The sequence below is a fragment of the Hibiscus syriacus genome, unplaced genomic scaffold (genome assembly GCF_006381635.1).
Source record: "Hibiscus syriacus cultivar Baekdansim isolate YM2019G1 unplaced genomic scaffold, ASM638163v2 tig00109926_pilon, whole genome shotgun sequence".
NCBI lineage: Eukaryota > Viridiplantae > Streptophyta > Magnoliopsida > Malvales > Malvaceae > Hibiscus > Hibiscus syriacus.
In genome coordinates, this window is record NW_024062532.1 from 1,128,467 (window position 1) to 1,243,972 (window position 115,506).

A 115,506-nucleotide genomic window follows, 5' to 3' on the forward strand; every position below is an offset into this window, starting at 1 on the left:
CTATAAAAGCAATCCCGAGTGTACGTGGTATTGAGCTCACCTAAGATGAATAAAATTAGCTAAGTCATAAAATCATAAATAAATGACATAATATTTTGAAGAATCTTTTTGTCATATATATATATGATTTTAAAATTTATTAACACATATCCTCCTTTCATGTAATAAATATTTTAGACAAAATTTTATACGTAAATAATTCATTATTGTCTGCATTTATTTATTGAATTATTTATTTATTATAATAATTTAATTTTAATTAATTAACTAAACAATCATAATACATCAATAACTCTAATATAAGTACTAAACCCACATTGATATTCCTTAAATATCCATATTCACTTTACATTCTCACTTGTATTGCTCATGTCTAGTGGCAGAACTTGGTGATGGAGTTTGGGGATTAATTTAAAACTTTAAAAACTTCATCGGTTTAAACTATTTTTTTAAAATTTTGAAGGGTTTAGTTTACATTTTTTCAAAAACAATTAGGGTCTAACTAAACATTTTGAAATTTTGAGACGCTTAATAAGAATTTTTAAAAATTATAGGAAAGAGTTTAATCAAGAACATCAAAAAATTAATATTTAATCTAAATTTCTAAAAAAAAATTGAGAGGACCAAATTAATTTTTAAAAAAGAGTAGATTATTCTTTTTTGACCAAATGTTGAATCCGTTTCAGAGTAGATTATTCTTTTTTATATCTTTGAAATTTTATAATTATTGTTTTTTCTGGATATGCGTTTATTTTTTTAAATTAGGTTATTGGAATTTATAAATTTAGAATAATATAGATATTATATATGCAATATGGATATTACTAGATTTGTAAGAATATATAAATAATTTTAATAATATAAAATATTTGTTAGAATTAAATAAAATGGTATTTTGAAGTTTAAATTTTTAATTTTTAATGGACCAAATACATTAAATGAAGTAAAATCCAATGGAATTAAAAAAGAGAGAGCTTAAAGTAATGCTTCTTTTTATTTTAGGTATTTAAATTATTTTTGTTGTCAAGGTATTCAAACTATTATATTTAATTATTTTAAGTTCTAATATTTTTTCAGTTAAAAAATTATTTTTCGACTAATAAGATATTGACACATCATGCATATCATACATATTAAGGGTGTTTAAATCCAGATACCCGCATTTTCGGGTACCTGAAATGCTATGTACTTGCGACTTTCGGGTCACAAAAATGTAGCCAATGACCCCACACATATGAGGCAGGTACCGTAAGTCGATACCCACAAAACTCGGCTACCTGTATTTTTGGGTCACATATACCCATTTAATATTTATTTTAATTTTTAATTTATATTAAGATTTTAGAAAAAAAATCCATATAGAAAAAAATTGGTAAAAGGGTACCTAAGGTCCTCGTACTTAAAAAAAAAACCCAATGTGGCCCTCCATTTTTTTTGCACCCAATGTAGCCCTCCAAGTTAGAAAAAATATTCAATGTGGTCCTTTGACCAACGTTTTCCGTCGTTGACCAATGTCTCCGTTACATTGTGCTAACGTAACACGTTAAGCAGACCAAAATATTTTTTTTCTCTCAATTTGGCCCTCCAACTCAAGAAAATAACTCAATCTAACCCTCATATTTTTTCTCTCTTCTATTTTGGTCATTAAACTTTAAAAAATTTTAATCTAATCAATCAACTTTTGAATTACTCATGTTTAAATTATCATTATTTATTTTATTAATATTTATGTATGATGTGACATTTTTTCTTTTCAACCAAAGATTTTATTTTTTTCTTTCATTACCATATTCAATAAACCCAAATTAAACTTGTAAAAAAATTGAAAAACTGGGGATAAACTACTATCATAATGAAAGAAAAAAAGAAGAAGGAAATCTTTGGTTGAAGAGGAAGAAAATGAAATGAGAGGACAAGGAGGAGAGTGGAGATTTGGAAATATATAAAACAGAGGGAATATTTTTTAATTTAATTATAATTTTAAGAATATTTTTTGTTTCAATATAATTTAAAATTTAATTAATATTATTTTAATCATATATTAATAAAATAAGAATAAATGCCATATCATACATAAATATTAATAAAATAAATCATGATGATTAAAATATGAGTAATTCAAAAGTTAAGTAATTAAATTGAAAACTTTTAAAATTTAGTGACCAAAATAGAAGAGAAAAATAGGAGGGCCGTATGGAGAGGAAAAATAGGATTTAGCCTTCTTAACGTTCCACGTTAGCAAAGTAACGAGTCGTTGGTCAATGACGGAAACGTCGGTGAAAGGACAACATTGAGTTTTGTTTTTTTACTTGGAGGATTACATTGGGTGAAAAAAAAATTGAGGCTCACATTAGTTTTTTTTAAGTACAAGGGTCTTAGGTACTCTTTTGCCTAAAATAAACCTAAATTTTATAATACATAACATAATATAAAATTTATAAACTCAAATTATATAATTTAAAAATAAATTTAACATATATAAAAAAACAAAATTATAAAATTACAACTAATTTAAATAATTTAAGATTAAATCAATAATTTCAAAAATAATTTAAATGTTAGGGTGAAATAATTTGAAAAATTATAGATTTATAATGTTAGTGTAAAATAATTTTGAAATTAGAAATGAAAAATGTAATGTAAAACAAAAATACTAATAAAATAAAAAGAAAAATCGGGTCTTAGGTCGACTAGGTTAAGAGTAATTTTGTGATCTAGACTCGACCCAAAAACCGAGAAAAATAACAGGACATGTATCGTTCCCGGAAAATAGGATATTTACAGCTAAAATACCCGATAATTTTATATCGAGTCGGTGGGTCAACAAGTCGAATAATTTAGATATATTTTTAAATACCCCTAAATTACATATGCAATTACTTGAACACAAATAAGTGAAAATAATGTTTCTTTTTTTCATTAATTGTAACAACCCGAGGAAAAAAACAATTTAAATTGGTGTAATTGGGTGAAATTAAGTGACTATATTAAAATTTATGAAAACTTGTAGGCCATTTTTGAAGTAAAGGAAATTCAGGGATTGGTCCATGAATTTCCCCTAAAATTGTCGACAGGATTGGTGTTATAAGCGTGTTTTCTGGTTTTAAACCAGAAAACACAAATGATAATTGCTCAAATTTCCTCCTATTGTACCCTTACTTCCAAGCCCGTTTTCGACGACGTTCGACCTCCAATCGTAAAATTGAAACCACCGTCGTGTTCATCTTCGACCCGTGAACAAAACCCAGTAAATCAATTATAGCGAAACGCTGCCAAACGACGTAATTTTGAACCGATCTTTGTAAGTATCTCCAAATCGCTCAAAATAATTTTTAGAATTTTTTCCATAATTTTTAGACCCCCGGAGGAGGCCTCACGCGCCACACGCGCAGTCGCAGGGAGAGTGAGTGGCTGAAAACCGGTTTGACCAGTTTCGACCGGTTCGAACCGGTCTGACCGACCGTTGACCGTTGACTTCCTTTGACCAAAACTTAAAATGGCTTTGACCGACCTTTAAACGACTGTTAATCTTTTCTGAGTATACCTATTCTGATAGTTTTCGATGTCCCAAATCCGTTTCCGAAGTCCGTTTCGTCAAATTTGAACCTGAAGGTCTCCAAATCGATGGTCAAAGTGGTTGACTTTGACTTTGACCAAGAATTTAAATTTTTGAAAAGTTATACTTTATGTTTTTCGATGTCCTGATTCCGATTCCGCAATCCGTTTGGCCAAATTCAAACCCGAAATACTCCAAATTGATAGTCAAACCCTGAAAATGCTTATATACTTAAGAATTTTAGCTTTGAACAATTAATTATGATTTTGGGGCTGATAAATTATTATTGTTGAAGGTACAAGAGACTCTCCGGATCGTTCGACAGCTTGACCCAGCTCTTCTAGATCAGTTAAACCACGTATGCCAGTATTCACCCGTAAGACACGTAAATTTTATGATTTTAAAGATTTATTTATGTTACCCATTAGTAATATAGTGTTATTATAAATTAGGTTCGAAAACTGTAGCAGAGCGTGGTGAAACCATCAATCAGTAGATCTACTATTTGAACCTATTATCGAGGTGTGTTCCCTAATTATTACTGAACTGTTTTATTGGTTTTAATATGAGGTACACTGAGTTCTTTGGTTGTTGTTTTATTGATGCACCAATTTAATGTGATGATTTATGGAATTTGTGTCACGGTGCAATAGAACTTTTGGATTGAATTACAATAGTATAGCTCTGATCAAGCTAATAAACAGAATGGGCCTAATGTGACTCTTGGGGCCCCAAGATACATTAGGTTGGCTTCCCTTGCTGTGTGCTTAGGGTAAGCTATATGGACTTGGACTTACGGGCTTAAGGATACAAGCTATAAAGCTTATCATGAGGTTGGCTTTCTTTTTGCTGTGTGCTTAGAGTAAACTATATGGAAAATAGTTTTGGAAATTACTGATGGTGTACAAGAAAAGAGTTTAAACTATGATTTTCAAAAGTTAAACTCTTTTATGAATTTATGAGATTTACTGGACTATGATTTGTTTAATGTACCTATTGTGATTTTAAGGTAATATTGGGACACACTGAGCCTAGCTCACCTTTCGAAAATGTTTTTCCCCCTTTCAGATACTGTTGGTTAGATACATCGGTTCGAGCACTTGGAGGATCAACATATCTCTTGAAGTATATCTGATTGTAATGTTTTATCTTGCTAGTTGACTTTATTTTGGTGACATGGACCTTATTTTAAAGTATCGTATTTTAGGATGATGACACTTTTGCTATTACTGTTCGGTTTATTATGATTTTGATTTTGAAGACCTGTTTTAAATTAATTTATTACTTATTGGTATTATATTTACAAGTTGGGTTTTGATGGTATAATTTATTTCATGACATTTATAATGTGATTTTACATTGATTGAATAACGGTTTCAGAAAATGTCTTTAAGAATCATAATGTGATCCACTATACTTAGTCGGAACGCATAGGCTGGGTCTAGGGGGTTACATTTATATGGAAAATAGTTTTGGAAATTACTGATGGTGTACAAGAAAAGAGTTTAAACTATGATTTTCAAAAGTTAAACTTTTATGAATTTATGAGATTTACTGGACATGATTTGTTTAATGTACCTATTGTGATTTTAAGGTAATATTGGGACACACTGAGCCTAGCTCACCTTTCGAAAATGTTTTTCCCCCTTTCAGATACTGTTGGTTAGATACATCGGTTCGAGCACTTGGAGGATCGACATATCTCTTGAAGTATATCTGATTGTAATGTTTTATCTTGCTAGTTGACTTTATTTTGGTGACATGGACCTTATTTTAAAGTATCATTTTAGGATGATGACACTTTTGCTATTACTGTCGGTTTATTGTGATTTTGATTTTGAAGACCTGTTTTAAATTAATTTATTACTTATTGGTATATTTACAAGTTGGGTTTTGATGGTATAATTTATTTCATGACATTTATAATGTGATTTTACATTGATTGAATAACAGTTTCAGAAAATGTCTTTAAGAATCATAATGTGATCCACTAGACTTAGTCGAAATGCATAGGCCGGGTCTAGGGGGTTACATTTATTGGTATCAGAGCTTTTGGTTTTTAACCCTCGGACTGGTGAGTCCACATTGAAAATACGGTTTTGAAATATTTTACAAAACAAGTTACAAAGGCCATGTCACAAAGTTATTAAGATTTTAAATGTGTTCGAGACTCCAAGTGCTTATCTAACCCTAAGTTTTATCTTCTGTAGTAAACTTGAGATCCATCAAAATGAGTGCTAGACGTGGTCGTCGAACTAGCCGTGGACGAGGTCGAGTGGCTAAATTTGCAGATCCGATCGATGAGATACGGGTAAATCCCCCACCTCCGATAGGTGATCCTGCTCCTACAACCCCAACGAATCTGCCTCCTGCTGCTGGTATTGGCATGACTACACCGATCATAGGAGCAACCGATATTGAGTCAGAGTCTACCGGAGTTGCTTTGGATGAGAATTTTGGTAGACAATTTCTGTAGTTGATACAGGGAGCAGTCAGAGCTACTGGTGTTGTATTAGAGGTTCTTATTTCGCAGACTTTGATTGCCAATGGAGTTAGAACTTTTGGGGGACAGATTGGTGGAGCTCCTACTGAAGCTGATGATTGGCTCCATGATACAGAGAGACGTATGGATCAGTTGGGTTTAGACTCAACTAAGAGATATCAGGGTGTTGTGGCAATGTTAGATGGCAATGCCTACACTTGGTGGGAGTCAGTGACCAGTAGTGTTCCTACCGATCGTTTGACCTAGAATTTCTTTAAGGATCGCTTTCGGAGTCGTTTTATGGGAGAGCGTTACTTAGCTCAGAGACATCAGCAGTTTCAAGACCTGGTTTAGGGAGACATGACTGTTTCTGAGTATGAGATCGAGTTCTTGAAGTTGCTGAAGTATGGATTCAGTATGGTACCTACTGAGAGAGATCGATGTCGTAAATTTGCCCTTGGACTCAGATACGAGCTGCGTAGGCAAGTTGTAACCCATCAGGATGAGATATTTGATGTGTTGATGGGCAGAGCCAAAGATGATGAAGAGGTGGAGGTTTTAGCTTCTGGTAGAGAGCGTGTTGAACAGGAACGATCTAAGAAATTTTCAGGCTCGATGGAGTCATCAGCACAGTTTGGGAAAAGGACTCGTACTTCAGTCCCTCAGAGAAGCAATACACGTTTCAGGCCTGCAACATCCTCACCGTTAGTTGGCAGTCGAGGAGGTTCCTCGTCGTATTATCATGGGTTCCTCTGTGAGTTTTGTGGTAAACAACACACAGGAGAGTGTCGTAAGAAGATGGGTCTTTGCTATCAGTGTGGATTTAGTGGTCATTATCGAAGGGATTGTCCTCAGCTAGCTTCGTTTGAGCAGACCGCTACCCAGACTCCTGTACGTTCTCAGACTACAGTACAAACTCCAATTATAGATCGTAGCCAAGTAAGGTTCGTGGTTCAGTGTCCAGGACTGACAGTAGAGCCCGACCTCAGCAAAATAGAGGGCCAACAGTTTCTGAGGCTAGACAGCCAGCTTTGGTTTATGCCACTAGACCTGTTTTAAATTAATTTATTACTTATTGGTATTATATTTACAAGTTGGGTTTTGATGATATAATTTATTTCATGACATTTATAATGTGATTTTACATTGATTGAATAACGATTTCAAAAAATGTCTTTAAGAATCATAATGTGATCCACTAGACTTAGTCGAAACGCATAGGCCGGGTCTAGAGGGTTACATTAATAATATTTATAATTTCATATTTGATAATATTTTTAGTTTAAATCTCATAATTTTTATTAATTTAATGTCTTCACTATCTTTTCAACCAATTAAATGCACGTATTTACATTTATTATGGTATTAATATTTTTCCATTAAATGTTCATAACAAAAGCAGGTTAAACCATTATTATATGATAAAAATTTTGTATTTTATTTTTAATGCATTTAATATAAATAGGGTAAACTACATCACTAGTCACTCATTATTAATGTTTCTGTTTTGATAACTAAACTAAAATTTTTCAATTTCATCATTAATGTTTTCCATCACTTATGTTTTAATCATCTTTCATTAAATTTGATCCTCAAACACACCATCACTATTATTCAAATACGGACATATGATTTTATCTAAAGAGAAAGAACTTCTAAAATTTTAAAATAATGAATTTATAAAATTATGAGGAAAACATATTATCAATAAAAAAATCAAAAATATAATAATTTTTTTAAGGAAAACGACTGTTTCCACCCTCTCCTCGATCCATCCTGCTATTATCCCTCATCAATCTCACTATCAACCCAAGCACATTCACTCATGACCACACCCACATCTTCAATTCATCATCAATACTCCATCACCCCACATTGAATAATTATGTAAAAATCAAACTCAACACCCACAATTAATTTAGAATTTTGTATGATAAATATAGTACTTTTAGTTTAAATATCATTACTTTTATTAGTTTAATGTTACCTTTTGAATCAATTATACACACGTTTGGATTAATAACGTTATTAACATTTTTAATTAAATTGCATGAACCAAGTGGTCTCCGTGATAAATGAATTATTGTTATTCTTGAGGGCCCAGGTTCGTGCACCATAGTCAAGGGTGTGAACGTTTAACGTCGAAAGGTTGAGAGTTATCCTTGAACAGATATTGTCTCGTACTTACCCCAGATTAATAAAAAAAATTAATTAAATTTACAATGTAGAAAAAAATTCACTACAATATCTAATACATATTTTATTTTGTAATGCATTTCACCTTATATTTTTATGTTATAATGTAAAATATTTCTATACATAATTGAATTACTTTTCTTCTATTCAAAAATTATTTTCTTAATATTATTGATGTTTTAATAATAAAAATAATTGACAAAACTATTTGATGGTTTTAACGGTTAAAGTAAATATTGTATTCTTAGAGTTGACATTTATCATATCATATCATCCATCAAGTCATCAATCACATTGGACTATCATATCAACACAATAAATTGTCATGTTAATAGTAATGATTAATAATATAAAACATTAGTTTAAAGACTACATAAAATTTATTTTCTGAGTTAAAGGGTCAAACTAAATACGATAATAATTTTAAGATTATATTAATTCTTTTTAAAAATATAAGTACCTCAAATACATTATTGCCTAATAAAATCAGGATAAATTACAGATTTAGTACCTAAATTATCAGTTTTGATCCGTTTTAGTATCTAAATTTTCATTTTTTTCAAAATCGTACATAATGTTTAGTTTTTGTTCCATTTTGTACCCATCATTAAAACTTAATGCTTTAGTACTTTTTTTGAAATAACACGTTTAGTACCTAAACTTATGTTTTAATCTGTTTTAGTACCTAAACTATCAAATTTTTTTCAAAACTTGAAGTTAAATTTTGAATGGGACACTAAAATAAAATAAAAATTAAACTTTAAGTATGATTTTAAAAAATAAAATTTAAATACTAAACAAATCAAAACAAATAATTTAGATACTAAACACATAATTTACTTTACAACCTAAAATCAATGCAAATATTGTAGTTATAAAGCAATAAAGAACTTCAACCAGAGGCATAAAAACCCAGCCATTATCATAGAAGAGGAGGTATGCTTTGTCATTGCTGTCGAAGGACTGCAGCCTTTTTCTTGAAATTTGTTGGGGGAAGCAACAAGTATAACTATTTAAATACTTCAGTCAAGCTACTCATTGCTAATATTTACGGAGTAGGTGACATAACAATTAAAACATATTGAAGGAGTATAAAGTAATAGGGACCAATTGCATAATTATACTAAATATTTTAATTATCACATCACCTATTCCGTTAAATGTTAACGACATGTGGATTGATTTAAACATTTAAATACTTGAATGGCCTGATTGATTAAATCAAAATGTCGATGGTCAACGTGAGAAGAGACAATAATTAGATGGTGACCCGTGTAGTTTAAAATGTCGATGGTCTGATTGATTTTTTATTAGCATGAGGTTGATACAAGATGATATTTAGTCAAAATGATCAACCATTTTACAATGAAGAATACTCAAACTCTATATTTGTCATGCTCGAACCTTTAATCACTAGTGTCAATTAGTTCGCACTGACATAACTAAATATGAAATAATAAATCTTTTCTTGTTTAATTATGTTTACATGATATGGACAGTCGTCCCTTGAAATTTTATAGATTTAAGTTTGTCTCTTAAAATTTTATAAATTCAAATTTATTTCTGACATAAGATCCTGTGTCTGTGCCAGAAAACACGTTGAAAACGGTGAAAAGCCTAGTAAAGTGCGCGTGTTGTTAAACTGAATATGCAGTATAAAGGGGCAACACTGCAATTGCAAGCTTTGCAGCTTTGAGTGAAGCCCAAGAAAAAAGAAAAAGAAATGCTGCTACTTGCTCATTCGTTAAGGCTCTTGCCGCCATAAACATTAAACAAAGTGAATTATAAAGCATTATTACAAATATTGAAGATCCAACCATGCTCTTGTCCCCCCCCCCCCAACACAGGTTGATGACAATAATGTCACGTTCGGTAGGGTTTTTTATTTGCACTTGAGTGTGGAGGCAAACATTACAAAGCCTTTGCGTAGATCCATAGGTGCTATGATTATGAATATGAGCCATTCACCTCCTATAACACAACTAGCAATCGGTATGAGACCCGAATTTAATGGGTTTCGATTTGATTCTATTGAGTTGAGTTTTTTTTTAATTTAGATTCAAGTTGGATCGGATCGAGTTTTTTAGAGGATGAGTTTGAGTTGGGTTCGGGTTTAGGGTGAAAAATGTCCGACCCGACATGACTTGAAAAATAATAGTATAATTATACATTATATATTTAGGAATAATTATGGATAGAGCTAGGATCAAATATCGAGAGGGTCAAATTTCTAAACTTTAGAAAACAAAGGTCTATTAACTATTTAACCTCAAATGTTAGAGGTGGTAGTGATAAGTAGGGTTGTAAATGAGACGAGACAGATCGTGAGCTACTCGAGATCGACTCGATCAAGGTTCGATAAATACTCGGATCGAATGGACTCGACTCAAGCTCGAATCGAGTTCTTAACGAGCCGAAACGAGCTACTCGATATTCGACTTGAAAAACTCGTGAGCAGCTCGAAAATATAATATATTAAGATTTTTTTTAAAAATAAATTATTAATAATATAATATTTATGTATGATTTTTTTTAAAATACAATAAGATTTCATGTATTTAAGGTTAATGTTCGAGTTTGAGTTTGAGGCTTCAATCGAGTTAAGTTTAAGATTTTTTTTCATTTCGAGACTTTTCGAGTTACTCACGAGTTTCAGTTCAGGATTTTGAGTTCAAGATTTTAAGTTCGCGAGTTTTCGAGTAGAGTCGAGCTTCATTTCAGAGTTTTCGAGTCGAGTCGAGCTCAGCAATACTCGAGCTCGACTCGGCTCTTTTACACCCCTAGTGGTAAGGCCTAATTGACTGATGTTTAAATTTGGAGGACTAAAATGATATTAGACAAAGTTTTGACCACTCTCGTTGTTTGTTTGGCTCCGTCACCGGGGATAATTGCAATATAATCTCTATTTATATTATCAGTTTCAATTGGATTCTTATTTTTTTAAATAAAATTAACAATTTGTATAAATATATTATTTCAGGTCGAGTTCAAGTTTTATCTTAAAGGTGGGTTGGGTTTTGGTCAGAGAAAGTCCCCTAAACTCGGGTCGAGTTGAATTTCGAATGGAAGATATATATTTTTTGAGTCGGTCAAAAACCCAAATATATATATATATAAAAGTTAGAATCCACTTGCATGTAATGTAAAACTTTTAGTTTTATACCCTTTTAAGATTGTTGAATAAAGATAAATCAAAGGCTGAGATTAACTCTTTATGTTTTATTTAGTGAGTATCTTCTTATTTCTTACTAATATCTCAACATTTGATTTCTCAAATCCAACGATCCTAAAGTTTTGTAAAATTAAAAAAAATACATCATGTAATTGGATTCTAGCCCTATATATATATAACTACACATATTCGACAAAAACTATCAATATTCAATTTATTGATCAACTAATCTAGATAGGGTATTGCATAGGTCTATTTATGGAACGACTCTTCTAACTCATTTAGCTCTATTCACAATGTCAGGATCTAAATCTCTGCTCTTACTTAAAAGATCTAGTATCTCACCATAAACAAATAAATTATGTAATTTGAACTCACGACGTGAAATAAATTATGTATTATCATACACTTATACATCATAAACAAATAAATCATGTTACTTAAATTTATTTAATTTTGGTACAAAAAAAATAGGTCACAGGTGACTCTTCTAATCCAGGATTAAAGTATACTTAATATCGAGTTAGGAGTTACATAAGAATTTATAGATTGTCCATCAAAACTAATAAAGTCCAAGAAAAAACAAAAAAACACACCCAGACCGCATCCATATATGGCCACGTTCTGGGCTTTTGTCGAGTTAAAGGTTGGTATTTGCGCTGGGTTTTTAGTGCACTCTTGGTTGCTCGGAAAAACCGACACCAAGTTAATTTTTTTTAACATTTTTCGGTTGTACACCTTTTTCGTAACATGTTAACAAGTTGATATTTTAAGTTACGTTCAATAAAAAAGTTATGTTTTTTATAATATTTTCGGTTACATCCGTTTCTTAATCTTAAATTAGACTGTCATACAAGAGAACTTCTTGCTTCAAAGTTTACGCCTACTGCTCAACCGGGACATTCAATCAGATAGATAATGTCACGTTTTGATAACATACAAATTCAATAAAATAAATGAATTTGAAACAAGTGTTATTAGGAATGTGGACCAAATTATAAATATTATGAAGTTTCAAGGGTATATCAATAATAAAATCAAAGTTCAAAGTCAATTTTCAATTTTCAAATTTTAACATAAAGTGGGATTAGGTATATATGTAGGGGGTTCTTACAAATAAAACTCCAACAACAAAAAAATTCTAAAATGGTTCTTTGATCAACGTTTTCCGTTATTGACTAATATAAGTGTAAATATTTCGCCATTAGGATGCTCTAAGTCAACCATAAGTTTATACAAAATCATCTCGATGATTCTTTTCTTTCCCCTTCAACAACTGCTCATGCAACCGAAAACTGATTATTTTTGTCTCTACCGATAGTCACAAGCAGTATTTCCCTCGTAATAGATTTGAAAAAGTATCCACATCAGCAGGAATTAACCGAGCTGTTGGTAAATAGTGAAAAACGTTGGTCAAAGGGTTTTTTTTAGTTAGAGGATCACATTGAAAGAAAAATAATACGATAACCATATTGATTTTTTTTTTTAAAGTATAGGGGCTTTGTGTATCCCTTTGCCTTAAAATAATTTATTGTCACATGGATTTATCAACTTAAAAAAATTGCACAAATCAAATAGTATCAGTGATTAAGAGTTTGTTATTCTTCGTCTCATGTTCGAGTATCGATATGGGCTGTACAGTGCATACGACAATCCTATCCCAGATGGGCTTATTGGGCCCCACCCAAGAGAGCTGGAGGGTGCGTGTGCCACGCGTTTATGAACAGCGGGTGGGCCTTGAAGCGAGGGATTAAAATTTAAAAAAATGGCACAAAAATCAAGCCAAGAAAAGGGAGGACCGTATACGGAAAAGGACCATACCCCATACGGTTAATGTCCGACACACCCACGGCTGCCAGCCTCAACCTTCTGCCACTGGGCCCCACCCAAAAGCATCATTTATTAACATTTTCCTAACAAAAAATAGGACCAGTTAGTGTATACTTTATTATTAAGATCAGCTTTGATACTAATGATTTCTTTACTATAACTTTTTTTTTATAACCACCCCTATCGATTAATTCAGATTTGATATTGTAGAGGACAATCTTCTTAATATAGTTTGTTCCGTTTACAATCGTCAAAATTTGAATTTTTAATTTTATTTAAGAGATCTAATATCTCATCTCACTAAACTAACTGAAAGTTAATTTTATTATAACATTTTTCTATTACATAATAAATAATAATAATTTATTTGATAAATACAATAATATGAAGACGTTATTTGAGAATAAAAAGTCCATCTTATTAAATTAATATTATTTATAAAGGCAAAGTTCACACAGACCCATCTCAAGTATTTTTGAGATTCCAAACAAAAATTGAAAAATATGTCTTTCTAAAATGAAAATATATTTTATTACATCGAATAATTAATTCAATATTACATAAATGAAGTATACAAATGATTAAATTTTGTGAAAATGTATTATTTTTATTATTTGATTAAGAAGACACCTTAAATACAAGTAAGAGAAAAATATAAAAAAATTTAATTGTGGTATAAAAAATTGTTGAATAATCGGGTAAAGAAAATGGAAAGAACACAAGAATTTTAACGAAGTTTAGCAATGTGCTTACGTCCTTGGTGCCCTAGGCGGCGCTAGAATTTTTATTCAATTTCTCAAAGGTTTTTGTTACATCTTATTTTATAATAAATAAATCATGATACATATTTATAAAAATAACCTTATACCGTACCGCGGGCCTCCCCGCACCCCTATCCCACATAATCGTAACTCCTACTATAAGACTTTCTTTATCGGTATATTTATGAGACATATCTAACAGTAAATAACCTAGAACACGAGTTTGAAGATAAACAATCATATTCTTGATAAGTTAACGGATTAATGTTTTGATAGTTTTTGTGCATCGGGTCTCCTAGCTAATTGGATAAAATTATTATTAGGTTTTAATTCTTACGTGTTTTTATCTGAGAGTTTTAATCTTGGTAATAAGAGAAATAATCCTTCATGTTTTTCTTGGCGATTGGTAATTAATTAAGTGAGATTGTGTTATGCATCTGCTTCTTGCTGGTAACCTATAATCAAGTTGTTTGAGATGGATGGATTTTTTTTTTTGTAAATATCAATGATCTAAGTCTTAAATTAATATACCAAAATATTTCTCGATTAGAATCTATCTCCATATCAAATTCTTTTTCTTTTAATTACTTTCTTTACAAAAAAAAATATTTTTAAACATGTTTTTGTTTTTGACGGCTTCAACGACCGCATCAAAAGCATATCGAGAATCTTGTATGTTTAACTGAGGTGAATGATTTCAATAATAAAAGAAAATGTTGTTTTTCCGAAGATCTGAGTTCAAATATCTATATCTGTAAGATATACATGTGTTGTCACTAAATTAAAAAAATTAAAAATATATATATTATCTTATAATTACCCTAGATCAATTTTAAAAAGTTTAAATGAAATGATCAAATTGTTCAATATGAATTGCATAGGGGCTAATTTGCTATTTTATCAGTGAATAACCAAAATAAAACATAGAGTTCCGAGATACTTGTACCATTATTTACTCTAATTTCACAGAAATGGTAATACATGAGTGATAAGTTATTCCTAGAGATGATTACGGGTCAGGTTTTTGGTCAATCCGACCTGATCTGAAATCCAACTGAATTCGACACAACATGAAAATTTTATACTCTACACTCGATTTTGACCTGACCTGATTTTTTAAAATATAAATCTGACCTGACCCAATATAAATTAATGATTTAATTAAAAATAATAAAATTTTTAAGAAAGTTACATTATTATCCTCATATCAGGTTGAGTCGTGATTTTTTTCACCCTCCACCAAACTTGCCGACCGGACTTCATCCCTTAAAAACGCAACCCAAAATCTTTTTTAAAAAAATGTCCTGATTGGGTCAGAACCCTTTGGACGCGAATGAAATTGTCATCCCTAATTATTCCTTAATTTTTTAAGTTTAAGTATCATGAATGTCAAAGATATGATCATTAAATATAAAATAATTAAAATTTATATTTAAATAAATATTATCTTATATTTATCCGAAATGAATAAAAAAATCGACAAGTTAAAAAATTGGGCAAAAATGGAAAGATGGTGAAGAAATGGCAGGATGGAAAATAAAATAGAGGAAGAGGGGCAAAAAGGGAAGGAAGAAGACTGAATGTCCTAATCAAGAAGACCCAGATTGTCTCCTCACACGAGTATCTTCGCACGTTATGAATGTTGTACGACACTTCAACCGCTAATTAATGTTTTGTTCTTTCTTTTTAAAGATTTTTAATTTTTTTTTATAATTGTAAGTTATACATTTAGTATTTAAATTTTTAATTTTTTTTAAAATTATACCTAAAGTTTAATCATTTTAGTATTCCGCAGTTAAAAACTTAAATTTTTATTTAATTTTAGTATATCGTTCAAAATCGAAAGTTTAAGTACTAAAATAAATCAAAACCGATAGATTAAGTACTAAACGCGTCAAATTTCTAACAATGGATACTAAAATGAAATAAAAACTAAATATTAAGTATGATTTAAAAAAAATTGAAAATTTAAGTACTAAAAAGAGTCAAAACTAATAATTTATATACTAAATACATAGTTTATTTTTTTATTTTACTGTGGCACCACCATCTTATATCATTTCTTATTTTTTGTGTGTATTATTTACATAATTAAAATAGCGTTTACAACTTTTAATTTTTTTTGTAACTATTAATATTTAATCTTTTAATCGATTAATTCAGATCGGATATGTAGAGACAAGAACGATGCTCTCGACGCAATTTACAACTTTTAGTTTAATAGATTACAAATGTAAGTTTGATTATCATTAATTTAAATAAAGTTGAGAATTTGGATTCTAACCTTATAAATGGATAGGATACATTAAAAAGATATCTTCTTAATAAATTCATATAATATTCTATTTAATCGATTAATAAATCATGAATTTGTATGAAAGATAATTTGATAATTTAATGTTTTCTCTGTTTAATAAATAAAAGTTGGATGATACTATTAATAAAGTTAGATCCTTTTTGGAAAAATTCTCTCTTTAGTCTTGCCCGTTTGACGCTTCGAGTCCTTGAAGAAAAAGATAAAGCTTTTTTCTACCCAAAACAGTTTTCAGTTGTCTCCATGGCTGCCATTTTTACCATCTGTCTACCAACCAGCCTTTTATTCATTTAGCTCTATGGGTTTTTTTTTTCAATAAATGAAAAAGATGGAAATTCCAGCTGGTGTGGATTCCCCCCTTGTCTTTTTCATTTGATCTCTGAGTTTAGGCTTTGGGATTTTGTAAAAACAACGAAGGATCCGCTTTATCATCTTCAGGGAACACAGACACAAGAGAAAGCTTCGTTTTTTTAGCTACAAAACCTTTCTTCTTCTTCTTGTTTAACTTTTGTTCAAATTGGGTTTCATGTTACAAAATCTGGGTTGTGCTTCTTTTTTGCTTGTCAAGTTCAACTGATTTGATGATTTTCTTTGAGTTTTAGTGCAAACCCATGAAGAATTTTTACTGGTTTAAGCAAATCTCAAACAATGTTAAGTTGGAGAGGAGGCTTTCACTCGGAGAATACAAAAGAGCCGTGTCTTGGTCCAAGTATTTGGTTTCCTCCGGTGCTGAGATAAAAGGAGAAGGTGAAGAGGAATGGAGTGCAGACATGTCGCAGTTGCTTATCGGCAACAAGTTCGCTTCAGGTAGACACAGTAGGATTTACAGAGGGATATATAAGCAAAGGGATGTGGCAATTAAAATCATCAGCCAGCCTGAGGAGGATGAGAATTTAGCTAACTTTCTTGAGAACCAGTTCATATCCGAGGTGGCTTTACTTTTTCATCTGAGGCATCCCAATATCATCACTGTAAGTTCTATCTAAAATCTTTGGTACCCTTTTGCCTGCATTATGTTCTTTTTTTTTGCTGACATGGCATCTAGTAATGTTTGAATCATGCATCTTTCTTTGGTGTGGATTTGGAGGAATGTGATGTTTTTGACATAAAGAAACATGGTGATCTAGTTTCTGCCTTTTTGCTTTTTTGATTTCATTGTGACCACATTTGATAAAATTGTACCATATTCAAGCAAGTGTTTAGTGAAACTGAAAAAGATTGCTGAAAATGAATGGATCATGACATATCTGGTAGGAAAGCAACTTTTTTTCTGGAATGGGAATGAGCTGGGGAATCAAACTGCTCTACCTTGAAAAGGGAAAAATGTGCTTATTTTTCCCTTTATAAGATTCCTACTTAAAAGGGTCTTTGTCCTTTGAAATGAGTCAATTAACAACACCAATGCTTAGCTATACTGCCAAAGCAGCCTCACTTCCGATCGAATTTCTGACTATTTTCTTTCCACTCTACCATTTGGCCACTCTTTTATTCCCTTTCTGCGGTTTAGCCCTTCGGTTGGCATTAATCGAGCCTTGTTTATCATAACTATCTGCAAGACATGTGGCATTTAATTCACTTACTGTTGCAATGTGGACTCCTTTAACTTACCCATCTTACTAGCCCTTCGGTTGGCATTAATCGAGCCTTGTTTATCATAACTATCTGCAAGACATGTGGCATTTAATTCACTTACTGTTGCAATGTGGACTCCTTTAACTTACTCATCTTACTAGCCTCGATAAATAACTTATTTTCTTTTACAAAAGTCTGGCATCATACCCTGATATTGCCGTGAGGTAGCATAAATTAGTTCTTGTTGATGAGATGATTCCTAATGGGAAAGAATAACCTGTGCCTATAGGTGTCACATTATTATCTTATATTGGTTGTTTACAAACTGACAAAGCATTTCTCAAGATATTATGCCCACTTTGAACTTCTCTAAAGGTGAGCTACTGTGATTGTTTGGGTTAGGAATTTCTCCCATTCATTGGTTGGTAGAGTTGAAAAATGCGAGGAAAGAAAATGAAATTTTGATAAAATGCATAGTTTTGAGCACTTACATTTCTCTCATTTTCTCTCCCTTTGTCATTCCGATTTGGAATGATTTGTTTTTAAGCATTAGGATGAAAAATCATCATCTTTCCTATTTTCTTTCCTCACTTTTACCCTTTGCCAATCTCCTCTACCATCCTTTCACTTTTCCACTCAACCAAACACACCCAAAGAGTTATTTATCAGTTTGGTTTACTAATGCTTCCTCTGGGAATTTTGGGATGTAAAATGCTTTATCTGTGATTTTCTTGGTGCTAGCATCAAAATTATGAAAGAGTCTGAAATAAATTAAATTCTTTAACATTCTTGCATTACAAAAACAGATTCTCTCCATCCCTTATTCCCCTTGGTGATAATGAAATATTCAAAAGCGAAAAAGAATGAGAAGAAAGTTTGAATCACATAAACCTGCAGATCTCATGCCTCTTACAACCTGTCAGCATGCGATCAATCATCTGCATAAATCACAGTATAATAAGCTGAACCTTTTTCTGCACGACGGGCAACTGCTAGTCTTAAATATTTTAAAGCTTGGGTCTCCATTCTCTTATCACTAATTATTTTTACTTTACCCTCCAATCAGTTTGTTGCAGCTTGTAAGAAGCCTCCTGTTTTCTGTATAATCACTGAGTATCTTGCGGGTGGATCATTAAGAAAGTACCTGCATCAGCAAGAGCCATACTCAGTCCCACATGATTTAGCTCTAAGATTAGCTCTTGATATTGCACGTGGGATGCAGTATCTTCATTCACAAGGAATACTTCACAGGGATCTCAAATCAGAAAATTTACTCCTTGGAGAAGATATGCGAGTGAAGGTGGCAGATTTTGGCATTTCGTGCTTAGAATCTCAGTGTGGTAGCGCAAAGGGATTTACAGGTACTTATCGGTGGATGGCGCCTGAAATGATCAAAGAGAAACATCATACAAAGAAAGTTGATATTTACAGTTTTGGCATTGTCCTCTGGGAGCTTTTAACTGCTCTAACACCATTTGACAACATGACTCCGGAACAAGCTGCATTTGCAGTCTGCCAAAAGGTAAAGAACTTAACTCATTCTTGGTATGAATCTTGAATGCTATCAAGATTCTTTACCTTTGGTGCATGGAAGCCTTTTCTTTTTCCTCTCTCGCTTCGCTGTCCCTTGTACTATTCCATATATTAAGGTCGTGGGTTAGTTCTAATTTGCCAGTTATGTAGGATATAGGTAGCTGGATTGTGGATGGTGACGATCCAATATAATTTATATTGAGGAGTTATCAAACTCATAAGTGATTAGTTTTACACGCATGAGATTCCACTGATTTCCCTATCCTTTTCTCTTAATGGAAGTGCTAATGTGCTAAATGCTAATAGTACACCGAACTAATGCTCCATTTGAATTGATTTGATTTGATGAAGTTCTTCACTTCAGAAACTTTTATATCGAGGAGTTGTCTAATTCACATATAAGTGATCGGTTTTACACATATGAGATTCCACCGATCTCCCTTCCCTTTTCTCATATTGTCAGTGCTAATGTGCTAATATTATGCTGATCTTATGCTCCACATGAATTGCTTTGATTTGATTAAGTTCTCTACTTCAGAATTAAATTCCTTAAAACTAATCATGATCCAATTTGATTTATTTTGAGGAGTTATCTAATTCGTATTAAGTGATTAGTTCTGTACATATGAGATTCCACTGATGTCCCTTCCCTTTTCTCACATAATGGAAGTGCTAATGTTATGCTGAAGTATTGCTTCATATGAATTGATTTGATTTGATGGTGCTCTCTACCTCAAAAACTTTTATAGTTTTTAATCTAGATGATATCATAACAGAGTTGAAGTGGTTTTTTCTTTCAATCTTAGGAGTAGAATAATATAGAATGCAGATGTACTGTTAGATTTTTCGAAGTATGTAAAAAAAAAATTCAGTTAAAGCCATACCGAAAACTTAACGTTGTAGAACTAGGCATGGCATTATACCGAGGCAAGAGAAGTGAAATATTAGATGCTAAAGTCTCGAAGTTGGATGAAGTATCTTTGTTATAAAGGTCTTTGTATATCTTTTCCGATTTTTCGTTATAGTAGCACCCTATAATAATTTCTCATTGCTCAAATTTCTCTTTCGCCTCCACTCTTTTTGTCCCTGCAGTGTTTTGTGAACCTTGATTTTCACCGCATTGGTTTAGTTTGCTTTCAGAACTTGAAAAAATACCGAAACTTTAAGCATCGGCATAAGAGTAGCTGCATAAACTTATTTTGTTATTCATCTCGAGTTTATATTACATTGCTTCATTTGTAACTCAACAGGTATAGTGAGTCCGAGCATTATCATTCCTGAATTTCCTGAGGTTCATATTGTTCTTTCTCTTGATGCTGGAGTAAAATGGTTGATTTTCGTCTTATTACAATTTGTGGGATTCATGCAGAATGCAAGACCGCCGCTACCCTCCTCATGTCCCCCTGCGTTTAGTCATCTCATCAGCCGATGCTGGTCAAGCAATCCCGAGAAGAGACCACCGTTCAATGAGATAGTTTCGATTTTGGAAAGTTATGCCGAGTCTCTCGAAGAGGATCCGGAATTTTTTAAAACTTATAAACCCTCTTCAGGTAGTAGATGCCTACCAAAATGTATTGGTGTTGCCTTTTAGAAAACCTAAGATGTATGTGTGTGATGCTAATGCAAAGTGTACCATATTTTTTACTTGCTTTGGTAGGTTCAGATGTTCAACTGAACTTTTACCTACATATATATGCTATTTTCCTTCCATCTTTATGTGTTTCTGCCAACCTAGAAAGCATTATATATAAAAGGTAAAAGGGAATTAGAGGTCCTATGCTTTAAAAAAAATAATCAATGTGGCCTTTCAACTCATAAAATAAACCTGATGCGGTGGTCCTTTGACCAATTTTTTTCATCGTTGGTCATTACGGTGTTGATGTGACGGTCTATGATGCTAACGTGACAATCCACAGTGGTTGATAACGTGACGGATGACATGGTAGACGGGTTAAATTGGTAACTCAATCATGACAGATGAACTACCACGTCAACATCGTGAATTATCACGTTAGCACCGTAATGGTCAACAACGAAAAACATTGGTCAAAGGATCACATTGGGTTTGTTTTTTGAATTAAAGGATCACATTGAGATAAATAAATAATACGAGGATCATATTAGTTTTTTTTAAAAAAAATACAGGGATCTTTGATTTTTTTTGTCTATATAAAAACATCTTATGTTATTATGACAATGTATATACATCTTGCAGATAATGTATATATCTATTGTAGATAAAACTACTCGAACTCAAGTGACTGTTATATAAAGATATCAATTTTGTCTAAAATTGTTCTTGTATATCTGTGATACTCATAGTGACTGTCATAATATTTGTTGTTTCTATAATTACAATAAACGTAACGAAAATGAATCTGACCCAACTTGAATGTAATTTCTAAAAAAATCGACCCAAACTTTTTTTTTTATAAAAAAGCATACAACCTGATAAGATCGGATCAAGTTGAAATCCGTCAAATCCAGGTCTGTGTCCATCATTGATTCAAGGAGGTCTTAAGCTTTTATATCTAAATAACGTACAAAATTAATTATTAATCTTTTGATATTAAACGTTCACACCTCTGACATTTATAGTGTTTAAACTCGAATCTTCAAAGGATAATAATAATTTTTTCACACAGAAATGACTATATACATAAATGTTTAATATGAACCGGTCTTTAACTCAAAATAAAAATGTACTTAAATATAAATTAATTTAAAGATGGAGACTTTTTTTATAGTGTTCAAACTGGTAGTTCGTTTAACCGACATAACCAAATTACTCAAATTTCATTAACCATTTTTTTAAAATATTAACCGAACTAAGTTCCGGTTAATTCGACCGGTTAACCGAATTAACCGAAATTTATAAATAATATATATTAAATATTTAATATTTTCGGTTAATTTGGTCAGTTAATTCAGTTAAAACTGAAATTTAAATACCCCTAAAGCTAAATAATATATAATATATCAAATATTTAATAATTTTGATTAATTAACCGATTCCGAACCGAATTAACCGAAACCAAAATTTAAAAAATTATTAACTGTTAACCGATCAAATCCAAAATTAACCGACCAAAATTTTGATTTGATCTATTAATTCGATTTTAACCGAACAATAAACATACCTATTTTTTTTATTAAAACATGGGACTTATTTAAGATCTTCTGGTTGATTTTTTTAATAACATTTTATTGTAGTAATAACTCTTGCACGCTCTTGCTTGCAAATGCTTGCTCCATTAATAAATGTTTTTTAATGTATCTGTTACTTGAATACAATTGAATGAAATCATGAAGGTAAAATAATTTTTTTAAATAAATAAAAGAAACAAAAATTCCATTTTACGAAATATAATAGAAATTAGAGTCCTAGTAATTAGGAATGAATATGGGTCGAGATAGATCGAGTTTTTATGAGTCCGACCTAATTCAATAAAAATACAGTCATTGTTTAAAATTTGATTCGATTCGGGTTTAGATTGATTTTATCTGATCTGAAATTTGATTCACCTTTTGCGATAAAACTGGCACCTGACCTGATCCAAGCTAAAACAAATATATATATATATATATCTTAATTTTATTGAGTAAACTATATGTTTAGTATTTAAACTATCAGTTTTGATCTGCTTTAGTATCTAAACTTTCAATTTTTTCAAAACCATACCTAACGTTTAATTTTTGTTTCATTTTAGTACCCATCAAAGACGTTAAGTTAAAAAAAATGAAAGTTTAGATACTAAAACAAACTAGAGTTGATAGTTTAAGTACTAAACGTTTTAAGTTTTTAACGGCGGGGTACTAAAATAAAATAAAAACTAAGCCTTAGGTGTGATTTTGACAAAATTAAAAGTTTAAGTACTAAATACATATCAAAACTGATAGTTTAGACACTAAATGTATGATTTACCCAAATTTTGTTTTGTAAAATAAAAAATCTAATTGGAAAAAATAATATAGACATATATATTATTATAATTATCTACGAATATATAACGTATAGTTACATTATTTTTTGAGTCTAGTTGGATTAAGTGTTTTTTATTTTAAATCTGAACTCCATCAAATCAAATGTATACTCTAAAAAATCCAACATGAACTTTTTTTAAATATCTGAACCAATAAAATTAAGGGCAAATTATACATTTTAGTACATAAATTATTAATTTTGGTTCGTTTTAGTACATAAACTTTCATTTTTTTTCAAAATCATACTTAACATTTAGTTTTTGTTTCATTTTAGTATTCACCGTTAAAACTTAGTGAATTTAGTACCTAAAATATTAGTTTTGGTCATTTTTAGTACCCAAAGTTTTATTTTTTTTAAAAAAATTAACGTTAAAATTTTGAATAGAAGTACTAACATAAAACAAAAATTAAACTTTAGGTATAATTTAAAAAAAATAAAAATTTAATTACTAAAACAAACTAACCCATAATTTACCCTAAAATAACTTTAGGTATAACTGGATCATGCATTGTTTCATAAGGAAAGTTCATTGAAATTTCTCCACCGACAGATACATTTGAATCATCTCTCCCTAGGACAAAAGGCCACAAATTTACGTACTTAATTCCGTAAAAAGTACACATTTCGAAATAATTCCTAGAAAGTACCAAACCTGCACTTCAAAGTTGGTGCCACAGTGTCTTGCTTTGTGACATGGAAAGAAGACAAGCTTACTTCACCAAAGTAGGGTATGAAGTGTAAGGGAAGGTAAGTAAAGTTGAAGACGAGGAAGAGGAAGAGGAAGAGGAAGAGGAAGAAGAAGAAGATTGTGACAGTTTGTCCTTATGAAAAGGTCTCAACATTCTCTCCACCAAAAAACCAAACAATGAAAAGTCAAAACAGGGTTTTGCATTTGTCTGAAAACTACAAAGTCCATGGACCATTATCAACTCCCCACGTGGAAGACACAAAAGTGGTTCGGCGGTTGCAGGCCAGAAAGCCGACTGCCTTAATGCCAATGCCATTTTATATCAGAATAAAATTAGACATCCTAATCCTGATACCATTTTAATTTACAACCCACAAATTTTTTTTATAGTCTTTACACCTTCATTTCCCTATTTTTGTGTGTGCCCTTTTTACCTTTCTCTGGATCTCCCCTCCTCCCTCCCTTCTTCAAAGCAGGTAACTTTATTTTTCTTTCTATGTGAAACCCAGAAAAGATATCATCTTGTTTGTTGTTTGTTCTTCTTTCATGGCTGTTCCATTGGGTTATTTTATTATCTACCAGGTCAAAGTCCAGGTGTTTATTGAGGATTGTGTGATATTAAATGTTTTTTGGTTTATTTATGTTGAGTTCGTATGATGATTATGTTTTCTGTATCGGTTGATGGGTTAATGAGTGCATATCTGGGTTGATTTGATTCTTGGAGATCTGATTGGTGAGTTAATGAATATGTGCTTTTTAATGATGAGCTAAAAAAGGGTTTAACTTTTGGGTGTTGTTTGGAATTTGTGGCCTTTTGTAGGTTGCTATCAGATTGGATTTTTCTGTGAAATTTTATGCTCTCTGTTGCTAGGATCTGGAACTTTGGTTTGTGTTTGAATCCATTTGGTGGAGAGATAAGATTAGGATTTTTGTGGGTTTTGGCACATAATGATGCCAGGTCTTCCCATGGATGAAATTAAAGAAGAGACTGTGATGAAGGAAATCAAAGGGAATTTGGTTTCGAACAAGTCCCCGGCACGGAGTCTGCAAAGCCCTCGTGGCACGGATTACCCTGGCAATGGGATGATTCAGGTTGAGACCTCCATTGAGGAGCTTTATGAGAATGTATGTGATATGCAGAGTTCTGATCAGTCGTATTCAAGGCAGAGCTCTGGGTCGTATGGGGAAGAGTCGAGGATCGATTCGGAATTGCGTCATCTTGTTGGAGGAGAGATCAGGGAAATTGAGATAATGCAAGAGGGGGAGGAGGAGGTGCATAAACCAGAAGATGACGCCCATAGTAATTCATCTTCTAAGAAGGGAATCACGTCGAGTGGTAAGAAGTCGAGGGGGCGGTTGGACAAGTCCCGATCCATGGGTGTAAGGTCCATTTCTTCAGGTGATGTGAAGAAAGTTTCTCGGTCACAATTGAACTCCGAAGCATCGATAAAACCCAACGTTAAGGGGAAAACTCCACCCGAGAAACCTCCCATCAATAAGGGGAAAGTAAAGACCCTAAAGAAAACAAGCACGGGAGTCTTGCCTGTGAAGAAAGGGAAAGTGTCAAAGCTACAAAATGGAACCGAGGATGCTTCCGAGGCAGGGTTAGCTAATCCTGATCTCGGGCCGTTTCTACTCAAACAAGCTAGGGATTTGGTGTCTTCAGGAGACAATCTGCAGAAAGCTCTTGAATTAGCTCTCCGAGCAGCAAAATCGTTTGAACTTTGTGGCAGTGGAAAACCCAGTTTAGAACAGGTCATGTGTTTACATGTCACTGCAGCAATATATTGTAGCCTAGGCCAATACAATGAGGCAATTCCTCTTCTCGAGCAATCGATTGAGATTCCTGTGATTGAGGAAGGCCAAGAACATGCCCTGGCTAAGTTTGCTGGTTTTATGCAGTTGGGTGACACTTATGCTATGCTAGGACAGCTAGAGAACTCGCTAACTTGTTACAGAACTGGTTTAGAAGTCCAGAAGCAAGTTCTTGGAGAAACAGATCCTAGAGTTGGAGAGACCTGCCGGTATTTGGCTGAAGCTCATATGCAGGCATTGCAATTTGACGAAGCACAGAGGCTATGTCAAACGGCTCTTGACATTCACAGAGAGAACGGTAGGACGGCTTCTCTTGAAGAGGCAGCAGATAGGAGGCTCATGGGTCTTATATGCGAAACAAAGGGAGATCATGAAGCTGCTTTGGAGCATCTTGTTTTAGCCCGTATGGCCACGGTAGCAAATGGCCAGGAGGCAGATGTGGCTTCTGTTGATTGCAGCATTGGAGACGCGTATTTATCTTTGTCTCGATACGATGAAGCTGTTTTTACCTATCAGAAAGCACTTACAGCTGTTAAGACAACTAAAGGAGAGAATCATCCGGTAGTTGGGTCAGTCTTTGTTCGGTTGGCTGATTTGTATTACAGGACAGGGAAATTAAGGGAATCAACATCTTACTGTGAGAATGCCCTTCGAATTTATGAAAAGCCAATGCCAGGGATTCCCCCGGAGGAGATCGCAAGTGGCCTCATTGATGTTTCTGCCATCTATGAATCGATGAATGACCTTGATCAGGCAATCAAGTTGCTGAAGAAGGCCTTAAAAATATACAATGATGATCCTGGTCAGCAAAGCACAATAGCTGGAATCGAAGCCCAGATGGGAGTAATGTACTACATGCTGGGTAATTATTCAGAATCTTACAACACCTTAAAAAGCGCAATTGCAAAGCTACGTGCATGTAGAGACAGGAAATCTTCCTTCTTCGGAATCGCTCTCAATCAAATGGGGCTGGCTTGTGTGCAGCGCTATGCTATAAAAGAGGCCGTTGAGTTGTTTGAAGAAGCCAAAAGCATTCTTGAGCAAGAGTGTGGACCGTACCACCCTGATACACTCAGCGTATATAGTAATCTCGCAGGCACCTATGATGCAATTGGCAGGTATGCAGAGGGAAAGATATGCTTGTTCAGTTTTAAGATTTTATCGACGAATGTAGAACGTATTCAACTTCTTTCTAACGTTCTTTGCATTCTGTGACATACGATGCTAACACAGGTTGGATGATGCCATAAAAATACTGGAGTACGTCGTTCAGACGAGAGAGGAAAAACTGGGGACTGCAAATCCTGAGGTATACGATGAGAAGAAAAGGTTGGCCGAACTATTGAAGGAAGCAGGAAGAGGCGAGAGCAGAAAAGGCAGATCATTAGAAACCCTTCTCGACGCCAACCCTCATCTGAATTCAAAAGCTGAAAGATTCATGGCATGAATACGACAAGCATGAATTCATGTGATCTATGATATAAGATGTATTATAGGCTCCATTAAAGTGAGAAGATATGAAAGAGAAAGAACAGAAAGGTTGAGGGTGAAAAAAAGTGAATTATTTATTGTAATTTTTATTTTGATTAAAGGTTGCTTCTTTTGTGATTATTACTGGTGCAAGTAAAGATTGTTTGCCGTTGAAATCGGATTTGATTAATAAAGCCAATTCTTGCTTTCATCAAGACTTACTCTGCAATTTGTTTACTTTTTCCGTACTAAGCCTACTGTCCTTAGTCTCGGATCTGAACCGTTGGGAGGAGCAACTAGCCACCAACGACGGCAGCAGAAAACTACCGTTAGTTTTTTTCGAGTGTTTCAGAATGTACTGGTTAAATTTCATATGAAAATGTTCCCACTTAGTGTGCCAAATCATATCATTCTTGACAAAGAGACGTTAAAAGTCGGCCTCGTCGGGCATGAGACTTCTTAAAGGTAAACGAGGGACATATCCTGCCCTTTTTATTTCTAGTGTCAAACTCTCTATCACTGCATATATCTCTTCTGATCGACGGTGTGTATGATCACCCGCAACAAAGATATGGATGTCGTTATCGATTTCAATCCAACTACATCCAGGTTGCTTCTTAAGCCCTGTGTCTTTAATTATTGATCTAACGTTTGCCACTTCATTCGCTTTCCCCAAATCTTCGAGAAGATTTGCAAGGAGGACACGATAACCGATGCTTGTGGCATCAAGTTTGAATACGTGATCTGCCACAACCTTAGCGAGCTTTTCATCACCGTGGCTTCTGCAAGATCCAAGAAGCGAACCCCAGATGCGATCATCAGGCTCACAAGGCATGTCCATGATCAGATCATATGCCTGGCGGAGGTGGCCAGCTCGTCCTAGAAGATCAACCATACAAGTGTAATGCTCAACTTGAGGCTGAAGTTTGTATTCTTCAACCATGCTTTGGAAAAATTTACACCCCATGTCAACCCTCCCAGCATGGCTGCAAGCAGAAAGAAGGGAAGTAAACGTTACGTGGTCCGGCTTCATGCTAGCCTGCTTCATTTTTTCAAAGTAAACTAACATTCTGTCCACGTCGCCGTGCATTCCTAAAGCAGATATTATCGAACTCCAAGATACTTGATTTCTTTCATGCATATTCTCGAATATAGTGCATGAGTAGTTGATGTCTCCGCATTTGGCGTAGGCGGCAATCAGAGAATTGCTCACGAGAACATTCGACTTCCACCCTTGCCGTATAACGAAACAATGAGCCTCCTTACACAGACTCCTAGCTGACAAGTGAGCACAAATAGAAACAATACATGCAATTGTTACAGTATTGGGTCTAATTCCTTCACGCTGCATGTCACAAAATGCTGCTAAAGCTTCATCCACCAGCTCATTCTGAGAATAACCACATATTAGGGCATTCCATGCAACCAAATCCCTGCAGTGCAATCTGGAAAAAATATTTTGCGCAGACTCCATATCTCCACATTTTCCGTACATATCAACTAGAGCACTACCGACATAAAGATCAGAAATGGCCCCTGTTTTAACAGCTAGACAGTGGATCTCCATACCTTTAGACTTGAGAGCCAAGGATGAGCATGAGCGCAACACGGCCAAAAGCATCTGAGAATCGGGAAAACCATACTTTAACATAAAGTTACAGAACAATTCCAGTGCCCTAAAGGGGCAATCACCATGAGCAGAATTCGATATAATGGCACCCCACGCTACCAAATTACCATTGCAGCATCTCCTGAAGATTTTCAAACCAGATTCAGGTTGACAACATTTGAAGTACATCTCTATGAGAGCGGTTTGAATTCTGATGTCATTTTCGAATCCGCGGGTGAGTGTCAATCTGTGGATTTGTTTTCCTAGGTTTAAATCGAGTAACTGTGAGCAGAAAACTAATGCAGCCACTAGGGTTGAAGAGTCTGGTTTAAGTCCAAACTCTAACATCTCAACAAATAATTCAAGTGCCTTGGACAAACACTCATTAGAAACATACCCCGAAATCATGACATTCCAAATCACAGTATTCGTCCTCAGTGATTCTTTGTTAACTGTACTATTGAAAACATGTTCAGCACTTCTTACATCTCCACATTTCATGTACATTTCGATCAATCCACTAACCAAAAACTCATCGGTTTCCAATCCATTTTTCAAAACAAATCCATGAATTTCTCTTCCACAAATCCATGACTTTGTAGAAGCACATGATGAGAGAGCAGAGAGACAACCTACCCGATTTGGGAACAACCCGTGTTCCTTAACCATCAAACTAAACATCATCAGCGAATCCAAGTAATCCTCTGATTGATAGAACCCTGAAATCATGGAATTCCACGAAACCGAATCTCTTTCACTCATTTTATCAAAAACTTGGACTGCATCCGTAATCTCACCGCACTTGAAGTACAATCCCACAAGTGCGTTCACAGCATAAACATCAACCAAAAATCCAAACTTCAACACATGTCCATGGATTTGCCTGCTTCTTTTAACATCTGAAAGCCCGCCGAATGATTTAATCAAACAAGGGAAGAACTTAAAGTCTTGAACTTGGAAACCATCTTGAAGCATTCTAACATAGACCGTTATAGCATCTTCGAACAATCCATGTTCCGTAAACTCCTTAATAAGCTCAATGCTTGAAAACCCACCTTTGTTTTGTGGTTTCTGAGATGGGTTTTCAAGGGAAGTGAACTGGGTTTGAGGTTTGCCAGAAATAGAAGATGGGTTTTTAATAAAAGAAACATTTTTGAAATTAAGAGGCACCGTAGAAGATGATTGAAGGTTTGCTTGACCCATGGAATGATTTTGTAGGTGAAATGAATAGTGATTGAATAGTTTCATAGCTCCCATTTTCGACCTTAGTTCTCTTAGAAGAGACGTGGATACATAAAATCCGATGATCAGATTCTAAAGGATTCATTAACGTAAAGTGTTCACACGACTGGCTGTTTCCGGCGGGCCCAATCTCACAGTTACCGGCCCGGACACATCATACAATACTTTGACTTAAGATGGTAACGAGTTAGGTCGAGTTAAGTTTTTGGTCAACTCAATCCTATTTGAAAATTTTGTATCTTCTACTCGAATCTAACTTAATTCGAAAATTATATATCCTCAACTTGATCTAATCCGATTCGAAAATATATATCATTCATTCGATTTCGACTTGACTCAAATTTTTAGAGTATAAATCAGATTCAACCCATTCTAGTATAAAATAAGAACTTAATTAAAATAATAATATTTTTTTAAAGAAAACTACATTATTATGCTTGGGTGGGGGCAGGTTAGAATTTTTTTGACTCTCCATTCGAACCTGGCCCAACTCAAATCTAATTTTTTAAAAGAATCTGACCTTATCGGATCAGGGTAAAAATGCTGAATTTGTCATCTATATACACTTTTTAATAATATGCATGTTGAGTTGAAAGTTGCTTATGAGAGTTTGATTGGTCATTGAACCGATTCGTTCTTTTCTGTAGGAAAATTAGAGTTTTGGGGTAGTTTTAGAAGAAACAATTTGTCAGCATTCTGTTAGTGATGTGACTATAATAACTATTATCATATTAAATTGGGTGTGGCTTTGAGGGAGATTGGAGTTCTCAAAATGGTTGTCCCTTTTTCCCATATATATATAGGGTAAGGGGGAGGTAAGATAGTAGGCTACCCCCAACACCAGGATTGGCATGTCATCATATCCATTCATCAACTGGGTTTGAAAGCTTATATATGGCTGTGATGAATGTGTGAGTTTGGATAGCAAAATCAGTAAATATGCTTGTCGTTCTAATTTCCTTCGGGACTTTGAAGGAACAAATTCTCAGAAGGTTATATATGGCGAACTCGGAAGTCAAGGTTTGAAGGGTATATCAGTGAGCAGATTAGTCTTCTTTCAAACTTGATAAGCCTGTAAGTACTAGTTATGCTACCCTTCTACGTCCTCAACTCAACATCATGTATACATAGTGAAGATATGAGGAATCAATGATTTACTAAGCATGATTACCTTTCTAACTTGTCGCACTTGGAGCATTTAACACAAGTTATAGTCTTTCATTGTTGCTTCCCTGGGAATGACTTGTCCTGTTAGTGAAAGTTACATGTATTTTTTAAAATTGTTCAGGAACCCGAGTACTAATTCCTTGGACAACACTCTACTAATTGGGCTTGGACAAAAATCCCTTGCACGATTGTAAGTGCTAATTCTTCCATTAAACTGATGTGCACTGCAGACTCTTATAACAGTCTTTCTTCCATTTTTTTTCCTGGCATTTGTTTCCTTCTGCTAGGTGTTCTTTTTACCCTTAACTAACAAAAATATTGTTTGATCACAGTTTGTGCTGTGAACTTCTGTGACAGCCTTTTTCTATAGCAATTTTTCTCTCCTGTTACATTGATTTTTTCTTAACTGGCAAAAATATTGTTTTATCACAGTTTATCTATTTGCATTTTCTTTGTGCATATGGACTTAGTCTTCATGGAGTAGTTGGATATCGATATTTTTTAATCGACTTCTACTTTTCTATGTCCTACTTTGCTTTTCAATGTTTCTGCAAGATGATGATTTGATCATCAGCTCCACGAGTCAACTTTTTTCTTGAATTTAATGTATTTCCTTTGACTTGTATCTTTGTAGGGATTTGTCAAATAATCAATTCTCAGGTTCCATACAAGGTTCTTAACCTTGAGGTCGTGGGATCGAGTCCCATGGAGGGCATTTTCATAATTCGGAGGTCTCCTACGGAAGCTGCTATCAACCTAGTATTGGGTGCAGCCTGCTATCTTACCTCCTCCTTACCCCATTACATATGGGAACAAGGGACAGCCATTTAATCTGCAGCTTGTGTACGTCTCGTCCCTATTGTTTTTAGAGAATTTAACACATTTTCATTTTCTTGATACATGATTGCTCTCTACATGCTGCGTATGATTTCTTTATTCATACAGTTTAAACTTTGTATTAATTGCAATTATCTCAATATGATTATGAAAATATTATGGGCTAAACCTTTTCTGATAATGTGGGGCTGCCTATTTGGACTATTGAACCCTTTTGACTATAACTTTGACCGGTTTTAAACGGCCATTAAACGACATTTGATTTTGTTCGAGTATATCTATTTTGACATTTTTTGACGTACCAAATCCGTTTCCGAAGTCCGTTTCGCCAAATTCAAAATCGAAGGTCTCCAAATCATCAGTCAAACCCGTTGACTTTGACTTTGACCAAAAATTCGAATTTTTGAAAAGTCATACTTTATGTTTTTCGACGTCCTAATTTCGATTCCGCAATATGTTTAGTCAAATTCAGACGTTAAAGTCTCCAAATTGATAGTCAAACCCGAAAAAGTGCATATATACTTAAGAGTTTTAGCTTTGAATGATTAAGTAAGACTTGAGACTGATAAATGATTATTATTTGAAGGTACAAGAGACTATCCTGATCGCTCGACCCAGCTCCTCTAGATCAGTTAAACCGCGTGTGCCAGTATTTACCCGTATGACCCGTAAATCTTATAATTTCATAAATTGATTATGTTACCCTCTAGTAATGTAGTGTTATTATGAATTAGGTTCGAAAACTGTAGCAGAGCGTGGCGAGGCCAGTACTCAGTAGATCTACAGTTTGAACCTATTATCGAGGTGTGTTCCCTAAGTACTATTTAATTGTTTTATCTGTTTTGAAATATGGTATATTGAAAGCTATGATTTATTGTTTATTAATGGTTTATGGACAATGACTGATATATGACTATTGGTTTTCATTAATATATGATAACGATGTTTACTGATTTATGGAAATTATGCTTACTGCATAAATAGTATTTTTGAAATATTGATTTTGGGTTGGATTGAATTACGGAGGTATAGCTCTGATCAAGCCGGTAAACCTTACGGACTTAATGGACTCTTGGGTAGGCTCACGAGCCCCAAGATGCTCTATTAGGTTGGCCCTCTTTGCTGTGTGCTTAGAGTAAGCCCTACGGACCTAAGGATACAGGCCCAAAAGCTTATCCTTAGGTAGGCTTCCTTTTTGCTGTGTGCTTAAGGTAGCCCTACGGATGTGGTTCTGGGGAACTGCGGTTGGTGTACATTAGAAGGGATTTAAACTACGAGTTTCAAAAGTTAAACTTCATTATGATTTTATGATGATTTACTGAACTATTACTTGGTTATTGTACTTACTATGATTTTATTATACTATTGGGACACACTGAGCCTAGCTCACTTTTCGAAAATGTTTTTCCCCTTTCAGATCCTGTTGGTTAGATACCCCAGATCGAGCACTTGGAGAATCAACATATATCTTGAAGTACATCTATTTGTAATGCTTTTATATTTCAAGTTGACTTTATTTTGGTAACATGGGCCTTTATTTGAAGTATTTGTTTCAGAATTGAATATTATTCCGCTATTGATAATTGGTTTATAGTGATCCAAATTCTACGACATGTTTTAAAAATTAAATTTTTAACTATTTAGTTTTATATTCATGAGTTAGGTTTTATCGTAATTTATTATATCCTTTTATAAATGTATTTATAATGTGATTTTATATTGATCGAATAAGGGTTTCAGAAAATGTCTTTAAAAATCATGGATATGATCCGCTAGACTTAGTCGAAACGCATAGGCCGGGTCTAGGGGGTTACATTTAATTGGTATCAGAGCTTTTGGTTTTTAAATCTCGGACTGTGTATGAGTCCAAATTGAAAATACGGTTTTGAAATATTTTTAAAAAAACAAGTTACTAAGGCCATGTCACAAAGTTTTTTATGATTTAAATTGTGTTCGAGACTCCAAGTGCTTATCTAACCCTAGGTTTTATTATCTGTAGTAATCTCGGGATCCACCAAAATGAGTGTTAGACGTGGACGTCAAACTAGCCGTGGACGAGGTCGAGCGACTAGATTTGCAGACCCGATCGATGAGATTCGAGTAAATCCCCCACCTTCGATAGGTGATCCTGCTCCTACGACCCCGACGAATTTGCCTCATACTGCTGCTACTGGCATGACTACACCGATCATATGTGCGATCGATATTGAGTCTGAGTCTACAGGAGTTGCTTTGGATGAGAATTTTGGCAGACAATTTCTGCAGTTGATACAGGGAGCGGTAAGAGCTGCTGGTGTTGTATCCGAGATTCCTATTTCGTAGACTCTAATTGTCAATGGAGTCAGAACTTTTGGGGGACAGATTGGTGAAGCTCCTACTGAAGCTGAAGATTGGCTCCAGGATACTGAGAGACGCATGGATCAGTTGGGTTTGGACCCAACTAAGAGATATCTGGGTGCAGTTGCGATGTTAGATGGCAATGCCCACACCTGGTAGGAGTCAGTGGTCAGTAGTGTTTCGGCTGATCGTTTGACCTGAGGTTTCTTTAAGGAGCGCTTTTGGAGCCGTTTTCTGGGAGAGCGCTATTTAGCTCAGAGACGACAGCAGTTCCAGGACCTGGTTCAAGGAGACATGACCGTTTCTGAGTATTAGATCGAGTTCTTGAAGTTGCTAAAATATGGAGTCAGTATGGTACCTACCGAGAGAGATCGATGTCGTAAATTTGCCCTTGGACTCAGATACGAGCTGCGTAGGTAGGTTGTGACCCATCAGGATGAGATTTTTGATGTGCTGGTAGGTAGAGCGAAGGATGCTGAGGAGGTAGAGACCTTGGCTCCAGCAAGAGACCGTGTTGATCGAGAGCGGCCTGGGAGATTTTCTGGCCCAAACGAGTTCTCCGCACGTCCTGGAAAGAAGACTCGTACTTCGGGTCCTTTTAGAAGCAATACCAGTTCTAGGCCTGCACCATATTCACCCTTAGTTGTCAGTCGAGATGGTTCTTCATTGTGGCCTCATGGACCCCTTTATGAGTATTGTGGTAAACGACACACAGGAGAGTGTCGTAAGAAAATGAGGGTATGCTATCAGTGTGGATCCAATGATCATTTTCGGAGGGATTGTCCACAGTTAGCTCCGTCAGAGCGGACCGCTACCCAGACTCCTGTGCGTTCTCAGACTTCAGTACAGACACTAACTAGAGGTCGTAATCAGGGAAAGCCTTATGGATCAGCATCCAGAGCCGATAGTAGAGCTCGACCCCAGCAGAGTCGAGAGCCTGCAGTTTCAAAGGCTAGACAACCAACTTTGATTTATGCCACCAGACGTCGGGATGATAGAGATGAGCCTGAGGTTATTGCAGGTACATTTACTATTTATTCTATTCCATACTTTGTATTACTGGAAAATGGTTCGACACACTCCTATATATCGAGTTCAGTATCTTGAAACCTTCAGATTTCGATTGAGAACACTGATAATACTGTTACGATTATGAGTCCAGTAGGACGGTCAGTGTTAGTGAATAAAGTACTTCGGCGTTGTCCACTGGAGGTTCAGGGAAAATTTTTTCTCGCTGATCTTATGGAACTTCCTTTAGAGGAGTTTGATTTAATTCTTGGGATGGATTGGTTGAATGAACACAAGGTAAATTTGGATTGCGAATACAAAAGAGCTACTCTGAAGACTTTGGATGGTCGGACTGTTGTGTTAATTGGTGAACGACGTGGCTATCTCTCCAATATAGTTTCAGCTATGGAAATTGATCGTATGATCAGGAAGGGATATGAGACTTTCATTGCCTATATTTTGAACACTAAAGGTTCATTGTCCACGATTGAGGAGATTCGTACAGTTAGCGAGTTTCCTGATGTCTTTCCGGAGGAGTTGCCTGGGTTACCTCCTGATAGAGAGGTAGAGTTCGAGATTGAGACTTATCCAGGATCTGCACCTATTTCTATGGCACCTTATCGCATGGCTCCAAAGGAACTTAAGGAGTTGAAGGTTCAATTGCAAGAATTATTCGATCGAGGATTTATTAGGCATAGTACCTCACCGTGGGGAGCTCCAGTTCTGTTCGTAAAAAAGAATGATGGGTCGTTAAGGCTATGTATTGATTATCGGAAGTTGAACAAGATGACAATCAAGAATAAGTACCCACTACCGAGGATTGACGACTTATTTGATCAATTGCGAGGAGCTATTGTATTCTCTAAGATTGATCTTCGTTCGGGGCATTATCAATTGAAAGTTAAAGGATCCGATGTTGAAAAGACGACCATTCGCACTAGATATGGTCATTATGAATTCTTAGTAATGCCTTTTGGTTTGACGAACGCTCCTGCAGCTTTCATGGATTTGATGAATCGTGTGTTTTGACTATATTTGGATCAATTTGTGGTTGTCTTCATTGATGATATTCTGATCTATTCTCGTACTGAGGCGGAACATGACGAGCATTTGAAGATCGTTCTACGGACTTTGAGAGAGCATCGTCTATATGCCAAACTAAGTAAGTGTGAGTTTTGGCTTCAAGAAGTGTCATTTTTTGGGCATATTATTTCTGCGCATGGTATTCAGGTCGATCCAAGCAAGATCGAGGCTATTTTGAATTGGAAGCGACCCAAGAACGTCTCTGAGATTCGCAGTTTCTTGGGTTTGGCTGGATATTATAGACGTTTTGTCGAGGGCTTCTAGATCATTGATGCTCCTTTGACAAAGTTGTTAAGGAAGAACGTGTCATTTGACTGGGGCGAGGCACAACAAGAGAGCTTTGAGAAATTAAAGGAGGTTTTGACTCAAGCACCAGTGTTGATTCAACCAGAGTCCGGGAAGGATTTTACAGTGTATAGTGATGCTTCACATTCAGGACTTGGTTGTGTTCTAATGCATGATGGTAAGGTAGTGGCTTACACGTCCCGTCAACTGTGACCGTATGAGTGTAATTATCTGACCCATGATTTGGAGTTAGCAGCAGTGATTTTTGCCTTAAAGATTTGGAGACACTATCTTTATGGAGAGAAGTGTTACATTTTCACGGATCATAAGAGCTTAAAGTATCTTCTGACCCAAAAGGAGCTTAATTTGAGACAGTGTCGCTGGCTAGAGCTTCTAAAGGATTATGATTGTGTGATTGATTATCACCCTGGTAAAGCTAACATTATAGCGGATGCTTTGAGTTGAAAGGTGGCAACAGAGTTGAGGTCTTTAATGGTCAGGATGAATTTATATGACGATGGCACTCTGTTAGCAGAATTGCAAGTTAAGCCTACTTTGGTTGATGAAATCAAAGTTAAGAAATTCCTTGATAGCTCATTGCTTTCCATGTTTGAGCAAATAAAGTAAGAGATAAGCTTAGATCACGCCCTTGATCAAGATGAAGTTTTATGCTTCAAAGGTCGATATTGTTTGCCTGATGATGCTGGGTTGAGGCAGATTATTCTTAATGAGGCTCACAGTAGTCCATATGCTATGCACCCCGGTGGAGATAAGATGTACCAGAATTTGAGAGAGAGGTATCATTGGGTCGATATGAAGAAGGACATCTCGGATTTTGTGGCTAGGTGTTTGACTTGTCAGCAAGTTAAGGCAGAACATCAACATCCATCAGGTTTGTTACAGCCTATTATGATTCCTGAATGGAAATGGAAGCGTATTACTATATATTTTGTTACTGGCTTACCTATGACTCCTTCGAAAAAAGATTCAGTTTGGGTGATTGTTGACAGACTTACAAAGTCAGCTCACTTTATTCTTGTGCGGGTAAACTATACTTTGGACAAACTGGCGAGATTGTATATTTCAGAGAGTGTCAGATTACATAGTGTTCCATTTTCTATTATTTCTGATCGAGATCCGAGATTTACTTCGAGATTTTGGAAGGCGCTACATACGGCTATGGGAACAAGATTGGATTATAGTACATCATTTCACCCACAAACTGATGGTCAATCTGAGAGAGTGATTCAAATTTTGAAGGATATGTTGAGGGGCTGCGTAATTGATTTTCGTGGTAGCTAGGAGAACTTTTTACCGTTGGCTGAATTTGCTTACAATAACAGTTACCAAACCAGCATTCGTATGGCACCCTACGAAGCACTCTATGGGCATAGATGTCGCACTCCGATCTGTTGGACTGAGTTACGTGATCGGAAGACTTTGGGACCTGAGTTAGTGCGCGAGAAGGAGGACACAGTCAGATTGATTCGTAACTGTTTGAAAGAGGCATTTGATAGGTAGAAGTCTTATGCAGATCAAAGGAGGAAAGATATACAATTTGAGGTTGGAGATCAGGTCTTTTTAAAGGTATCCCCGTGGAAGAAAGTACTGAGATTTGGGCGTAAGGGTAAGTTAAGTCCAAGATTTATTAGACCATTTTGTATATTGAAGAGGGTAGGACCTGTTGCATATCAGCTGGAGTTGCCTCCCCAGCTCAGTCGTATTCATGATGTCTTTCATGTGTCTATGTTGAGGCGATACCGTCCAGATCCAGGTCACATCATTCAGGTTGAAGAGGTAGAGTTGAGACTGATTTATCCTATGAGGAAGAGCCCATTCAAATCTTAGAAAGGGATGAGCGAGTTCTTCGGAATAGGCGTATCCCAATGGTCAAAGTTCAATGGAGTAATCGAGACCCCTCAGAAGCTACTTGGGAGACATTGGAGTCAATGGAGGCTCAGTTTCCTCAGTTATTTTCATAAGGTAAATTTCGAGGACGAAATTTCTTTTAGAGGGGGAGAATTGTCACACTTTGCCCCATAATTTTCTACTAGAAAAAAATATATATATATCTAATAGCACTATAGATAAAATAATAAGCACTATAAATAAAATAATAAGCACTATAAATATTATAATAGCACTAAGAATAAAATAAAATGAAATGGAGACAAAGGCATACCCACTATGCCATGTTTAGTTTTTTTTATTAGAAACAAATAATGGTGGGTTTATATTATATTAGGAGTTAACACATAAATTCTGCAAAAAAAAAAAAAAAAATACCCTCCCGTGCAGAACCCAAAATTGAATTTTTCAGTAAACTCACTCTTGAACATTCGGCCTGCCTCCTTCGATCAGTGGTGTGGTGCACCGTCGTGTCCTTCAGTCTCAGTAGCAACCATCGGTACAACCCCGACTAACCCAGTTCCAAAATCTGTCGCAGATAGATTGAATCGAGAAGAAAAATCGACACTTAAAACCCCGATCGTCGTTTTAAGTTTTGTCGATTCTGGCCATTCCAACAACTGTCTTGTTTCGTTCATCCGCCGTAGGTAAAGTCAGATCGTTTAATTTGGATAATATTTTAGTGTTTAGATTGAAAACATATTATAGTTGGTGTTGGTTTAGATTGCTGATAAATAGTTTTAAAATAGTGATAAATACGTAATTAATTTCGGTTATGGTGTTATTTTCGTAATTATTTTTAAAAGTGTGTTATTTTCGTATTTACTTTTAAAAAGGGTGTTATTTTCGTAATTAATTTTAAAACGGTGATATTTTGGCAATTATTGTTAAAACAATGATATTTTGGTAATTATTGTTAAATGGTACTATTTTGGTAATTATTGTTAAAACAGTGCTATTTTGGTAATTATTGTTAAAACAATGATATTTTGATAATTATTGTTAAAAACAGTAATATTTTGGTAATTGTTAAAAAAATGATATTTCTGTAATTTTACTGTGGACTATTGAACCCCTTTGACCATAACTTTGACCGGTTTTAAACGACCATTAAACGACATTTGATTTTGTTCGAGTATACATATTCTTACATTTTTCGACGTGCCGAATCCGTTTTCGAAGTCCGTTTCGTCAAATTCAAAACCGAAGGTCTCCAAATCACAGTCAAACCTGTTAACTTTGACTTTGACCAAAAATTCGAATTTTTGAAAAGTCATACTTTATGTTTTTCAACGTCCTAATTTCGATTCCGCAATCTGTTTAGTCAAATTCAGACGCTAAAGTCTCCAAATTGATAGTCAAACTCGAAAAAGTGCATATGTACTTGAGAGTTTTAGCTTTGAATTATTAAGTAAGGCTTGAGACTGATAAATGATTATTATTTGAAGGTACAAGAGACTATCCTGATCGCTCGACAGCTCGACCCAGCTCCTCTAGAACAGTTAAACCGCGTGTGCCAGTATTTACCCGTATGACCCGTAAATCTTATAATTTCAGAAATTGATTATGTTACCCTCTAGTAATGTAGTGTTATTATGAATTAGGTTCGAAAACTGTAGCAGAGCGTGGCGAGGCCAGTACTCAGTTGATCTACAGTTTGAACCTATTATCGAGGTATGTTCCCTAAGTACTATTTAATTGTTTTATCTGTTTTGAAATATGGTACATTGAACGCTATGATTTATTGTTTATTGATGGTTTATGGACAATGACTGATATATGACTATTGGTTTTCATTAATATATGATAACGATGTTTACTGATTTATGGAAATTATGCTTACTGCATAAATAGTATTTTTGAAATACTGATTTTGGGTTGGATTGAGTTACGGAGGTATAACTCTGATCAAGCTGATAAACCTTACGGACTTAATGGACTCTTGGGTAGGCTCACGAGCCCCAAGATGCTCTATTAGGTTGGCCCTCTTTGCTGTGTGCTTAGAGTAAGTCCTACGGACCTAAGGATTCAGACCCAAAAGCTTATCCTTAGGTAGGCTTCCTTTTTACTGTGTGCTTAAGGTAGCCCTACGGATGCGGTTATGGGGAACTGCGGTTGGTGTACAGGAGAAGGGATTTAAACTACGAGTTTCAAAAGTTAAACTTCATTATGATTTTATGATGATTTACTGAACTATTACTCGGTTATTGTACCTACTATGATTTTATTATACTATTGGGACACACTGAGCCTAGCTCACTTTTCGAAAATGTTTTTCCCCTTTCAGATACTGTTGGTTAGATATCCCAGATTGAGCACTTGAAGAATCAACATATATCTTGAAGTACATCTATTTGTAATGCTTTTATATTTCAAGTTGACTTTATTTTGGTAACATGAGCCTTTATTTAAAGTATTTATTTCAGAAATGAATATTATTCTGCTATTGATAATTGGTTTATAGTGATCCAAATACTACGACATGTTTTAAAAATTAAAATTTTAACTATTTAGTTTTATATTCATGAGTTATGTTTTATCGTAATTTATTATATCCTTTTATAAATGTATTTATAATGTGATTTTACATTGATCGAATAAGGGTTTCGGAAAATGTCTTTAAAAATTATAGATGTGATCCGTTAGACTTAGTCGAAACGCATAGGTTGGGTCTAGAGGGTTACAGAAACCATTATCTGTTTCGTATGCATATGGATGTTGATTGTTTGCCTTTACCTATTCTGCATGCATATAGATTTCAACTGTTTGCATCTGCAAACTTTCCCCCTTTTATGTGCCTTTTTCATCACTCTGTTCAACTAATCTAATTCCTTAGATCATGATTTCATTTATTTTTTCATATTTGGTGGAAAAAATGATTTCTCACTTTTCCTCTTCATGTTAACTGTTGAATCTCACGACAATTTTTCTATTCCATTGAATTAATAGCTGACTCTTGTTTTATGTCCTACATTTTGATAAAATTGCTTGTATTACGGCTTGACAATCCTCCACCAAAATATTAACAATAATAGTAAAAATGAACTCTTGGATTATGATAAATGAATGGAATACCATGTCTATTTAACTTGCTTGTAGGGAGCTATCTTGTCTTTAAAAGTTTGAAAGCTTGATTAGGGTTAATGAGTTTAATATTCTCGAACATTGCTCAACTCGTCACTTTAGCTTGATTTTGTGCTTGATACTGAACAAGTAGTAGTATTCGTTGAGCTGGACGTAAATAGGGTCAAACTGTTTACACCGTTAACTGTTCACACTTGTCAAATATATGCCTATATTTGCCTACTCAATAAATATCTATATTATTTTTATTTGTGTTCAGTTAACTGTGATTTATTTTCTCCAGTCTCTCTGGTAACAAAGGCTTGTGTGGAGTTCCTCCTTTACCGGATTGTCCTATGTTTTGGGAGAATGGTCGTTTATCTAAAGGTGGTAAAATTGCAATAGGCCTATCATGCTTCTCTTTTGTTGTTGTGCTGCTACTGGTGATCTACATATTATGTATCAGGAGGGGTAGAAATGATTATGATTTTGGTCTACCTTCAGATTTAATATGCAAGTATTATCTCAGAAGTTCAGTTTTTATCAGTTATCTCTTCTTGATATGTTTATATATATATATATATATATATATATATATATATGTCTCCACATGGCCCACCCTTTGATATATATTTTAACAATCCCTGTAGGAGGCAAAAAATTACTACTGATAAGCTAGTAGTGCAGTCCTGACTACGAAAGTTCAAAGCTAAATTAAACTTAACCATTTAACTCTAGAACCTCTAGTGCATTTTGTACCTGTTTTGGAAGCTATAAGTTACTTTAAAAACTTCCAACCCTGAAAGCTAATTTATTGGATCCATCATTGGGGTCTTGACTGATATCAAGTCAGGGTTATGATTCATGGAGAGATCAGATTTGAATAAATCTAATCGATTAGAAATGGAATTCAGTGAGAAGAACCAGGGTTATGATTTTTTAAACAAAAACCAGATGTATCCAACTGAAACATTTTAAGCAAAATCTATGCATGTATTTCTTATGAGTTAGAATTTTATGGTTGTGGTAAATCATGTCAAGGTTTGATGTTAATTCCGACTAGGTGGAGCTTAAGAGATCAAAACTCTTTCAGAAGATGCTAGTTTCCTCTAATATTTGTTATAGTCTGGATTCCATTTTGGCAATGTCAGTAGGCATCTTCCACATAGTAATTGCCTTACGGTTGTATAAAACTTAAATTTATGGCATGATAGAGGAGACATTACAGCTTTTCTAATGTTCACTGTAGACTAGAGTGCATGAATGAATGCTGCCACATCTGCCTATAATGTAAAGTTATTTGGAATTTGCAACAAAAGTGAAGTTGATGTCTTTATTCTCCCGTGTGTGTTTTGTTAGTTGAAATCTATCACCTTTTTCCAGTGTGTTCATTGAATCTTATCGACATTATATCGTATCATGTTATGGCGTTTGCAGCACTTGCTGCAAAGAGGAACAGGTATCAAAGACAGAAGTCACTGATGCATCTTGAAATGCAGGGTCAGCACGCCAAGGGGTTGCCATCACTTCCCCTTAATCCTCATTAGCTGCCATCCAGCCAGCCAGCCAGCATTGCAAGGTAGGCTTTTACTGTTTTTAGTAGTTCTCCACTCACTCACCAAGAGGACACATATCTTAGATTAGAGGGGGACCATGCAATTGCAACTATTGAGGAGAATATACCATAAAATAAGCAAGTGAACGAATTGCTGCTATGCTAAGAGCAAAGAATAAAGAGTTGGTGGATTTGGATTTATTCAGCAAAATGGGGCCTTTACAAAGTGGCATTGGCTCATAAAATGCACTGTGTCTCTGGATTCACTATTTAGTTTTTCCCACTTGTTTCCAAGGGGACAAGGGTTTTTTCCCCCATGACATTTGGTGAGCACTGCAATGCATGAATCATATATATCCACACTTAAATGTCATGTAAATGACACCACTATTGTAACAGCAAGAGGTCCAAGGTTGATCCATCATATGTTCAGCTGATTTTAATGTGTATACTCACTCTTTCACCTTATGGATGTAGGGTTTGTATTTATTTGTCTCATAAACTGAATGTTTCTGCAGACCTTGTAATAGAAAGTATTAAACATCTTGTACGAGCTGTTTCGTTTCTTTTCTGTTGCACATATGAGATACTTCAGTTGCATTATCTCTTTAACTAGCTCTAAAGCTTGTCGGCAATTCATTCCGTTGCCCGAGCTCACATGGCAAACACACACACATATGTATAAATTAGAGGTCCAGCATAGTGAGTAGTGACCGTAGAATAACTTGGAAGCTCTAAAGTTATGTTTTGATGTTGCTTAATGATTATGAGACTAAATAAGGGTTACTTGGTGTTTAATTTGACATTTTTAATTATCTTTACAAGATTCACTAGTCATTTGTACAGAAATCAAACACTACTAAATTACTAACAACATTATACTAAGGTTAATGATGAAGATGAAAAATGATACAACTGCAAAACATGTTATTTTTTTAGGCTTTAATATCAAAATAAGTGTCAAGACTATAACTTTATTCTCGAATAGGTGCTTAAGCTATTTTTTGACTCATCCAGGTGCCCAACATTACAAATGTTATCATTTTAGGTGCCCGAACCATCAATGGTGTTAATTTCTACCGTTAAATGACTCGTGTCACAAGCTGGTAATTTTAAAAATTTTATTTAAAATTAAAAAATTAAAATTATATATATATATTAAAAAAATAAACATTTTGAAATAACCCAAAACTTTGAAAACCTTCATTTCAACTCTTAAATCCACGTCGATCGTTGCCTTTTTCCGTCAGCGAAGCTCTACCCGACCTCACCTCTCCCGACGACCAAAACCTCTATGAAATTGTGACCGATTGACAATCGATCGATGGTGAATTAAAATTTTATACTCCACGAACCCTAGGATGAAAATCGTGATCCCACACGATTTCGATGGCCAATCAACGACAACTACGACGACGTATGACTAGGAGGATGACAAGTACTATGTCGGCCACGATGGTCGTGGCCGGCGACCACTTGAAGAATTTTGTCAGTCAACCTTCATTTTTGATCTTGGATTCAAATGAAGCCGACAAGTTTTCATCATCACAGTTGATCAAGCTTGAGCTACCTTGTCATGTCTTAACCATCATCTACTGAACTCCAGAGAAATGCTTCTTTTCGTCTTCTCCGACCTTCTTCACCTCCTCCTCAACAACGTCGGCTTTTTTCTCGGAACGTTTTTTATTCCTGAAGTTGAAGAAGCAACATTTACTGGAGTTACACGATTGTTCAACGTGACTGTCTCATGTTAGGTCAGTCGATTCAACACGTCACATCAACATTCTAGGATATTACATGGGTCGAGTTTTTGATCCACCCGATCCAATCCGAGAACAATGACTTCTCCACCCAAATTCCGATTTGACCCGTATAATATATACCGTCCATCCTACCCGACCCGACTTTTCGAAATAAAATCCTAATCCGACCCGACCCGAAATAATAATAAAAATTATTCATTAAAAATAATAATTTAATTGAAAAGATATATATAGTGGTATTATTGTAATTATTCCTAAATATATAAGGTAAAATTATATTTTTCGGATCGAGTATTTTTACCTTAAATCCGAGTCCGACCCGAATATCACCTTTAAAAAAATCCGACCCAACCCGATTTTTTTTTAAAACCTGACCCGATCAGGTTAGGTCGAGTCGGGTCCCCATCAGGTTCGGGTCCCATGCCCATGCCTAATATTACCTAGGTAACTGTCAGTGACTACATCGTTACTTTTGAAATATTAGAGACCGCTTTCGAAGTTTACCCCAAGTAAAAATTTAGTTTCCAACATTTTCTTTCGGGAGGAGATGAAGAAAGTGTGACAAACCCATTTTCTGCCGTTCTTCGTTTCATCTCTTTATTTAGTATTTCCTCGCTAACTAATTAAAACGTTGACTAGCAGATGGCGGAGAGGCAGCTGATCGTGGCCGTGGAGGGCACCGCCGCCATGTCTCCCTACTGGCAATCCATCCTCTCTGATTACCTTGAAAAGATTATCAGGTCTCCTTCCTTCTCCCTCTCCTTTTCTTTTACTCCAATTGCTTCAGGTGTGGAATTATGATATCTGGATTTACCTTTAGATCTTACTTAAGAAAGAATCTAAAGTGAAGTTTATAATTCAGGTGTGAATTTACTGGAATTTCCTCATTTTATTAATGAATATGATGGTATTTTATAATTGCGTTTTGCTTGTCTTTTTCTTCTACCTAAACTTCATCTTACATGCCATCCTGCCGAGTGTCTCATTGCCTGTATTGGACTTAATGGCATAAACTTACCTATTTGAATGTTTCATAGTTAAACATATATCTTGTCTGATAGATCATGTTAACTCCGCAGGTCTTTCTGTAGTAACGAATCGGCCGGGCAGGTAAAAAGGCTTATCTCCTCCCCCTTGTTTTTTTTGATAAGCCACATGATATCAGATAATAAATAATATTTATTGCGGATAACCTAGCAAACAAATGACTGATTGTAAGACAATCTTATTGGCAATCTAGAGTAGGCCTCCAAATTTACACGAGGGAATTAACATCAATTTCTGTGAATTTAGAGGGCCGTTTAAATTTTTGAAATTTCTGCCCGGTCACGTTAAGCCATTCGGTTTGCTCAATGTTGTGTTATATATTAATTTAGTCACTTTTAAATACAGAAGAATTCTCCATCAAATGTTGAGCTTTCATTGATCACATTAAACGCGCATGGATCATACTGGGGTATATTGTTCGCTTCCCTATTTCCTTTTTGCTTTTTAAAAGTTAAAAGTGGTTTACTAGTATAAAAAACTACATTTTTGTGTGTGGAAAATGTGGTGCGATATGCAGCTTTTCTAGTACAACGTAGTGGGTGGACAAAAGATGTTGATATTTTCTTACAATGGCTGTCAGCCTTAACTTTTTCTGGTGGTGGTTTTAATGATGCTGCAATTGCTGAAGGCCTTTCTGAAGCATTAATGGTATGGCGTGTCAATCTTTTATGCGTTTTGAGGTGAATTAGTGCTTTGGTTTAAGTTCCAATTCATTCCTATTTGGGTAAATTGCACCAGATATCACTAACCTATTTAAGTTTGTTAATTATCTAATCATTTTTTGCTCCAACTGAACCTTCAAATTTATTAAATATGCTATCAATATACCACTTCCTACTATATATTCAATTAAAATTGACAGACTTTGTCCCTGTAGGCCTTATCTGATATTGTAGTACATTTATCATGACATTTTACTATTTAGTCATTTGATGCACTACTCAGATGTTTCCTATTGTTGCAAATGGAAATCAAAGCCATCAAATTGTTGATGGGAAAAGACATTGCATTCTTGTTGCTGCCAGTAATCCTTATCCTTTGCCTACACCAGTCTATCGACCACAGACTCAAAACTTGGAGCAAAGAGAAAATGCGGAATCACAGATAGAGAGTCGTCTGTCTGATGCTGAGACAGTAGCTAAATCATTTCCTCAGGTAATTCAAGAGTACTTTGATTCTCTTGTCTCCTAGTTATAGCCTTCATTTTTAGGAGGTTAACTGACTTGTATGCTGCAGTGTTCTGTTTCTCTATCTGTGATATGTCCGAAGCAACTTTCAAAGCTAAAAGCAATCTACATGGCTGTAAGTATTATGATGATAACATTTCTTAAGCTGTTTTTGTTGTATATCTTTTGGGGACTTTCTCTCTTAACATTAGATATGTTGCCCATGTCTGCCAAGATCTACTAGTCTCTTCTTGAACTTTTAAGAGAACATTTTAAAGGGTCTATGCTTTTTAACCTGCTGGTGGACTATGATGATAGTTCCATTGCACTTTTTTGAAATTTTCTGTTATACATATGAAGTACTTTTTGAGCTAGGGATGAGCTTTGTATACACATAAATAAACATCTGGATAAAGTAGATTTTGACTAGACTTTATCCTAGATTGTTTTCGTTACTTAACATTCTCTGCTAATTGGTGTTAGGTATTCTAACTGCATTTCACAAATACAGGGAAAGAGAAACCCCAGTGCACCAGATCCACCATTCGGAAATGTTAGAAACTCTCAGTTCCTTGTTCTCATTTCAGAAAATTTTATGGAGGGTCGTGCTGCTTTAAGTCTCCCTGGAGTTCCAAGTTTGGCACCCAACCAGAGTCTTGTGAAAATGGACATGGCTCCTGCCACTTCGGTTGCGGAGATGCCTCCAACTTCTGTTCCATCAGGTGATTTATGCAGAATCTATTGGTAACTTCTGATGGAATGTAAAACTAATCTATCAGCCCTCTATCTTTGGATAGGATCAGATGAGACTTATTTAAACTTTAAATAAGATAAGTAGGGGTGTTCATTCGGTTAAAACGGTGGCCGACCGAACCGAACTACCCTTAACCGAATTAACCGAACTTTTTTTTTCTTTAACCGTTAACCGAACCGAACTTTTTTTCAAACATATTAACCGAACCGAATTAATTTCAGTTAATTCGGTTAATTTTCGAATTAACCGATTTTTTTTTTAAATTTTCTAATTTATATAAAAATTAAATGTTTTTAATTCAAAAAAAGTTTATAATTAATTTAAATAATATATAATTATAAAATAAAAATTTCAGATAAATTTTTTAATTAATTAATATTGATTTAGATTTAAAAGTTATTGGATCTTAAATTATTAATTGAGTTTTAAATTGTTTGGGCTTAGCCCAAATGTTATATATAATATATTTAATATTTTTTAATTAAAAAAACAGTTTACAATTAATTTAAATAATATATAATTATAAAATAAAAAATTTATATAATTTTTTAATTAATTAATATTGATTTAGGTTTAAAAGTTATTGGATCTTAAATTATTAATTGGGTTTTAAATGGTTTGGGCTGAGCCCATATGTTATATATAATATATTTAATATTTAAAATTTAATTTCGGTTAATTCGGTTAATTCGGTTAATTAACCGAATTCGAACCGAATTAACCGTTAACCGACCGAACTAATTCGGTAACCGAACCGAATTAACCAAACTAATTCGGTTCGGTCGGTTAACCGAATTAGTTCGGTTATTTGAACACCCCTAAAGATAAGACTTAAGAGAATAACTTAACTCCTGACTCCTACTAGTATACAGAAATTAACAGAAAGTAAAACTACTAGTATTTGCATGACTCCAATTTATACTCCCCCTCAAGCTGGTGAGAATACATTGTAGAGTCCCTGCTTGGATGTGAACTCATCAAAGGTGATTTTTGGAAGGGACTTGGTGAGAACATCAGCTAGTTGCTTCTGTGTAGGAACAAAGTTGATTTTTACAGAATCATTGTTGACCTTTTCAGAGATGAAATGTTTTTCAATCTCAATGTGTTTGGTTCCGTCATGGTGGATAGGAATTTTAGCAATGCTGATAGGCGATTAGCTGTCACTTTGCAATTCAAACTGCTCACTGCAATTCACCTCTAGTTTTGTTAGCAGCCTCTGTATCCACATCCCCTCACAAATTCCAATGACATCCTATGTGCCTCCAGCTCAAACTATATTCCACCTGGGCAATTGAGTATTACTTCATTAACTGATTCAGGAGCTGTTAGAGGGACTACACAGGTTCCAGAAAACTCAAGTCTTAATCCATTTGCTTCTGCAACTTCTAATGTCGCTGGAAGCTCAAACATTGGAATTTCTCAGCAAATGGGTAATGTTCAAGGAGCGGTGAGTATGGGCCGGTCAGTACCCTGCAGCATGAGCCAAGGAAACCTTGCAGGAGCACAATTGGTACAAATTGGTGTTGGCATGATCCAGAGCATGAGTGGTCTTGGTCCATCAAACTTTTCTTCTGGAACCAGTGCGACGATTCCAACTCCAGGAATGTCTCAACCGGTACAATCTGGAATGCAGACACATGGAGTGAACAACAGTTCATCTGCGAGTTCCAAATATATTAAAGTGTGGGAGGTAATCTAAGTGATGACAAATAATTAGATATGCTGTTTTGGTGAAAAAATCTCCTTGCAATGAATAGATGTTGAACCATTCTGTGTCAATTCATTCTGAAATCTAATTTTAGTTTATTTTTTTACACGTATATCGTGCTAGAAGTACTTAATAGTTTTGCTTCTTATGTTCTTGTTTGATTTTGGATCTCCCTATAAAGCATATATTTAGAAAGCGTTTTTTCCCTGAGGAAAACATGCAGTGTACAATATCTTAGAATAGTCTTACTTGGTGATTTGATGTTATTTGTTTATTTTCTAAATAGTATGGTCCCTCCTTAAATCAAACGGGCATTATCATTATGACAAGTATCATTTTCTTAAGGCTTTATTTTTGTTGTAAGGTATGTGAATCATGTGATGAATAATGATATTGGAAGTCTAAAAGTTGAAACAGCCTTATTCTTAACATGACACTTCTGAACTCTGTTAAGGACCTGAAATGTTGTTGGGATGCTACTGTGGAAACATTCCATGCTTTTCCATTTTCTTGAAAGGTTCTATAACTTTTGTTATCTCCTGGATAAGACAGCACCTTGACCGAAGTAGTGTTTGAGGGAGTGACCAGGAAAGCTGCAATGTTTTGACTTTGGTTTTCTCCTTGTGCATCTTGATTTTCATTTTTCATTGTCCCTTGTAAATACCTTTAAATGACATTGATGACTTTTGTGTTTCATATTAAATCTCTTGTACTATTTGCATTTTCGTTGTTGTATATTTGGCTGTGCGATTGCTAATAACTCTTGAATGGTCAATATATACAGGGAAATTTATGTGGCCCAAGGCACGGAATGCCAGTGTTCATCACTAGATTGGAAGTACGCTATCAAACATCTGATGATAATTTTGCTTCAAATATACCACATTTTCATTTTTGTTCGTCATCTTATTTTCATTTATGTTTTTTTATTAATGGCTTGCATCTCTTCATTAACCACACATCTGACATCGGAGCTATTTTATTCTCAAATTCTAATTTGGTGTGTAAAGCTTTAGCTTTAAATATTTGTTTCTGGGTTATCATCGTGCACCAGCTTCTGTGAGGTAAGTATATGTTTAATTTGTGTGGCTTGTGAATTTTTTTTTGTTCGCAGAGGAAATTATAATTGATAAAAATGCTTTCGTTATGTTTCTTTTAGTGGTGGCCTTAGTATTGTTGTGTGGCTTCTGTTCTTACATTACCATACTCTTATTTTTGCATTCATTTAATGCCAATCTAGCTATAGAGCCTGAGGATTTTAGTTTTTGTCGTGTCAGATTTGCAACACACTGGCCACAAACCATGACCATAATTAATGTTATATCTGAGGATCACGTGAGGAACAAGTAAGTTCGAGTCGGAGAAAAAGTTTTCCACCTTCAGTTTTTTCATTAACCTTTTTTTTTTATATCAGGCATTATGTTGGGAAGTCGGATTTTTTAGTTTTCAGATCAATGCATCAGCACGGATTTCTTGAACAGCTAAAGAAGTATAAGCTTGTAAGTGGCTGTAGGATAAATTTTGCTTTGAAGCAATGAAGAATTTAAATTTGAATGTCTTCCAAGAAACTTGTAGACCATCCCATAAGCAAATTTATACTCAGACACTTCCTGGGACTTTGTAAAATTGTACTCTTTTGAGTGTTTCTAGGAACCATGCTGAGTTTTAGATTTCTCAAACTTTTATCCTATCAACCATTTGCAAATGTGGAATTATGGAATTTTTACTGCTGTATTATTCTTGACATAATTTCTTGCTTTTAATTTTCACAGTGTGCTGTAATCCAATTGCCATCACAGACGTTGGTACTTTCAACATCCAATAAAGCTAACCGCCTGTTAGGAATGCTTTTACCTGGGGTGAGAATTCTGACTCTTGAGTCCAAACTTTAGTTGGTTGAGTGTGTTTTATTAGCATGATCATTAGTGTTAGTTCTAACATTCCACAGTTTAGGAGTTAATAAAAACCTACCATAAATATATGGAAAAAGCTATAAATTAGATGAGTAGCCTTTGCTTTCATCTCCATTTGCTTCTTGTTTTTGCTATTAGCTTTTTACCTTTGCTCCTGAGAAAGATGCTAAAATACGAAAATGAATTTGATTAACAAATTACTAATCCTAACATCAACATTAGTTCCCCAACTATCACTTTTGTTCCATTTTGGTCACCCAACTTTTCCCCCTTCAAAACCATACCTAACATTTACTTTTAGTTTCATTTTGGTCACCCACCGTTAAAAAATTAACAAAACCACTGTCATGGCATTTTTATATATTTTTTTCGATGAAGTGGCATTATCTTGTAGTGACACATTTGTATCACCATTAATTTTTAATGGCGGGTGACCAAACTGAAACCAAAACTAAATGTTAGGCACAGTTTTGAACAAAAAATAGTTGGGTGACCAAAACGGAACAAAAGTGATAGTTGGGGTACTAAACGTGTAGTTTACCCAAAAAAGTTGGAATTTGAGTTTTTGCTTTTCCAAAAGTATTACTAGCTTTCTGCAACAAAATTAAAAGACAATAAAGAAAAGAAGGCATCAGATGGAATTGGAAAATTTTGTCATTGCCAGTCCACTTAACTAGACCTTTTCATTCTATCTGAACTAAGATCTGTGTGGAATCCAGGATAATGTATTCCTTACATCAAACCAGCATCAGCATTAGCAGATCCTACAGCAGCAGCAGCAGCAGCAGCTCCCTCAGCTGCAACAACTACAGCAGCAGCAAGCAACAATAATGTTTGGATCAGGTTATGTACAAGGTCCAGGCTGATCACAATTAGTTTCTCAAGGGCAAGTTTCATCGCAGGCCCTATCTGAACTAAGATCTGTGTGGAATCCAGGATAATGTATTCCTTACATCAAACCAGCATCAGCATTAGCAGATCCTACAGCAGCAGCAGCAGCAGCAGCTCCCTCAGCTGCAACAACTACAGCAGCAGCAAGCAACAATAATGTTTGGATCAGGTTATGTACAAGGTCCAGGCTGATCACAATTAGTTTCTCAAGGGCAAGTTTCATCGCAGGCCCTATCTGAACTAAGATCTGTGTGGAATCCAGGATAATGTATTCCTTACATCAAACCAGCATCAGCATTAGCAGATCCTACAGCAGCAGCAGCAGCAGCAGCTCCCTCAGCTGCAACAACTACAGCAGCAGCAGCTCCCTCAGCTGCAACAACTACAGCAGCAGCAAGCAACAATAATGTTTGGATCAGGTTATGTACAAGGTCCAGGCTGATCACAATTAGTTTCTCAAGGGCAAGTTTCATCGCAGGCCCTATCTGAACTAAGATCTGTGTGGAATCCAGGATAATGTATTCCTTACATCAAACCAGCATCAGCATTAGCAGATCCTACAGCAGCAGCAGCAGCAGCAGCAGCAGCAGCAGCTCCCTCAGCTGCAACAACTACAGCAGCAGCAAGCAACAATAATGTTTGGATCAGGTTATGTACAAGGTCCAGGCTGATCACAATTAGTTTCTCAAGGGCAAGTTTCATCGCAGGCCTTATCTATCATGCCTGGAGGAGGATTTATGAGTTAATTACTGGTAAATAGATGAATAGCAAGAAATATAAATAGTTAGGAGATCATCATGATCCATATGATACTGAAGCTTGTCTAGCTAGATCTCTAATTACTCGAATAAGTGGATGTATGAAATCCAATATAAAGTTGCCACAGATTTCTAACACTGCTGAGCAGAGGATAGTGTCCAGACATTCGGTAAATGTCCAGACTCCAGACCTTTAAGTTTGATCAGAAGCTCTCCACAGATCTAATGTTGATTGTGCATCTGTGCCCTTCTATGTAAGGAACGACATAAATGTGTAAAATTGACATGGGGACATCTTATTGGAGAGTTGATTTATTAAAAAAATGACATGTAGCATATAACGACAGCTAATTATAGTGATCATAATAAAGCTAATTAAAAGTTTTGTAATATTAATACAAGTTATAAAAAAAATAGTGACTAAATTATAAGTACCCTAAAAGTTTAGTGATTAATAGTGTAATTTACCCTTGTTTTGAAAAAAAAAGATGAATTATGCATTTAGTAACTAAGCTATCGATTTTATATGTTTTAGTACCTAAACTTTCAATTTTTCAAAATTATACTTAAAGTTTAGTTTTTGTTTCATTTTAGTATCCGTTGTTAAAAATTTAACACGTTTGGCACCTAAACTATTAGCTTTGATCCGTTTTAGTATTTAAATTTTTAGTTTTTTCAAAACTTAAGTATGATTTAGGCACAAAGTGCATTTTGGTACCTAGACTTTAGGTATGATTTTAGGCACAAAACTTAACAACAGAGTGTTAAAATGAAACAAAAACTAAACTCTATGTATGATTTTAAAAAAAAATAAAAATTTAGATACTAAAATAGATCAAAACTAATAATTTAGATACTAAATACATAGTTTATCCTATAAAAAAAATGCCCCACTCACGTGAAAAGTCCCTAATATCCTCCTAGTCCTACCAATACTCTCTTCCCATATACCTTATCCCATCTCCTCAAGTAACTTTTAAGACAAACTCTCTCTGTCTCTCCCATCCTGCAATACAAAATGTTGTCCATGGCAACTCCGTTAACTGTCTATACTACATTCACTTTGCATTTTGGCCACCATAAATCCTCCGACACCACCATTTGCTTTAAGGCAAACCCCAGTTTGAAGAAAAGAACGACACCCACCTTCAAAGGCGGAAGACTAACTGCCTCGGCAGCACTCACGGCTGAAACATCCTCAGAGACGGAGGCACCACCCATTACGGTTCCTCAAAAGTATGAGGTGGCGGTGAAGCAAGTTGGGAAGCCCAGGATGGTTCTGAAATTCATATGGATGGAGAAGAACATAGGGTTGGCACTTGATCAAGTCATACCTGGCCACGGCACTGTTCCTCTCAGTCCCTATTTCTTTTGGCCTAGGAAAGATGCTTGGGAAGAGCTCAAGGCCACTCTTGAAAGCAAGCCCTGGATTTCCCAGAAGAAGATGATTATTCTTCTCAATCAGGCCACTGATGTCATCAATCTCTGGCAGCAAAGTGGTGGCAACCTTTCCCAGAGCTAGAATATGTTATCTTCTTATTCATTCTTTTTTCTTCTTTTGATTTGCAGTGCTGATGGATTTGTTTAATCAACTGAATTTGAGAATTGTTGTTGGTTTTAGCAGGAAACCTAACTGTGCTGAATTGTTGTTGTTGTTCTTATTTTAGTACTTTGAAATGTTTTGTTTCTCAATATGTTTCAACAATCATTCAAAAAAAAAGTTTACATCTCATGGAAATTAACAAAATGATGAAGAATGAAAAAACAAACTTATAATGCTACTCGCCAGAACTTGAGAATGAATTTAGTATGGTGATGCTCCTCAGTATCCACGCAATTGTCTTGTCCTCACAGAAAATGGACCCTTGTTTATAGTGAAGTGTCGTTACCTTTCGTCTCGGAACTTCGAATGGCATTTTCCGAGGGGTTTTCAGGTCCCGTCTCATGCTTCAGGCCAGCATGAAGGGTTGTGGGGACTTGATTATCAGAAGAGTTCTGAAACATCGGTCCGGTATTTTCAGAGTGCTCGTCGTCCTTGCCTTTGAACTCTCTTGTGTTCATATCAAAACTGGGATCATAGAAATCATGGATATCATCATCACTGTAATGGATAACTACTTCCTTTTCCAATAGCTTGATTGGGTCCACTTCATCCAAGGACATTGTTCTCATGTCCAGGTTTCCTTCTGATGATTCTTTACTCGAAGGACTCGAGATCTTGATTTCCGAGGTCATCGTGCCCTGGTTCGACTCCTCTGCTTGGCTGCCTTGATGAGGTTCTTTACCTTTAGAACCACTAGGTTCATGAGTGTCAAACACTCTTTTTCTTTGACTATCAAGACTGTTGTGATCATCAGGATCATGGAAATCAGACCGGGAGAGCTCCATGGCTGCTCTTGCCGCTGCTGCTGCATGTGCAGCCGACTCAAAGGCTGCTTGAGCGGCATCGGCTACATCCTTGTACTTTTTCCTTGCTTTTGGTGAATCGGAGAAGTCTTCGTCGTCTCCTAGGCTTGAATGGTTGGTTGCCTTACCTAATGTGTCTAGCTTGGACTGGCTATGATTCTTGCTTCCATCCAAATTTTCCTGTATTCATAAAATCATTAGCAATTTATAAGTTATCTCTATATGATTGTTGTACTAAATTGCTTACATCAGCAGCGGAAACAGAGGTTTCATGGAGTCGTAAGGCGATGCCATTCTCGGCCGCAATCTCGTTGAGCAGATCCCTTCTGCTCTGCAAGTCCGGTTGTCTGGTTGAGAGTTTCTGTATAATCTGTGGGGCACAAAGATTATGTTATACACCATACTTCACAACTCAACCGAACATTGTTAATAAACATAGGAAAACTTCATTACATGGTTCATTTTTCTAGTAATTAGACAGATCAAAACAAAGATTTACCATAGTGTTCACTCCACAATTGTTGCGCAGCTCGATGGCACGAGCAGCGAATTCTTTACCGTAGCGAGACACGAAGATCGCCCGAATCTCTTGAAGCTCGGGGAAATCACCACACCTCGAAGATGCAAAGAGCAAGCCGGAGATTGCCTCCTTGAGCTCACCAGGACAATCCCTGCAAATCAAATAGAAAACTCGGTGACCAACAAAAACCGAAGAAAAAGAAAAGGAAATGATACATGGAAGAAGAAGCCTACTTCTCTTGCTCAATGAGATGGACTCTTTCAATCAGGAGATTACAATACCCTTCCAGGATACCAAACACATACAACATATTTTGTTCCTTCACCACCTGCTCAACCTGTCCGAACAAACAAACCTCAACAGTTTTAGCTCCGTAAAGAAAACCGACACAGGAACGTTACTCGGTACTTACTCTGAGAAGAGCACGGTCGTGGTGGCCTTGTTGAAGGAGCTGCACGACGTCGGAACGAGCGACGTTGCGTCGAGCCTCGCGCTGGTTCTTGAAAACGGAGAGACGGGAAATGGCCACACTGATAACTGACTTGAACTTGGAGGGCTTGAAGCCTCTTCCGAGCAAGGCGTCGAGCTTCTTCCCATATGACCCTGTTCAATCAACCCTCGGACAGTCTGTGTGAACGAGTGAGGCTAGGCTCCGAGTAGGGGTGTGCCTTTATGTGCTGTGCTAGCTGAATATTACGGGGATTGACTGTTTACGTGTTCCGTTTTCTTAACAACCAAGTATTTGGTTTTCCTTTTCTAGACGATACACAGATGGGAAAACCAAATGAAGAAAAAGGAAGGCTTAAACGCGGTTAGTTGAGCCAACAATTTCCCGGAAGGGACGTCAACCCTGCAAATTGACATCTTAGCGGCCGATTTCTTTATATTTTATAATACAACGGGCCCTTTTTAGTAATTTACGTGTAAGTTTCGATCCGTTTTAGTATTAACAGTTTTTTCTTTTCAAAATTATACTTAAAGTTTAGTTTTAATTCATTTTAACACCCCGTTCAAAAATTTTACGTTAACTTTTGAACAAAAATTGAAAGTTTAGGTACTAAAAATGACCAAAATTGATAGTTTAGGTATTAAACGCGTTACGTTTTTAATAGCCGGATACTAAATTAAAATAAAAACTAAATGATAGGTATGATTTTGAAGAGGCTAGAAGATTAGGTTACTAAAACATACCAAAACTAATAGTTTAGGTATTAAATACGTCATTTACCCAAAACAAAAACGGCAGTTGGCTACTCAAACAAAAATATAATTTCACCTCCAAAAGTGATTCATAAAATATAGGTTATTGACGTGTCAATAACTGATTCATTGATTTTTTATTTATTTGAAAGAACAAATAAAATATTAAAAAAATTATAAAATATAATAAATAATAATTATATATTTTAAATAAAAATAATTAAGTTTAATATTCAAATTTAGAAAAGGATCCATTGGCTTAAGTGGAATAATCAAGTTTAATGATGATGGATGGGCTTTCGTAATCTCAATGTTTTAATTTGGCAATGATCGTTGCCAACCCTTCTGTATCATGTTCTCTAAGCTAAATGCTCCCCTGGAGCTGGAGGGGATTTATATCCCATAGATCTGGTGTACGAATTAGGAATACGACGTTAATTTTAAGAGACAAATCCGTCTTTACGATTATATGGATCGAGACTGTCTACATCATTTTTCGTTACAAGATAAAAATTTTAGTATCAACTTTACAAAACGATGATGAGAGTCGTCATCGATCTTGAGTTAGGTAGATCGAATACTTAAAAACGTTATTTAAAATAATTTAAAAAAAAACATTGTTAAAAGATGAGCTACTAGACCCAAGCGATCCCTAAACGGCGACCCTTTTGGCCGCGGCTCCGGCGACGAGGCTCGAAGGTGAGCTACTTCTCCTTTTTTAGTTTTCGAAAGCCATAATCATTGCTGAAAGACGTGTTCAATACCTTGAAATTTTTTTGGTTTCCTTATTGACTGGTTTGAATCGGGAAATTCTACTGTGTGGTAGTCTTACTATACTGTTAATGAAAGACGCTAATGATTTTGTTATTATTTTTTTAATAAAATTGGTAAAAAATTATCGGAAATATTATTATTTCTACCTAAAATATTAATATTTTTTAATATTTCTAATAAAGTGCCCAATAATAATAAAATCGGTAGATATAATATTTCCGGTAATTTTTTTACCGATTTTATTAAAAAAATAATAACAAAACCGATAACGTCTTTTCTTAGTAGTATATTAAGACCGGTGTACGTGAGACTTTCCCATTCGAATCAGGGGAGAGATATCTGGGAAAATTTGTGAGTGTGTGTTTTTTTTACACTGCTCGGTTCTCTTGTACAGCTAAACAGGGGAGGGCCTCCCTTTTGTTTACATTTTTTTCGGTTTTATAAAAGACCTTGTCTTTTTACGATAATTAGGGATGGGTATGGGTCGGATTAGATAGGATTTTTGGTCTACTCGACCCGACCTAGAATAAGAAATCCTCCACTTGATATTCGACTCGATCAAAATAAGATTTCACCCGATCCGATATATAACTTAAAAACCCGACTTGACCCGAGTGAAATAATAAAAAATATTATTTTTATTCAATAAAAACAATGACTTAATTGAAAAAATAATATATAGAGAGTTATTATTATAATTATTTAAAAATATAAGGTAAAATTATATATATTTTCAGGTTGGGTCGGATCGAGTATTTTTCACCATAAATCCGAATCTGACCTGATCCAAACCGAACCCGATTTAAAAAAACCTAATCTAATCGAGTCGGAACCCATCGAATTCGGGTCCTATGCCCATCGCTAATGATAATGGAAATTTGACTTCGTTTATGCTTTTCTTGTGTTGTGGCCGAGAATGGAACGGGGAGTGGTTCGGGACGGCGTGGCTTGGCTGGAAGTCTCGATGGAATTGATGGACTGCAACTTGGAATCCCTTCTCGTGGCTTGCTGATGTGGCATGGCCCCCCGGTAGAATGGAAGGCGGCGGTGGCTTGCTTGACCTAGCTATGTTCACACAACATTTGGGCTAAATTGGGCTGTTTAGTATGAAATGGGTTTGTGGGTTTACAATCAAAAAGATTGTTCATTTATTATTACACAGAAGAATAAACTATTATTTACACACTATTAAATGTTCACTTATTATATTATATTATATACATTTTTCTTAGATTTATATATATATAATTGAATAAATGTGCGTGCTTTCTTCTTTGACACTCCCCCAGATGATATAATAGGTCACCAGTCCAAGGCGATCACCAGTCCAAGGCTGACGGTCCATGTGTAGTATCGTGCACACTCTTGAGCATATGCTGCTGATGCAGCGTTCTTCAAAGAGTAATCGCTGCAATTTGGGACCGAAAACCAAAATCTGTGACATGAGACAAAATTCTGTGTTAACATCAAGAGGGAAGGGCAGAACATACTCGGACGATACGAACTCTTCGAATAAAGAGCGGATGAGGTCGAGGCCTTGTCGAACTTGACACAGGTTACGCGAATGGCTTCCTGGTGTTTTCACCGTGCGGTTAGCGACGTCGAGATCAAGCACAGCGTCTAAGGTGTCGAACCTCTTGGATGCCTCCACAAGATGATGCACCTGATGAAAAATCACAAGACACCAGACCTTGATGAAATGCTGCATTTGCATATGGAGGCTACCTAAAAACATGCCTCAAACCGCCTACCAATGTACAAGTACAACAAGAATAAAGCAATGAACCTTGGCGACGTACTCCAACTCGGCGAATTTGAAGGCGAGGCCGAGGCAGCTGAACAGAACCGAAACTAAAGAACATGCTTCGCAGAACGCGTCCAACGGAAGTTTCGGGTTGGTCTGAGACTCCAACAACTCCCACAGCTCCTTGAATGCCTGCGCGATGTCCGACAGAGGCGTTTTAGCTGAAATGGACATCTTGGATTGAGATTGATTACAATCATCATTTGCTTCGTCCATGGATTAATAACATTACATACCACCTTTACTTTATGTTGTTTAGAATTCCTGATTCACTGTGAAATCGTCCAACATTTTGGATTTTCATGGAGAAAAAGGAAGAGATAAAAGATGTAAAACAATTGATTGATTGGACTAGTGTTTCCATATTCTTTATGTTGTAAAAGGATGACAAGTGTCATGGGAATATTTAGAGGGTCATGCTATAATATGGATAAAACGAAGTCGCTTTGGCATGTCTATTGATACTCAAATAGACGTCATTTTAAACATTGAACTTTAGTTGTATATCGGTTTTGCCTCTAAACTTTAAAAATATAACTTTAAAAATGTTCAATTTTTACACTAAACTTTTCTAGCCACCATTGGCGGCCAATTATCTATTGTCAGTGGTCGTTTCTCGCAGCAAAATTGATATCAAAATGTTTGTATTTCACTCATATTTCTTTTTCTTAAATTGATTTTCTACGAAATTCAATCATAATCGATAAAAAATCATTTAAATATTTGACATGTTAATACTTTGATATCCTATTATGGCTATTCAATGAAGCTAGTTTTGAAGCATATTGTTTACAACAACAACAACAACAAAACCCAATTCCCATATGCAATGTGGTAAGGGGGAGGTAGGCTGCCCCCAACGCCAGGTTGAGAGTAGCTTCCGTGGAAGACCTCCGGCAGTCAGAAAATTAAAAATATAGATAAAATGCAATGCATATATAAATAAATACATAGTTGAACAGTATTCATATGCAGACATTAATATCATTAATATCATATGCGCGTTTGTACTTGGGCAGTAATCCCTGTAAATAAATCCATACGAAAAAATCTCTGCATATAGACAGAAAACGTAAGACCCGACTAAATTTAAAAGTGAAGAAAATGTTACACAGAAGTTGAACCCGATTCCCATGCGGTGCAAGAAGATGATGCCGCGGTCGAGCCCCGTGAATCTCCAGGTGATGCGGACTAAGACACGGTCGTACAAGACTATGGTGGAGAGCATGGAGATCATGGTGAAGACGGACATGGAACCGGCGGGGATTTGGAAGGTGTTGGTGAGGCGCCTGTCCATAGTTTTGGCTTGTTGGAGGGAGAATGTGCTTTGCTGAGCATAGGCTGTGATGAGGAGGTTCCCTGATGCCCATATCGGCCCCATTCGGATCACTGATTTCAGTTCCTCAACTCGGTAAATTAAAATTTAATAATAATGTTAAAATTAGTCCCTAACATTTATCAAAATAATCATTTTGATCTCTATTCTATTTTTTAAAGTATTTTACCTCCCAATATTTTATTTTAGGATAAAAAAGTCTCTAACTTATTTTTTTAGAGTATTTAGGCTTTCAATGTATCATTTTAGGGTAAAAAGGAGTCTTATTTTTTAACATTAATCGTTTGTTAACTAACGGTTTCCATCTATGGAGGAATTTTTATCCCAAAATTAAAATTTTGGGGGCTAATTTTAATATTATACAATTTTTTTCTTATATTTATATTGGTCCACCCAATAAAATTTTTCTATATTCGTCATTGTCCGTAGACACATAAAAGTATAACAAAAAAAAATATTAAACATTTATTTTAATAAAAAATACTTTAAATAAAAAAAAATTAGTTTTAAATATAATTTAAACACTTATTTTTATTCGGAATAGTTACGTTGAGAGCTCATTTGGTGTGGGTGTTATCGAGGGTTGAATAACATTCCACAAATAAACTTTTCCTACATCAATACAAATTAGACAAGACAAGGAAAGATCACATGAAGCTGTCTAAAACACAACCTTTACCAATTTGTAACAAACAAGTGGGGAATCTATTAGGTTTATCATCTACAAAGAATGTTATCAAAATATGGATAATGCCACCAACGGGATTATTCAAATGATAGGCAGCTTGATAATGTTTAAGTAAAGTTTTGAGTTCGAGTTTTTGTGTATGCAAGAAATCTCTATTGGAAGACTCACCCACTAAAATCAGGTGTGCGATACGGATCGATCCGGATTAATCAAGGTAAAACCTTGAAATTGTGAGGGCAATAAAAAAATATGGATAGTGTCAATTTTGGGTTGTTGCGGTGGTTAATGACTTGTTATTATCCCTTGAAGTTATGGGTTCGAACATCACGTATGCATGAATATGATCTTTAATTCGTCATGATTGTCCAAAAAAATATTTTGGTGAAACAACCGTTTTCCCAAGCTTGAGTTCTTAATTTCTATTTGTATTTCAATCCCCACCTTACCCAAACATCATCGAATAACCCCATCTTATAATTTTCTTATCTGTGTCGTATGAGATTAATCCTTATTATATTTTGTCACAAAATGTTAATACTTTCATGAATCGACGTATAATTTTATATTAGGAATATAAATTTAGAAAATTATATTAAAAATTTAGTGGGTCAAAATTTATAAAATTTTAAGAGATGTAAAATTAAATTATTAATAAAAAAACAAAAATTTATTTAGATTACGAGGAAAATTGAAATATTTAGAAGTACGATTGCACCCTCAGTCTATCATGTTTTGTTGGATAATGAGATTATTTAGGTTCTGTTTGGCATGACTTTCTAAAAATACTTTTAGGTAAGAAAAATCCGTTTCGACCGTAAAATCAATGTTAAATGAGTAAAAAAAATTGTGGTAGAAACGGTGATTTGAAACCAACAGTAAAAGCTAGGATTTCTAGGTTTTTCAGTTTTAACTTTGCGTTTGAGAGTAAATTATAATTCTACCCTACTAATACATGGGTTCCACTCAATTATGTATTTATATTTTATTTTACTAACTTAATACTAACATCTTTAAAAACAATTTATTATTTAATAATTTTATTTTGATTACTAATATTCTTTTTAATTTTTTTATCAAAATAAGTATTAAATTATTATTTAATAATTTTTTAAAAAATCACATTTTAAAAGCTGCGTTAAACTTGCCTAAGTGTAATATTCCTTCACCACTTTGTAAACCGCTTTTGACATTTGTTAGAAATCCTGCATTACAGATAATTCCAATACTATTAATATAGGACAAATAATTAAAGATAAATTATACGATTGATCACTCATGTCTATGTTTTGTTCACTTTTTCTCATTAATTTCGAAAAACATAATATATAGTTACTTTCGTTTTTATTTAACTAAGATATTGTCATTTTTATTTTATTTAATTAAAACGTGGTCATCACGTGTTAAATGTCGTTAATAGTTAACAGATTAAGTGATGTGGCAGTTAAATATTTTGGTATAATCACACATTTGGTTCTTGTTATTTATATATTCTCTCAATTTAGTCTTTCTTTTAATATATTCTAACCATTTAATTAAAATGTGGTCACTAGTGCCACATGACATCATTGGATTGGAGAATCAAATTTATTTTAATTTATTAAATATATGACTAAATTGATAGAATATGTAAATAATATGTACCAAATGTGTGATTATACTAAAGTATTTAATTATCATGTAACTTAATCGGTTAATTGTTAACAACAGCTCGTAGTGATCACATATTAATTAAATAAAAATGAAAGTAATCATATATTATGTTTTTTTGAAATCGGTGAGGAAAAATGAACAAAACACAAATACAAATGATCAATCATGTAGTCAACCCAATAATTACATATCTCCTTATGGCAACAAACAACACAGAATTTTGATGAAGCCTTATGAATGCTGCTTAAAGAAATCCAAATGAATCTGCTAGTTGAAATCTTATGGCCATGGAGCATGGACATCCTACAAGTATGGAGCAGTGAATTTGAGGATACATCACAAGATTGGCAAAGAATTACTAGCACCTGCTCAAATTAAAGGATTAAATTGGAAGAATGATAAATTGGAAAACAAATGTGCAAATAAACTGCTTTTTATTGGTGTCTAATTCCATTTTCTTGTACAAGCTAATTAGGAGAGCAGGAGAGGCATATGTACACAAGACTGTCACTTTCTCATGCTAAGGCAAAGGGCACTGTTAAACCTGGCCACTGAGTTCAACCCCTTCATCATGTTCTACTTTTTGGCTCTGCAGAACCTTGAAAGTGTAAAATTTTGCGCATATCAGGTAGTACACAAAGTTTAGAGCTTGCAAAACTGTGAGCAACCAATAAAAATACTCCAACTTCCCCTCGTTCAAGTTCTTGTTGGGAAGCCAATCGGTATACTTGTGGACTAATGTGACCAAAATTGTGCTTGTGTAGTCCCCAGCTGAAATTGATGTCCAGAACAAAGCTGCAGCTGTGCTCCTCATGCTCTCCGGAGCTTGGTTGTAGAAAAACTCAAGGTGGCCGATAACCATGAAAGCCTCGGCAATTCCGTGAATGCTATACTGCGGCACGAGCCAAAATACGGAGATGGGAATTGTTGATTTGGGGTCGTCGATTAGTCCATCGGCCGAGGCTGCGTGTTTCCGCTTCACTTCCACGAATCCGGCCACCAGAGTTGCTAGTATTGAGATGAAAAAGCCTATGGCCATCCGCTGCAAAAAGGTTATGCCTCGATCGAGCCCCGTGAACCTGCGGGCGACATGAACCAGTAGGCGGTCGTATAAGACTATCATGATGAGCATCGACAACATGGAGAAGACCGACATGGACGCGGAGGGGATCTCGAAAGACTTGGTCAGGTGTTTGTTCATTGTGTTGGCTTGTTGCAATGAGAACGTGTTCTGTTGAGCATTGGATGTGGCGAACAGAATACCAGCTGCCCAAATCGGTAGCATTCTCACTATACATTTCAGTTCTTCAACTCTATGGACAGTGTTGAGTCTCCAAAAATTGGGTTTTTCTGATGATTTCACACCATCTTCTTCAGTCACAATGGCAGCCTTATCCAGAAATCTGCATTTTGCACACACATATTTTCAATTGGTAGATCATTAATCATAATGCAAAGTGACAACTTACTTGAATCGTTTTGTATGACGAAGCAGTCCATCAGTGGAAATAGGGGCATCAAGCACCTCATTGACATACAAAAACTTGGGATTAGAAATCAAGGGAATCTTTCTCTTCCTAAAAGCAGCAACACAGACTTGTAAGACACGAGTGTAAGGACTTCCGGCAGGGTCAAGATTCCGGTAAAGTGGGTAACCGATAAGGAACACGACGATGGACAAAGCCATGGCTATGGTAGGAATTCCGAGGCCTAAGGTCCACCCTACATGGTCTTGGATATACACAAGCACCGTTGATGCTATCAATATTGCAGCTCCTAGTGCGAAGTAATACCAATTAAAGAAGACCCAAGTTTTCTTAGGATGCCTAGGATCGTCCTCCACGAATTGCTCGGCCCCAAACGCCGCCACGCATGGCCGGATTCCGCCGGATCCCAAGGCTGCCAGAAGAAGAGCCAGGTAGAGAATAGCTGTTTGAGTACCGTTTGCTTCTTGGCAAACTTGGTTTCCGTCACACGGCGGTGGCCGTAGCTGTGGCAATGCTGCTGAGAGTGTTAGGACTATCATTCCCTGCTCATCACAATTCACATCATCAGATCCGATCCGTTTATAGTTTTTCTTTTAACATACAAGATGTGAATTTGATGCAACAATTCTGACCATTAGGTAGATGGCTGTTGCGACAATGATGGTCCAAAATTTCCCTGCATATGAATCAGCAATGAAAGCACCAAGCAACGGCGTCAAGCTCGAGGTGCCATTGAAATTAGTGACAGTGTTGGCTGCTTTCGTTAATGGCATGTGAAGCTGGTTTGTCAAGTAGTTAACCATGTTTTTACTGAACCCCACCATTGCCAGTTTCTCGCATATCTCATAACTGCACATCGAAGATCAAATCATAATCCTTAACAAAAACGAAAGAACAAATCTAAGATTCCAACAACTATGAAAAAACCTACTTATGATGAAGGGCATTGTCTTAATGCCACCCTTGTTGTTATCGACAAGTTTTTTGTTCTGCCGATCACCGCCATTTTCAGAAGCGCGGAAGTTGTCTTGATTCTCCATAGTTGCAGTCGCCATAGCTCTAAGTTTTGAAGGCTACTATTTTTTCCCGTGTTTTCAACTGAACTCTTTGGTTCACAAATGCGATGCCATGGCTGCAATTCACGCTTGACACTGAAGTTTGGTCACAAGGAAGAAGAAACGGAAACGTTTAGAGCTCAAACAAAGTAAGATCAGAGAGAAAAATCTAGCATTGCCTGAATTTCTTTTCCTGGGATTAAAGCTTAAATAGGTGATGTTTCTTAACTTTAATTTTCATAAGGAATAATGACAAAATTAGTACCCAATATTTGTACAAATAATTATTTTGTCCCTCATTCTTTCTTTTGGAGCATTTTAACCCTCGAGATTTCAAATTTTGATCAAAATAGTCCATATTGGATAAAACTTCTTTTCCTAAGGGCAAAGTACATCCCATTATTTAAGAAAAAATATGAAATTTAGTTTAATTTATTAAGGAAAAATAGGAAAAAAATTAAAATTTTTATATACCCATTATTTTAAAGAAAAGAATATTAAAATTTTGGTCCCCATTATTAAATTTTTGGATCCGCCAGTTGCTGACATGACATTTTTACATGTGTTTAATTGATGACGCGGCTGGTGCCACGTTATTACTTTAAAAGCCATGGCACATGCTACATTATCACTTTGGAGACATGACTCATATAAATGCATACGAAGATGCTATGTCACCAACATATATTATAGTTAGTCAACTAACGATTCTCATCCAACCAATGCTATTTTGATAAAATCTAAAATGTCAGTGACCAAAATACTTAAAAAGCAGGGAATAAAAGGACTGTTTATGCAAAAGTTGGGAACTGATTTTGTTATCATGCCTTTATTTATTTGTTTGTATTCGATTTGCATTATTGGGAGGCAGATAAAACGGTAGGGGAATTGGCTCACGAAACCGAGGATATTGGACGTCCTTTTTAACCACTGTTTGTGGTGTGGATCCAAAGCGGTGGCTTTCAGTGGCCTAAAACATATCACGTAATGATCCTTAACCTGTATAATTCACAGGTATTCACACACAAAAATGAAGTGGAAGACCCAAACTCAACAATCTTGAGGTTAAATATTCATTCATGTACTCGGAAGGCGATTCCTTATGCAGGAAGAAGCTGATGCGTATAGCCCTACAGGGAGTCAAATGCATACCTATTGTTTTAGATTAGATATTGGAAAAAAGAGTATTAAAATTTTTAGACCCGAGAAATGATGTGAACGCGTAGAAGATTTAATCTTCTAGAGAGTCTTGGTTGGAAAGATAGGTGTCCAAGAAGAAAGAGATAAGAAGTGGACTGATAGACGACAGTTTGAATTGAGTGGTGTTGTCTTGTTGCATGCATGCTTGTTCAGACCATGAGATTGATTCATGCTCTTCCTTGTCCAATTTAATCGAAGGCTCAATAGCTTCCCAAATGGTGCAGTGTGGGTTACTACAGATATAGGGACAGTCAATCCGAAAGTACAAAAGAAGAAAAAGATGTGGTTTACAACCCCTAAACCCATGGGTCAATTTCACGTGGAGCGGTAGGTCTTCACGCGGAGAAAAATGCGCCCTTTCACTTGCACTAAAAGATTACTTCGTATCAGAGTAGGCCCGGGTAAACAGGTAGGTTGTATCGTCGGGTTGACCATAACCATATTATGGTCCTTAAAAATGGTAGAAAGATGCCTTCACATCACTTGCTTAAAAAGTAGATTTCGTGGGGAAAGGGGGGGGGGGCAAGACCCCATCCCCCCCCCCACAAAATAAATGAAGAAAAAAAGAGCCTTAAGAAGAAAATCAATCCTCAAAACCATGCATGTGATCTAAAAGGTAGTTCGCTGCCAGTTCCTTATACTTGTTGCACGCCAAAAACACTTGAAGCACTGTTGCTCTATCAAGCTCCATTGCTTCGAGCTGTGCATATCATTGATGGACCAAGCTGTGGTTATATAACAACAAATACCTGACAAAACTATCAAGCCTATATTTTTTATTCAATCATCCAAAACTACAAATATTTTAAAACATGTTCATATATCTGAACTCATTACAAAGATCAAGGCTAGATCCTATCCATTGGGTGGGTTTAGGTTGATTTTGAGTCGAGATTTCAGGTTTCAAAATGTTTGGGTCTGGTAAATTTTTCATGTTTTTCAAAACGAGTCATTACACTTTAGGACCACTTTGGGTTCAAGTTATTTCTGGGTCAAGTTGTAAAGGGTTTATGATTCGGATTTGAGCTGGACAGGTTCATACCAAATTGGGTTCAAAGTTCCAAGTCCAGGTTGAGGCTGACAGATATACAATCAAGGCAAAATAAATGGAGTAATAAGATGTTTCAATGAACAGTCAAAAACAGATAGGTGGAGAAAGGATAATTACAGGGAATAATGCACACATCCTAGTCGGCTTTAACAAAAGATAATTTACCCGTTCGATGGCATCACGTTCCTCAGGTGTGACTTGAACAGCTTGCGGCATCACCTCAGCTAATTGTCCCAATACGTTCCTATGACAGGAGACAGCAGCAAATATGCATTCAAAGGCATGCACAACTAGGCTCAAGAAGTTAGCAACTAAAAGTAACAAGACTTACCCTTCTCCACCTTCAGCAGATTCATTGATCAGGCGAAGGAAGTCAGCCTGATGCTCTTGAATAAGTCTCAGTAGATGAGGATTTTGTTTCCCCAACTCTTGAAGCATAGGCTGCACAAATTAAATAAACAAAAACCTTAGGAAAAAGACAGGAAAAAAGAAGGAAAACACAGATGACCAGAACAACCAAGGGATCAGAGAATAACCTGCAATATTTGTGGGTTAGCCTTCACCATTGCTCGCAAAGCTTGGAACTGAAAAAGAGAAGCAAAATGAGAAGGGAAGTTACCAAGGTGCAAGTAGAAAGACATAATTATAAAAGACAAAAAATGGTATCATCGTCGTTACCAGAAATCATCTCAGGAAGATCTCACACCTATAAGACTATTACCATCTACTTTAAGGAGAAGAATAAAGCAATGGGAAGGAAAAAAATTCAATAACCCTACGTATAAGTTGGCTACTGGAACTGGAGGCACTCATCTAAAAAAGGTCGCACATCACTATTTCAAGTCAGGCATACAGGAATTACTTACAGAATACAAATATTCCACAGCCCTCTCAGGGTTATTATAAGCAGCACGAAGGGCACGGACAACAGTATCCCTATCCCAGGTCCCTCCATCCATATCAAGAATCTGTTGGACTGCTCCTTCTAAGTTACTTCCTGCAACCAGATTAGATGCCGCTTGGCCATAAACATCAGGTTCTGACCTGTTTCAACAGATTATTTTAGATTTTAAAAAGCAAAACACATGGAACTTTCCTATCGAAAGCAATTGAAGACGGAGAAAATCAAAAGCATGCTTCCAGTCCTTCAGAAACGCACGTTATAGTAGTTGATGCAACAGGACTAGATTCAGAACAAAAAGTGCAGAACAGATAGGCATACATAGCCGGAGTTGCAGCTGGAGCAGTAGAAGCTGGTGTTGGAGCCACTGGTGGTACACTTGTCTGGGGAGTCTACAAAGAACACATTTTATCAACTATGAGAGAAGGGAAAGAAATACTAGCACCCAAAATCACTACTCATTAACCTGTGCATATACATGCACAGTTTTCCAGAAGTAACTAACCAAAAGTCACTCCACAGTTTTCCACTGTTCTAGTGGAGTCCATGAAGAGAGATTACGATGGTGGCAATTTAATTGTCAATGTGATATTAGAAGGGAAGAGGTGAGAAAACAATAGGAAACCAAGTAACTCACAAATGTTAAAAGTAGGACCAAGTTAGTAATAGAATAACTAAGATTCCAACATTATGCATTCTGTTTATCATTCAATAGTGTGAATCAGATGGTAAGCATTTGGACACAAAACAACTCAACCATGCCCCATTTCTAAAATACTTAAAGCACTGCTATTCACTACCTACAACATTTAATGATTTAAACACGTACAAATTGCATTTACCCAAGTTGTTTCTCATCGGTCATCATAGTATTGAACAAAACATCTTCCACCAGAAGAAACAAAATCCTAATGCCTTTTTCAGGTCATGTCAAATGAAAATGTCTTTTCAGTAATATAGATAAAAAAAATCATAGCAGAATAACTGCTAATAAGCAATTATGCCTTAATTAAATTAATATTCAGAAAAGATTATGGAAAACAGAGCAGGAGAGGTGAAAAAAATAATAATCTTACTTTAGTTGTTGGAGCTGTTGAAGCAGTTGCACAATCACCAGATGAACCCTTATTCTAGCACAAGAGAAAACATTGTAGGATTAGTGCCAAATTGAAAACAACGAAAATAAACAAGGATACAAGTAGGTTAATGGCCAAAAAATAGAAAATACCAAGAAGTATTGTTTCTTGTTTAGCAGCAAATTGACATTTTGGAGCATGCAACTAACGGAACTGTTGGAAATTTGGTCATTGAAAGCATTGATTTAGTCATAATCTGTGAGATATTCTAAGATTTGTTTTCTATGTAAATATAGAAAGTAAAAGATGTAAATCAAGAAAAAGTAGGAAAGTAGAAGCTGTCAAATATTGGCTTTAATTAGTTTCTTTTGTTGTTGTAATTTTCCTCTGTATAAAAAGAGCCTTGTACTCATTCAAGAAATAAGATACATATTATTTCTTCATTCCTTTCTAATTTGGTATCAGAGCCATAATCGTGTCTTAACTCTAAAACACAGTAGTTCCAAAGTCATTGTAGTCATGTCCGAAAGTCGTGTCGGAAATCACCTCAACCCCTGTTGCGGCCACTCCGCAGCACCACTCCAATTCTCATTCTGTCCAAATCACCACCATCCGCTTAAATGGTGACAACTTCCTCCGATAGTCACAATCAGTCCGGATGTATATTCGTGGGCAAGGGAAAATCGGTTACATCACTGGTGACAAGAAGGCTCCTGTTGTTGATGATCCGCTGTACGCTACTTGGGATGCTGAAAACTCCATGGTTATGACATGACTGGTCAATTCCATGGAGGAAGACATAAGCTCCAATTACATGTGCTATCTTACTGCAAAAGAATTGTGGGATAATGTTAGTCAGATGTATTCTGACCTAGGCAACCAATCTCAGGTTTTTGAGTTGACTTTAAAATTGGAGGAGATTCGTCAAGGAGATAATTCTGTCACCACATATTTCCATTTGTTAAAAAGGTTGTGGCATGATCTTGATCTCTTCAACACATAAGAATGGAAAAGTATTGACGACTGTAATCACCATAAGAAAATTATAGAAGATAGTCGTATTTACAAGTTTCTTGTCGGCCTCAATGTTAAGTTTGATGAAGTACGAAGAAGGATTATTGGCGGACCTCCTATTCCATCCATTGGCGAAGTATTTGCCGAAGTTAGAAGAGAAGAAAACCGAAGGAATGTCATGCTAAAAAAGAAGAGTACTGGTGAGTTAATTGAAAATTTTGCCTTATTGAGTGATGTTGCAGCCTACAAGGCAGCAAACTACCAGCGCAAGTCTGATGATAAACCACGGGTCTAGTGCGATTTTTGCAACAAACCCCACCATACACGTGAGACATGTTGGAAAATTCATGGCAAACCTGCTAACTGGAAAAGCAACAAGCAAGGAGAGAAGAATCATGGAATTCCTACTGCAAGTGAAGCTGACTCAGGTCCCTTCAACAAAGAGCAGATTGATCAACTCTTGAAAATGATAAAATCTAATTTCTCATCCGGTATTCCTAGTGTTTCTTTGGCACAAACAGGTAGTAATCCTAAAGCCCTTTCTTGTCCAAATTCCTCTCCGTGGATAATAGATTCCGGAGCCTCAGATCACATGACTAGTTTTTCTCATTTATTTAATACCTATTCACCTTGCCCTGGAAATGAAAAAAAAATTAGAATTGCCGATGGTAGTTTTTCACCTATTGCAGGAAAAGGACTCATTAAACTGACAGAGAAAATTAATCTCAATGATGTTCTTCATGTCCCTAAATTAGCCTGCAATCTTTTGTCTGTCAGTAAACTATCTAGAGATTCTAATTGTTGCATTATCTTCTTTGAATCACATTGTGAATTTAAGGACCGGAACTCGGGGATGATGATTGGACGTGCTAGGATGATTGAAGGTCTTTATTACTTTGATGAAGTATCTATCAGTAATAAAAAAGTCCAGATCTTTAGTGGTCCTAGTTCAATTTATGTTCGAGAAAAAATAATGTTGTGGCACTATAGACTAGGACATCCTAGTTTTCTTTATTTGAAACACTTATTTCCAGAATTATTAAAGGGATTGATTGTTCTTCTTTCATTGTGAAAATTGCATTTTTTCAAAAAACCGTCGTTCCCCTTATTTACCAAAAGATTATCAGGCCTCCAAACCTTTTTATCTGATTCACAGTGATGTTTGAGGCCCTTCTAAAGTTACTACTATTCCTGGTAAAAGGTGGTTTGCTACTTTTATTGATGACCACACACGGTTATGTTGGATTTATCTAATGAATAAAAAGTCTGACGTGAAAGATTTATTCAAAAAATTTTACACCCTGATTGAAAACCAATTTCAAACCAAGATTAGTATTTTACATTCTGACAATGGAACAAAATATTTTAATGAGCACTTAGGTGATTTTTGAAAGAGAAAGGGATTTTTCATCACTCTACATATCGGGATACCCCTCAACAAAATGGCATTGCAGAACGAAAAAATAAACATTTACTTGAAATAGCACGTGCCATAATGTTTTACATGCATGTTCCCAAATACTTATGGGGTGAAGCAGTTTTAACAGCCGCTTACTTGATAAATAGGATGCCTACTAAGGTGTTAACATACAAAACACCACTCGATTGCCTAAAATCATCTTTTCCTGGAACAAGGTTGTTTTCTGAGTTACCTATCAAAGTTTTTGGATGTACTGTCTATGTTCATGTTCCATGCCAATTTCGTTCAAAACTTGACCCACGTGTTATTAAATGCATTTTTTTGGTGTACTCTTCAAATAAAAAGGGGTATTAGTGTTTTGATCCTCAAACAAAAAAATTTCATGTGAGTATGGATGTGTCGTTTTTGGAAACAAAACCTTATTTCACAAAAAATTCTGATGTAGAAGACAATTTTTGGGACATTTCTATCCCACTACCCAATGCCATTTATCCTACACAAAAACCACGCATTTCTGAGAGTGGTCGCTTTGAAAATCCAAATTCAAGTGTTTCTAATAACGATTACCTAGGAGAACCAGGTTTGTTGGTGCCTAATGAAGGAGATTCTCATTCAGGGGGAGAAGTACTACAAACTAATCAACGTGATTTGAATTTTGAGCTTCAGTTTATACTAGGAAGAGATTTCATTTGAGAAATAAAGACTCAAATATCAACCCTGCACGAAACCAATCTGAAGATCTAAGTTCTTGTGTCGAAACTTCAGGTAATCTTATCCCTACTACACCTTTGATTTCCTCCACTTTATCCAACAATTCACCTAGTATTCCTGATCTTGATGTCTCTATAGCACTTAGGAAAGGTGTCCGAAATTACACTCAACATCCCATTGTAAAATATCTTTCCTATCACAGACTATCAAAAAACCATAAAGCTTTCACATCTAGGATTTCACATTTGTTTGTTCCAAGGAATATACAGGAAGCATTGGATGATCCGAATTGGAAATTAGCAGTCATGGAGGAGATGAATGCTCTAAGGAGAAGTGGTACATGGGAGATTGTCGATCTACCCAAAGGAAAAAAAATAGTCGGGTTTAAATGGGTGTTTACAATAAAAAGTAAAGCTGATGGAAGCGTTGAGAGATACAAGGCGAGATTGGTGGCTAAAGAATTTACTCATAATTATGGGATTGACTACCAAGAGACTTTTGCTCATGTTGCTAAAATAAATTCTATTAGAGTGTTGTTATCTCTTGCAGTGAATTCCGATTGGCCTCTACATCAACTTGACGTTAAAAATGCATTTCTCAATGGTGATCTGGAAGAGGAGGTGTATATGAGCCTACCGCCAAGATTTGAGAAGAAACTTGGCAATAACAAATTATGCAGATTACATAAGTCACTATATGGACTCAAACAGTCACCAAGAGCTTGGTTTGATCGCTTTGGATAGACAGTTATCAGTTATGGCTTCTTGCAGAGTCAAGCTGATCACACAATATTTTATGAACATTCAAAAGATGGCAAAGTTGCAATTTTGATTGTTCGTGTTGATGATATTATTCTCACTGGTGATGATGAAACATAATTAACTATTCTGAAGAAAAGACTAGCAAATGAGTTCCAAATTAAGGACCTGAGAGCTCTTAAGTATTTCCTTGGAATGGAATTTACAAGATCTAAGGAAGGCATATTTGTCAATCAGAGAAAATATGTTCTTGATCTCCTTGGAGAAACAGGTCTACTTGGTTGTAAGATGGTTGAAACTCCGGTTGAGCCAAACTTGAAGTTACAAGCTGCTAAGGTTGAAGAAGTAAAGGACAGGGAACAATATCAGAGACTTGTAGGGAAGTTGATTTACTTGTCTCATACACGGCATGATATTGCTTTTGCAGTTAGCATGGTAAGTCAATTCATGAACTCACCAGGGGCGGAGCATTTCGAGGCCGTCTATAGGATCTTAAGATATTTGAAAGAAACTCCAGGAAGCGGCTTATTGTTCAAGAAACATGGACATCTTCAAGTTGAAGTCTACACAGACACAGATTGGGCAGGAAGTGTTACAGACAGAAGATCAACGTCTGGATACTGTTCCTTTGTTGGAGGAAACCTAGTTATATGGCGGAGTAAAAAACAAAATGTGGTAGCTAGAAGTAGTGCTGAAGCAGAATTCAGAGCCGTTGCCCATGGAATCTGCGAGGCGATGTGGATAAAAAGGATTCTTGAAGAATTGAAGTTTTCTTACTCGACTCCAATGAAGGTCTATTGTGACAACAAAGCTGCTATTGCTATTGTTCATAATTCAGTTCTTCATGATCGCACGAAACATATAGAAGTGGATACACATTTCATCAAGGAGAAAGTCAATGCGGGAATAATATGCATGACATATCTTCCAACTGATGAACAATTAGTTGATGTACTAACGAAGGGACTACACAAGAAGCAATTTGGTAATCTGACTAGCAAGCTGGCTATGGAAGATATCTTTAAACTAGCTTGAGGGGGAGTGTTGGAAATTTGGTCATTGAAAGCCTTGATTTAGTCATAATCTGTGAGATATTCTAGGATTTGTTTTCTATGTAAATATATAAAGTAAAAGATGTAAATCAAGAAAAAGTAGGAAAGTAGAAGCTGTCAAATATTGGCTCTAATTAGTTTCTTTATTTTGTTGTAATTTCCCTCTGTATAAAAGGAGCCTTGTACTCATTGAAGAAATAAGACGCATATTATTTCTTCATTCTTTTCTAATTGGAACAAACACATTCCAAAAGATTTAATGGCACCACACTCCATCCTAAACCAATACTAAGATAGCTTCTGAATCCAACAACTGAGTGGAAAATTATTTCAGTTTAGGCATTTATTACAAGCAAACATTATGGCCAGCAAGGTTAGGAAGCATTAGATAAGAACTTACAAACACCTGAGGGAGTGAGAGAAAGAGAGGGGAATGGGGGGAAACACTAATTTCACCTTTGCCAACATGATCACTATAAAGCTATTTTCAGCAACACTATTCTCTGACAGAGTCGTCTAATCTTTAAGAACTTTACCCTTATGGATAAGCATTTGTTGTGCAGCAGGATAAATTTCTGCTCCTTGAACAGTTTCTTTTTTCATTTTACATCACCTACCTGGAAGAAAACTCACAAATATTAATAGCAGAATTGTATAACATCACAATGACGAAGTAAAAGACAGCTGCACCAAGCATTATATGCAAGACACCACTAGGCATAAATATAATCGCCAAAAAATCATAGCAAAAAAAAGAATTAATAAAGTCCATCAAACAATAGGATATCCACACCCTTCCGAGGAAAACCCCTAAATTATGGCTTAACTCAGAATGCAGAACTTTATCTCACTCTGTCGAACAATAGTATCTTGTGTACATAAATTTAAGAAAAGTTCAGTCCCAATAAAAGAACATTTAAGAAACGAAATATTAGCATATTTATATGTTCAATGTTTGTGTAGTTTCTACTTGTACCTTATATCTTGTATACAAAAACTACCATTGGCATGGAAATCTATATATTCTTGTTAAAGGACACAAGTTAATCAAAGAATCAAGCAAAACTAAAGCCCGGAAACAAAATGTTATTCGCTACTTTCAGTGAACTACTAGCCCACATTTTACGTTGTGCAAGAAACAACCATAAAAACTATCCTAATGAGAACAAGTGGATTGTGTCCGTCGTCGATGATTCATTCATTTTGATTTAAGTGAAGAGTTGTCCGGTATAGAGACATCCGTTGCCGTGATTTTCTAAAAGAGAATGGAGGAAAACAATGACAAAAACGAAAAGAATGCTCTAAGATTAAGAATGAAAAAGAGTATTAAGGAGTGAGATCGCTCTTTCAATCTTTTCTCGGAAGAATAAATATCTCAGTTATAGGATGATTGGTGTCAAACTTATAGTCATCATACATATTAATAGACTGACAGACTATGTAGGTAGGTATGACTGTTAATTACCGGATTTAACTGCCAATGATTAAGGAATATGAATTTCGAAGAACATTCCCAATGAATGTGGTCCCGAAGAGAGCCTGGTGTCTCCGGGAGACTTTGGAGGCTTTGTTCGAAGAATGTAATCCTCCGAGGAACACTATTGACGGAGACTTGATGAATTCAAAAGATTTTCTTCGAAGGTATAACATTATCCAATTGGAAATCACATATCAGTGAGACTCGATACTGTCAGTTATCAGTAAGCCTGTAATGTCAATATGAAAACTGAGGGTTGGATAGTGACAGAATCAGATATTTTAGCCTTTGCATTTGTTAGCCACTTCTTTTCTTTGTACTCTTGGCCTTGTATGTTTCTCTATATATCAGCCTTCATTGATAATAAAAAGGATAAAAGAAAGATTGCTTGAATGAAACAATTGTGGGGACAAGTGGATGAAATTTGGTGACTAAGAGATTTACTTACCAAAAAGGAAAAGCATTATTGATGCATTTTCTATATAAACAATGTTACATACCAATGAACCCCATAGAAACAATCTCTGCTCCATTATTCCTTTTCCTTTACATTTTCTCATTTCGGACAGGTAATAGGTGAGATTACACGTTTGAGACTGGATTCAAGTGCCTGGTGAGAGATATATAACAGCTGCACAGAATACAGGAGCCGTCTTATGACTTGGAGGAGCCAGCAGCCATTGATAAGCTCCTCACTGCAACCTTCACCGCACCGACAGTGCTAAGTTGCCTCATCTCGGGGCTTAGCCCGTGTCTGTCCGTGTTCTTACACTCTTCCTCCATCTGAACGCCCACAAAGTAAGCTATCTGAGCAGAAATACTCGGTGTAAGAGAGTGCCAATCACAACTATAAAAAAGCTATAACAATCTCTATAGCATCGATACTCTCCAAGCAGGCTTTAAATGATAGAGAAAAACTAAAACATGTAAAACCAGACTTATGGGCTATTAACAGCTCGATCATCGACATTAACTGAGTTTTAGCCTAGATCTCATGTTCCCAACCATTATAAACTTCCAGCATTACCTAGTTTTAGCATCAATTCATTCAATATGAAAAATTAAGGAGGTATTAAAAACACAAATCATGAAATACAGTCACTATTGAGAATAACAAAGCAGAAGTCAGATTATTTCAAAGTAAAAAAGAGATGGAATGAAGCGGAAAAAATATCAAGTACTAAACAGACAGGCTCAAATTCTATCGTTCATATGCTACGAAGTATCACTGTGGTCTTACGTTATGACAGGTAAGCCTACTGGACTGGATTGCTTTCCCCCCCCCCCCCCAAAAAAAAAAAAAAGAAGCCTTAATTGGCTTTCCGGAAAAACAAACAACAAAAATCATCCTTTGCTTATAAGAGGCATAACAAAAATAAAAAATTCATGTTAAATAGAACTGATTTACCCAATTCATCAATGCCTGACTTCAGCGTTCGAGGCTGAAGGCACAGCAGTGACCAACAACAACATGCAAATAATATTGATCTTGTCAACAGAACAACAAAAATTAAGATCATAGAACTTATATGGACTTATAAAAGGTAACGCATACGCAATAACACGTTACCTTGCCGGAGGCATTACGAACAGGCGATAAGTGAAGGCTATTCCAAAATGAGCTTTTGTCCTTCCTGGTACAGTAATAAAACATGCATGATTAAACCTTAGGGGAACAAATCCATACTTCAGTAATATTGGAAGTGGCAAAGTATCAACCTGTAACTTAAGATACGTACTGTGCATGCTTGTTCTTTTTGAATGCTTTCCTGTATCTGGACGAAAAAGTAGGCAATATGTAGTCATCCACCCAATGGGAAGTCCTTATATAACTATATAACCCAGAAAGCTTTTATGTTTATATTGGACAAAAGCAGTTTACCTGATATACACTCGAAGTATTTGTATCAGCACCATTCAAAACTGCAAAATTAATCCCATATATTTCATGCCTATCATAGCCTATGGAGGCAAAGAAGCATGTAAGCAGCTACAAAAAAATGCATCCTTAAATCAATTTATATAAAATCTACACTAATCCTTTCCCTCTTCACAGGTAAAGTAATTATACGAGGTTAACAATGATATCTGGTATTGTATATCAGATAAGTTAAAGCACCTGTCAATTTTAAGAAGGTGTCACTTGCATAAACTATAGGCAGCCCGGGTAAATGTGGATCGATTCTGCAAGGCCACGGAAATATGTTGCAGGTAACCAAAAGTAAGAGACATCAGAACTCCCTGCTAAAGTTGGTTATCATCATGAAATTGAAAATAAAGAATTTTGCAAACTCACAGTACAAAGCTCTGTTTGATTCTACCAAGTGATATATTTAGTGATGAACTGATGTAGCCTACACCAGGCACAATGCATCTCTTCCCGCAGACCAATCTGCCAGTCGACTCACTATAGTGGGTTAGCACGAACAAGATGCTGTTAAATGCATTCGCTGCCCTTCGCTTCTCGAAATCGCTTGCCTCGCATGTCTCTTCAATATCTAATACTGTAAAATACACTTGGATAAGAACTCAAAACAACTAAATCCAACTGCAATGAAAGATGATAACATAGTGTCAATTATTATCATCGAAACAAAGAGTGAAACATCAAGTAGCATATAATCAAAACTCAATCCAGAAGATAAAAGAAGTGACTTGAAATAAAATTGTGAATTGCATTTGATAATGGCACTCAGCATACTTGTTATACCTGCTATTTATGAACATGTTTCCAGTTTCCACATTAAATGAGCAGTTGATAACAAATATACGAGTAAAAGCATAATGAATGAAAATATTTAGTTAGTACTGCAATTGATCATTCAATAATGGCTACGATACAAAAGATGAAGCCGAGAAATCGAACCATTACTACTCGAAACCGAGGACAAAACACGACCCAATTCGAGCACAGAATTGGTATCCACTTCCTTCCTACAGGAGCCGAACATAATCTCATTCAAGCCAGAGGCATCCTCACTGAAGCTCACCCCTCCATTCCTCCTCTGCCGCCTTGTTATCGGGACCTGAACAGCCACGAAATGAATCATCCTCCCATCTTCTTTCCCAAAAACGGGACTCATATGGAACAACATCCAAAACGGCGTCCCGTCTTTACGGTAATTCACCAAATTCACTTGAATACCCCTCTCCTCTCGAATCGCTTCTCTTATCTCCATCACCGTCCTCCGATTAGTTTTGGGACCCTGAAATATATTACCGTTATGACCGATTACTTCTTCCCGGGAATAACCCAACATTTTCAAGAAGCTCCGGCTTGCGAAAACGATTGGGTGGCCTGAAATCGAAGGATCCGTGATGGTGAAATTGTCGGATAATTCGTCGAGAGCTTCCCGGACCCATTCGGAATAACGGGAGTTGAAAGATTGTTGGATTAAACCCGATTTTGAATCCATGTTCGACGTTGTTGCAGCTTTTGTTGTTTCTTGAGACCTGAGATTCTGGGTTTCCCGATTGGAACCAATCCCATGTGGGTAGGAATATATTTTTAAAGAACCTTGAAGAATTCCCAGACCAAAAAGCAAACAAAAAAAAGTGACCCACAAACAGAAACAAAACAGAAGAGCTTGAGAAATTGTTAATATTACTAGGAGAAGGGCGAAGGGTGTCGAGTTCAAAGCTCGATTTTTGTCCTTTACAGGTGAAAAATGAAGAAAAGGAGTGGGTGTGAGAGGTGGGAAATTGGGAAAATATCTCAACAAATTGAATTTAGTATCGAATGAACGACGATGATTGAGCAATTCCCATCAATCGTTTTTGTTTCTTTTGTTTTCTTTTCCCTCGAACGATTAAATATTTTTGTGATGACTGATAGTTGCCGAGTTGGAGAATCGTCTACCTCTAATCCTACTGTAGATCATATGAATTATAAAGCAAAGAGCATCCAAACAAAGCCTTTCTGCACAGTCGAAGTTGAAAATTGTCACGACTCAATGGTAAAAAAAAGTTATTATTATTTTATTTTAAATTCGATTATTATAAATATATCAAAGTATTAACATTTTATGTTAAATGACATGGAATATCGGTTTACAAATGTTCATGATAGAGACAGACAATAAAGAAGTATTCAAACTTTTGATGTAAGGTGTGTTGATAGATAGAGTATCACCGATGATACCACATGTCGTCTGATTAATTTAGCAAAAGTAGCAGTTATATTTTGGCCATATTTTGAGAGAACGAAACAGAGTTGCCGACGGATTGACAAAGATGACATGAAACCTCCCATTCGAACTCTACAACTTTGAAGACCCTCCGGCGGAAATAGAAAATCTATTAATGAAAGATCGTAGAGGAAACATAGTAAACTAGCTTAGATATTTTCTACCTTTGTGTTCTAAAAAAATTACATTGTTAGCATCAGTTTAACATTGTTTTATAAAACAGGGTAAACTACCTATCTGATCATTCATATTATTTAGTTTTTTCTAGTCATTCAACTATTATTTTTTAAAATCATACTTAATATTATATTTTAGTTATGTTTTGGTCACCTACTGCTAAAAAATTAATAGTGATAATGATACGTCATCATAAAATAATATCATATCAACATTGAAAAATAATAAAAATTATCAAGTTGTCGTCATTGTTAATATTTTAACCATGAGTGACCAAAAGATATTCAAAACATAACGTTATGTATGATTTATAAAAAAAAAATAAAAGTTGAGTGACAAAAAAAATAAGTAAGAGGTGAATGACCAAATGGATAGTTTATCTTAAAAATTAGATCCGGAGTGTCTTTAAAAGGCACGATAATAAAAAATACTCCTATTTAATTAAATAGTCATTCTAGTCATTGTTTCTGGAACACTTTAGCTTTCAACATTTCAATTTTGAGCAAACAATCCTAATTAAATAAAAATTGTTAGTTGACTAATAATCAACGTTTGTCATTAATAAGCCCGTCCATTTGTAAATGTAATTTGTAATACGTCACAGTGCCTCAAAATTTTGAGGGCCCACACTTAGAAAAGAATCTGCTAACCCAAAAAAATATTTTTGTAATTGTACGCACAAGTGAAGAAATTCCAGTGGAGAAAACTTAATTTCATATGTTTGATTTTTTTTTTTGTAAGAAACAATAGTAATATGATAAATTTTGTTATTTTACAATTTTATCTACTATAAAATATTTTAAGGGCCTCATTTTTAAAGTAGCAGAGGGTCTTCACATCTTTTGAGACAGATTTAGTCATTAACATGATAAGTTTTTTGTATTTAAAGTTATGATGTGATATGTGTCATGTGTACATCATGATAATACAACACATAACACGTTTTCAAAATGATAGTGTTACACATATCACGTTAAAACTTTGGACACGTAAAACTTATCAAAACAACGAAAAATATTTAGTTTTTGTTTATTTTAGTATCCCATCGTTTGTTTCATTTTAATACTCATCGTTAAAAATTTGACAGAGCTGTTACAACTTAGCACTTTTTATGGGTAAATTACATCATTCATCACTCAACTATCTTATCACTCCTATTTTGGTCATTGAAGTTTAAGTTTTTTAATTTAATTACTTAACTTTCAAATTACACTTAATTTAATCACTCCAACTTTTAAATTTATTTTTTTATTTTTAATTACATATTAATAAAAAAAATATCATGTCACAAAATATTATTAATAAAATAAATTAGAGTGATTAAAACATGAGCAATTTTGAAAGTTGAGTAGTCAAATTGAAAATTGTTAAACTTTCATGACCAAAATAGGAGTGAGAATATAATTAAGTGAATAATGATATAATTTACCCATAAAAATGTCATTTCCATTAAATTTTTAACGGAAAATACTAAAATGAAACAAAAGTTTAATGTTAGGTATAGTTTTGAAAAGACTACTAGTTTAGATACTAAATGCGTATTTTACTCATAATTTTATATGTGTTTTGTTGAAATATTTTTATTTTATGCGATTTTTTAGATAAAAGTCATAAAAAGAGATAAACCCACGTCAGGAGCATCAATTTTATTGTTGTGACGTCATTGGTCGTTCATCAAACGATGATTAGATTGATTGTCAATCAAACAATGATTGGAATGGGGCCTTCCTTTCTCCACCTACCAAGTTTAATGACTGGAACAAGAAAACAAGCGAGAGAATGTAAGCGACAGTTGATTTCACGTTCAATTTGCGCAGCAATATCGCCTTTCCCTACAGCTTGAGTGCCAATGCCAGCCCAACTTTAGCGCTCTTTTCAATGGCTCTGGTGTCCACCTCTCCGGAGATTGTGAAGAGAGATTTCGGGCGCCACTCGTGCTGGATCAGAGCACTTGCTCTGCCATAGTTGTTCAGTCTAGCCTTCACCCTTGTCAACGGGTCAAGTGAATGCTGCGTACCGATTGTGAGGGAGTTCTCGTTAATTGAAAAGCTATGGGTCAGCTCCGCACCAACAGCCGTGTTGGTCAATGGGCTAACAATGTGGTAGTAGGAAGCATTAAGAGTGTCGCCTTTATCATTTCTGTCGATATCAACAAAAATAACCTTGTCAAAACCAGAAGCGTAACAAGCAGAATAATGGAATACACGCAGAAGCTTAGAAAATGGAAAGAGAATCATTCAAACAGATATTCCAGCACAACTTTTCACGATTTCATGCTTCCAGGCCAATAAATTAGCTGATCATATAAAGAAATTTAGTCCCATATGAGAATATCGATATATTAATATGTAATAAACTTATGTTACTCAGACTCAAGTCGAGTAAGTAGGGAGGTCATATCATAGCAATGTAGATATAAACTAAAAGTTAAAGCAACTCTGCTGAAGGAACTGTACTTACAATGTCAGGGAAGCAACAAGGTCAGAATGGGTGAAATTCAGCCCAGCATTCAATTTGGTAAAGTTTCCATTGGCAGTGTCAAATGAAAGATGGGTCCCAACAGAGACACAATTATTTCCGACCACCCCGGAAAAGTTAACAATGGGTTTAGCAGTCAAACCGATGCTAGTGCTTATGCCAGCATACTCATGGTGGTATTGCAGTTCCACCTGTTACAACGACGATAAAGGCCTTGTCATCACCACACGAAACCTACTAGTTTGTAGAATCAATTGATAAACATAGCTACAGCTCGTTACATAAACCAGAATCCTGAAAATGTTGGTAATATTGGAAAGAAGTTTATGACAGGAGTAAGGAAATCGCCATTACCTTGCCAGACCTTTGATCAGGGGCAATAAAACTAAATATTGTCTTCAATCCGGGTGCAGGTTCATCGACAGTAAAAGTGGTAAATAGCTACAAAAGAAAAAGAAAAAAAATTCAAAATGACACCGAGTAAAAACGGTACAAGACCAAAACATTTCCTACCTTCATATTCATCAGAATGAGATAATAATGAAGCCAATTCTGAATTCACCATGGCAATGAGTAAAACAGTACTAGTCCAAAACTTTGCCTACCTTTGTATTAATCATAATGAGATTGCATGCAATAACTATATGAGCATGACCATTAAAATTCAAAAACTTGTCAAATTGTTTTACAACTTACATTAGAATTAGTGTCAACTTTCACTTTGGTTGTGATGTTCTTGTTCTTCAGCTCAGTGGTTACATCAGCCAAAAGCAATTCACCTTTCTTAATCCCAGTTGATGTGATTGCCTGACATATATATCAAATTAAAGAATCAGCATATGAACGAGAAAACACAGTAACATATTGAAAAAAGGGAAACAAAGAGTCAAAACCATTAATCTCAAGATCGGTCATAAATTCATAAGATCAAACAGACAAAATACTCATGCGAGCATATTGAACAAAAAATATACGCAAATAAATCATACAGAATTGTATAACAAGCAAAATAATGACATTTTACATAAACATGACAAATAAATAAAATGCTGAATGCAGATCATATTTTACATAAAAATCTTGAAATTCAACATAAAGAGAACAATACTCGGAATAAGCAGAAGAAAGCAAATAAAAATAATCGATACCGAACATCAGATGTGAAGAAAAAAATGTTTAAAATGTTGAAAAATTAAAAGAAAAAAAACTCACGACTCCATTGGAGGTGTAAGTAGTGACAGTGAATTTGTGGTCCGACTGGTGATCCTTGTAAAGAAGATCTGAAATTAAAATAAAACAAGAATAAGAATGAATAAAAAGAAGGTGAAATGAGAAATAAAGTGGAGAATGAGAAAAGCCTAACCTCTAGCCTTTTTGCCGATATCGGAGTAGAGACCAGGTCCTTTCACCATGCTTGTTTTTGCCGAGAAAAATTAAGAGGAAAGTGAGAGAAACCAAAGCTGGTTTAGTTTAGTGGCTGATTGCGAATGATGGGGATGAGTAACAATAAATTTTGCTAAAATAATACTCGAACCCCTCTCCCAATTGGTTAAAATGTTGATGTTAAACTCATACAAACATTGGGATTTTCTTTAGTGTTAATACGAAAATAAGTGTACAAATTATATCGTTTTTCTCGAATAGGTGATTAAACTATTTTTTTGATCAATTCATATGTCTAACGTAACAAATATTATCATTTTAGGTGTTCGGACCATCACCAACGCTAAAACTCTACATTAAAGGACACATGTCACATTCATGCAATTTTGAAATTTTATTTAAATTAAAAAACATAAAATTATATATATTTTAAAAAAAAATCCATTTTTCTGAAATTATAAAGAAAGTACTAAAATTCTAAAATAGCTTATTCCAATCCCGTTAACAGCCATCATCGATTGCCATTTTTGTTACCATCGCCATCGAACCACACCGCCGCCGTTGAACCATCGACTCATCATTGAGCATCATAATCTCTCCTCGTCATTCGACATTAAGAATAGATGACTCAAGGCCATGGAGACCGTCGATACCATCTGCTTGACAACCTTCGTCGTTTCCCCTCTCCGTCGTTCACCTTTCAGCAGCTGCATCGACAACCCCTTGTTATTGTTTCCCCTCTCCAAAAAATAACTAATAAATTTGGGATTAGGGTAAGAGATTTAAGGATTGGGGGATTGGGACAACGACAGGAGGATGGTCAGCGGTGGAGGACTGATGATGGGTGGAAGGTCGTTCAACAATGCGAAAGGCAGTTGGTGATGGCCAGCGACGGTTGGTATGGAGTTGGAATTAATAATTTTAGGGTTTTGGGGTTCTTTTTTGTACTTTCAAAAAAATATGGGTTTTTAATTTAAAAAATATTTTTATGTTTTTAATTTAAATAAAAATTTTAAAATTATCAAATTGTGACACGTGTCACTTAATGGAGAAATTAACGTTGTTGACGGTTCGGGCACCTAAAGTGATAATGTTTGTACCGTTAGGTATCTAGATGAGTCAAAAAATAGTTTAGAAATCTATAAAAAAAAAGGTATAATTTATACACTTATTTTTATATTAAACATTTTCTTTAAGGTAAACTATTTGTATGATCATTTAATTATTATTTATTTTTATTTTTATCATTGATTTTTTGTATTTTATCAATCAAATTATCTAATTATTTAAATAATTCAATCTAGTTCATTTATCATTAAAAAAATTAATAACACATCTAATGTGTATTATTTTTTCATAATTTTCATTTTGTCATGTTGAATATACATAAATACACGTCATAATGCTACCTAAGAAGAAAACGTTGTAAATTTTCCTATTTTTTTGGCATAATAATAAAATTATCCCTAATGTTTGTATAAATGTTCACTTTGTCTTTTATCATTTTCTTTTGGAGCATTTTAGCCCTCAACGTTTAATTTTGAGCAAAATCTCTCTTGCTTGGGTGAAATTTATTAGTTGACTAACTGTCAACATAACAAATATATGTATGATGCCACTTTAGCCACACAAAAAATTAGAGTGAACTATAATTATAATTAATTATATATGTACTTATAGAAATATATTTAAAAATAATTTAAAAATATTTACCTATCACATCAATAGGAAGCGTTGATCGTTAGAAAAAAAACATGAATTTTCTTACGATATAATCACTCTAGCTAAGGTTGAAGTATGTTTTTTCTTACTTGATTAGACTGATTTGACGATGTAATATTTCAAATACTGATTCACTGACATAATGTAAATAAAGACTCAATCCATAAGATATATCTCAAATGATTATGAGATTAAATTTTATCTTATTTCAGTCAACAAATTAACATTCAGTTCAAAACAAGTTTTAACCTGAATTACATACATAAGGGTATTTGAACAAGATGATTATCGGATCCACTTGCCTTATGTCCAAGGAGTTGAGCCCTAGTACTTATTCACTATAACTTTTTTCTTCGTAATTCATTACGAGTCCCAAAAGTAACAAGGTAAAATATGTAAATAGTCTCTTGATTATAGGGTGATATTTTATTGAATCTTTTGACTATTAAAAGTTTGAAAATGATTCATTGACGAATATGAGTTGGACATTAACTTGTTAACTATGATATAATAAAATTATATTTTAATAATGTTTATTGGAACTGTCGTTGCTTTCAAGCATTGGCTCAACGATATAATGTTTCAATCACTAACTCGACGACATAATATAAATGAAGACTCGATCCACAAAATACATCGCAAACTATTTTGGGATAAGATTTTGTTTTATCTCAGTCAACATGTTAATATTTAGTTTAAACGACCGCCAAAATTTTAATGGAAAAGAACGAGTTAGGAAGAGTAATATTGAGAATTCTTTTATAACTTTTAATAGTTAAGAGACTCAATAAAATAACACGTTATAATCGTAGGACCATTTGTGTACTTTACCCAAATAATTTTGGAAGAGTAATTCAACGAGGGAATGACTTAAGGTGTCTGACAGAAGTAATGATGGTGGACCATGTTGCCACATGGATAATTTGCCATGATGCTGATTTTACCAAAGAATCTTGTGCAAGTACAAAGTGGAATTACAAACACATTTATTTTTGCAACAGCTGTGAAGTCACAGAAGATAATAAATTATGGTTGCTGAAAAAGGGTAAAGAAATTGTAATGAAGCAGTATTACAAATGTGTGGCTAAGTTCCCGCTACTGGTCCATCCTTCCTGGACCTGAATCGAGTATTGCAGATTCCAAAGCACGTCTTCAATCGAGGGGCGCTTGGTTGAATCCTTGGACAGGCAATTGATGGCGAATTGAACCGTGGTTCTCATCGAGTCATATGCAAAAGTGCCCCTTATTGAAGGGTCTGTCACACTTCTCAGCTTTGATGGTCCTTCTGCCAAGCTCTCTTCCAGCTGCATGGCAAGATTTAATTCAGTGTTTAGTGCTTTTATTTTATATATCGCCATTAAAGAAGTAGTAGAGGAAAGAAACTTGTTTACCTGATGCTTAAGCTCGCTCAATTCGCTTGTGAATGTGGCCAGTTTACCAGTAATGACTTGTAGCAGAAGAATTCCCAGCTGATAAATGTCTTCCTTCTCACCATTCTCATCACTGCTAAGCCGATTGGAGATGGGGCTTTCTGAACCTGTCTGCAAATTTCATCAAGGAAGACACATGAAAAACGAGGGCAGATTAAATCCAATGTGTATTTGGTGTTGTTTACCATACCTTAAGTGGCAATGGGATGTTGTAATCACTAATTTTGGCTGTAAGAGTCTCATCCAACAGAATATTATCAATCTTCAAATCGTTTCCGTAAATTGCAGGTGAAATCCCTGTGTGCAAGAATTGGACTCCTCTTGCAGCTCCAATGGTGATTGCCATTCTCTGTGGCCATTTCAGTATCTCCTTCTTTCTCCAATCTGTCAAAATCAAATCAAATGCAAATTTGAGTCCTTTGACGAGTAAATTGTTTAAGGGGGCAGCTTTTAGCTTTACCAGTAAGGTAGTCCCGTAATGTTCCATTGGAGATGTGCTCAAAAACAACGAACACTGTGCTGGCAATATTGGGATGATCCTGGTAGTTAACGATACAGTGTCCCAGAACGCTAACCAAATGCCTGTGCCTTAGCTTGGACAAGACTTCCATGTGTTGCATCAGATTTTGAGGTGCATGTTTCTGGTTTAGTTTCAAACATTTTACCACCACCACTGAGCCATCTACAAGGCAACCTTTGTAGAGCTGCAAACATCCAAACCGCCCCATTGTTCAACTTTAATGTAACCTTTTATATATAGCTTCATGTAATGAGATTTAACACAAATGTTTTACCTGCCCTTGAGATCCTTCCCCCATGAAATTTGATGGGTCGAAGTTGTTGGTTGCATCTTCGATTTCTTCCAAGCTGAAAACACGATAACGAGGGAGCCCGATTGCAGCCGATCTCATCGTCTGAGGAACACGCCCTGTGGTGTATCAAAGCAACCAAGTTTGGCACGTTAACAATCTTGAGTTAATTCCTTTGAAGGAAGGCATAAAATTCGATAGGTCTTACTCGGATCGATGGCCGGTTTCGGAGAGCTACGAACAGACATTTTATCTGCAATGGATCTGTCATCGTCTACATCTTCACTTCCTCTTGATCTTTTAACAATGACCAAAATTAACACAACAATAGCTCCTGCCATGACAACAACACCTCCGATGATACCGAGTATTAGGCCTAAGTTGATCCCCTTCTCCTGCTCCTTCCTTTCAACCGGTTTAACAGCCACTGCTAGTTTGTTGCAAAACGAGTAAGGATGCTGGCGATTCGACATATCAGCAGACAGACAATTCCATGAACTAACGACTGTCCTGTTCCTGGAATTTGATCCAATGCATGATGGGAGTTTTCCTATCAAAAGGTTGTTCGAGATATCCACAAAAGTGAGATTCTTACTACAAGATGTACTCCAAGGAAGTGCCCCGCTTAACTGGTTTTGTGCCAAATTAAGATACTGAATCGAAGCCAAGGAGAACAAAAACGATGGGATTGGTCCGAGGATTTTGTTAAAAGAGATGTCCAGCTTGTGAAGCTGATTGAATTTCTTCAACCCTGAAGGGATTTCAGATCTAAAAGAATTGTTGCTTAACGTTATACTTACAAGACTCTTGCTTAACGAAGGGAATCGAGGTCCAAGGTGATTGCCAGACATGTTCAGATCTTGAAGGAGTGCTAAGCCTGTAAGATCAGGAACACTCCCATTGAACAGATTGTCAGTCAAAACCAGACTGGTTAGATTCTTCAACGATGCAATCTGCTTGGGAATCTCCCCGGAGATGAAATTGGAGCTTAAGTTGAGAGCTTGGAGTGAACGAAACCTGTTGATCTTGGATGGCAAGGGACCCCATAACCCCAAGGACACCAAGGACAATGCTTTCAGATCAGACAACTTGGTGAGCACAGTGAACAACGAATTGATGGAGAACTTGTGGGACAAAGTTTGTCCAGCCGAAGAGCTCCTGTTTCCAACTATAATCAACTCAGTAACTCGGCTGTTTGAACATACAACCTTGAGAGAAGAAGAAGATGGGAGATAACAGAAGTTTGTCCAATTTGTCCACCCTTGAAGAACTTGAGGGTATTCGAGAATCTTTTTGACTTGGAAAAGAAGCCTGGTTTCACTTGGAGTTAGCTGAGCTATTGAAACTGGAACAAGAACAACCATGAAAACTGCAGAAAGCAATAAACAGAAACCAGCCCTGGAAATCTCCATGCCTCTCATCTAATCTACTTTGTTAAATAAACCTTAACAAGTGGTGCTTGAAAAACATTTCTGGGAAAAGGGAGAATCACATTGACTTCAAATATTCAGTTTGCAGAATGCAAACATCCCAATAAATGAAGTTTTCATCTAAAAGAGACAATTTTCTTATCTGGGTTTCAGCACACTTCTTATTAAAGGTTAAATATGATCAAGTAGGGTCCAGAAATTACAAGTATATGAAAAGCTGATGGTTGAGGAAGTGAAGAAATAAATGGAACTTTTGGCTGGGAACTTGTCCATGCAAATGCAGTGTTATTATTATTACTAGGGAATCCTGATCCTAGGACACAAGATCCACTCATATTTAATTTGCAAATGGGATTTTTCAAAGAGGCAAGTGAGAGTTAAAGTCAACTATTGGCTCTGAATCCAAACTCTTCCATTAACGGTAAACTCGGCTTCGTGTTGACCATCTATGTTACGGAAGACGATGCCCCCCGGTTTGGCCGTTTCTCCAGTGTCCGAAACGCCGTTGTGTCGGTGAGAAAGGTAAACAGGTTGTCAATTTGTCAAGCACGGATTTTTATGATGTATTAGTTCTACCTAATCCCTAAATGATCATCTTCCCCCTGTATTATTCCTTTCTAGCGAATGGGATTGTTCTCGGCTTAGCTGCCCTTCTTGCTTATGCTTTCATGGACCAAACACAGCTTTCTCTGAGTTTGAGAAGAAGAAAAAAATAGGTAAAATGGCATAAGAGGTCCTCGTATTATTTTCTCTCTCAATGTGACCCTCCAGCTCATAAAATAAATCTAATATGGCATTTTAACCAACATTTTTCTTCATTGACCGTTACAATATTGGCATGCCAGTTCATGGTGTTGATATGGCGGTTCACTGTACTGATATGACAGTCCGTTTGTTATGTTTGAGTTAACAATTTAATTGATCTGTCATATCACCCGCTATGTTAATCTATCACCCTAGACTGCCATGTCAGAATCGTGACTGCTATATCAGCACCGTAAACTGCAATATCAGCACCGTAATGATCAATGACAAAAAGACATTGATGAAAGGATGGCATAAGATTTATTTTTTGTGTTAGAAGACCACATTGAAGGGGAAAAATAATAAGAGGGTCACATTGATTTTTTTTAAAAGTACAGTTACCTCTAATGAAATTTTGGTTGCTGACACATGGTAATGTGGTAATAAAGTATAAGGGGAAGGGTAGTTTAACATAGCAGGAAAAACGATGCACATGGAATGCCTTGGAGAAGATGCAATTTCTTTTAGATTAACCATGGGGGGACGGTAAAGTCTTCAGTTTTTATGGGATCCTAACTTCTATACAGAAGAAGGCAAGGGTTGTTTTCTTATTAAGAAACAAGAATATTAATACAATTAATATACTAATTGTATAGTAATAATGGCCAAGAATAAGGGTAGTTATGCCAGCATTAATATATGACTAATAAAAATGTCTTATTAAAAATATTAATATTTTTTTAATATTTTTGGTAAAACACTACATAAAATATTGTTTTTTTTATAAGAAATGTTAATTTCGCTACCTTATTTCCGGTAAAAAAAATAACATTTTAGGTATCGCTCAATATAAATAGTTTCGGTGGAGAAAATAATATTTTAGTAAGTGCTTTATAGAAAATGTTAAATAATTTAAGAAACGTCTAATATTAACATTTATGGTAGAAAAAATAATATTTTAAATAACATTTTATTAAAAATATTAAAAAAATATTAATATTTTCGATAACATGTAACCCCCTCAGACCAATGCGGGTAACCTGATCCGATCTGGAGTGTTACATTATGGCCACCGGAGCGACCCACTGTAAAAGTAGCGGAAAATTTAAAAACTTTTATTAAAACATGTAACTTATAAAATGATTTATCAGTACACAGAAATAAAACAAATTTTTAGAATTAAATATTAAAACAAAATACAATTACATGCCCCCTAATCACGTGTATCATACTCTGAAAACAACGTCGGAAGAACTCTCTTACTGATGTCGATAGCTGTACTGGTACAATCTTTTTAACCTGCAATGTTGAGTAATAGAGTGAGCTTCGGAAAGCTCAGTAATACATAACTACCAGATTATGCTGAAGAACGTGCAGATACAAATAAACATACATTTCCTTATTGGTTCAAATATCTACAGATTTTTAGGCTGAGCTGAGGTCCATTGATATCGCAGGTAGTAACAAATAGTATTCAGTTCATATGAAAATATTTCAGATGTCTAGGTTCAGGAGATCAGAATAGGTTTTCTAGTATGTTCACGTAAAACCAGTAAAAAGATACATATTTTTTAAAACATATATATATATACCCCCATCCGTCACGAACAAAATGTGTAGGTTCCCCAGAACCATACAACCCCGTCACGTCCAATAAGGCCTTGAGCACACAGCCGAGGAGGTTGTGCCTGCAAGTAAGGCCCTGAGCACAAAGCCGAGGAGCATCCATGTATTCTTCCTCCAGCAATACCCCCAAATAAAACATGTTTCGTCCGTAAACGGATATATCAAAAACCAAAACATAATTCATGTCAAGTATCACATCAAAATCCATGTCAAGTATCAGATCAGAATCCAAGTCAAGTATCACATCAAAATCCATGTCAGATATCATATCAGAATCCATGTCAAGTATCAGATCAGAATTCAAATCGAAAATCAGATAAAATATTCATGTGAGTAGGGAATACACCAGAATTTATAGATATTATTCAAAGATATTGGATAATCTTAACAGGTAGAGGAATATAGATCTTCAGTATACCAATAGAATGTCGAAATTTAGAATCACTATAGGAATAGTTCAATAACTAACGGAATCACCAGTTATTCAGAATATAACTTGAGCTGATAAGGAAGAAATGAAGATTAAGGACATTTACAGTCGATGTCGATCTATCGGATTATTGAAATAACTCAAGTTTAACAACTCCCAAAACTAATGCATGTTGACCGGTCCATTCTTTGTCCTACCAGGTATTCACTCTTTAATACCAACAATTATTGTCCATAAATCAACTTTTGAGTCATCACTGAACATATCTTAAGGAGACGAACATATATTCTAATTGTCTTTATTTCATTTTCATGCTTCCACGATACTATGAAATGCTGACGTACTTGATTTGTGGTTTATAATCTATAGGGATGATACATCATGTAAGTTCATCCGAATTTTCAGGCTTATCCTAATCACTTACTCAATCCTCAGTCATTGAGGTTACTTAGTTCATTTAGCATTCAAGTCCATTCCAGTTACTTCAGGATTTTCCAGAGTAATTCAAACGTTCCTGAATTTCAGATACATATTGTACTTCCGTTCCATTCAATTTGGTTTTCTTGGTTGATTTGTCGAACAAACGTTCAATTCTTAGTACTGAATGCGATTTAGAGCTGAGCTGAGCTGAATACTTCCAAAATTATCATCGAGCCAAACTTGAGAAGATGAACACGCATTCAAGTAATATCTATGTCATTCAGGTATTGATATAGCTTTAGGGTTGATCTACTCACTTAAATTATATTCTATTACTTTTAAGGGTAGTACAACACCTATGTTTATTTGAATTCCTTAATTAGTCCAATACCTCTACTTAGTCTAGGTCATAAGGGTATTTTGGTCATTCTGGTGCTCAATTTTATTCCATTAATTTCAGAGCTTGGGGATATCCAATCATTCCTGAGTTTGGTGATATTCTTGGTTATTTCCATACCAGGGGTATTTTGGTCATTTCACAGAACCATGGATATTTTGGTCATTTCACAGATCCATTGTATTACAATCATTTCCTTCCATCCGATCTTATTATTAAATTCAAACTTATCATTTACTTCAGTCCTTTCAAATAATTCTGACAAAAGAGCACCATTGATAAATCATTCTTCCGGTATTTACTTATAACTCGGATATTTTTGGGTCAAGTGCCTTCTCATATTTTACAAACGGAATATAAGGAATTTTTCTGCACTAAGTTAGGATCTTAACAATTAAATACGTACTTAATCGAGTTAAGTACGAATTCTCAAAGTACTTTCTCATTCAGGGTCAACTCAGACTATTTTTACCTCTCAAGGGAATTTTCATAATTTTTTAACCAGATAATTTATGTATTAACTCTTAACAAAAATAATATAATTTAGAGATATTATGATTAATTGTTTTCCCGAACATTCTCTGATCTTGAAATGATTCCCTTAACAGACTCCTAGATTATTGCTCAAATCCTCTTGGGTTAAAACCGGTTATCTATATTTTTCAAGCAAAACTAGCATTTCTTATGCACATCAGTAGTTTCATCAGATCAAAAACCTCTTATCCAACTTCCATAGTCAAATCTTGTCTTTTTATAACATAAGGGTATTTTCATAATTTTTACCTTACCGGAGTATTCTCATAATTTTCCCATCCAAGTACCTTTAACATTTGACCTTTGATGAAATAAATTATAAGATACAGATACACGTTGATTTCTTTATTACCAAACATAGAACTTGAAATTTAATTCTAGCAATTCCTCAATTCTTATAAAAGTCCTCTGAACCATAATCAGTTACCAAATTTCTACTATATTCGAATCGAGTGTAGAAATTAATTAATTACACAATTGAGACCAACATTATCTTATTCATGCATTTACCAATATTAACATGTTCTATAAAGCATAAAGAGGTAGTAAAGTATTGCCTCGATTTCTATGTCATATCGATCGACCATATAAATTCCATTCGAACGCCTTTGATCTTTAATTCAACTTCATATATTTCCTCGGATCCATATCAATAGAAATTACATAAAAACGGATCGAATCGGATGATAAATCAGTGAAAAATAGCTTACCGGGTTCGAATTTGGAGAAACAAACTTCGGATTCGGATTCAGGACGTCGAAAAACGTCAGGATAGGTATACTCGGTCGAAGTCAAAAGTCGTTTAATGCCCGGTCAACGCCGGTCAAAGTTCTGATCAACAATGGTCAACGCTGGTAAACTGTTAAGGTCAATAGTCGATCATTTTACACAAATATCACCCTAATAGAAATTAATTATAAAATTATCCACCTTATACAATTATTTACAAAACTAACACTCGAATTTTACACAATTAGCACCAAAACATAAATTAATTACAAAGCTAACACCCTGTGGCCAGACGATGCCCACTCTCGGGAGGTGGCGTGTGCGGTGCGTGAACAGTGATAAGGTGTCGGAAATTTCCCAAAAAAATTATTAAAAATTATTTTAAGGCATTTTGAGACAATTACCAAGCTCGGTTCACAATTTTGAACGGCGGAGAGCTTGATTCCTAAACGTCAGAAACTTTGACGGTCTCATCCCTCCACGCGCCGCCGATGACAGAGAAACGGAGGATACTGGTGGATGTGGAACGATGCAAGGAACACGATGGTGCAGGAGGTGTCGTAAACGGATGGCCGAATCGACGTAAATCGATGAAAAACCAACGAAAATCGAGTTATCACCGACGATACTTCCGAATGAAATTAACGACAAATGACGTCGATTCATAACGAAACGTCTGAGGGGTTTTGTTCTTCGGTCGACAAGGAACACGATGGTGGTTTCGATTCGTCGATCGGAGATCAAACGACTAGTAGATCGGAGTTGAAAGTAGGTTGACCAGAGGAGGAAAATGGGAAACATTCCGGGTACAGAGCACGGGAAGGGGGTTATAAATTTTCTCATAAATAAAAATGGTTAAACTATGAGTTTAGCCATTAAATTTCCTGTACTTCTTAAAACGGTCTACTAACTTTTAAATTTTACAATTTAATCCACCATTTCTTTCAAAATACCAATTAAATCCAATACTTTATAATTTCTAAAATTTAACCCCTAAATTGGGGTGTTACATAACATATTTATTTAATCTTATATTAAATCTGCACTACCTTAAACATCCCAACAATAATAATTCATAATAGATGGGACAATGTATGTGATTGAAGTTTTTGAGGGAGGGGATCCTGTCAAGTGTCAATTGTGAGGGAAAACAAAGGGATAAAAGCTTGGTGTGGGAAGTCAAAATCTTATTGGTAATGAGCAATGATGGGTATACATTTATTGAGTCAATTAAATGTTTTTTAAGTTATTTGGTTAACGAATTTTATTTTATAATTTTTTATAAAAAGTTATCATAATTTTTTGTATTTTTAAAAAAATTAATGTGGTCATCGTATTATTTTTTTCTCTTAATGTGACCTCCAACTCATAAAATAAACTCAATGTGACCTTTTGATCAACGTTTTTCGTCATTTGACCGTTACCGTATTAATGTGACAGTTGATGGTATTGACATGGCGGTCCATGATACTAACATGACAGTCCATCTATCATATTTGCGTTACCAATTTAGCCTATCTGCCATGTATACGTCTCATTATCAACCATTGTAGATTGTCACTTCAACATTGTATACCGTAAACCATCGTGTTAACGTTATGAACTGTCACGTTAGCACTGTAACGATCAACGATAAAAAACATTAGTCAGAGGGCCACATTAGACTAACTTTCTGAGTTGAAGGGTCACATTGAGAGAAAAAATAATATGATTGTAACATTGATTTTTTTTAAAGTATAGCGACCTCTGATGTCTTTTTGTCTTTATTTTATTTAAATTTTTTAATCGAGTCGAGTTATTTAAGTTTTTATTTGAATTTATTTATAAATATTTTTAATATTATAATACTATTTAATGGCAATTTAAATAGTTATATATATATATATATTATGTGAAATAAATATACATATATCATACGGAGTCAGGAGATTTGACTTAAACTTAAAAATCAATTTACTAATTATTAAAATTTTAAATTATTCATGTTTTATTTTATAACTCGGCACAAGTTTAAATATTTTTAATCGAGATAAATTTATGAAATCACGAATTAATCAAATCGATTCGAATATTTTCATGTTAAATCAAAAAATTTAAATGATTAAATGGAATCAAATTTTATTTATTCCTAATCATTGAATTTGGAATTTGTATGTTTTAAAGTTCGGGTGGGTTTGGTCTGTCTCATTGTTTTGGTCCTATTATTGGCTCACAATAAAGTAGAGTACCGGTCTTACGGTATATAGATTTCGTCATTTTAACGTGACGGGTTTTAATAAAAATATTTTTTTTAACTTCTGACGCGATAAAAATTATATTTTATTAAAATTTATCATCTCGAGGTGATAAATTTAAATAAAAAATATTACTTAGATAAATTCGTCAACTCGACATGACGAATTCCTTAAACACTATAATAATATTTGACAATTTTATTTTACAAATTTTATTTTCGGACTGCCGTATCCATAAAAAAACCTGCTCTTACACTTATCTATTCAACCTGAAATCCAAGTTTCATCATTTTCATGGGCTTGCCTATGGCCCGATTGAATACATAACCAGCAAAGTGGGGGGGAAATCTGTGAAAGATATTAATTGGGAAGTATGGATAATTCATAATAGGAAATTGTTTAGATAAATATAATGAATGTTACAATATTTTTTTGAATATGTTGGGATCTATTATCAATTTTGCCATTATGGATAGAGATGACAATTATGTAGGGTAAGTGATCGTATACAGTGACATATCCAGAAATATTTTTTTAGGTTGACAGACACATTAATTATTGGAATTTTTCGTATGAGGTGGACATAAATAAAACTTCAGGGTGGACACCAATAATTAAATAAAACACTAATATAAAAAAAATTCGGATTCCAATGTGGATTACAATGTGGACATGTGTCCACCCGAGACATGTTATGTGGACCAGGTTAACACTATATGGGGAGTCATGCGAGGGTTGTTTGATGTTATTTGGACCAAACAACATACCACTCTATTGTCTAATGTTTTGCGGATCGGACACCATTCTGTTCTAATACTTGATGCTATGTGGACTGGACATTTGTATGGATCATTGGTCTAGTGGACCGGACCCTATGATCAAACTCTGCTATTTTGTGTCGTGTGATGTTCATATCATGATATGTTACCAAGAGACATATGTTGAGATGATTCATGCTTGTTGTTGCTCATACATACATGTCATACATACTGGTTTTATTTATTTGCATGATGGGTCAAAGCAGTCCAAACCACACCTTCCATTGAAAAACAAAAAGTTGAACTTCACTTTATTTTTGTATGAGGTTCCCTCCCCTTTCTTTTTTTGCTTTGCTCATCATTATGGTTGTCCACCACTATCCCTTCTACCTTCCAACCCCCATTTTTCATCTTAATAACAGAGTTTTCAAAACTCTCTTCTTCCTCCTCGTCTCTGCTAGTGAATGAAAGGGTAGATTGGTTTTCATGTTTGGCCAGACAGGATTGATGTTCTTCTGCATTCTCTGTAAGTATGCTGCCTTACACTTTGCATCGCCAACTGCTGCGGGCGTCACTTGAAAATTTCAAATTATCGTATGCTTTAGATATTTTCTACCTATAATCCGTTTTCGCTTTCTAACATTTTATATATTCGATATAAAATCTTGCATTCGTCTCTGACTGCACGATGTTTTCAGCTGTGTAACTTCCGATTTCATGGTGCATGAATTCAAAGAGAAGAGCTTATATACGAAAGCCAAGAGCTTACTTCCACACCAAAAGCCAAAACACATCTTCACTCAAATCATATGGAGTTCCATTACATTTGAAATCAGAATAGAAAAACCACAAATTAAAAACTTATTCTGTACCCTCTGGCTGGCTCTGCACACCCCAAAACATCAAGGGCTTAACCCTCATTTTCTGTTCCCCCCCCCATCTGTTCTTTATCATATGTTGGCAACTCGCCAATGTATTACTTACACTCTTAAGGATTTCATATAGTAGGTTCTGTACATGATTACAAGACAAGAACAAAAAATGGAGCTGAAAGATGCGATAAACGGCACCCGAAACCACTCGGATGAGATGAAAAACGAAAGAATCGACGCACACTAACAAGCACACACTGGTTTTAATGTGAGTATTAAGGTAGTACTCTCTAGGAAATTAGAGGGAAAAATTAATGAGACTCGTGACATCTTACTGGATGTGTATGAGAAGCTAGAATGCACCAAAACATTCTAGCCAAGGTTTCTAGATATGCAGATCATTAAAGGCCTAGTAAAATTCTAGGCCAAGATGGCTGCAATGCTTGGACTGAAAAAAATGGATGAAAACTCAAAATGAGCTATGTTGCTCATGGGAGTAAATGATGAGATATGTGGACTATAGACTGATATGATTGCTGTATAAGAGAAAATCATAGTTTTTTATAGACTATGGAGGAGGGCTCGTTTGCAAGGCGGTGGCTGTGAAGGATTATTTACCGGATTCGGAGAAGGGGACTCCATTCCGAGTGTCTTAAGCAGGAAGTTCCTTTCCTGAAAATGAAACAAAAACTTGGTGGTCAGTATGTATTGTAGTTTCATATGACATGCTTATATGCTTGTTTATGCTTTCATGTCTAGTTTAGATTATAGAAAAGAAGAAACAATACAGGTAAAGATGATGAGCATTAACAAGATCCTAAAACATATTTTTTGAAGTAATTACTTACAAAAACTACAATCCAGACTATAACTTGTATGAAGTATGATTCAATTAACTCTTTTTCTTTTTATAACTATCAAGGAGCATTATGATCAAAGCTTACTTAGGCAATGACCAAGATCTTCACTTAGTTTCTTAGCATTTTTCTTAGAACTTAGACAGGCCATTGTATTTATAGATGATGAGATCTAGACAATAACTCAGAAATTTCCGGATGAGCTTGAAGTATAAAATATTCATCTGTCAATTAAATTTTAATGATTAGTTAATTGATTGTTGCGTCCTTTAACTACATAAGGTCACAACTCTACTAAAACTGCCGACGGAACCACGGTATTGAGAAAGATAATAAGAGCTACTACCTGCCACTGCAAATTCTATTGATGCCACCGCTCCTACTACTAAATGGATCTATAGTTGGTATTCCAAAGAGTTGAAGGTAACTTACACTTTCTGAAAATTTTGGGCTGGGAATTCCTGCTGCCAGGGATCTGAAAATGGGGTTAACTTGAACTGGGGAACTGAACTCTGCGCTCGATGAGGTAGAAGCAACTATCATGTTTGTTTGGACATCAGAGGATGTGATTATCTCAACTGTTGAAACATAAACACATTTAGTTAGAAACATCATTCGGGTTATTTAACCATTGTACGGTGATAAACAAGGGATTCCTAGGCCTTTATACCAGAGTTAGAATTTCATTACCATGATCTGTGTTTGCACTGGAAAGAGCCCTTTTTTCCTCCTCAGTCCCGCGCCTCTGCTCTCCAATATGATTTGACATTATATCCGGGTGCAGTGCATTTATTTTCGATTGAGTTTTTTCTCTGCTTTCCCCAGCCGGATGAGGCATCTGTGTTGACCCAGTGCTATACTCAGAGCTGGATGGAGACACCTCATAGAGATCAGGTTGCCTACAAAATATCAATCGTCGGTTCGTATTGTGTAAGGAGTCTTACTAAATCTGAACTTCAATCAACTGATTTATCTCTTACCTCCAAGATGTTTGACTTCCCTCATTACTACTCCTTAAGTCCTCTAGCAAGTCTTTGAAATCTTCGATTTGAAAATCGATATCAGAGATTGTATATCTCAAGGTGTCATTTTCTTTACTCTGATTCAAAAAATCTTGGAGGACCTGAATATACATATTTTTTAGGGTGAAGGTTAGGGACGTCCTACTGGACTATATAAGCCCTGCGATACTTAAGATTTAGCAATATTAAGAAGCTACATGTTGATAGTATTGTATGTTGAATTGTTGATTAACCGAAAACAATATAGAAACTCAAATTATATCTCACCTTCCAAGCATTTTCCAGACTTTGGTCTGTATTGTCTATATTAACCTTCAATGCGAGTGAGCTGAGCAGCTCTGCTTGCTGCATCAAAGCAGTTATCTTAGGATCATCCTTTTTGAGATATGTTCCTTGAATTCTATAATTCTGAGCTGCGAATGAAGAACGAAGAAAAAGAATGTATGTGTTATATTATGAAGGATACAAAATAATAGAAGACCGAATATACGGTTTTGGCTAGAGTGAAAAACGATTAACTATCGTAAAATCCGTCTTTGCAGGTGATTTACCATCATTAGAGACCACATTGACCTTGTTGACTTGTGATTGCACCACCAAGTTATTAGCATTGTGGATATTTTGACCCAATACAGCAAATGGATGTCTTAGCTGCTGGTTGATTATTGTCCCAGATACCCTATGTGCTCTATCTCCAAAGTTGCAACTTTCACCGAGATTGGGAATGTGAGATCTCCTGGAATGGAAAAAAGAAAAGGTTTCTACTCGAGCAATAGTTACGAGTCCTATGTCGATACATTTGTACATTATGTTATGGTACCTCATTCTCTTAACAGGAGCAGTACAATCAGTTGTTCCATCTGTATTGAACCCGATTTCGAGTAAAGTTCTTTTGTTATTTGGATTCATACATGAATTACTGTTCTCTTTGGCTAAGGCTTCATATTTGGCTCTCTTCTTGCACAGTGTGGAGAATCGATTCTTAACGGCGTTATCGGTTCTGCATTAATGACATGATCAGTAAAAGTTAACACAATCTACAACAGAAAATGGAAAAATGATAGCAGAAAAGATACTACTTTTTCCACAAAAGCCATATACATAATATATGTCTATATATATATATATATATATATATATATATATATATACCTGCCTGAAACCACCTTTGCTATTTCTGTCCATCTATTGCCAAATATTTTTGAGCCTGCAAATCACCTTAAGTCATCAGCTCAAAAGCCACATTCAAGGATCTACAGAAACACTTTTCCCAACTGAAACTAAGTCCAACTTAGCCTGATACAACTGATCAATTAAAGCAACATTTCCTCCAAATATATCACCAGAAAATAAGTTGTTGAAAAATTCATTTGAAGTTTTACTTATGGGAAGAAGAAAAAAAAACAGTGGCTCCATTTAAACTTGAAGGAAAATGGAGGGCATAAACTTATTGATTACCTCACATAAAAGCACATCTTCCTCTGGTGACCATCCTCCTTTCTTGAAATCAGAATTCAAGTATGTGTACCATCTGCGTTTTCATTGTGACAAAGACATCAGATTAGATTAACAAAAAGAATCAAAAACAAAAGGATGATCAATGAACTTTTTGGAATCATCATGGCTTCACTTTCACCAACCTTCTTCTGCACTGCCTCGTGGTTTTGTCCTTGAATTTAGAGGCAATGATCGCCCAGCTGCACTCAAAGATTAAAAACGTAGACAAACCCCTTCAATTTCATTTCATGGTTAAAAAAATGGCGAACACTTTGAAATGAAGGAAACAAAAGTCTCACTTTTGAGTTCCATGTAAACTGATTTGTTCACGAAGTATATCATCTTCCTGCAATCCATCAAAGTAACAAGAGAACCCCCGAAAAAACAAAACAAAGAATCAATCAATAAACAAAACAGAGGGTTCATCGAAGAAGAAGAAAATCATTTAAGAAGAAGAAGAGAAAACCTCTTGAGTCCACGTCACAATATGACGCTCCTTCTTCTTGGAATCTTCATTGCCACCCGCTCCACCATTCTTCTTCTTCCTTGTTTCCTGCATATTTTTTATTTCACTCAAAGCTCCGAGTTTCCCAATCCTTGACGCTCCCTTCCCTTTTATTAAAACACAAGTGGCGTATACTAAAAAAGCCAACCCTTTTGCAAACCCTTTATAAAAAAAAAATATACACTTCCACTTCCCTCTCTTTTATCCTTTTTTTAACAACAAAACTCACTGTTGGGTTCAAACGGAATCCATAACTCTATGCTTGGTTTTCCTCTTCTACTACTGCATTTCTATTCCTCGGATGCTAGTACTTAGAAAACAGGATCTCAACGTCTTCACCAGTTAAATGCTGACTAAAAAGCTCGACCTTTGGGAATTCAAAAGTACATGTATAAGCGTACAATCGAAAGAGGGTAGATCTAAAATGGATAAAAGATTCAAACTTTGAAGAGAAAAATAAGGAAAAATGAAAAGATCTGTCCTAATGAAATAAACGTTTTTTGGACAGAAAAAAAAACTTGTTGAAAAATGGAAAAATAGGGTTAGAATATTAATTTAAACCAACGGATTCTTGCTTTAGTGCGCGGGTACGAGGAGAGTTTGAAAATATTAAAAAGAGAAAAATAAATAATAAATAGCCCCGAATTTCATGACACTGTTGTTAATTTTTATTGTTCTGTTTTAGTACTCAATTTTTTTTTATTTTTTCAAAATCATATATAAAAGTTAGTTTTTGATTCATTTTAGTATTCCTATTCAAAAGATAACGTTAATTTTTTTTTAAAATTAAAAATTTAGGTACTAAAACGGGTCAAAACTAATAATTTAAGCATTAAACGAGTTGAGTTTTTAACAGTGGGTGCTCAAATGAAAAAACAATTAAACGTTAGGTACTGTTTTGAAAAAAGTGAAATTAGGTAGTAAAATGAACTAAAATTAATAATTTAAGTACTAAATATATAGTTTATCCTTTGATAATTATCAATTGTGATGATTTTAGAGGACATGCATGAATTTCATCTTTCCCACACTTTTAAAAAAATTATTATATTTTCCATTTAAGTTCATTCGTTTTCTAATTTTAGAGGGTAATTTTCAAAATTGTAAACGATTACCAGGCGCAAGACATTCACGTGAAGCAAACGCGTGCGTTTATTGGATTTAAAGCCGATGTGTCGGTCAACGTTGCAGGTCTTCATTGGGTAGTGTAGTCCACGTGAACTCTTTGCCATGTTGCCAATTTTCTGACACGATTAGTTTTTGGATAAATTACGTATTTAGTACTTAAACTATTAATTTTTATCTGTTTTAGTACCTAAACTAAAACCATATTTAAAGTTTAGTTTTTGTTTCATTATAGTACACCCGTTAAAAACTTAATGTTAAATTCTAAAAAATTAAAAGTTTAGGTACTAAGCGCGTTAAATTTTTAATTGCGGGTTACTAAAATAAAACAAAAACTAAATATTAAATATGATTTTGAAAAAAAATTAAAAATTAAAATACTAAAATAGACTAAAATTGATAGTTTAGGTACTGAATACGCAATTTATAATTATGACTGCGGGAGGTTTTTCACGGAAGTTGCTCTCAACCTGACGTTGGGGGCAGCCTACTACTTTACATCACCCCATTGCATATGGGAATATGGTCATATTTTGTTAGTTAGTTTGATCATGTGAAGCATATAAATTCCATTTAGATGTTACTAGGAAACTTCTCTCGTTGCTTCTTGTTTTGGATATTGAAAATATTACACAAAATAAATACAAACATCTTTTGTCTTTTTTTAGACCTCTATATACCCAAGAAAATGACAATATAGATTCCAAATAGAATAATTTTTTGAATTAATCATTGATATCTGATCTATCGACAGATTAATCTAGATCGGGTACTGCAGAGATAAGGGCAACCTTCTCAACCCAGTTTGCTCCATTCGCAAACGTCGGTATTCGAACCCTTGACCTTGCTTAAGGGACATAGTGTCTCATCCCACTAGATCAACTGGTTGTTGGTAAATGGAACATTTTTACCTTGAACAATCTAATTAATTAAAAGAACCAACTTTATTTTTGTATGTTAAAGTATATAAATGAATGGCTAATTAACGAATGAAGGTACGATCTGTATTGTTGGAAAAATAACAATGCAAAGAAGTTGCTCGTGATTCCTCGGTTGACTGCGATAGGAGTGGTTACTCGTCATTCATTCAGGAAGATTTGGGAGGTCTTGCATCGGCTAATCCCGGTCGTGAAGAAGTAAGTCCTGCTGAGATTCATGCTTTTATTGTCGGTCTCCGCCTACTAAGGGATGGTTCTTGGCAACAAGTGATCTTTGAAGCTGACTTTGCTATGCTCGCTAACGAAGCCAATCGTGCTGAAGCTGATATTTCAACATTAGGCTTTCATCTCCGTGATGCTCGGCAGCTTTTTGATAATAATGAGGGTCATATATTGTTCAGTTTATATCCGTTCTTGTAATAAAGTGGCCCATTCGTCTTCGTTCAGGGAATTCAATGTATTTCGACTCGATTTACCCCGAGATAATTGTCTTTCTCTATGGAGTGACCCAAACCTAACTATATCCAATCCTATTCCTTAAATTTTCAACTTTATGAAGCTGATTAAGTTGAAATATATTAACAATAAACCGTGTGGGCCTTAGCTTAGCCGGCCAATCTCTTTTTATTATTATAAAAATAAAAATAAAAACAATCTTTTTAAGATGTGTTCATATTTCATTATAAAAACTCTCAAATATATGAACCCTAAGTCATCGTTAAAAACTTAACAGAATTGTTGACGTGTTATTGTAAAATAATGACATATCATCAATGAATGTTACAACGGGTCTGTTAAACTTTTGAGAATGAGATATCAAAATTAAACTTAAACTAAATGAGTTCATCTGTTTATTTTTTTCATAGACACGTGGACATGGGAATTGCATGACATGTGGATCGAGCCATCTTATCTAACTTCAAACCTTTAAAAATCATTGATGGAGTGGTGGGAGCCAACACTGGTCGCAGACAAAACATTCACAAATTGCGATTTGCATCGGTCTCTTTCTTGATGGCGAAATCTCCCGCCAAAAACGACGTATCGGTTCAAGCAAGGCAGCCCTGCTTACGTTAGTCCATGTTTTATCTTATATATGGACGATTCGAAGCCGAAAGACAACATATAAGATGCCACATTTCAAATTTATATTCATCATGTCATAAAGTATTAGATATAAATACTAAGCACTTGTATAGTTGGGCTTGTTGACTTAACACAGTCCATCTTATCAATATATCGAGGTGTTAATATGATTTTCTACTAATAGTTCTTTGTTTTTCGGGATCTTCGAAGTTTTAAGAGACCTATAGAATCTATATACCATGGAACACTGTAGTCTTTTGACTTGACCGATGTCAACTCTTCACCAATAAAGTTTATTACTTGAGGGTCAGATTTATTTACTTTATCGACCTATAAATAACAGTCATCACCTTAAGTTTAACACGAACATTAAGGGCTCGTACATAATTTTTTATGTAAAATTGAAGGGGCTCTCTCCCTAGAATTTTTAATCTCCCTCCTACTCAAATTCTAAAACTATTGTTCATTATCTTATCCAGCCCGTTCATTTTCTCTTTCAATATACACAGAATCACCGATTTTATGATTTTATGTCAAAATCAAAAAGGATGAATCATTTATTGCCATTGCGATATGCATTTTACTATCAACAACTATTAAGGCTACCAAGAGCTGTTTAAGGTTATTTCAATAGTGTTGGAAAGAATATGAGAATGATAATACGTAAAGAAAGGTAGGGGAAGTGGAGGGGTGATATATATTTGTCCCACAGGCAGTCATCAAAGGGCAAGACGACCCAAAAAAGACCGACCTTGTGGAACCCTATGTAAAAGTTTCAATTGCTAAATACCTCTCTTAAAACCCCCTCTTTATAAAAAAAAATACAAACTTTTAAAAAAGAAACCCCCACAAAGCAATAATATATACACACACACCCCTCCCATAGACTATATAGCCCCTTGTTATTTTCAAAAAGAAGAAGAGAAAAGAAATCTCACTCCTTCCTTCTTTATCCTCCCATTAGGCCTTAAAGTTGTCAGTTTTCGGCTCCATTGACAGAATGAAAATATTAACCTTTGGTCATGTGGATTTGTCTTGGCTCGACACTTATACCTATATATAAATATTTGCATTTCACTTTATAGATCACTCTTGTGTGCTTAATGATCATCGTTTTGTTTTATATATTTCTATTCATGAAATTGATTAACCAGGTAGAGGAGAGGGCCAAAGCTCCAATCCCCAGAATGTGATGGTAGAGAGATTTTGTTCGATGTCGTCTTGATTACTTGTGTATAATAAAAACTTGGTCGGCCATGAGGGAATTATTGGTACTCTCAACATATTGGCGTTACTAAAGGCAATAGGGGTCCCTAACAAGAGGTGTTGTATCTCCTCGTATGCCTCCATTGTCACTCGTACAAGGAGTCATGACTTCAAATTCTTTCTAAGATGCATTCGAAAATAATCCTTTATTTTTTTATTTGGTTACAAGATCGTTTTTCAATCCTATCATCAACTAAATTTATTATTATCTGACAAATCACATCCACATGCCTATTAGTCTATCAATAACCATCATAGGATTGACACCAACCAATCTACTGTCTAGTGTCTGAGACATTATATACCTCCCCAAACAAAGTTGAAAGAAAGGATCTTTAACCTCACAGCTACCATTCATCATCTTTTTCAATTTTTTTCTCTAGTGTTCTTCGTATAAACGACCGCGACTCTTCGTTGAAGATGTAATGATAATTTGCACTAATCTCTTGAATGAAAATCAAAATGAGTGGACGATGAATTGAGAGGAGAGGCCCAAGTTCCGAAAGAGATTGATATGTGTGGGTCTTGTATTTTTTTTCTATTTTCTTTTGATGAACTCTCTCATCATGGTCAAGTAGAGCGCTCTCACAAGCAATTGCCGCGAGCCATGTGTCCCATACGCTCCTCTCTCTCTCTCTCTCTCTCTCTCTCTCTTCTTTCTTTTTGATCTAATAACAGGGTAAATTTAAAAGCACGTGGGCCTTTTATAAGCTCCCCATAAAGGAATTGTAAAAATGATTTAAGTACAAAAATATTCAATCCTCTTATCATTACATGTTTTTTGTTGCTTTGCTTTACCCTATTAATAACCTAAGTAGTGCTTAATCATTAATAACCTAAGTAGTGCTTAATCAATGGGCTCTATATAGCTACTTCATTACTTGGATATACCCTAATTTAGATATTAGGTCTTTTTATATATATATTAGGTCTTTTTATATATTAGGTCTTTTATCTTGAAATTTGAATCTTAGATATATTATTATATTATTTTTTAGTTAAAATTAATGGGTGGCTCTCTAGTTTAAGGTCAGACATATCTAAGACCCAATTGAGATTTAGAAAAGAATTTACAGATTGCTTACCAAGAGTGACAGCGTTAGGATTTAAACTTGGCATTACAAATGCAAATTCCTGAGTCTCAACCACTTGTATCAATACTCATTGATAAATATATTATTATATTATAGTATACTTATTTTTCAATATTAAGCAATAATATTGGATGTGGGATGCGGGAAAAACAAAGAAAAGAGTATTTTAAGTTTTTAGCTTTAATATAAATTGAGTAGTGATCATTTCAAAAGTTGTAATTAGGAGCCTACAATCTTTGAGAAATTTGGTTTACTTTGGGGCCATGTAATGAAATTAGGGTACATTTCCTAATACCCCCTCTTTTTTCCCTTATACATGGATGGAAAGTCTCACTTTTACGACCTAATTTTCCAATTGCAAGGGTCCATGACCGATCATTTTAAGTTTCAATTTTTTAAGGCCATATCACAAAAAGAAATTAAAGGGAGACCCAATTTTAAAGTTAAAGGAAGGAAAAAAGATAGTCCATGCTTGGAGATTGTTATTTGTTTGTGGTTTTTTTTTTTCTTGGTGTATTGTGGGATTTCAAGGGACCGGGTTGATGTATGCTTTTGGCTTGGGTATGGTATGGTTCGGATGTTGTGTAGTGGTGGCTACTTTTGAATCATTAGCGTGTTTTGGTGTTGTTTTCTCCCTAGTTAAGAGTACTCTTTTTCTACATTTACGTCTAGGGAGGTTTTTAATGAGACTCTTAATCTAGATTTTGATTAATAAAACATATTTTACCGAGCAACAAAATGGAATCGCCTTGTCTATCATACTTCTAACCATAATTTAAGTTTTGTTTAATTCATTTGAATCAAGTGATACCACGCACTTAACTTAATTCAGATGTGAATGAAACAAACTGGGTTGAGACTAAAAGAGTCGTTCCTACAATAGACCTCTATAATACCTAAACTGGATTAATCGATTAATAAATATGCATATATTATTCCTCCCATTGTTGCTTGGTCATACTATTTTCCGTAAAGGAGAAAGCAATTTGTTAATGGGGCAACTTTACCCGGAGGTGCCTTTTTGATAGAATACAATGCAAAGTTGGGTTTAATTTTATTTTTTCAGCTAAGTAGTTCCTAATTTGTCTAGTTGTTTGTGCAGTGTGTCATAATGTATGCCAATTGATAAGCAAATTTCACTAGAATTATCTCTCCTTTTTGTTCTAAGGGTCCCAAATTTGGGATTTGCTTAGCGCTCCCCCTTCATTATTCAAAGCTAAGACTTAGTAAAAGGTAGACATGAAGGTGGAGAAAGTAGGCTGGAAAAAGTGAGTTTTTACCCTACAAAAAAAAATTAGACAAAGAGTACACACCACTTTCTACCATTTTTATCTTAATCTTTATCATTATTCTTAAAGATTTATAGTCTTAGTATCTCTAATTAACTCACGGTTTTATTTAATATTTCTTGTTTCTTTCTCAATAAATATCAATTTCCTTTGGTTTTGGTGTTATGACAGTTCCCCCCCTATGATAAAATGGTTAAGTAAATGTTTAGTTACGTTGGTGGAACAAACGGGTTAGATCGATTGTTGACAGTTCACCTCTTCTGATTTAGATGAAGAGCCACAATCGATACTTAAATGATGATAGGTCGGTATCAATATACTTTGTTTCTCCTTATAAGGGCATCAATGAATAATGAATCTCCAATCCCCTTTTTTAGTCTTTGTCGAGAAGTTTTATAGCGACTCCTAATACGAGTGTGATACGTAGGATTATTATGACTACTCTTAGGTTCACACATCTAGTTGATGTGATTAGTTGTTAATTGATTTTGACTCTAAGAGTCGTGACTTTTTAAGGAGTGCAAAACTCTGAAAGTATTATGCCCGAAGATGCTCTACTTGGGTCTCAATTGTGTAGGAACCCTGTGGAGATTATGAGTGGAAAATAATCTTACAAAGGAGATATAGAGATGGTACACCAAATTATTTATGCAATATTAGTCTACATTGAAGCTTTTCCCTATTTCTTGTTATACCAATCATTTATCCATATAAAAACAAGCACTTCATTGGCATATGCAATCATATTTCGAGTCTTCAACCAACTAGGCTTGACAAAAGTGCATTTGAATATCAGCTTCGTTGGTCAAGAGATTCTTGAGCTTAAAACGAAGCATGGGGTTAAAACGTGACATAGTCGAGGTACACAAATCTTGTTCTTGTTTAACCTTATTCCTGAGTGGGAGAATATAGTCTTTAATCCCATTTAAAAGGAAAATAAAAAAAGGAAGTGGAAAGGTCCCCACGTGTGGAACAAAATTTGGAGCATATGCAGCACTAGTTTTTATCTATATATAGCTTTATGTGCATGTTGAGGGCTCCCTTTTGCTTGGGATTCCTACGTGTTTGTGGGGCACCTTTGTTTGATATTTGAGCCACCTTTTCAACCCTAGCCCCGATCTTCACTTCACTCATCTTTTCTATGTATATTAAAGCACGCTGGCTCTTGTTAAAGGAAAAAAGGGTTTTCGAATCCTATGCCCTCCATCGTCATGTATCTTCCTATATTTATCACCAATTATTTATTTTTGACAAAAAAACATCATAGATCTTGTACTTGGGGGGGGGGGGAACCCAATATAGTTCTGTTATTTTTCCTCTCAATGTAGCTTTCTAGCTCAGAAAATAAACTCAATGTGGTACTTTGACCAACGTTTTTTTTATTGTTGACCATTAAGGTGCTGATGTGACAATTTATGGTGCTGAAATGACAGTCCAGAGTGATAGATTAACGTGGCGGATGACATGACAAATTAACTAAATCGGTAACTCAAACATGGCCTATAGACTGCCATGTCAGCATCGTGAACCGTCACGTCGGCACCGTGAACTGGCACTCCAGCACTACAACGGTCAATGAAAAAAACGTTGATCAAAGGGTCACATTGAGTTTGTTTTCTGAGTTAGATGAGTTTGTTTTCTGAGTTAGATGGTCATATTGGTTTTTTTTCAAAAGTACAGGGACCTCTAATATATTTTTATCTTTACTTTTGAATTTTAATTTTATATCTGATTTATCATTTATATTTGAGGTTCAATATTGTTCTTATTTACAAATTTGAATTTAAATTATTTATTGTGATAATAAATAAATTTGCTTCTTATGAGTTTACCCTTTTTGATATGCCTAGCTTAGCTAGGTTCTCATATGCATGTTATGTGTCCCCCCCCCCCTTCAAACTTAGCTAGTTAGGATCAAGAAAAAGCTTAATTCATCGTTCCAAATTTTACTTTCCATGCCTCCATGAGAACTTATTTGAATGGCAATAACATTTTTAATTTGAAAACAAAGCTCGAGCCCAATTCGAGTTATTAATATTTTTTGATTTTTTATTCATAAACTACACTAGATATTAAAATTTTATTGAATTATTTTAAATTAGAACCAATTTGATAAAATGTGTAAGTTTTGAGGACTAAAACTGTTACTATACTATGTCAAATCATCATTTTAGTTTAGTCAATGGTCAAACTTAATGACAATAATTAAAACAGAAACAAAATGTAACATCAAGTATGATTTTGAAAAAAAAAAGACTAATTGGATGATTAAAATATAAACATTGGAATAGGTGAGGTGCCACATAGATAGTTTACCCTTTGTTATTTGTAAAGCAAGATGATTAAATGACAAAGTGTCAGCATGAATAAGGGCACTTATGTGGTCATACATAGCATTTGACTCACTTAATCTTGCATAACACTGTCATCCAGTTTCAGTGTGTCACGTGAAAATTAAATTAACTTCCTGTTTTGCATATAATTAAAGAGCTGCTTCAAAATATATATGATTAATGTAATATAAATGTTAAGATGCCGACCAATGTTGATATAAGTGGTCGGGATTCAAGAATTTGAGTTTGTAAGGCTATGTTCGAATCTTATTACCATCACTCTTGATGGACAATCTGTAAATTTCTATGTAAATCTCAATTGGGTATTAGGTATGCCCTAGCCTTGGACTGGGGATTAAGAGGTATGTTATTATTCCTAGAGTTTCCGGATTCAAGCATCAGCAAAGGTAGGAACGTTCATTGTCTATTGATTAAGAGTCTTTGAACCGATACTATTTTATATTCACTCTAGATTCACTAAAATTTACATATATTATTATTAAACTAAAATTGTGATATCAAGGATTTGCCTGGATGGTTGAGGGCTGAAATTCCAAATGAATATCCTAGATTGGAAGGTGGGTGCATGAGTTCAAATATATATAAAAATTAAACTAAAACTATTAGATATATTAATATTGTAAATGAATGCAAGTGCCAATCTCCCAAGTCCCAATCACATAAATATGTTTGCACTGTTACATTCATTAGATGGTATCACTGTTGAGAATACCCAAAAAATAAGGGATACATATTCAATTTTATGCCTGCAAAGTGGGAATTGCAGATGAGCTTACATTGTCACTCTGAACTGATGTCTCACTCTTTACCTACTTCCAATAAAGATGTGTTGTATAGAACAAGCTCGCCATACACAAAATTGAAGAGATTTTATATAAACAAATAGGGACTGAAAAAGAAGTTTTGGGTGAGTACTGAAACTTGGTCAAAAGTATACTCATCTCTAATGAATTGATAACCCCAGCCTTAAGAGAGGATGGGCCATTTTTTTTTCCTCCTTTAACTCTGCCCGAGTGAAGTAGGGATCCCTACATTTGATAACCAAAGCATGGGGCTAGCTAGTCATCAACTTTGGAGCCTATAACCAAAGTAAAAATGCCTATCAAAACTCTGTGCTACCCCATCCACTTGAACCATCTCCATGCATACACTAAACCCTTTCTTTCCTTGTCATTATTAAGATATCTGTCACTGTTAGTATTGTTTGTATATAATAGTATATGATGTTGATGTTGTAGCTAACAGTAGTCGTATGCTTCGATCATTATAATCTGTCACTGTTACAATTGTTTATGTACATATGATGCTGATACTGTAGCCTGTAGGTAGCAACAATCTGTCCCCCCACATGCTTTACATTTTACTATGTTCCACGGGTATGATAATTCAATGCCCTTTCAAGTATTTAAGCATGCTCACTGTGAATGTGGTGAATTAATTGTTCTGTCTTACTCTTTTGCACGATTGCTTACTTTTTTTCACATTTATATGTCAGATTCTAATGAGTAAATCTCATTAGTTTGGAGCAGCAATCTTTTCAAAGTTTTATTTTTTTATAACTGAATGATTCACTTTGAAAGCCCTTAAGGGGACCCCATTGCACCACCCGATACGAGGGCTCCGAGGCTCCGAGGCTCCAACCCCATGTGTGTCTCTTGTCATGATAAATATGGACCGGGATTGGTCTAATCCTTGGACAAAACCAGTACAAATATGGGGTCTTCTTCACTATTTCTCTTTGGGCTTTGTTGGACATGTTCAGCCCGAGTCAACTCAACAGTTTGACCATCTTGATTTTGTATGTCAACAATATGTTGTAAATTCAAGGTTAAGAAGTTAACTATGGAAAGTTAAAGGTTGATTAGATGTAAATAATGAACTCAATGGAGTCCCATATGTCATAAATTAGGTAAGGGTATCCCTGACGGTGTTCAAAAATATCTGATCAGGTTAATCCGACCCGACAATTTGAAATAAAAAAATCGGGTATTTTGTTTTAAAAAATTGAAGTTCAGAGTCAGGTACCTGACACAATATTTCTTGGGTCGGGCCCGAATCACAAAATCAGATTTTTTTTCAGGTACCCGATGACTCGATACCCGGTTACTTTTTTATATAATAATAATAATAATAATATAATATTTACTTATTTAATTATTAATAAATTTATATATTAAATTAAACTAATTAATAGACAACTTTCACCCATTCCCAAAATTAAAATCCCTAAAGCATTTCTTCCTTCCTCACGCACGCTCACGGTCTCCACTCTCCACCTTTCCAGCACTCTTCCCTTGCAGCGCCGCTCGGCCCTTGCAGAACCACCTAATACAGACCCGTCGTCCCTCTTCCCAAGTCAATCTCACTGGTCGTTCGCTACTCGGTTCAGGTAACATATCCCCCCCCCCTCACACACACAATCACAAGGTGGATTTTTTTCCTGTTATTTTACCATTAATAATTACAGTTTGGAAGGGTGATGCTGTCTTACTATGGCATCATTAGATGTGTTCTTTGAGTCTCTAGCTTCATTAATCTTATAAACTATGTCAATCTCACTTACCATATCATGCATGCAATTTGTTTTTCTGTTGCAAGATGGAATCTCTGAAGCCTCACTGAGAACAAGGTGCAACTTTCTACTTTAAATGCGTAATATATTTGCCTTCAATTCCTCTGCTTTGAAAGCATTATAACTCTTTTCTTGTTTAACCTTAGGTAGTATTTCTCCTGTCCAGTATCTTAGAATAAAGTACGTCATATCCTTAGTGGTTCATATTGATTCATGTCAATCTCATTGCTTTTGATTCCACTTTTTAATGATATGCTTAATGAATGTAAAAGGCTTTGACATGTAGATGATAATGTGATGAATTTGTTGTTTAAGATAGATAATTTTTATATTTGTTTACTTTTTTACTCTGAAGTCTGACCTCTGTGGATGTTGATTTTAATGGAACTTGTGAGTTTTTACTGTCATTGAATTGTGTTGCTGAGTTTATTTTTGCTTTCTTTGAAATTTATTGTCCTGCTAAAGTCTTATTGACCTTTTAGGATATGGTAAA

At 35.2% G+C, this 115,506-nt stretch overlaps 12 protein-coding genes, 1 long non-coding RNA gene and 1 pseudogene across 20 annotated transcripts; 5 read left to right on the top strand and 9 right to left on the bottom strand.

Annotated features, from left to right (window-relative positions):
- Nucleotides 1–16,469: 16,469 nt before the first annotated feature.
- Nucleotides 16,470–21,048, top strand: LOC120210678 (serine/threonine/tyrosine-protein kinase HT1-like). 2 transcript variants are annotated; one of them, XM_039209377.1, is made up of 3 exons: nucleotides 16,470–17,240; nucleotides 18,950–19,405; nucleotides 20,786–21,048. In XM_039209377.1, exons 1-3 carry the CDS (start codon nucleotides 16,923–16,925, stop codon nucleotides 21,005–21,007), a joined length of 996 nt encoding a protein of 331 aa, XP_039065308.1. In that variant the 5' UTR covers nucleotides 16,470–16,922; the 3' UTR covers nucleotides 21,008–21,048. The 2 variants fall into 2 exon arrangements, with proteins under 2 accessions (XP_039065308.1, XP_039065307.1); XM_039209376.1 differs by having other exon boundaries at nucleotides 16,470–17,282; nucleotides 20,786–21,036.
- Nucleotides 21,049–24,928: 3,880 nt separating this feature from the next.
- On the top strand, nucleotides 24,929–27,583 carry LOC120210679 (protein KINESIN LIGHT CHAIN-RELATED 3-like). 2 transcript variants are annotated; one of them, XM_039209379.1, is made up of 3 exons: nucleotides 24,929–25,675; nucleotides 25,739–27,022; nucleotides 27,138–27,583. In XM_039209379.1, the coding sequence occupies exons 1-3, from the start codon at nucleotides 25,038–25,040 to the stop codon at nucleotides 27,349–27,351; spliced, it is 2,136 nt and encodes a 711-aa protein (XP_039065310.1). In that variant the 5' UTR covers nucleotides 24,929–25,037; the 3' UTR covers nucleotides 27,352–27,583. The 2 variants fall into 2 exon arrangements, with proteins under 2 accessions (XP_039065310.1, XP_039065309.1); XM_039209378.1 differs by having other exon boundaries at nucleotides 24,930–27,022.
- A 149-nt stretch (nucleotides 27,584–27,732) lies between these two features.
- On the bottom strand, nucleotides 27,733–30,240 carry LOC120210680 (pentatricopeptide repeat-containing protein At4g21300-like). The gene has a single exon (XM_039209380.1). It carries the CDS (start codon nucleotides 30,238–30,240, stop codon nucleotides 27,802–27,804), a length of 2,439 nt encoding a protein of 812 aa, XP_039065311.1. The 3' UTR covers nucleotides 27,733–27,801.
- Nucleotides 30,241–31,229: 989 nt separating this feature from the next.
- On the top strand, nucleotides 31,230–32,068 carry LOC120210597. The gene is made up of 3 exons (XR_005524516.1): nucleotides 31,230–31,299; nucleotides 31,514–31,582; nucleotides 32,027–32,068. It is a non-coding gene; the product is annotated as an uncharacterized LOC120210597 (long non-coding RNA).
- Nucleotides 32,069–45,804: 13,736 nt separating this feature from the next.
- On the top strand, nucleotides 45,805–51,405 carry LOC120210681 (mediator of RNA polymerase II transcription subunit 25-like). Of its 3 annotated transcripts, XM_039209382.1 has the most exons (11): nucleotides 45,805–45,971; nucleotides 46,311–46,341; nucleotides 46,624–46,687; nucleotides 46,796–46,926; nucleotides 47,224–47,433; nucleotides 47,515–47,580; nucleotides 47,956–48,166; nucleotides 49,518–49,888; nucleotides 50,691–50,744; nucleotides 51,184–51,252; nucleotides 51,321–51,405. In XM_039209382.1, exons 1-10 carry the CDS (start codon nucleotides 45,874–45,876, stop codon nucleotides 51,220–51,222), a joined length of 1,275 nt encoding a protein of 424 aa, XP_039065313.1. In that variant the 5' UTR covers nucleotides 45,805–45,873; the 3' UTR covers nucleotides 51,223–51,252; nucleotides 51,321–51,405. The 3 variants fall into 3 exon arrangements, with proteins under 3 accessions (XP_039065313.1, XP_039065312.1, XP_039065314.1); XM_039209381.1 differs by lacking the exons at nucleotides 51,184–51,252; nucleotides 51,321–51,405 and having other exon boundaries at nucleotides 50,691–51,051; XM_039209383.1 differs by lacking the exons at nucleotides 51,184–51,252; nucleotides 51,321–51,405 and having other exon boundaries at nucleotides 47,956–48,096; nucleotides 49,850–49,888; nucleotides 50,691–51,045.
- A 3,026-nt stretch (nucleotides 51,406–54,431) lies between these two features.
- On the top strand, nucleotides 54,432–55,088 carry LOC120210682 (30S ribosomal protein 3-1, chloroplastic-like). Its single transcript, XM_039209384.1, has one exon. The coding sequence runs from the start codon at nucleotides 54,487–54,489 to the stop codon at nucleotides 54,988–54,990; it is 504 nt and encodes a 167-aa protein (XP_039065315.1). The 5' UTR covers nucleotides 54,432–54,486; the 3' UTR covers nucleotides 54,991–55,088.
- On the bottom strand, nucleotides 55,030–57,258 carry LOC120210752. Its single transcript, XM_039209444.1, has 6 exons — nucleotides 57,162–57,258; nucleotides 56,807–56,997; nucleotides 56,628–56,731; nucleotides 56,374–56,545; nucleotides 56,122–56,244; nucleotides 55,030–56,054 (listed from the first exon to the last, which is right to left on the bottom strand). Exons 1-6 carry the CDS (start codon nucleotides 57,256–57,258, stop codon nucleotides 55,338–55,340), a joined length of 1,404 nt encoding a protein of 467 aa, XP_039065375.1. The 3' UTR covers nucleotides 55,030–55,337.
- A 1,922-nt stretch (nucleotides 57,259–59,180) lies between these two features.
- On the bottom strand, nucleotides 59,181–60,505 carry LOC120210753. Its single transcript, XM_039209445.1, has 3 exons — nucleotides 60,155–60,505; nucleotides 59,675–60,031; nucleotides 59,181–59,429 (listed from the first exon to the last, which is right to left on the bottom strand). Exons 1-3 carry the CDS (start codon nucleotides 60,386–60,388, stop codon nucleotides 59,181–59,183), a joined length of 840 nt encoding a protein of 279 aa, XP_039065376.1. The 5' UTR covers nucleotides 60,389–60,505.
- A 3,756-nt stretch (nucleotides 60,506–64,261) lies between these two features.
- Nucleotides 64,262–66,556, bottom strand: LOC120210685 (protein NRT1/ PTR FAMILY 3.1-like). 2 transcript variants are annotated; one of them, XM_039209386.1, is made up of 4 exons: nucleotides 66,265–66,556; nucleotides 65,966–66,182; nucleotides 65,316–65,875; nucleotides 64,262–65,249 (listed from the first exon to the last, which is right to left on the bottom strand). In XM_039209386.1, exons 2-4 carry the CDS (start codon nucleotides 66,155–66,157, stop codon nucleotides 64,385–64,387), a joined length of 1,617 nt encoding a protein of 538 aa, XP_039065317.1. In that variant the 5' UTR covers nucleotides 66,158–66,182; nucleotides 66,265–66,556; the 3' UTR covers nucleotides 64,262–64,384. The 2 variants fall into 2 exon arrangements, with proteins under 2 accessions (XP_039065317.1, XP_039065318.1); XM_039209387.1 differs by having other exon boundaries at nucleotides 66,261–66,556.
- A 1,615-nt stretch (nucleotides 66,557–68,171) lies between these two features.
- On the bottom strand, nucleotides 68,172–76,183 carry LOC120210755 (annotated as a pseudogene).
- Nucleotides 76,184–77,504: 1,321 nt separating this feature from the next.
- Nucleotides 77,505–80,686, bottom strand: LOC120210686 (protein TWIN LOV 1-like). 3 transcript variants are annotated; one of them, XM_039209388.1, is made up of 7 exons: nucleotides 79,915–80,686; nucleotides 79,345–79,564; nucleotides 79,168–79,232; nucleotides 78,931–79,010; nucleotides 78,768–78,823; nucleotides 78,619–78,682; nucleotides 77,505–77,855 (listed from the first exon to the last, which is right to left on the bottom strand). In XM_039209388.1, the coding sequence occupies exons 1-7, from the start codon at nucleotides 80,462–80,464 to the stop codon at nucleotides 77,703–77,705; spliced, it is 1,188 nt and encodes a 395-aa protein (XP_039065319.1). In that variant the 5' UTR covers nucleotides 80,465–80,686; the 3' UTR covers nucleotides 77,505–77,702. The 3 variants fall into 3 exon arrangements, with proteins under 3 accessions (XP_039065319.1, XP_039065321.1, XP_039065320.1); XM_039209390.1 differs by having other exon boundaries at nucleotides 78,931–78,971; nucleotides 79,915–80,683; XM_039209389.1 differs by having other exon boundaries at nucleotides 79,345–79,552; nucleotides 79,915–80,665.
- A 2,539-nt stretch (nucleotides 80,687–83,225) lies between these two features.
- On the bottom strand, nucleotides 83,226–85,407 carry LOC120210687 (mitochondrial outer membrane protein porin of 36 kDa-like). Its single transcript, XM_039209391.1, has 6 exons — nucleotides 85,254–85,407; nucleotides 85,103–85,170; nucleotides 84,587–84,697; nucleotides 84,245–84,331; nucleotides 83,873–84,081; nucleotides 83,226–83,551 (listed from the first exon to the last, which is right to left on the bottom strand). The coding sequence occupies exons 1-6, from the start codon at nucleotides 85,300–85,302 to the stop codon at nucleotides 83,245–83,247; spliced, it is 831 nt and encodes a 276-aa protein (XP_039065322.1). The 5' UTR covers nucleotides 85,303–85,407; the 3' UTR covers nucleotides 83,226–83,244.
- A 2,498-nt stretch (nucleotides 85,408–87,905) lies between these two features.
- Nucleotides 87,906–90,826, bottom strand: LOC120210684 (probable LRR receptor-like serine/threonine-protein kinase At1g14390). The gene is made up of 6 exons (XM_039209385.1): nucleotides 89,443–90,826; nucleotides 89,220–89,353; nucleotides 88,886–89,129; nucleotides 88,616–88,809; nucleotides 88,387–88,536; nucleotides 87,906–88,299 (listed from the first exon to the last, which is right to left on the bottom strand). The coding sequence occupies exons 1-6, from the start codon at nucleotides 90,653–90,655 to the stop codon at nucleotides 88,066–88,068; spliced, it is 2,169 nt and encodes a 722-aa protein (XP_039065316.1). The 5' UTR covers nucleotides 90,656–90,826; the 3' UTR covers nucleotides 87,906–88,065.
- A 10,415-nt stretch (nucleotides 90,827–101,241) lies between these two features.
- On the bottom strand, nucleotides 101,242–103,541 carry LOC120210756 (transcription factor MYB88-like). Its single transcript, XM_039209446.1, has 10 exons — nucleotides 103,251–103,541; nucleotides 103,084–103,130; nucleotides 102,928–102,984; nucleotides 102,710–102,818; nucleotides 102,553–102,592; nucleotides 102,440–102,494; nucleotides 102,108–102,287; nucleotides 101,839–102,023; nucleotides 101,555–101,700; nucleotides 101,242–101,388 (listed from the first exon to the last, which is right to left on the bottom strand). The coding sequence occupies exons 1-10, from the start codon at nucleotides 103,341–103,343 to the stop codon at nucleotides 101,242–101,244; spliced, it is 1,059 nt and encodes a 352-aa protein (XP_039065377.1). The 5' UTR covers nucleotides 103,344–103,541.
- Nucleotides 103,542–115,506: the final 11,965 nt, after the last annotated feature.

Bases quoted from the DNA above. Each gene is read 5' to 3' on its own strand.
- LOC120210678 (XM_039209376.1), top strand. From the start codon at position 16,923: ATGAAGAATTTTTACTGGTTTAAGCAAATCTCAAACAATGTTAAGTTG. The intron at 17,283-18,949 runs GTAAGTTCTATC...CCCTCCAATCAG, and splicing joins GGCATCCCAATATCATCACT to TTTGTTGCAGCTTGTAAGAA. The intron at 19,406-20,785 runs GTAAAGAACTTA...GGATTCATGCAG, and splicing joins CATTTGCAGTCTGCCAAAAG to AATGCAAGACCGCCGCTACC.
- LOC120210679 (XM_039209378.1), top strand. From the start codon at position 25,038: ATGATGCCAGGTCTTCCCATGGATGAAATTAAAGAAGAGACTGTGATG. The intron at 27,023-27,137 runs GTATGCAGAGGG...ATGCTAACACAG, and splicing joins ACCTATGATGCAATTGGCAG to GTTGGATGATGCCATAAAAA.
- LOC120210680 (XM_039209380.1), bottom strand. From the start codon at position 30,240: ATGGGAGCTATGAAACTATTCAATCACTATTCATTTCACCTACAAAAT.
- LOC120210681 (XM_039209381.1), top strand. From the start codon at position 45,874: ATGGCGGAGAGGCAGCTGATCGTGGCCGTGGAGGGCACCGCCGCCATG. The intron at 46,342-46,623 runs GTAAAAAGGCTT...TTTTAAATACAG, and splicing joins GTAACGAATCGGCCGGGCAG to AAGAATTCTCCATCAAATGT. The intron at 47,434-47,514 runs GTAATTCAAGAG...TGTATGCTGCAG, and splicing joins TAGCTAAATCATTTCCTCAG to TGTTCTGTTTCTCTATCTGT.
- LOC120210682 (XM_039209384.1), top strand. From the start codon at position 54,487: ATGTTGTCCATGGCAACTCCGTTAACTGTCTATACTACATTCACTTTG.
- LOC120210752 (XM_039209444.1), bottom strand. From the start codon at position 57,258: ATGTCAATTTGCAGGGTTGACGTCCCTTCCGGGAAATTGTTGGCTCAA. The intron at 56,732-56,806 runs GTAAGTACCGAG...TTGTTCGGACAG, and splicing joins ACGACCGTGCTCTTCTCAGA to GTTGAGCAGGTGGTGAAGGA. The intron at 56,546-56,627 runs GTAGGCTTCTTC...TTTGATTTGCAG, and splicing joins CATCTCATTGAGCAAGAGAA to GGATTGTCCTGGTGAGCTCA.
- LOC120210753 (XM_039209445.1), bottom strand. From the start codon at position 60,388: ATGGACGAAGCAAATGATGATTGTAATCAATCTCAATCCAAGATGTCC. The intron at 60,032-60,154 runs GTTCATTGCTTT...ATTTTTCATCAG, and splicing joins AGTTGGAGTACGTCGCCAAG to GTGCATCATCTTGTGGAGGC. The intron at 59,430-59,674 runs GTGACCTATTAT...GAACATAGCTAG, and splicing joins CTGGTGATCGCCTTGGACTG to GTCAAGCAAGCCACCGCCGC.
- LOC120210685 (XM_039209387.1), bottom strand. From the start codon at position 66,388: ATGGCGACTGCAACTATGGAGAATCAAGACAACTTCCGCGCTTCTGAA. The intron at 66,183-66,260 runs GTTTTTTCATAG...TTCGATGTGCAG, and splicing joins ATGCCCTTCATCATAAGTAG to TTATGAGATATGCGAGAAAC. The intron at 65,876-65,965 runs GTCAGAATTGTT...TGTGATGAGCAG, and splicing joins CAACAGCCATCTACCTAATG to GGAATGATAGTCCTAACACT.
- LOC120210686 (XM_039209388.1), bottom strand. From the start codon at position 80,464: ATGGATTCAAAATCGGGTTTAATCCAACAATCTTTCAACTCCCGTTAT. The intron at 79,011-79,167 runs GTGCTTTAACTT...TTGCCTCCATAG, and splicing joins CACCTTCTTAAAATTGACAG to GCTATGATAGGCATGAAATA. The intron at 78,824-78,930 runs GTAAACTGCTTT...TTTTTCGTCCAG, and splicing joins ATACTTCGAGTGTATATCAG to ATACAGGAAAGCATTCAAAA.
- LOC120210687 (XM_039209391.1), bottom strand. From the start codon at position 85,302: ATGGTGAAAGGACCTGGTCTCTACTCCGATATCGGCAAAAAGGCTAGA. The intron at 84,332-84,586 runs GTAAGTTGTAAA...TTTCTTTTGTAG, and splicing joins AAGTTGACACTAATTCTAAT to CTATTTACCACTTTTACTGT. The intron at 83,552-83,872 runs GTAAGTACAGTT...TGATATCGACAG, and splicing joins CTTGTTGCTTCCCTGACATT to AAATGATAAAGGCGACACTC.
- LOC120210684 (XM_039209385.1), bottom strand. From the start codon at position 90,655: ATGAGAGGCATGGAGATTTCCAGGGCTGGTTTCTGTTTATTGCTTTCT. The intron at 89,354-89,442 runs GTAAGACCTATC...GATACACCACAG, and splicing joins GAAACCGGCCATCGATCCGA to GGCGTGTTCCTCAGACGATG. The intron at 88,810-88,885 runs GTAAAGCTAAAA...TGATTTTGACAG, and splicing joins ATTACGGGACTACCTTACTG to ATTGGAGAAAGAAGGAGATA.
- LOC120210756 (XM_039209446.1), bottom strand. From the start codon at position 103,343: ATGCAGGAAACAAGGAAGAAGAAGAATGGTGGAGCGGGTGGCAATGAA. The intron at 103,131-103,250 runs GTTTTCTCTTCT...GATGGATTGCAG, and splicing joins TTGTGACGTGGACTCAAGAG to GAAGATGATATACTTCGTGA. The intron at 102,288-102,439 runs GTATATATATAT...TCATTAATGCAG, and splicing joins GCAAAGGTGGTTTCAGGCAG to AACCGATAACGCCGTTAAGA.